The sequence below is a fragment of the Helicoverpa zea genome, chromosome 16 (genome assembly GCF_022581195.2).
Source record: "Helicoverpa zea isolate HzStark_Cry1AcR chromosome 16, ilHelZeax1.1, whole genome shotgun sequence".
NCBI classification, from domain to species: Eukaryota; Metazoa; Arthropoda; class Insecta; order Lepidoptera; family Noctuidae; genus Helicoverpa; species Helicoverpa zea.
Window position 1 is genome coordinate 9,610,230 of NC_061467.1, and position 117,478 is coordinate 9,727,707.

At 37.4% G+C, this 117,478-nt stretch overlaps 2 protein-coding genes and 1 pseudogene across 2 annotated transcripts; 1 reads left to right on the forward strand and 2 right to left on the reverse strand.

Moving 5' to 3' along the window:
* Positions 1 to 4,889: 4,889 nt before the first annotated feature.
* LOC124637860 lies at positions 4,890 to 56,384 on the reverse strand. Its single transcript, XM_047174577.1, has 8 exons — positions 56,118 to 56,384; positions 34,674 to 34,766; positions 15,234 to 15,329; positions 12,170 to 12,268; positions 9,000 to 9,123; positions 7,765 to 7,852; positions 7,074 to 7,172; positions 4,890 to 6,845 (listed from the first exon to the last, which is right to left on the reverse strand). The coding sequence occupies exons 1-8, from the start codon at positions 56,176 to 56,178 to the stop codon at positions 6,519 to 6,521; spliced, it is 987 nt and encodes a 328-aa protein (XP_047030533.1). The 5' UTR covers positions 56,179 to 56,384; the 3' UTR covers positions 4,890 to 6,518.
* A 571-nt stretch (positions 56,385 to 56,955) lies between these two features.
* Positions 56,956 to 58,325, reverse strand: LOC124637608. The gene has a single exon (XM_047174201.1). The coding sequence runs from the start codon at positions 58,058 to 58,060 to the stop codon at positions 57,221 to 57,223; it is 840 nt and encodes a 279-aa protein (XP_047030157.1). The 5' UTR covers positions 58,061 to 58,325; the 3' UTR covers positions 56,956 to 57,220.
* Positions 58,326 to 66,649: 8,324 nt separating this feature from the next.
* On the forward strand, positions 66,650 to 68,571 carry LOC124637527 (annotated as a pseudogene).
* Positions 68,572 to 117,478: the final 48,907 nt, after the last annotated feature.

Sequence of the window (117,478 nt, forward strand, 5' to 3'; positions counted from 1 at the left end):
ATTTAATGTTTTTGGTGGGATCTGATTTATTTTTTGTAGGTCTCTTTCTTCTCTAAGTATACAGGGTGTGTCGTTCACAATCACATTAAATCCTATCGCATATACTTTATGGTATTCTATGGCGAATTGTAAAAAAAATAGCCCAATCCATTCAGTGGTTTAGCCACAGGAGTCATTTTTCGTTTTTATAATTTACAACATCATGTGTAAAGCAGAGATAAAGTTAGGAGTATCGAATGTTTTGAGCTGTCAGTTTTCAAGGGAGAATGTCAGTTGTTTGTAATGACTGACTTTTATATGGTGTTCTAATTTTCGCACATTTTTATTCTATTTACTTTGTTTGAAAAATTCATTTTTTTTATTTTGACGTATTTTTATTTTTTCTTTGTTTTAATCGACATATATTAACCAGTATATTAAGGCATTTCATTTAATGTGATTGTGAACGACACACCCGATAAAACAAATTAAATTAACTTACATGCAACTAAATATATAAATATATGTATAACAAACTAAATACGTACACCTAAAGTAGGATGTAAACAACATTTTTTAAAAATAAACTATAAAATTTCGAAATTGTTGAATTTTTGAATCGATTTATTTCAGAGGTAGATGGCGCTGTCACATGAAATTATTTGATTTTTTTTAAAGTACTACTACTACTAAGCTATGTAACGAAACCATAGCGCGATTTAGACCAGCACAACGCCATCTATCGAGCGAGCATGCAGTATTTATCGCACTGCATTAATATGAAATATTTTATCATTATTCATTTCATTTTAACCTAGCTTTTTTATTCATATGTATGTATATTTAATACATGATAACAATATACCACACTACGTAACAATAAAACAAATACATTTTTTACATAAATAAATAACAAAGTTATCAATGCAGTCAAAATTCAGGCACAATGTTCTTGAAAAACCGCAAATATAAATTTGTTTCCTATTTTTATTAAGTTTTAAGGTTTTTATAATTTTCCCTTTATATGTAGCTAATAACCTATCTTGGTGCCAAATTTGAAGGTTCTAAGTTTGCTAGAAGTACCTTAGACTTTTGATGATCGGTCAGTGAGTCAGTGACAAAATGGTGTAACTTTGATCGCTCATAGCTCGTAAACTATTTATTCAAATGTCTTGTAATTTTGAGACTGAGCATGTTCTAATACTTACTCTTGGTCATTGAAAACCTAAACTTCTAGCTTTGTTCACATGGAAGATACAGGGGGCTGAAATAGCCGCGAAACGCTTCTAGAAAAGATGGTACGGCCGTGCCCGCTTTGCTCGAGTCTTGGCTGGGGCACTGCCGTGCCCTCAGATGTAAATAATTTCATACATTAGCCTGTAGGCGTACCGCAATTTAGGCATAACAATAAACGTTAGTAATCCTACCGTAGGCCGTTATCTCAAAGGACTATATTAAATTCTTCATAAAGATAAAAAAGCAATCATGAAAATGTACAAATAAAACAAGCTTATACTTGAAGAGTTTTTATTAAAATCCTTTTAAATTGTGTCACTGCTTTATATTCTAAAAGTCTTAATTAATAGGTAAAACTTATTTTAATTGATAGATGGTTGGAAAGGCGATAACTTATGTCTTTAGGGTGAAATTGTTACAAAAAAATGTTCTACATATTTTCAATTCAGACAATTTGTGATGAAACTTAATAACAAAAACAAAACACGCTTTTTCACGTTTCATAAAATGACATATTCAAGAGCAAAGAAACTACCTACATATAAACGTCTCCTTTTAAACATAACTTTTAACAACTTAAAGCTAAATTATAAATCAACATACAAACACACTACCAGTTATAAATGTATTTACAGAAACACATTTGGAACGACAAACATCATTACATATTCAGCCGTTTCCCAGAAGGCTAACAAACATTTAAACAAATGAAAAGCTGCATCGACTTCTATATCAACAGCGAATAGTAGTTTAAATTGAAGAATAAAGGTGGACACACATTAATTAGCCTCGAATGCATGGAACGCGCTGAACGAATCGAAATGCTGGTCTCGCAAACATTCATATTCGAGCTGAACGCAACTAAAGATGGATTGCACCACAACTATTAAGATAACCAAGTCAAAACCAACTAAGACATTCAAATTGGCGCTTTGACAACTGTTGGTCCTTTATTAAATGGTGCAACTCACCCTAAAGATTCGTTTCTACTCTTCACTCATTAATGTCGAATTTTATGACGTCAACCTACAATTGCATTGGTTTTCGGATTCGGACGATTCCCCGCCCCCACTTGCTAGTGGGTGAAGTAAGATATCATTATCATGGAAGGGTTCTAAAATCCTTTTCGTTCGACACATTTCGCTCCGATAAATATGCATCCACCTTTTAAGTCCCCTTTAAAGTTTGGAATTCAAAGTTACATATTGAGCAATTTGTGAACTCTTGTAATAGGTTAACATTGGACTCAACAAAGCATGCCCGAAGTTTGTAGTCTGCGAGTTTGTACGTATGGCTTTAGGAAGCAATGTAAAGTTTGGTTAGTTGGCGCACGAACTAATCATGGTAAATACGGAGATAGAATTGTAAACAAAACAAAACAATAAGCTGAAAAGGCCATATTATTAAGAAAAAGTTAGAAAAATATCTGAGAGAAAAAACACATTAAAAGTGAGTTATGTACAAATCATCATGAAAGTTAAACCTATTAAATTAAAAGGCCATGTAGTAAAAATAGTAAGAATACCAACATTTTTAAACTGGCATAACAATTTCACAATGTCACGAGTAAAATGCTCCACACATTTCGCATACTTTAGGTTTTAAATGGCATGTTAGGGAAAAAAAACTTTCGAGCAATGCAATGTATGGCAGAGCTATGCACATACCGGCGAAGAATAGAGTAATTAATGGAATGGTTTTAGAACATTTAAATGTTTCAATGATTAAAGAAAATAATGATTACAAACATTCAGTCGAAATTAATGAACAACTTACCATAAAAGACGACATAGATAAAAATAAACCAGTAAACGTAGAAGCAAATAAAATGATAAAAGTAGCAGAACCTATTCATAATTCAGCTTACGAAGAAGTTTTCAGCCATTTCAATTATTCAAAGCGCAATCACCACGAACTGTTTTACTACAAAATGGAAAATTGTTGGGTTGCCGGCGAGAAAATGAAAAGGTGACTATAATTTTGGGACTGGTCCTACAACTCTGAATATAGAATGTGGTACTAGGTCAAACGAATACGGTGAGTTGAGAGTTTAAATTTAAAGAAGTACTCAGCCGGATTAAAAACTTTTCGAGGAAAAGCTGTAGTGATAAAAGTCGATGTTTCTTTTAGTTTGGAGAATGTAGACGTGGAATTAATAAAGTGAGACTGCTAAAATGAAAGTCACGAAAACTAAGATAAAATAAAAATACTTTCAAGCTGTTTGCCTTAGCTACATTAGTTCGTGCTTAAAGGGGAGATCTGAAGATCAAACTATGATCCAGCATATCTCCGATAAAGTAATTCTTGTATCATGGTAGTTAGCTCATTTGGCAGTCCATTAAAATATTTTTTTTTGTCAGATTCCATTAAACTCAAAATTGATAGGATACGAACCAAATTCTAAACGTTGTTTTGTGAAAAATAACGATCAAGTATTTATGAGAGAAGGTAACCAAATTAAATATTCACCAGGACATTATCAATGTTGATTAAATATCGATTTCCATTAAAGTGAAGAGAAACGCAAATACTCAAAAGGATGAAGAGCTTGAAAAACATAAATCTGTCCTAATAAATCAATAGTATCAAACTGTCAGATTATATTTGGCAGTTTAGACAAACTGCGCTTTGGGAATCGCTAAAACGGCTCGTCCTCTAGAGAATCCAATCCATCGCTCCACTTGTATGTAACGGATCTATCAAATTATTTGCAAATAAATCATGAACAGGAAAATAGCTTACAGAATTGAGAGCAAATTGCAGAAGACCCATATGAAACAGAGATGTAAAAAGACGAGATGTAGAAAGTATGATTGAATGTCCCAAAATAACCCTGAATTTTGAAATCGCATCATTCAAGTTGAAGACTGTATGATATGGCATTAGTAAGAGAAGACCAGTAGACTCCTATTAAAGACAATGATGGTGGAACGGAAAATATAAGATTTCAAAGCTTTAAAACCAATAAAAATGCGAAACAACGTCGATCTCGGACGGAATATGAAGACCTTACACGATTTTGATAATAATGAATATGTATTAGAAGTTAGCTTAGATCTAATCTTGCCTCTGAATGTCGAATGGCACAAAAATATTTCTCTGTACACGCGAGGTCCGCAGGCACAATTGATTTGTGAGTTCTCTTTATTAACAGTACTTATTGTATTTATTTTTCTTAATACCAGATTAGGTATAGTATCATAAAATATATTTTTACCTAAATCAGCTATTTACATGTTAATTTATTCTGAATTTGGGTTTGAATGACAATAGTCTTGATATCTAAAGATAGCTTGTTATTGATTGTGGAGGGCGCTACCATGAGCTTGTTTACATAAAGGAGATGAGTTTCAATCGAGATGAACTGAGACAAAATTGATTTGTTAATAGTGTTAACAGACTTAACTAATAAGAAGGTGAATCAATCATATTATAGTTCGGCCATTCAGAGAATGCGTTCCTGACACGTCGCGATTGAACTGACGACGTAATAACATTCATTGATTATTGATATAATAATGTTGTTTTAATGCTCCTCAATTGTTAAAACGGTAAACAACCAGCAAAAATATTTTTATCGTAACTGCAACGCCATTGCAAAGTTACGTCGTCAGTTCAATCGCGACGTGTCAGGAACGCATTCTCTGAATGGCCGAACTATAATAATTAATCTTCATAACATTTCATATGATATAGGAGATCTTACCGTCTCACTTTCGAGTTTCAAAAGTGTCTGTTAGAATTATGGTAGCGCTCCTACAAAGCGGCATTTTGTATTCAAATTGATGTACAATGTGGTTATTTGCTATTGTGAAGGTTCTTTCTATTGTATCATTATTAAATTTAATAGCTCTTACGTTACCTAGTTCTATTACATCACTTTCGGGTAATAGTATTCCAAGAATTAACTGTACTAAAAGCTCTTTAACTGTGTTAAGGTTTTTATCGTTAAAAATTGAAAATTCTTTGCTTTTTGAATTCAATTTTTCTATCAAATATAATGTATTATGTTTCTGAACTTTGAAAATTATAGTTAATATTAAAATATAGGAACATTTGCTTACAAAATGAGATGGTATAACTTACTAATATTATACCCGAAAGTGTTGTAACAGAATATGAAATAATTTACATTTTAAAGCTAATTTTATGTACAAAGATATAACAGTATTTGGCCATTAAAATATATTACTACATCATTTAGAATACTCGAGCAAGAGATAATCTAGAATTGTTTAAGAAAAGGATTGATATTAATAAAAAAGGGCTTAGTTTTGGAGACTTTGGAAAGTTTCAACAATAAAAAAAGGTTTTAGGAAGGTCAGGTAAAATAAGATCTAAATCAATTATGAGGAAATATAGATAATGCGTCTTAATCTGATTGAGTTGATGCCAAAAATATAATAATTTATATAGTGGACAAAGTTTATGACCACGATAAATACGATAGGAATAACATTACAGAATAATTTGAGCAAAATTTATTAATATCAATCTTATCTAAAATTAATGACTTTGCTTAGAATATTAGAGTAGACACAGAGGACGTTCTCGACAGGGCCAAGTATTAGTAGACGATAAATTAAACGAATTTAGGAACTTAAAAAATATATAACAAATGTTACTTATAAAATTAAATTTTCAAGATTTGTTTGAGGTAAGCAATCTGATTAAAAAAAATGGAAGAGGCAGGTAATAAAAATAAGAATCCATTAAAAATGTAAATACGTAAATACTTCTTACGGATATTAAAAATGATATTGAAGACAAAATCAATACTATTGATACTTATAATAGCACCACACGTCTAAGATTTTGCGCTTTCGCACTATAACTACTAGTATGTATAAATACAATTAGATATGATGAAGAGAAGAAGAAGACTAGACTACAGGAAATATAGAAAGTTATCATTAACCTTATTTCTATATTCAATATTCACATAATTGGTACTTTCCAAATCTCGCGTCCGATAAGCCCATAAAAGCATTTCAAAGCATCCAAAACTATGTGATTCAATGTTACTAATAACATTTCAGAGTCCATTTAAAGCTACGTTTCAATGCGTTTACTAAGAAATAGACTGAATTAAATTATTTTGCAGCTTTTTAAGTTTTTCAAATTAGAAAAAGATATTTCAAAGTTTCATCGTTGAAAGTGTAAAATACCCCTTGAAGGTTCTTTGAGAATTTTGCTAAATGATAACACACAAATGTGACAATGAAAATGACATTGATTGTCACAATTAAAAATACATATTGGTCCTTGAAACCGTAGACATAGAATCCCATTTACCAGTTCAATTATACATTGGTTATCGTCAGCCGCCTCGGACTTCGAGGTCTGTTCAAATTTGAGCCTGATCCCCTGACGTGAACTTGGACAGACCCTGGCGGCATATCTACAGCAGAATGTAGACTTGCAGCTCTCGACGTTCTTGGAGAAGGTGCTACTCTGATATCTACTGCGCTGTGAAGACTGGCTGCTCTCGAAGACCTAGGAGTATGGTGGGACATTTCTGATGGAGTAACAAGGGCAGGGATGTCGGCTGCTGATCTAGACCGCCTTGGAGGACTCTCAGGGATGAGCGCCATACCGCCCATACCCATGCTACTTACGAAGACCGAGTTCTATATTTAGGAAAGAACAAATAAAATACAGATATTAGTATAGCAGTCAAACGTAATGAATCAAACTAATCTACGTGGAACATAAAACACGTCTAGTGACAAAAACTTGGTGTTATCTATCCAAGCCTGTGTTGTTATGGCTAATTTTGGTTTCTTAACTGAAGTAGTTTTAGGCCGAATTTTCAGTTCGTTACATTAAAATATGGTGAAGGTTAAGTTAGTCCTTACCTGCCGCGGTCTATGGGACAGGTACCCACATGGTTGATAAGATGGGAATGATGCCCCGCAGTCGTATGACACACAGCCGCGTGACAGTGATGCTCGGTGCTGTACAAAGCAGTGTTTGTATTACTAGAAAAATTCTTACCAAGCCAAATCGTAGGGTGGAGATAAGTGCGTGTTAAGACTTTTCACATCATGTATTGATGTCTGAGTTATATTATATGTTTCAGTAGCTTGATGGACTGCATTTTCTGCTTCTGTTTTGTAATTATCTTCATTTACAATTTTAGATTTATCATCATGAAATTGCAGTCCACCAAAGCTGACACGATTGTCTTTAGGTAGTAACAAACGGTGTTCATTCGAAATGAGTCTGGTTGCGTGTTGACTATTAAGAGGAAGAAATACCTTACAATATCATTATAATTTAGGCATTCACTTTCTGCTGTTTGCTGTAATAGAAAAGTATTGGATGTACTATCTGTAGTATTCTTTGGATAGTTATGTGTGATTTGATGATGAATATATTCAGTAGCTGGTTTGATATCATGTTGGTTTCTGAACTTTCAATTTATAGATCTGTTCGGTTCGATCTAGCTTTTATGTGTATTAGATTTTCTGATACTGTTATACCTAGTACTGTGGTGATAATAAAACTTGTAGTAAAAGCAAGCATGCAGGCAAGTGAGTCACTCACGTGAGGTGGCACGGACACTGAGTTTTCAGCTAAAGCACAACTCTGTCGGTGCTGCTGCTGGAATTTCGGCTGATACGGCTCCAGCATTCTAAGGAACATCAATTTCTTTTTGTATTTATTCATTAATATCATGATATATAAAGTCTTCATCATCATCTTTAAGGAATATTTATTTACTAGACCTAGGCCCATATAGGCCATAAAAGAGTATGGGTGCTCCAATAAAACGAGAGCATTGATAACCTCGTCTAATTCACGAGAGGTGCTGATGATCATTAAGCGGGATATTATGGGAAATATACGCACTAGTAAAACATGTTTTTAATTACAATTTATAAAACTAGCTGTTCTTCTTCTTTTTAGGTGTCTCAAGGTAAACAACCAGCAAAGGTAAGTAAGTATGTTCATTATCGTTCATGTAGTAGCAATAATTTTCACTGTCGAAATACCTCTTTTTTTTTAAAGTACTGCCACATAGACCTAATTTTAAAATGTGACGAACAAAGAAGTCGCCACAATATTTAGCCGAAATTGTTTTGTCGAAATTTTCGACAAAGCCTTTGTAAGTGTATTTAATATTTTGACCTTAGCTTGAGATGTAAATTGAAGGAAAAGAGTTTTTAACTTTTTATAGGTAGGTACTTCAAACGAATTAGCTTCGAGGTTTAGTTTAGAAACTAGAAGTAGTTTTATAAGATTTGCTCTGAAACGAATAGTAATTGAAATAATAATAAATTGTATCAAGTAGGCGAAACGTATTGTTTGTATAACCTACTCGTTTTTGTGTTAGTATTTTGTTGAGAAAATTAAATGTGAAACTTTTTCTTTGAGATTACTACTTTCTTTAGATTTCTAAAGAGAAATAAGGTATTTTGTCTGTGTTGTTGTATCTTTGAGCTTTGAATAAATAAATTGTAATTCATCAACGTTCTTAGCAGGACAGGAGCGTCCTTTGATACTTTGATGTACTATTTTATTATGTACTTTTTCTTTTTATTGAAATTCAGTTTTAGATTTGGCTCGATCAAGAAACTAACTGTGTTCAGATCTTAATTTTTAGTTATATAAGTGCAACTACCCATCAGAGGTTGAGCTCAGATCATTTACTAAAATTTTCGAAACAGATTGACCCATTTTTTTGACAGACTTTTTTTTATTTCTAGGGTTAGTTTCGAATCTGTCCTCAGCCTCTTTTCCTATAGTGCGTGGAAAGAAAACAAAGTAATACTACGTACAGTTTATAGACGCACCTGATCTTGCCCCAACGATTGAAGAAGAGAGCTATGGCGGCCACCCATAGCAGGAGGACGAAGGCCACTATGAGAGCCTCTTCAGCCCTTACTACTACTCCACTGCCATCTGGTGAGAGAAAACATAGATTATTAGAAAGGCGTGATGATTTGCGTGGACTTAGGTACTAAGAAAATATTATAAGGAGTGAATCCTTTTCTAGGTAGGTTGAAAACTGTCAAATGACCCCTTTTTTGTCGGAAGGCATCGAATGCTAGTTTGCCAAAAAAAAAAAATGCTGTGGGTGCAGCTCGCGAGATTGATTACCTAAAACCCACTATGTTCTTTTCTCAAAAAATGTATCTCCACTCTTTTGAAAATTCCCGCAGCCCCGCGAAATGACCAATATTTTTTACTTCATATGCTAATCCATTACCATCTTACTAAGAGATATCGTGTTGCATCTGGTTAGATTAGAAGCCGACCGCAATTGAGAAAAGGACTAGGCGGATGATGATGTTTTTTTTTTTTAAAGAAGAGTTTAACTTAAGTTTTGCGATTTAACGTTATAATGTTTTTTTTTTTTTTCAATTTACAACAGATCACAGACCTCTCAAACGTCACAAGATCAGCCTAAATTGTTTTGAAATGAATCTCAAAACCATTTATTAAGTATTCATTCGATCTTCAGAGTGCAAACAAAAGGAACATGGAGTGTGATTTCAGAATGAATGACAAACAATCTTGAGCTAACATGACAAGTCCTCAGAAGTTAGTAACTTAATGCAAAGCGCTTTTGTGTACCTATCAATTCCATCAGCTGCGTCTGTTTGAGTATGGTTTAAGTGCTGTGTATAGGTTTCAGAATTAGAAGTGAATACCAAGTTTTGACTCGGAAGTGACGTTGGTAACTGAACCGCTTCAAAGTATCTCAATTAGTAAAATATGTATTGACCTGATATAAATCAGAATTAAAAACTAGGAAACAAGAATAAAAAATTAAAGGTTTTTATTTTTTTTATTTCGCAAATGAATTTAAAGAAACTCTTACTTTTGAATTATTCAAATACGATTTCTCCAAAAATACAGCCGATTGCTCGAAAAAATGTAACTTAAAGTTCTTTGTGTGTCTCTCAGAGGCTTTCATGTGTAACATTTTTGAGAATTTCGCATATTTTCCGTGCAACATTTTTATAAAGCCTTTCGCATCCTTTCCAACGAACAACACAAGCAATATTCAAAAATTGAATCACATAGTAAAAATAAAATCACACAAATTTTATTTTCGCATAAAAGGAGCTTTTAAAATAATTAGATTTCTCACATGGGAGTCAGGTCTTTGGCTTCACGCATTTCCGTCGGCAAACATAGGCACCATGTTTGACGACACCACTTTCAGACTCGCTGTCTGCCTGCGTCTGGGTGCTTCGTGCTGCACTCCTCACCGCTGCCACTGCGGGGAAGCTGTCAACAGCCTCGGTCACCACGGCCTGTCGTGCAGTCGGAGTGCGGGCCGCATACCACGACATGCGAATATCAACGACGTGATCCGTCGGACTCTTGTTGCCGTCGGCGTGCCAGCCGTACTTGAACCAAATGGTTTGGCACGCGACGATGGCAAGAGACCAGACGGCATGTCGCTATTTCCGTGGAAGATGTGTAGGACTTTAGTGTGGGACGCGACCTGCGTCGACACTCTTGCGCCATCCCATCTTCCTAGAACTGCGTGTTGTGTTGGCTTCGCCGCTTCACAAGCAGAGGACCTCAAACGGCGCAAATATAGTAGCCTTATCGGGAATTACATGTTTGAGCCGTTTGGGGTTGAAACTCTCGGGCCGTGGGGTCCGAGTGCTCACGCGCTTGTGAAGGAAATTTCTAAGCGCCTTGTTGACACTTCTCGTGACCCAAGGACTGGCTTTTATTTCGCACAGAGGATGAGCATTGCCATCCAACGTGGCAATGCTGCCAGCCTTCTGGGTACATTGCCCAGTGACAGCGATGAGGAGCAATTTTTTGATGCAATGTATTAGTTTTAAGTTGTATATATAAGTTTATTTTTAATTTTTAAAATTAATGTAAATATTATGTAAATACTTCAAATTTGAAATCAAATATAATAAAAGATTTCTCACATAAAACCACCATTATTTTCTAACTTCCTAAATCGTAAATTAGGAACTCGGGAAGTATGAATAATTCAGTAACTTCAAACGCTGTATTGATTCGATTTATATCCACTTAGAATTGACAGACGACGGTTATACGGTTAACCCAGAAAATACCTTAGCAGCCCCAGTTATCGGGGTAAATATCTCTAATATTATAGCTACGGCCATCGGCGGTAACTGATTTACAGTCGTTTTGATTGCTAAGGTAAGATGGGAATTTGTGAGCAATGTGTATGTACTCAAAACTGTAGCTCAAAACATTTGTTTTAGACACATAGGGGCATTAGACTTTTGAAAGTCCAGGTTTTTCTTTCACCTTTAGCCAATGGTTTCAGGATACACTCATAAATTAATTTTGCAAACAACTTTAGCCTAAATAAGTTAATATTTATATTAAGGCTTTCTCTTTGTGTTGTTTGCGGGATAGGTAAAATACACCTTTAAGTACAAAATATCTTCATAGAAAACTAGTAAACCGATGACATAAATCTACTTCGAGGTTTCCTTTAGAGGTCATCTTGCTGGCTATTCATACTTTGACGAAGGAATTTCTATTGAAACTTTAGAGGCTTACTTTGTGATAGAAATTCTTTAGAGTACCTAAAGCTTTTATGAAGGCTGATCGAACTCAGAAAATAATAAACATGAAGTAGGCAAGTGAATACTTTCTAAAGTAGCGACTCTTCCAAGTCATCATCTGCCTAGCCTTTTCCAAACTATGTTGGGTTCGTCTTGCAGTCTAAGAAGATGACTGCCACACGGTCATACATTACATGGCGATCTTTTTTCAAGTAAACAATTAACTTTAATCAAATGTTTTGGCCTTTTGGTATCATGACGATGTATTCCTACTCTGGTTGATAATAATTAGAATGAAAATTGCGCTCTTGGTAGCCTCCACTCGGTTTGACAGTTCAATCATTATGCTAACTGTGAATCTATTTGACGATGATCCGTGATGACGTGCGTTTTCGTTATCACCCATCTGGTGTTCATCGGCTACTCACCAATGTCAGCTAAGGAAGCATTGACTCGAGACGTGGACGAGGGGGGGTGAAGTCGAAGCACCACCTCCGCGGGGGGGCCGCCCGTCGCACCGCTCCATTCTGCAAAAACATTACATGTTAGATAGCTGAAAATACATAGATATTATACTTACATACCTAAGGAGGTTTATTTATCGCAATATCGGAAAGTTCTAAGCAATATGGGCGACAGCTTCCGTAGATTCTCCAGAGAACAAGTAATCCAGTTTAATATTATTTACCGACTTCGAAAATTTTGGCTTATCTAGGTATATTGGATATTTAGGTATATATTTTTAGTCGTGTCATTCATGTAGTAAGTAGTATAATGTTACGTACCGTACATATCTCACCATGATCTGCACATTTAATTTTGTTATTTTGATAGCACTGTGCGCTTAATTAAAATGCAAAATGTGTGACTAGCAAATAATTTTTAAACTTAGTAAAAAAATCTGCAGTCATTCATACCCCACATAATATACTTACAACAATTTATTTACTAACTTTGATAACATTCTAATCGTACATCTAGAAACTTGTGGCATGCATAGCCTATAAACTTGGCATGCAGTGGCCATAAATTTATTGTTATTTATAGGCACGGAGGCTTTCGGTAACAGAACAATGAAAGCCTATTCAAACTAAACCAGGCTATGTTTGTCACCCACACGATAACGTATTTGTCAACTGTTTGTTTTTTTTTTTTGTCAGAAATATGTTGCAAATATCAAGGCTATTTGACTAAATGGGTACAAAAATAAATATAATACATTAGCTGCTACCCACGGTTTCACACGTATTAAAACGAAATTACTTCTAACACATGTATAAAAAGAAACCTGCCTACGTATGTATTACCGGGATAAAATATAGCCTGTTTTACTCAAAAAGAGTGATCCTTTCCAACATTGAAAGAAATTTTCAAATCAGTTTAGTACTTTCGGAGTCTTTAGGGTACAAAGAATCAAAACAAACATTCTTCTTTATTATATTCGTATAGTATCTACTGCTAAGATTCATAAAAATCCAGTGATTCTTGAGACTAAACGCGTTTAAACAAACAAATTCTTCAGCTTTATCACGTTAAAGTAAAGAAAGATACATCTGGTGTATTTGAACCAATTTACTTTACATCTAAAAAAACCCTTTTAATATGTCAATACATAATGTATTCCACTAGTGTAGCTACTACATGAGACTACAAAATACCGAACTACTGTATTCAGACCGGGACGACGCTGTCGTAAAATTAGCCAAGTTATTGGACAGGTATTTAGGTAACTACGGTCCATATACGGTACGGTACGGTAAAGTAATAATACCTTTATTGTGAAATAGTGAATAAGCAAGTACTTTTAGGTAATCGGCGCTATTATAGGCTCGGTAAAAGCGGTTATTAGAGGACAAATAAAAGTATTTCGTATTCCGATTAGACTAAATGTAGGTTCAATATTAGTAATGCTCGACATTACGTATTGTTTTTTAATTCAGTAATAGATTTTTGTCGTGTCATGGTCGTCAATAGTCACTAAGAAAAAACATTACAGCGGAAAATATTTTGTAGACTTTTCCGCCAAGTCTCTTTATGAAGCTCTTTTTATTTGGTGGAATTTAGGTGTAAAATTATTATGGCGATAATTAGATAGATAGAATATGGCGTTTAGTTTTTTTCTACATTATATATATATTTGTAAGTAGGACTCTATGAGCTGTAGTGGTATAAATAGTGTTCAACTATTTATCAACTAGCTAGGTTTACATTATGTAAATCGGGGGTGTAGCTACGTGTCGAGGATGTTAACTACAGCGTGTCACTGACTTGGCCACCAATTCTAGTTACAATGTAGTGGTCTATACTATTCTATAGACTACGACGTAGACTCTACTGGGTGATCTATTTAACAACTAGTGGAATAATAAATAATAATAATAATAATGTCGGGACACCTTTTTCGCACACGGTCGGTTACCCCCATGGTAAGTTATTTATTGACTTGTGTTATGGGTGCTAACACAACTGATAAACTACATATAGCTACATATATACATATTTATAAATACATATCAGAACACCCAGACCACGGCCAACAAGCATGCTCATCACACAAATGTCGACCGAACCGGGAATCGAACCCGGGTCTACTGGGGGGTGGGTGATCTATTCTATTGAACAACTAGTGGAAGCTTTACCGCGCTCATCGGCGGAGATGCGCGACGAGTGTAGTTGACTGCGGCGAGTAGACTTGTCGGCCAAGTCTGGTTACAATGTAGTGTTCTATAGTCTACTGGGGGTGGGTGATCTATTCTATTGAACAACTAGTGGAAGCTTTACCGCGCTCACCGGCGGAGATGCGCGACGACTGTGGTTGACTGCGGCGAGTAGACTTGTCGGCCAAGTCTGGTTACAATGTAGTGTTCTATAGTCTACTGGGCGTGGGTGATCTATTGTATTGAACAACTAGTGGAAGCTTTACCGCGCTCACCGGCGGAGATGCGCGACGAGTGTAGTTGACTGCGGCGAGTAGACTTGTCGGCCAAGTCTGGTTACAATGTAGTGTTCTATAGTCTACTGGGGGGTGGGTGATCTATTCTATTGAACAACTAGTGAAAGCTTTACCGCGCTCACCGGCGGAGATGCGCGACGAGTGTAGTTGACTGCGGCGAGTAGACTTGTCGGCCAAGTCTGGTTACAATATAGTGTTCTATAGTCTACTGGGGGTGGGTGATCTATTTTATTGAACAACTAGTGGAAGCTTTACCGCGCTCACCGGCGGAGATGCGCGACGAGTGTGGTTGACTGCGGCGAGTAGACTTGTCGGCCAAGTCTGGTTACAATGTAGTGTTCTATAGTCTACTGGGAGTGGGTGATCTATTCTATTGAACAACTAGTGGAAGCTTTACCGCGCTCACCGGCGGAGATGCGCGACGAGTGTGGTTGACTGCGGCGAGTAGACTTGTCGGCCAAGTCTGGTTACAATGTAGTGTTCTATAGTCTACTGGGAGTGGGTGATCTATTCTATTGAACAACTAGTGGAAGCTTTACCGCGCTCACCGGCGGAGATGCGCGACGAGTGTGGTTGACTGCGGCGTGTAGACTTGTCGGCCAAGTCTGGTTCCTCTGTTATGGACGTTATTGGATCTGTAACAAATTGAGGTAATTTAAAAACATAGTCATTGAAACTGTATTAGGATTGGTATAAGTTTAGTTTAAGGTAGCAAGATAATTTATGGAAGTCCATAAAATACATCTTTACAAATGTTATGAAGTATGAATCTTAATTTCTTTGAACGCGCGTATCTCAGGAAGTATTCGACCGATTTGCAAAATTCCTTCTGTTAGATATCTTATTTATTGATCACTAGCTGATCCCGAACTTCGTATCGTTCAAACCTTCCCTGAACCTCTACAAACATTTTAAAACAAAAATCAGCTCAATCGGCCTAGCCGTTCTCGAGTTTTAATCAGACTAACGAACAACAATTCATTTTTATTTATATAGATTTTTGTTCAGGCTATTTTTAGTCAGGTGCACGAAATAGTTCCCACGGGATTTCAGTCACAACACTAGCGGAAGCTAATAAACTGTTATGGCAAGTTTGCATAAAAAGTAAGAACTAAACAATATCTGCTTAATTTCTTTGAAACAAAACACAGCTTACTCATACAAAAATATATAAAGCCTATACTTAAATAAGGCGTTGACGTACGTTTATCCGTAAGCTGTTGAACGACAAAGTCATTAATTAGAAACTTGGCGAAAACTCGGAAGTTTGATAACACCGTAGCGATCGCGCCGGCTTAATTAATATTATTTAGTTTAAAACGTAATAATTGTGTTATGAAATAGTATTTTTAGGTTGTATTTACTTATTGAAAATGTTGGTTTAGGAAATATTACTTTTTCTTTTTTTACTTACCATTTTCCCGCGGCTTCACCCGAGTCCCGTGGGAACTACTGACCTTACCGCGATAAAATATACTCAATATTATTTGTACGAGTGTAGCTTTTCAAAAGTGTAAGAATTTTTAAATTAGTTCAATAGTTTTGGAGCCTTAGAGTACAAATAAACTACACTAAACAAGGCTAGGCATTTAGCATTAGAAGGTTTATAAAATTGGATTCATAGCCTGATATTATACATATAGGCATTCAAACATGCCATATTCATATTTTTTATCGTTATCGTTTCTTAGACATGATACAAATTTACAAAAAACAAGTACCTACCTTACCTATATTATGGATATTACGTAAAGAGCTAGTAATATGTGTGTCACATCTGCTGTGTGAAAGCTTTTCAAGGCTGAACACTTTTTTTCTAATTCACGTCGGAGCTTCCATTACTCACGGTTTTTATCCCACACTAGAACGTCTATTCTGTTCCCATTTCCTATCTGTGAATAGAAAATTTGGATATGTACTTTACATCACGGGATTGTGAGATAGGTGATTTTAATGTTTTTGTTTTGTATTAGGTGCAGATGTATCTTAAAAAATAAAGTGCCTTATTATTTTACAATTATATTGAAATTTTTAGTGTAGGTGTTTAAAAATAAAATAGAACCTTATGGTTTGTATACAAAATGGAAAATTTAATTACATCTTCATGAAAATATGAGCAAAACGGCTTTTAAAACTTTATCTTTAACTAGCTTCTGCCAGCGGTGTCACCCGCATCCCGTGGGAACCTCTGCACGAACCCGGATAAAAAGTATAGCTTATAGCCTTCCTCGATAAATGGGCTATCTAACACTGAAATAATTTTTCAAATCGGATCAGTAGTTCCTGAGATTAGCGCGTTCAAGCAAACAAACAAACAAACTCTTCAGCTTTATAATATTAGTATAGATTAATTAAAATGTACTTACATATGTGGCTATACGTTAATATTATATTAGTAAAAATCTTTTGAATGGTCATAATAAACCTTTTGTCTAGACAGTTACAGCCTTTTTATCGTCCCACTGCTGGGCACAGGCCTCCTCTCACAGGGAGAAGGATTGAGCATTAATCACCACGCTTGCTCAATGCGGGTTGGTGATTTCAGACTATATAGTCCAGGTTTCCTCAAGATGTTTTCCTTCACCTTTTTTATCAGCCATTGGTGTCTAAGATATACTTAGAAAGTACATACAAACTTAGAAAAGTTGCATTGGTACTTGCCTGACCTGGATTCGAACCCGCGCCCTCACACTCGAGAGTTTGTCTAGACATACCCACTTAATCACTACAATTTGTTCCACCTCTGTGTAAAATTATATTATTATGCGTAGTACATATATAAAAGTATTTTTATTTATCACGCACTTTATCAAATGAGTTTAATTTGTCGGTTTGTCGCACAATCTTTTCATATAATATTATTGGATATACGTAATCACTATTTCATTTCGATAAATGAACTTACAGTCATGAATATGTAAATTAATATTATAAATGCGAACGTGAATCTGTTTTTCACGGTCAACCGAGTGGGTTTGTATCACGGTTTGTGTGAAAGACGTCGTCTTATCTTGTTTCTAGATTACAAAACCAATATGCAGCTCTTATAAAAAGTAACCCATGTCCTTTATTTTCAGGGTCTAGACAATCTGTGTAAGTACAAAATTTCATTGCAATCGTTAAGTAGGTATCGTTCGCGTGAAACGCAACAGGTAATAATATTAGTGGGACACATGCAAGAGAAGTCGAGTTGCTAATTCGAATATTAAGTTTAGGTTTTCTTTGTAAAACTATTGGCTTATTACCCGACATCGCAAAGAGGAGGGTTATGTTTTTGCACATTATACTATAAATCATTATAAGTAAAACAAAGGACAACTTGCGGTCTTAGGTTATTCTGTACGCGGGGGTATTTGGGAGAAACGTGACCAACCCTTATCATTTGGGGTACTTTAGACCCCCGGCTCAGGCAGTGACCCTAGATTAACTATGTTGGTGTTATATATCAAAGTTGGAAGGCTATGAAGCACTTTAGTGTCGAAGCCTACTATTATTTCACTTGTCTTTAAAAGTAATACTTATTTATACAAGCGCCTACAAAATATCTTCTTTACCTTTTTACATACTTTTCATAATCCGATGCAAAAAAATAATCTCATGTCTGAAAACTACTTTCATTCATTTTAATGTTTAAATAATGTAAAAATGTAATTCCTCTGCCTATACTCAAATTTATAATTCGATGCAGCATGTCTTCTTCTACCATACTACTTCTACCATTTCAGCTAAGACGTCTTTTTACAAGTAAAAAACAAACAAAATGATGTTAGTGAATACTATATAACATAACATTATCGCAGGTTTACTGTACATCTTTATCAGACCCCATGACAAAGAAATCCCGGATAATTTATATTTACCACCGTCAGAGCTCCTTCGACACCCATGATACTACGTGATTTATTTCCTGATACAATTTATGGGATACTGTTTTTTTATTTTTTATTTTACCATTGTAGTTTAGTTTGATTCTGGAAGCCGACCCCAACATAGTTTGGGAAAAAGGCTCGGAGGATGATGATGATGTAGTTTAGTTTGATTTTCAGCTTTAGGATGGTATGATAATAAACATTTCATGGAGAACATAAAAAATACCTACGGACGTTGTCAGGACGGTCTTACAGTACTATGGTTAAATAATAAATCATTATAAACTAATAGGATTTAATATTATGAAGTTAAGGAGTTCGGTTTTGAAAATTTTGAAAACTTTTACAATATTTGAAGTTTTTCCTTCATGACGCAGATGAAATCACGAAATACAATTTTATTACAAAACTGATTTATTCATAGGCTTTTAAATACTTCTTATTTATAAGGGTGCGTCCACATCTGGCGAATGCGCCGCGAATGCGCAGCACGCGAGCCGATCGCGAGCTGTTCGCGAGCTGCGCGCGTGCATTTTTGTTCGTGCGCCGCTTCTGCGCCGCCCGCGCGCAGCTCGCGCGCGACCTAAGCGCCGCACGCGAGCGGCGCGCAGGCGGCGCGCGACGTCTGCCATCTTCGATAGTACTGAGCCAATATACGGAACTGTAAGGGCGAGAACTGATTGCGCGCAGATCGCGCGCCGCTCGCGCGCCGCTCGCGCGCTCTATACGAGCCTTGCGTGAGTTGCGCTAAAGAGGCGCACCGAACTATTGCAGTGACTGCACGCGCGCAGCTCGCGGACAGCTCGCGATCGGCTCGTGTGCTGCGCATTCGCGGCGCATTCGCCAGATGTGGACGCACCCTAACACACCCCCGGACTATATCCACCTACAAATTATATATTCTTTAACGAAAAAAATAATACAAATTAATCAATTACCGGATATCTTTGGAAAGTTGATACGTGGCCATCAATTTCAATGACCTGCCAAGGTTATTGTACTACGCACCTAACAATGGTATTTAATACCCATAAAGTACATACTGACCACCTCGTAAATTGGGTAACTATGTATCTATGTGGACGTTAGGCGTGCCAAAGAAGTAATACATCTGCTTACACGAAATATTGTAAAGTTGAAGAGTTTGTTTGAACTGGCTAATCTCCGGAACTGCTGGTCAGGTTTGAAACAATATTTCCGTATTATAAGGCTATTAGTTTTAGAAGAAAGTTTTAGGCTTTTCCGGGAGCGTGAGGTAGTTTTCACGAGACGCAGACACAACCTCTGGTAAAAATTAATGTGTCTATACACACACTCAAAAACATAACACTCCCTCTGAAATAGTCGGGTAAAAATAAGCAGTCAACTTTTTCCCCGTTTTTAAATAGAAAACTTGGTATTTTATTTTCTCCACCAATTAAAACCACCCACAGAGTAAGTACCATTATTTCCAATGAACTGTGTGTAATATGTATGTGGCTCACGAAAACAGTAATGTATTAGTTCGTAAAGGTCGTGTAGAACTCTTAATTAACATAATTGATGTCATTATTTCTGTTTCGACCTTCCTTTGATGTATTGAGCGTACCTTTTCAATTAATTAAATTAATAATATGTATTAGGTATTCCATGTTTCGGAAGACACGTTCGATTTTGGGTAGCGGTGGTTATTATTCTCTGGGAGTCGTTACGGGTAATCAGAAGCCAGAAAGTCTGGCAACCAGCCTTGCCAAGGGGCATCAGGTTGGCCGGGTAACTGGGTTGAGGAAGTCAGATAGACAGTCGCTCCTTGTAAAACACTGGTATTCAGCTGCATCCGGTATATTTGAAGCTAATCCCGAGACAGTCGGTAAAAGTCTAGGCATGATGATACCTAGGTTCTTAATCTATGTTTTCATATTAAATGGTGCTTCTACTGATACTACTTCTATGTTTACAATTGTCAGTTCAGTGGTGGAGTCGATTTTAATCCAACTGTAATAAACTTGAGCTTGAAGCTGGTTTCAGACTAGTTTTTGCTTAGTTTTAGTTTAGCGGCAAAATCATGTGACAAGAACTATAACTCCCTAACACCCAAGCCGGTCAAACCGCTAGATATAGCTAGTGTTTCTACAAAAGCTACTCTAGTTAAACCGCTATGCAAGATTATAGTTCTAATTGGTCCACATTATACCAATATTGTTCCCCACACGTAAGCAAGACGTGTAATTACTTTGAAAGTTCAGAATGTTTTGCATAATTCGCTGTCTTGCATGTTCAAATATAAGGGTTGGTTTGCACTGAGTGCTTTTGAGTCCTAAGCAAATAGTGGAACGACTTTATATGGACTTCTGAAGTAATATGTAAGTACATATAATTATATTTTCGTGGATAATGGCAAAAGCAGCTGAGCTAAAAAAAAACCTCACATACACCTATTTGCAGGTACTTTTTATCTAACTTCCCTAGACAAAACAACCAGTGCCATAAAACAATCAACGACATGACAAAATTTTATAATTTTGTCGTTTTATTGCCACACTGTTGGGCACCTTCTCATAGGTCAATAGGCCTCTTCATATGGGGAAGAAAAACAAAAATTTACGAATCTATACAAAAGCTAGCAGAATCATTTATACTAATGCAATTCTTAACTTAACTAACTATACTAATATGAGTCAACCTTATATGCCAGTATGTATGTATGTATATGTTATGGACCAAATGATTAATTCGGGCATTATAAATTATGCCCGAGCATTATGAATAATGTCTAGCTTTATCGGGCCAAGTGATTAATAACTATCTTAACTTCATTATTTATCACATTGCACGGGCATTATTATATTGCTACATGACAGTTGGGCAATTTGATAATAAAGCTATATATTACGCGGTGCGAGGGCGGGGAGGAAAGTATGCATGGCGTGACACGCTTTGACCAATCAGAGACAGCCATTCTTAATTTTATTTTATGTTATATTTTTAATATGACTTTCCTTAACATTAATATGCAAAAAATAGTGGATTTTTAAGGCAGAAGTCCTTATGAGGAGGCGCCCGGGTGTCAACACTGTGCGGACAGCCCCGAGGACACGGTGGACCACACAGTCCAGGAGTACCCTGCGTGGGAAGAGCACCGCCGGGTCCTAGTCGAGGCTTTAGGCGGCGGCGACCTCTCGTGTCCGGCCCTGGTTCAGGCCATGGTCCGGGGCGAGAGGGAATGGGATGCCGTCGCCTCCTTCTGCGAAGCAGTCATCGCTCAGCTCGAGAAGGAGGCGGCGGAACGTCAGAGAGTTCGCACCTCTCATCCCGGCCGCCGCGCTGGACCAGGTAGACCACGGGCGCCGGGTGTCGCGAGATGACTCCCGGCCACCGTAGGCGTGGGTCTGTGGGCGGTGAGTTTGGGTGGCTCGCTCATGTCTATTTTTAGGCAACAGACCCGTGTCGGTGGCGCGCGTTGTTCCACGCGCTCCTCAAAGAGATGTCAGCAACCCCAGCGGGGTCCATCAGGGCCAAGGTCTGCCGGGGCTGAGGGATTGTTCGAAAGACCGCGGCCCTGGTACATAAAAGGCCTACGACAGAACACGACGGTTTTTAGTCAGTAAGAGTCTGACACCCTCACCGCTGCTAACCCACAGCGGGAGGGTGATGAAAAAAGGCAGAAGTCCTTCATAATTAATCCAAATCATGAGGCTGATTATTTAAGTGGTTTAATATTTAGTTTATTTTAAGTCAATAACAATAAAAAAATTGAAATTAAATATGTTTGTATTACTTTGCCCAAAAGGTCACGGGCAATATGTATAGTGCCCGGTCAATTTGGTTATTTGAATAATTATTATCAAATTGCGCTCTCATATTGGGCATTTTTCATAATGACCGGGCATTATGTATACTGCCCAATTTATCACTTGGTCCATAACATATATACAGTATATAAAGAAGTACATTTTGACATGAACTTCCGATTACAAATTATAGCCAATTTGTTTCTAAGCACGAACGTTATTTTCTGAGTTTATAATTTTAATTTTATACCTGGACATAATAATATGGTGTACCTAAATTTTCTTTAGCATTCTTCAACAAAACCTTGAAAAATTCATAGCATATTGATTTTCTTAAGCTTATGTCCGCTAGTTTCTAAAATAAAGACTATTACTACTGAAGAAGTTTTTGTGCTAATTCTGATAGAACACTCTTAATATAACTGTAATCTTCTTTCAAAGGAAAGTCAGATATAGTCAAGTCTACCAAGAAGGCATTCAAACGAACTGGACAATCTAGGTAAATTATATTATTAAGCTGAAGAGTTTTTCTGTTTGCTTAAACGCGATTATCTCAAGAACTATTGGTCCAATTTGAAAAATTGCAAAGAAGTTCCTACAAAAAACGGGGTAGACCACTGACTAGTTTTATATTCTGGCTTGTCAGCAGCAATGCGGAACAAAAAAGGTACCTCGGGAACTGCTATTTAAAAGTGTATAACCCTTCCTAGCTTTTGTGTAAAAATAAAGCTAATTGAGCCTATCCTTCTTCCTAATCACTGGGGAGTTAATTAACCAGAAAAAGTTTTCATTATACTAAATTAATTTAAAATGATGACCTTCCATTGTGGTATTACATAAAGGAGAAAGTTTTTTGATGCAATGATTAAATACTATAGTTACAATTAAGATTATATAAAAAATAAAAAAAGGAATGAAATGCATGCGAAATTCATATCTAGGTATATTTGTGATATTTATATTTATTTGCGTTTAATCCTGATCGCGTAACACATTGGTAGATAACTTACTTTGGCCTTTTCTAAAGCCTTCTTTGAAAGCTGAAATTTGAACATCTTTGGCAGACGATACGGGTAGTCAGAACCCAATAAGTCTGACAACCAGTCTTGCGTTTTAGAGTATTGGGTTGCCAGAGTAACTCGGTTGAGGAGGTTAGATAGACAGTCGCTACTTGTAAAGCACTGGTACTCAGCTGCATCATGCTCTTGCCAACATATTCGGGAAAAGGCTAGACCTTAAATACCAGTATTTTGTGTGCATCTGTCACACAAAAGCTAATCTTTAAATACACAGAAATTTTGACCGTAACAACGTCTAATCTTCCCTTTGGTGTTCAAAATGTAGCTTGGACAGTGGAGCATAATTGGGACATTTTAGCTTATGCAAAAGCTACGTTCAGTGAGAATAATACTGCTGGCATTCGCGTTGCATACTAATGCAGCTATGGACATAGTGTTGAGTAGCTTTTGTCCACAATTTTGGTGGCATCCCGTGGGACCTTCTTTGAGTATCCGAATAAAAGTAGAAGGGACAAAAGTTTTTATTTCAAATAGGCCATTGTAGTAGTGCAATTACTAAGTATGTTGTAAGTAATTTGTTTCTCTTAAAAAATCAGACCCTAGTTGCATTAACTTACAGATAAAAGCCTTCTTCTCGACAAATGGACCATCTATCACTGAAATAATTAGAAATCAAACTAGTAGTTCCTGAGATTATTGCATACAACCTTACGAATAAACTTACTAGCTTGTAGTATAAGGAAAAGACATAGGTATAGTATAGGTACATACCTATGCAGAAGTCAGACAATTTATGAAGGTTGTACATTTTGGCACGGTCAGCTCACTGTCCAAGCAACTTATGATGCTTTTAGCAACAATTTGCAAATTAACTGTTTCGTAATCAAAGGCATTATAAAGTGCGAATCTTGGCTGCATAGTAGGGGAGTTTGTGCCAAGATCTTTGGTGAAAAAAGGGACAATCTTAGTTGCCAGCTTGTTCGACAGTAAGGCATTTGCTGTGCCAAATGTCAGGCCATGCCAATTGTACGAGTAATTGAACTGTAGCCGAAAATTGTACCTATTTATTTAATTGTAAAATAGCAATGCTTTATGTATTTTAGGAGTATTTTATGTTCAACGTATTGAAGCGATTTTGGATATTCCTTTACTCATATAAAGGAAATTAGAACAAAAAGTTTTTTTTTTAATTATTGTTGTCATTCATTTGAAATCCTTTTATTTCTACAAAATTAAAAAGTAGACTTCCCATCAAAATCATCAGTTATTTTTTCTATTAATACTTACGTTCTGATTTTCAGCCCAATTAATTAAATGATTTGAATATTTTTTTACTGCAGTATAATTGTAGTCCATTCGACTTTCAATTTCAAACATCCATTCCTAGAACTGTCCACACATCCAATCAACCGATCCCCTAGCAAAACAGAGCAAATAGCACAGTAGTAGGTAAATACAGTAGCAATTAATCATATTTCCCTTCATATCTCGACGGTATATAATCCGTTTAATCTAGACAATCCTGAGCTCAAAGCTTTCGCTTCATAAACAGTAGTTTATCTTTGCACAGTTAATTATACTGCAATATGTAGTGGGTAATATGGCTAGGTTCAGATAAGAGTTATTTGTAGTTGCTGTTTAACCTGACTTTACTCGCATCTATCAGAAAATCGATATTATCAAATATGCGTCTACACGGTGCATGTAGCTAGAGCAAGTTAACATGCGCAAGTGACAAGTGACAAGAGCACACGAGTGGGTATTTTGCTTTGGTACATGCGCGAGTCGCTTGATCCGCACGTTTTTAAAGTGCATTCAAAAACTTCTAAAAAATCAGATTTTGACGAAACTATAATGGCTACATACGATCCACTTTTTATTCGGGTGTCAGAAGTATTTCTCTAGGCAAAAGCGGGTAAAACAGAGTGGAAAAATTAGCTGTCTATTTGTGTGCCTATAATATTACTACCAAAAGGCGGTTGAATAAATACTGAACATTCCATTGATGATAAAATCGATAAGGTTATTCAAACATAGCACAGACAGAAGACTAATCTATGACCGAAAGAAAAGTGATAAAAACAAAAGACTGCATCAATCACTCGATTAGCCGCAGCCGATGTTTAATTGAGCGAAACGGACTTCGAAATGTGATTTACTGGTAACTTGAATACTGATTTCTTATTTTTGAAATATTTTTCTCAAAACATCCAATAAGTTTTTCTATGATGTCTTTTGACCCTAGATTTTTTGTGTCTTTTCAAGGGTATTTGATAACGATATAAGGACTAACTTTTCCAGTTTTTAAATGCTGTTAAAAAGATAGTTCATAATCCATTTAATTATAATGAATTGTTCGATTTCTCTCGGATCAGCGTTTACTCGGGAAGAGTGTGGTTTTCCAACTGGGAAAGAATTTTTCAAATTGGTGCTCCAAAATATCCACGTGGCTATATTCGAGCGAGAAATAACACACTACCTAAGTAAATGATTATAGTACTGTCTAGTACACCTGGACGATAAAACACTTATAACATGACACATCAAACAATAATATTTATTAAACCAACATTCCCATCAATCAACCTCTTGATACGTCAAACAAACGAACAAACAAACGATCTCACATAATAATTCAATAGGTTCTACTATGAAATAGGTACTAGATCAATATGTCTGTGACGTCACTGATCGATGGTCAGACATATTTTATAGGTAAGTAAGGGCATTACCATGGTGATTAGTCAAAGAGAAATGACTGACAACGGTGTCCAGTCAAAAAAGATGGTAGTAATTATATAATAGCTTATTTGTCAAAAAATATAGTCGAAAGTAAAATAACTTATGGGTGCTTTTAAAACAAACGGGCGAAGCTTGTTCTATCCCCATTAACCTATTAAATATTTTAGAAAGAAAAACAAAATAATGTTCTGCGTCTGTCCACATATAGGACTTGAAAAGGAAATACGCTTAAACGCTTAAAAATAAATTATCATAATCGAGCTAAAGTTCTTTATTCGTTTGGACCAAATGAATTATAATAATTGAAAAATTCCACCAAAAATATTCGCAAACTGAAAATGCATCGTGTCGACGCGAGTCCACTGCTATGCATGGATTTGCACGCAAAAGTTGCCAGTTCGTGGAAATTTTAGGCTCATTATTTTTTTTCAACTCATTTTCGATTATATCGATTCATACCTATGACCAAAACGTCAAAATAAGTTAAATAAGGCCTTGATCCATATTCACTCATTACTGACCTACCATGATAGCCTACATCTACTTATAATTAGAAGTGTGTACGTGCGTAACTCATCAAGTTAGGACAAGGTCGATATACATCCCATGGGTAGAATTGGGTAGTCGCTATCAATTAGTTTACAAGCTTCTCATATGGCCGATAGACATATAACGGTGTTCTACAATTTTAATTACACCTTATGTAAGGGCTAGTTCTGACAGCGGTTTCACTCGCAAAATATTATTGGAAGCGACTGCGTATCTGACCTCCACAACCCCGGGCAACCCGATAGTCCTTGGTAAGACTGGTTGTCAGACTTTCTGGCTTCTGGCTATCGGTAAAGACTGACAAAGATATTCAGTTGACAGCCTAGACCTACAGTTTATCGTGCTTTCCGAAATGAAGCTTACATCCACCATTGTTATCTAAATGAGCAGGTAGGTATAGTTATCGGCACGAATCTTGAGCTCTGACCTTCACCTGCGCAGAAATAATTTATTGGGTCCCTTTTGTGGTATGAAGTTAGGCGCGGGGGCGGGCTAAAGCGGTGATTGGCCCGCAGTGCATCGCGTCATAGTCGTCACTCGGGATTGGTTCTTTGCTAATAAATCACTTCTGTGCAGATGTAGGTCAGAGCTCAAGATTCGTGCCGATAACTATACAGTTATAGTGGGCTTACAATAATGTTGGAAAATGAATGATGTATGAGATATGTATGTGTAGGCAGTGTTATCGCTGTTTTGAATAAATGGTTTTATAATTTATGTACAACATTAATTACAAACTTCAGGGCAAAATAAATCATACGTAATAAATTGTAAGGTTCTGATAATAATATTGAATTCAGTCATGAGTTAATAATTTAAATAGTCGGTCGGAGAATATATTATAAGCCTGTATTTATCAGAATGTTATAAGTATTTTTTATCATTTATTAATATATATTTTTTCTCGTCAGAAAAACTTTTAATTTCTTTACAATATGGTCAACATCTTCAAGCCATAGACCATGTCGACACAATTACAATGTTTTACTTGGAGCCCTAATCTTTCCACATTCAGACTACCCAAAGCTATTCTAATTTCGTTTGTCCACCGCCCGGGGGCATCACATTAGCCTATTCAGGACCTTCGCTCAAAAACTCATTAACCCTTACCTGTGCGTGCCTTTCTATGATGTGTATAGCCTTTAATGCTAGTTATCTAGGTATTGTATAAGTCTTTATGACTATAATCATGACAGTGCCCTAATTAGTGTAAAAAATTTGGATCAACATACTCTTCATTTTGACTCATAAGTACCTAATAAGAATTGCTTCATCAATAATACCCTTACTGGGATAAAATATAGCCTCTGTTACTTGGGAAGAGTCTCGCTTTCCAACAGTGAAAGAATTTTTCATATCGGTCCAGTAGTGTTTGAGTTTATCCATTACAAACGTTTTTTTCCTTTTTATAATATTAGTCTGGATTTGAATTTCTGGCATCTCGTCGTGACACATCCACGTTAAAATTATGACAATGTATTAGAATTTATCATCATCATCATCAGCCTATCGCAGTCCACTGCTGGACATAGGCCTCTCCAAGTGCACGCCACTGAGATCGATTTTCAGCTTCTCGCATCCAGCTCCTGCCAGCCGACTTGCGCAAGTCATCACTCCACCGTGCCTGAGGACGTCCTACACTACGTTTGCCGAGGCGTGGTCTCCACTCTAGAACTCGTTTACCCCAACGGTTATCGGTTCTTCGGCTAATAAGGCCAGCCCACTGCCACTTCAGCTTGCTGATTCGGTGGGCTATGTCGATGACCTTGGTTCTCTGACGGATTACCTCATTTCTGATGCGATCCCTCAGAGAAATGCCGAGCATAGCCCTTTCCATAGCCCGCTGAGCGACTTTAAACTTGTGAACCAGCCGTACCGACAGTGTCCACGTTTCGGCTCCGTAAGTCATGACAGGTAGGACGCACTGATTGAAGACTTTTTTCTTTAGGCACTGTGGGATCGACGATGTTAGGACTCGACGTAGCTTCCCAAATGCAGCCCAACCCAACTGAATTCTCCTATTCACCTCGTCCTCAAAGTTGTTTCTACCTAACTGCAATGTCTGCCCGAGGTATACATATTTCCGAACAACTTCGAGAACGGCGCCGTGTATCGCAATCGGTTCCGGTAGAACATGTTCATTGAACATGACCTTGGTTTCCGGTTAGAATTTATACTTTACCAAAATTACAATACCAAAAGCTTAAAGGACGATGGGCGTTTTGGTACCCTGTCCAACAGTGTTGATTCTAGTACCATTGCGTAGGTCTTGGCAAGGCAAAAAATGTTTACTATGACGACTAGTCCCAAATCCTTGTCCATTTCGCGTGACATCGACTAATAGAATGTGTAATGTTCATAAATCATCAACGTAGATGTAGTTCTTAAATCGAACTGTATTTAATAAAAACTGGTAAAGTAACAAAAACCAGGAATTAGGCCTTCTTAAAATGTTTGCCTACCCACTGCTTTAAAAAAAGACTGTGCAGACCTTTGCAGTTCACGCAGAACTAGGTTATGTATTTGATGAAAGTCTTTCAGTATTTACAATCAATTAAGGTTGAAAAGTTAGGAGACGATGTTAACATAGTACATATTACGACTTAATCTTGCTCCTCAAGAGTTGCTGAGATAATGATGAATTTCTTCTTAAAAAAAGATGAATAGAAATGTTTTGAACTTTTGTCAAATCAGATGACGATTGTGTTTCCGTAGTATGACTCCATAGACTATTACAACCTTTAGATTATAATAGAGTGTATCTCAAACAATGTAAGATGTCTATTAACTGAGTTTAAAATTATAACACTGACGACATAATATGCCTCTTAATGAATTTGCATATATGGATGACATACTTGTTTCTATGTCGATTCAATTTTTATCGTTACTCGGATCGGACAGCTAATTGAGGCAGGCCCCATAGTTTTCATTATTCTTCACGCAAATACCTTTCTAATGATATATCATACGTTACTGTTGGAGCGGGTACCAAATCCCATACAAAGTGCCCATTGTCCTTTAATACCCTTAAATAAAATATTCCTGCAAACAACTGGACGCAAAGCGATAAAGATTAGCGCAGACTCTCGGGAGATCAGAAGCTACAAATAGCGTTACAAACCAATTTGTTCGTTCATGTGTGCTCGAGTTTATTAACTGAGTTAATTGAAGCGCACACGAGCGGAATTGCGTTAAAATAACGCCGGGTTTATTACTTGACTGTATGTTTTGACTTTGTATGTTGTTTATTGGGAACTGAAGATCAAAAATGTCATTAAGTTACGTTGTAGGGGAGATATTTACTTACATAAGAATGTATATTTTTGACTAGGACAAATTTAGTTAGATTAAAATGTCATAACTTTCCCCAAAACAGTATACCTAGTCTTTATTTGAGTTTTTTTGTTCACACTAGTTTTTCTCTCTCCACCCTCGTTCCGTAAAAACTTCGAGTACACCACTTGTAACCTTCTAAGGAACTTCGAGTAGGTACAGGGATAAATAAAATAGAGATATTATGTAAACACAAACAAAACATAAGGCCGCAATGTCTACAACTACGTATCTAATGTTAAGTATTCGTTTTTTTTGTATCAGTAGTGACGTTACGATTCAGAGCATACCAATATAAGTAATAAACTTAGATCAATTAGCCAACCAGAGGCGAGACGAGAATAAATATGAGTGTGGGTCTTAAAAACTGTCTTAAAAACTAGTTTTTAAGAGTTCTGACTTTTAAGAGTTTCTGGGAGTTGGTAATTGATACACCCTTGCATCGAAGAGCATGAAAATATCGGTCCTGCGCCTGATCTTATAGAAAGTACACAACACATGTCTGCGCAAATGCTTGTGGGCTTGTTGCTTATAATATGTCCTGTGCAGCTGGTTGATCTCTTTAAAGATTGATTGGCGAGGCAACGTAATAGATAGTCATACAGTTTTGATCACATTGTTACGCATGCACAGACACAAAATTTACAAAAACAAGCATAAACTTCACGCTTTCATGTATGCGAGAATGACACCGCGGGCACGGTATATCGTCTCCAGTTGATAAAATGGTCTAAGATTATAACAAATCTATAAAATTTGCATTTCAAAAGTTCCGTACAAAAACAGTCACGATACTGAATGTTACAGCTGATAGGTATGTGCTGAACCCAATATTTAAATGGATTCTATTTGAATATTCGATTTTGTATTCGTTGAATAAATATGTATGCAGGTATAAGATTATTGTAGATGTAAACTAGGTAGGTTAACTATAGTTCACGGAAATAATTTAGAATTTCTAATAAAACACAACACCCTTTCATACTTTTCTATAAGCATGGTTATAGCAAAAATAAAATTAGGCACAAACCTCAAACCTAAGACTTAAGCGACTAAACTTTAGCGACACAAAACAATAAATAAAATTAAAATAAATAAAGCAAAGTTTATTCAAATTGTACCTTTCGGTTAATACATGTAGATGATAGATGTAAAAAAAATATTATTTACTTAAACTCTTAATGCAAATAAAAATTGCTTTCACCTTCCTTCCCAACTGGTCACAAAGGTAGTAGTAGGTAAAGGTCTCACACAACCCGACAATCCATTCAAGCGACACAAGCCATAAATCGCATCGTCCAACGGCAGGCAAGCATTCATATCGCGTGACATACAAACACGGATTCCGATCGGTCACCAATGATTGATCACACAGACATAGCAGGGTTGTTTGCATTCTATTGGTAAGACGTGAAAAGGGGATTCTTGACTTGTTAATGATTTAATACTGTGAGTGATAAGGCTTTAAGTGAAGGTTACGCAAGGTAGGATTTTTAGCTTTCTTTCAAACAGCTAGATCAGAGTGTGTTGTAAATCAGAAACCGGTACTAACTCTTTCAGTTATTGCTTGTTACAAACATCTGGTAACCTATTCTGAATTTGCAATAAACTTGTAGATAGGTATATGCTGGCTATTCCCAACTCAATGTGTGCATTTACACTAAAATACATTTTAATGAATTTCCTATACATATTAGCTATACATACCGCATAGGTATTTTAAACCCCCGAATGTTTTTTACCAATTCTAACATCTCGAATGCTGACTCTTAAAATAGTATTCGATGTTCTAAAAAATGTCATTCTTAACTTACAATTCGCTAAATCACTAACATAAAAATCTTCTCACACAAACAAGCCTAAAGTTAGAAGAAAATTTGTCAACTCTTAGAACCAACTGAGCGCGATCGTGATTTTTAAGCAGGTCATTATACTTACAACGTATACTTGTCGTAATTGACGCGAGGGCGTTCTCGGAATTTATCGCTTCACGCTTTCCTATTGAGCGGAAAATCTTGGCGCGTTGTGTTACACTGGTACTTATAAAATGTAGGTCTGTGGTCCGTATAAAATAGGTAGGAGGTGTGTTACAGACTTGATATTTATAATGTAGGTAAGTACCAAAATAGGTGGGTAATATTCTGTATATAGAGAGCTTGTTTCTAAGTAGCCGTACGAGTCGATCGATTATAAGGTTAATCAACGCTTGGTGTGGTCGGTCCCTGGATGGGTAACTGGTGTCACGATGACGAGTTCCTCCGTATTTTGGAAGGTACGCTAAAGTGAGTCTTGGCTGTCATTTGAACATCTGTGGCAGTCGGTACCAGTAGTTGGAATGCAGAAAGTTTGACAAGTCCTACCAAGGGGTATCGGATAGCCCAAGTAATTAGGTTGTTGAGGTCTCATAAAACACTGGTCCTCAGCTGCATCTGACTAGACTGGAAGCCGATCCCAATATTGATGAAAAAATGCTAGACATGTGATAAAATGATTGGTATTGGTACATGAGAACCTTAAGAAACTATATGCAATGTATCTTTGTAAAGACTATCTTTTCCAAACTGCCATTTGAAACAACATTTACGGCGACATAGCAGTAAAAATGCACTTTACATTTCACACTATTAAAGTGGAGCTACATAAAGATTATACTGAACTACTTAGTACTCTAGAAAACTCATAAAACACAAACAAAGTCGCGTTTATAACTGCTGTTCTGAAGAACTATACGACGCACGTAAGTTGGCAGTTTACGAATACTTATATCACATTTATTCACAACTGTTTTCTTTATAAAGAAAACTGGCTCCGCTTGCAGTTTCCATTGCAACTAGTGTACTATTTTCCGTCCTCAGTTAAGAGTATCTTTATATGATGTTCTGATGATTAAGCTATGTTTCTATCAAGTTTCATCGAAGTGTACTCAATCGTCCCTTGAAGAAGTAACGAACATATGTACGCACAATTTAAAATTTTCGAGTTTTATTATGAAGGGTATTAGATATTGATATGGTTCTTTTTATACTTAAAACTAGGTTGGTATGGTACCCCAAGAATACATAAAACTCCATAGTCCTAACCATTGTTTTCACTGTTTTTTTTAAGTCGAGTTCTCCTCTTTCTTCTCTTAGCACTTAGTTAAATACGGGCGTAAGACATCTTGGCTCTTAATATTAACAACGTGGTAACTTGCATCAACGTTTGCTATAAAGCTGCTCTTTCTGCTTAGACTTGCAAATCTGCGTACACTACAACGTGTCTTACTGATGAATATGCTAGATGCTGCACGTTGCTAAGATAGTATTGCATAAACTACGTGTATTTGTAAGAAGAAATACCTCTTATTTTGTTGGTTTCATAACGTTTAATTTGTATTATGCGAAAATAATACAGGACGCAATCTAAGAAAATGAAACTAAAATGGACTAATTAGACAACATAAACATTTGATAAATAAAAGGCAGGTCACTACCAGACAATTCTTTGGTGATTTTATATATTCAATAATTTTAAAAAAACGTGATAATTTAATTCGGTTACCATGTTTTAGTTTATAACAAGAATTTTAACACAGCTATTTATTCTAAAATGTTCTATCTGTTATTTGTTATTCTTTATAACGGATTTTTTATAATAAAAAGTAAATAATAAATAGTTATAATAAATAGTGACTTTTCAAGTTGCAAATCGGATGCGTCAACCGTCTATCTCGTTTTCAATCGAAATGCTTTTAAGTAGCAAACCGTCAGAGTGGCGATATGATTCATCTCAGTGCACACAGAATCCGGTGGAGACGTCGAGCTATCTTACAACTGTACCTATAATATTCTGAATCAGATTCAAAATGTGTGGAAATGTTACAAATATTTAAGTGGTATATAATGAGATACAATATATTTTTTGTATGGTAAATTCGGCGACTTTCGAAGGGTTAACTTATTTAGCGCTTTTCAGAAAAAAAAAGCACTGGGAATGTTCCTTACGATAATAATTGATGTCATTGTTGAAATAGAAAACTTGTTGTTTGCAAAGAATGTATGTCTATAAAAAAGAATCGTCACAGAAGTGGTTGTTTTATATTATATAGCCGTTTTCCCGCGGTTTCACCCGCGTCCCGTGGGAGCTACTGCCCGCACCGGGATAAAATATAGCCTATGTTACTCGCAGATAATATAATAGCTTTCTAATGGTGAAAGAATATTTGAAATCGGTCCAGTAGTTTTTGAGTTTATCCATTACAACCAAACAAACAAACAAACAAAGTTTTCCTCTTTATAATATTAGTATAGACTAGATTTCGCTCGCGGCTTCGCCCGCGTGGTGTGTTGATAAAAAGTAGTCTATGCGTTATCTACTTACCAAATTTCAACCAAATCGGTCCTACCATTTTTGCGTGAAAGAATAACAAACACACATTCTCACAAACTTTCACATTTAAATATTATTACTAGGACTAGGACTAGGATTAGTAGGATATTAGTAGGATAGTAGGATTGCTGACCATTACATCCATAACATGATTTATTGAAGTAAAAAATATAAACTTACCTAGCTACAGACATACACAAGAATGATCCTAATCCCAAAATTCCTAACCAAAAAATACACAAAAAAACGCAACATAAGCATCCCAGTTTTTCCCGTCAAAATACTTTGACGTTCAGGAATTTTTAATATGGCAACATTGTACTTACCGATCTGTCTTCTGGCTCTAATTTTATGAGGACCATGTCGACCTCTCTTTGCTCGTAATGCCTCTTTTCTTTTCAACCAATGGCCCCCGGCAGCTGGGAACAAAATTAAAAAATATATATATATATACATGTTACTACAAATCGACACTATAATAGGTATAAGGTATACATAGGAACACAGTTGTTTGTGGACGTTGCGATCGGCGCTGTCGCTCCCACATAGGCCTTGTTAGTAATCAGCGCAAGTGCCAAAACCAAGCAACTTGACACGGATGCAGCTTAAATCATCTTTCATAGATGTAAAAGGCCACTGATGATAGATAATAAAGAAGATTTTTTAATTTGTGTTTGAAGATTCTGAAACTACAAAACTGATTTGAAATCTTTCACTGTTGGAAATCTTACTCTTCCCGAGTAACATAGGCTATATTTTATCCCGGTACGGGCAGCAGTTCTCACGGAACGCGGGTGAAACTGCGGGAAAGAGGCTAGTAAAAAATAAAAACATCCAATTAGGCAAAAATCTTTAGAAACGTTTTTGTGCTAATAAATTCGTGAAGAATTATAATTATAATTCTATTGGCATTTATCAAAATACCTTTAGAATTTTTCGTACGCAGTGAAAAAGTAGCCTTTATAACGAAGAGGACTAAAATGTCTTCAAAGATAACTTTGAATAGAGTACTGATTTATCCCTTTTATACCTTTCATATTTTTTTAATTTCTTAGATTTAAGATCTTAGAAAGATGGGAAAGTTTACTAACTGGAGAAGAACAGCCAAGCTTCGTGATAACTGGAGGATGATTGTAGAGGAGGCCAAGACCCACAAAGGGTTGTAGAGCCAACGGAAGTGAAGTGAAGTATTTTTTTTTAATTTTCAATATTTTTTACAGATGTTATTAAATTTTCCCTTATTCTTTTAATAATTTTCAGAGGGGTGAGAATTTGTTAGTCAGATTTTTGAACCCAAACGGAAAGTACAATATGTTCAATAGTACACATCTATACGTACATATATTTTAAGGCTGAGGAGTTGGTTTACTTGCTTGAATGTGTCAATCTCTGGAACTACTGCTCCGATTTAGAAGTGATAGATTCCAGAGAGGAAGGAATTAGGCTACTGTTTATCCTAGTGCATGGAATAATTCCCACGGTATGTACGTCAAACCACTGTCAGAACTTTGTTATTAATTTTGTTACAGACTTTTTAAACTACCTCACTTACTGGTAAACTTAACTTGCAAGTAGAATAAACTTGTGTAGAATTGCTAATATAACCTTAGTTACCTAGGAATGTTCTAAACCGCAGTCAGGCTAAGTAAAGTACTAAGAACATCTTGCTCTGCGTTAGTTGAAAACTTAGGACTTTAGAACAACGGTAACTTGAAGTTTTTAGCTTAAACTTTGCATCTGATTTGCGTACTCATTGCGCATAATAAAACTGTTTGTGCAGTTGTCGTTTTGTAATTCATTGTTGCATTTGTAGGTTGTTGTCTTGTAACTGTCTTTTGTATAGTTATCGGCACGGATATTGAGCCCTGACCTTCACCTGCGCAGAAGCGATTTATTGGTTTATTGCCTTATGTGTACAGTGCGCAAAGCGATCCCCACTCTTCCGCCGAGAGCTCAATATCCGTGCCGATAACTATACACAATAATTGTGAGCTATTGGGTCTGCGCATACCTACTTTTGGTAGTATAGGAAAGTTAAATAGTTATGTTTTATCTGTCTTTCTGTGTACTAGTCTAAATATATTACGCACTCAAAAACCCACTCGTACCTGTTATATAATATTTTCATTTATTTTGTTTTAATTTTTACCACTAAAATTCCTCTGTATTTTTGACCACAAACTGCGCTATCACACAACAATTCATTACCACCACAGCTCTCTGAAAAACAACAAAAGCCGAGCTGCCAACGTCTAAAAAATGCAGCGTTACAAAAACCTACGTGGCTACAAAACCGCTGGCTTAGATCATCTAACCAACCGGACCCGACAAGAGCACAAACCTCTATATGAACGCACACGTCCACCAGTACTCTACTTATGGGACTTTTTAGACAAATACATAGGTACTGAACACGGAAACAATTCCTAATAATAATATTTCAATTGAATAAGAATTGTTATTTACTGTATTCACATTATATTTAAAACTGAGATTTTGATTAAAAAGTTATGCCAAGATGACGTCTTTAGTTAAGTACTTATTTGAATGGAGTATAGATGCGAATATGACCGCTGGTCTTGTATCTTTGAAAAAAAATAAAATAAAGATAGGAAATGGTGAAGGTTGGGCGTTTTGGGGCTGTCTTTTGTAAATTTTGATGTTCAAAAGTTTGAATAAAAGATTTTGATTTGGAAAAAAGGCAAGGCACAGCATTGACGTATCCAGTAAGTTAAATGATCTAAAATCGCTAGTTATCCGCAACATATCACAAGCGCAGTGAAACCAAAGCACAATACCACAATACCACGTTGGTTTTCAATGCGTAGTTCTGAAGATAAATTGGCTGTTAGCGTTTCATATTTATTTTTTTTAACTAGGCTTTGTTTGTGACTTTTGTAGGAAAGGAAGAAAACCACATTTTATCTTGATATAATAAACAGAAAGAAGAATAAAAAGCTAGATTTCATTCATTTCCATACATTATTCGATTTTTCAGTCCCACTTCAGGCATCATCTTAATGGGAAGTACTCAAAGAAATATTGAACATTAAATACCACGCTCGCTCAAGGTGGATTGGCGATTTCAGGCGGTAAAGTCTAGGTTTCCTCAAAATTTATTCTTCACCTCTATTCAAAGTAAATGTTAAAATTAGCGTAGGTAACTAGCAATATATATTATTTGCTGCTATTGACATTAAACTTAACTAATCATAATGATGCCTTAAAACAAACATTGCCTAATCATGTAATTCAAACTACCTACTCTCTTAACAACACACACATACAAACCAATGGTCATACACTCGTACATAACTCAATAATAATACCAGCTGTCTGGTCATAAACCTTAGAGTACAGTAAGCCATCTCCAAATCATCATTAGTGTGGCTTCTGATAGCATCATGTGTGCTAGTCACGAAACTATTGATAGTAATAACTAGATATGTGATGTGCCTATGTTTCGTTGTATGGGAACATACCCTGTTTTTGGTATTTTTTAGGAAGTAGGATGGGTTTTCGCGGGAGAAACCCACGTCCCAGAAGGCCTTATCAGCCTTTTAATAGGTGTGCTTTATAAATGTTGCTAATATTAACAAAGTATTTTAAAACTTTATACTTAGGGGGAAAAATCCGTCTAGTCTTGTGTTTTAATTTAATCGGTACTTATCTTTCTTCTTTAAAATAATAGTGTTGAAATGTAGATATCTGTTCCATGGTTCCTCCGCGCCAGTCTTTAAAGATTTATATTTCTGAATTAATAAAATCCTATGTCCATTTCAATGTTATCAATTTCTCGGGGTAGATAGAGATAAGATAAAGATATCTATTAATAATAGAAAACTGTTTAAAACAAAAAATATCGAAGAATTAAATTCTTTTGTCTTCACACACAGAAATTATCGCACTTTTCATTTTTCAGTCCATCAAAATCAGAACACCTGGTGACACTAACCATCCTACGTATATTATAAATGTGAAAGTTTGTGAGAATGTATGGATGTATGTTTGTTATTCAATCACGCAAAAACGGCTGGACCGATTTGATTGAAATTTGATACGTAGATAGGTGATACCCTGGATTAACATATAGGCTACTTTTTATCAAAACACCACGCGGGCGAAGCCGCTGGCAGAAGCTAGTTAACAATAAAAGTCAGCAATCGTCCAAAACATTATTGGAATCGAACCTGCCATCATCTAAGTAATGAATACAGACCGATCGAAAATCTACTCACAACTACTCCTTCATTAAATCTCAACCTTATTTCTGAAGCAATTAAGTTGAAGTTCGCATGACCAAATGTTCAGAACAACTTTTCATAGGTTTGCGTGAAGTACCATAATAAAGTTTATGGCTACTTAAAAATATACTTGACCTATTTATGATTGATCACAGTAATAAAGATGTTGTTATGCTGTGGGAAGTTTTATAATGATTTGCAAAAGTTCAAAAAATATCTTTGAGCGTTCCACATGTGATGGCAGAATAATTGACAGAGTCTGTTAACGTCAAAGTATATATTTTTTAATTTCATATAGATTTATGAAAGTTGTTTCGAAACATCAAACTAGTTGCACGGTTCCAAAGAGTTGGTGTTATAGAGAAGAACTGGCAAGAAAGTCCATAGACACTCTTTCAAAGAAAAAAAAGAATACAATTATTTACAATCCAGTGCCTACCGGGGCTGCGGGATTGTTCGAAAGAGTTACCACGACCCAGGTACACAAAGGACACCAGAAGAAACATAGGTGGATTTATATCCTAAACTTTCTGACACTCTTACCCGCTACGGTCACAGAGAAAAAATAAAAATTATTCGATATTAAATAAGTTCGGTAATAAAATTCCCGGTAAGAAAGAAGTTTTATTAAAATCTAAGACAGAAGTTATTTTTATACTGGCAAAAGTTTTTAATGTTTTTTTACCAATAGCTAAAGATATTTAGAATCCAGGCTAATAGTTAGGAGCAGAAGCCAATACTATTAAGTAATTTTGTACTAGAGCTAGAATATAGCGTAGACTATAGAAATTAGCTTTAATAACAGAGGTTATAACTTAGTTAGCATGTGCTAGATATGGTCTATACTCTATAGTTTGTGGTAGTTTGTAATTACTGTAACTAATCGCTTCTGTAACGCTATGCATAGGTATTAGACACGATATTGTAACTGCAATCCGGAGGCAGCCTATTTTAATATCACATTTTTAATGTTTATAGGTATACAGATTAAATAAAACATAAAAACACTCATTTTCATATTAACATAGAAGCAAAGAACATACAAGTAGTAGGAGACCCATAAAATTAAAAAAATATATTGCCTTCCTTACCTATTTGTTTTTTTTTTTATCGAGATCTTCAATCGGTTTTAAACCGGCTAATTTATACTTAATTTTTGTAATGTGGGTATCTACTAGCATTCATCTTCATGCTGATTTATGAGCCCAAACAAACTATCGGCCGACTAAAAGATTGTAGTGTGCAAGTACGCTAATTGTTCACCATGAATCGATTAAACCAATATGAATTGATCAAACAAATGCAAGGGGAATCGAGCTGACTCGATATGATCTCATTCGAATAATGGATGCCTCTCGATGCAATCGAATGATTGAATTGCAAATACGCGAGTACATCGATTAGGTTCAAGAGCTTTTTAATAAGTTTTGCAGAAGTAAGCCTTTGCTAAAAAGTTTTTAGAGACAAACTGTTTTTACGGGAATGGACTTTAAATAATAGTAGATTATTTTTAGTCAATGATCTTACCATAAAAAGGCGCGGGCCCACCGCGGTGCACGGAGAGGCTACGCACGTGTATTAAGCTTCGCTTTGTAAGAAAATGTATGTGGTTGTGTCCACTGCAACCCACGTCGTGGGTTATATTCGTGTACTTCAGTGGAAACGTAGACCTACGTTGTCAAACAAATGAATACACGCAGCTAAAATGCGCCGCGTGTCCGTGCACAGCGTGCACTGCGGTGGAGCCGCGCCTTTAGTTTATTACAACTATATTGTCCTAACTATGTAACTCCATTATGCAGATTATTTTTGTGACCCTTTTTTTAGAATAGTTTTCATTTTGAATTTAGATAGATTCTGAATTGAAATTAAATTACATTGATGCTCAATTTAACCAAATTTAAAAATAGAGCTCATTTTTTGTGTCACAACTTTCTATTTTTAAAACACGCAAACTAAAAGATTTAAATAAGAATTGAAACCGAATGAACAATAATTTAAATCTGTTAGTATTTATTCAAATTAAGACCAATTTAAATAAAACAAAATCAGTACAAAAAGTTGCAGCTTTATTTATTTTAATTCAATAAATATACGAGCTAGAAAATTAAGTCTGAATAATATATATTCGCAGAAAGAACAATTCTTTTATTTATAAAATAAAGAAAAACTTTATTCTACGTATTGTTTTCTAGAGCAAGTTTTTCTAGAAAATTCATTCTGCATTTTATTCGATTCAAGCAATCAAATGCACTATCTATGCTCAAGCTAGGATGATGCAAACTATATTTTTGTATACCTAAAGTAAATCTATGTTTTATTCATCAGTAATTTTAATCAGTCTTCGTAAATCTGAATTTGTGTCCGACCTGATAAACAATTGATAGGTAATTTATTGAAATTCACAACAATTCTACGTCCACAGCCTTGTTATTTAAGGAATAAATGCAAAGCACAACATTGAAACGTGACATTCCGTGGGCATAGTTTTCATTAATTCAACGCAAAATGCAATTAATCTTCAAATGACGATAGAGCGTGGTCAACATGCACTCTCTTGAATAGACCTTGACAGTTTCAGACCCATAAGACCAAAAAAAGAAAGCTAACAAAGAAAAGTTAAACCACTTTCAGACGACACAAACGTAAAGCGAGTCTAATAATGAGCCTAATCTATTCTTCTAAGTGGTCCCCCGTATATTTGGTGTACCGTCATATATCCACATTTGGGACCAAAAGGCCTACTGGTATGTACTAATGAAAGGAGATGGCCAAATTTTCATAGAAAAAAAACCCAGAATCGACAGCAATGAAATGGTTACCAATAGGTTCTTTATGATAGACCTTTGATGGTGCCAAAAAATCCAGACTGAAATCCATGGGGTATAGGAGCTATTTCATATTATCGCAAAAATAGGTTATGTTGAATATATGTTGATTTTAAAGATTTATTAACATCAAGGGACATAAAAAAGCAAAGTAAACTAACATTATACAAGCCACTAGTAACAACCCCATAGTTTCAGAGTTGGCCTGGTGATTAAAAGGTCTTGTATTTAACCACTCCAGATACGATTAAGCACCGACCTTACCTACTTGGAGAGGTTTCGCAGTTACATGCAACCTTCACAACTGGCTATGAAATGTTTTTGGAGAAATTGTCTTTGAAAATCGCGCCATGTGACATTGTCAAATATAACAAATGACTTAGCAATGTAAAACGGTCCAATCACGAGTCTGCATTCAACTTCTAACGAACATCAAACAGTAAAAGTAAACTTTTTTGTGAACTAAAATCTTGATCGAAAAAACGTTATAAAAAGAGAACCCCATGGTTTTTAGATGTTTTGAAATACTTTTTAAAATCCACAAATTATACTGAATCCAATCATACATATGAAGTTCCTGTCGACTCTGGGTTTTTTTTTGGCCATCTCCTTTGCTAGACCAACCCCTGTTGGGGACCAAAAAGAATGTGTCTAATTTTGGGACCATACATTTTTGTGGGTTCGGACGGCTATTTTGTCTACATAGAATACGAGTAGTCCACGAAAGTGGAGGTATTCAATACCTAATTATTATCTAAAACAAAAACTATCCTTCAAATGTTACTGTCTCCAAATCATCAAATTACCTACTTACGAAAAGGAAACATTTGATTTTGATTGCTGTACCTACTCTTAATTTAGTACTGATGAATAATCATGTTGCTTGGTTCAAAGTTACATAAATATAAATATCAAAACATGTGTGTTTAAAAATACAATATGCAAAGTACAACAAACACGAAATAATACAATTTAGGTGATAATTTAATTGCAAATTGGCCGTTCTTAAGCGCACCGCATTACCGGCAGGGCAGGTCCAAAGTCCATAGCCCAGCTTAGCGAACAACCAAAATGGCGGCTATTTCGAATGCATTTAGACAAACACACTGCAAACTAAACAGTCGCCCAACAGTTGACCCGATGTGGACCAAAAATTATTGTTACAGTAAATCTTAATCCAGTCACAATTTTCGGTCGATCTGATACTGGCTATTCTTGTCCATCTCCCGAGCCTTTTAAAAGCTATGTTGGGGTCGGCTTCCAGTCTAACCCGATTCAGCTGAGTACCAGTGCTTTACGAGAAGCAACTGCCTATCTGACCTCCTCAACCCAGTTACCCGGGCAACCCGATACAACTTGATAAGACTGGTTATCACACTTACTGGCTTCTGATTACCCGTACCGACTGCCAAGGAATGACAGCCGGCTATTCATGTTCATACTGATTTATGAGCCCGGGTTGAGGGGGTCATAAAGGCAGCGCTTCTTGTAAAGCACTGGTACTCAGCTGAATCCGGTTACGGCCGGTTCACACATGTTTTACTATCGTTTCTATCGTTTTACTATTCCGTTTTATCGTGTACGTTTTTTTTTCGTCGATGGCGTATGTAGTTGTATGAGTGACTTCACACATGGCACAGTATTCTGTATACAACTACATACGCCATCGACGAAAAAAAAACGTACACGATAAAACGGGACAGTAAAACGGAGACATGTGTGAACCGGCCGTTAGACTGAAAGCCGACCCCAACATAGTTGGGAAAAGGCTCGGGAGATGATGACTGATTTATAAGCCCAACCAAACTATCGGCCGACTAAAAGTTTGCAGTGTGCTGAGCTCTTAATGCTCCATTTGTTCGTGAGCCTAATTGTAGTGCACGTGTGTGTTGCAACCAATTATCTGCTTTTAGAATACAAATTGTTGAAATTGGACAAGAGAGGCTTGGTATTGGGTTTTGGCATAGAATCTTTTATGAAGTAACAATGTTGGGAGGTGGGTGAATCTTGTTTGTGTAATTGTGAAGCTGGTTAAGGCTGGTTTTGAGGTAATCAGGCCGTTGTTTTGAGTTCTGAGGAAACTAACAATAAGAATATTCAGCCATAAGTGGGCTATCTTACACAGAAATATTTTTTCAATTCAGACTAGCAGATCCACAGATTAGCGCGCTCAAGCAAAAGAAGAAACAAACACTTCAGCTTAACAATATTTACCATAGAATGATACTCACTTTTCTAATGAGCCATCCCTTACACCAATTTCTAAAAGCTTTTATCTTGACAAAATCCAGGACTTAATGTATCAATAACAAATGAAGGCTTAATTATTAAGTGCTTCTTTGCTGCCCTAATTTCGGACACGCACCGTATACGGACACAAAATTGTCCATTCAATGATGAAATTGGATTAATTGAATTGATTCACTGGAACCTTGAAACCCATTACATTGATACACAGTTATCGAAACAATGCAATGCATTAGTCTCTCACTATTATTGGTAGATCCGATAATATCCAAATGTCCACGGAGTAAGAAAGGAAAGTGGAGATACCATAAGAAGGGTAGGTCAGGCAACTTCTTCTAGGTCAAATACATACAGTGTGCTTGAGCTAAATGATTATTTATGAGTAATATAACAATGCGTTCGGGTACTTTGAGACATCTGTCAACGATTTATGGTATTATGGAAAATGGTCGCCCCAAAGAAGGCGTAAAAGGGCGAAAATTGTAACATTCCTTAGAAGATTTTGCGTTATGATATCTCCGCTAGTCAGTTTGTTCTCCATGCAAATATAGTTCCCGGCCAATATGCGATGATAAGCATTTAATTAGTACAAACTCCACTGCTTCTAATTCCATTATTGTATGATCAAGTATGCGCTAATTAGATGCCTGAACAAACTATGGGTTGATTAAATACCTAGCTTATGTATAAGCACATTCTCTCATATGTGTAATGTTTGGTCTAAATTGTGACCGTTGTTTACTTTCTTTTTTCTGTGGTGTTCCTTTATGTTCCCTAATTAAGGTTTGAATTTTTTGTAGTTTTTTTCGGGTATTGAAAGTACTCTGAAACAAGCTTAGTAGTTACCCATTTTAGAAATCGAATATTGCTACATATTATATTAAGATACATATGCATAGTATGTATTTCTATTATAACTGCCTCGTTGGTCTAGCTGTCGCAAGTGTGGCTGCTGAGCACGAGGTCTCGGGTTCGATTCCCGAGTCGGGCCGAAATCGCTTTGTGGGTTTTAGAAGACTTTCACAAAGCAGCCCGGAGCCTGGAAGCTGGTGATTGATACACCCGTGCATCGGAGAGCACGTAAATGTCGGTCCTGCGCCTGATCTCTCGGTCTTCGGTCGTGTCGGATTGCCGTCCCATCGGGCTATGAGAGTTAAGGAATAGTGAGTGCACCTGTGTCTGCGCAAATGCTCGTGCACTATAATATGTCCTGCGTAGTTGGCTAATCTCCTTACATGAGAACAGCCGCCGTAGCCGATAATCAGCTAGGAGGACATCATCATCATCATCATGTATTTATCCTCTAGTTAAACGTAGTAAATCCAGTGTTGTTCCAGAAAATTTGCGTCTTTTACACTTACGAGATTTTCTAAGGCGTCGTAATGTGCTTGTAGAAAAATAAAAGGGATTACGACTAGATTGATTTCTTCCTCCTTCAGTTTCGTTAAATCGTCGCAAATCCAGATAAATCGCAATGTTGGAATCGGACATTTTGAATGATTGCTCCCTAATCCAGTTTTAAGTAGATGCTGATGAGGTAATTTGAATTTATAATACTGAATATGTGCGAGCTTAGTTGCAGCTTTGCAGTTGCAGTTATTTGATTGAATATTCAGTTATATATCAATAACTTAATTAGCTTCTGTATACGGTTTTACCCGCGTCTCGCGGGAACTACTTCACAGACCCGAATTAAGTAGCTTTTGTTGTAAAGTCTAGTCTAAAAATATACATCCAGTTTTTAGTGAAAGAGTAACAAGCATCCAAACATCACATATGGAGACTTTCTAATATAACACTTTTGCGTGATAACTGTGACAATCTTTTCGATACTTCAAACTAAACCGATGGTTGAAAGTAGTGGAAATCTAAATTAAAGTTTATTCAGACATCTAGACTGTGTATAATTTAGTCCAATCCTCAGAGATTTTCCCTACGACCGAACAACACCCTTAGGGTGGGTTAGTGGAAAATTCTCGTCCTTACACTACGACGCAAAAGACTGGACCTACTGGATATTTTCTTGTTTACACATTACAGACCATAGCCGCAGCCGAGATTTCGCTCATACCTCTTGAGAACTACTCCGGACACCCATATAGATAATATGAAGAATATTCGATAAATTAGCGTTTTTAACATTGAAATAATTATCCGAACCGGCCTTGTAGATTCTGAGATTCTTCCCGCACATGGATCAAAACTTGCCTATACATTATTCTAACATAAAAGCTAAAATAGCTGTTGCCCGCAGTTCCATCTGCGTCCCGAGGAACTCCATCCCACAATTACGCACTAACTACGTACTACGCAATAAAAACAAAGCTTATAACACCAGCTACATATAAATACTTTGTAAACAAACCTCTCACAGCTATATCTATATAACTTTTGAGGCGAGATACGAAATTTTCCGCCAACCCTTCACGGTTCGTCGCGTATCACGGCCCGTCCACAAACGTGTATAAAAAGCCTTAGGGATTAAACCACGAAGAACAAAATGACTAGCGGAGTTGCCATGACGGAAAATTGCCTAAGAGGACAGGGGCCCGATTCTCCTAAGTTAATAATGTCAAAATCGAATAGAAATTGAATCGCAATTATGATCGCAATAGCAATTTTAACCATATCGGGCATTCTGCTACTAATATAAGACCAATCGTATTCCAACAACATTCGATTGGTTTGCGATTGGTCTGCTATTTTGGTGATTTTGGTCTACACGGTAGTTTGCTCTACAATCATATTGCAATCGTAAATCAGTTGCAGACAAAATGATTCATTATTGAATGACAGAAAAAGATAGAAACGTTTATTTCAAAGAAAAAATAGCGGAATGCCACATACGCTTCAATCGTAATTGAGTCGAGGATTGGATCTCAGTCGAATGTGAATCGTATGTCGCTTAAGTAAAATTAAGAGAATCGGGCCCCAGCGCGCCAAAATGCGGGTGAGCGGGGGACGAGGAACGTTACTGCTTTCGCCCTTATTCTTTGGGCCCGCCCATTTTTCATAATACCAAACATAGTTGAGAGATGTCTCAAAGAACACGAACGCCTCGTTATTTCACTCCCGATCGTTTTAGTCATGATCACCGTGTGAATTTGGCTTAGAAGAAGGCGCCTGAACTACATGCATTATGGCATATCCACTCATCTTTCCTTACTCCGTGCGAGTGGCTGTGAGCTCGAATTCCGTGTTAATCTCAATTAGAATTTAAAACGTATGTTTGATTTAAAAGGTCTTTGTTACATGTTACGTGATTTGTTATACACAAGTTGTTGATTTGCATTTGTGTCATAGTTCATGAGGAGGACATACAATACGTAAATAATCGATTGGAATTACAGTAGATGGGAAATAACTAATATGCACTGCTTTTTTTGTCATTGTAATGTCGATGTATTTCCGAAGTAATCCAATTTTATGAATGAAATTTATGAGTGATCGTTGCGTATGCTTTGTGTTTGCGTTTGTGTGAGGGTGCAGCACGGTTTTAACGCCAGTAACATACGCCCCAAGTTTAAATAAGACTAGATGACATTTAAGGAATTCCAAAAAAAAATTAAAGAAAAAAAATTACGTACCAATTTTTTTATTGATTTGGGTCGAGAATCATTTGCATAATTACCTCCTTGAATATGGCACGGATGCAAATCAACAGCTTGTATATATATATATATATATATTATGCCTTTGAATAGTACGGTTGACAATTCGTGTTCGTGTGTAAGGTAGAAAATACAAATTAATATTTATGAAAAGTTCGCTTAGATTACAAAGATTCAATCAGCCTATTTATTTGTATGTATTGAACGTCACTATAAACGCGATTGGCGTCACAGTGCTGTTGCCCTATTCTCTCAAAAGTTTGCATGGTATAGTTTTTGTTAAATTATTTTCCGCGTTGTTATAAAAGGATTTTTACAGTCGCACCGACCGTTGCTTTAATAAATTTGGACGTCACAAAAGTGGTGTTTTACCGCATCATGTCCTATTTTGGTGCATTGAAATTTTATCCTAAAATGGAGATTCTTTTCTATCAAATTCCTTGTTTGATTAAAAAAAACTGTCGGTATCAATATAACATTGTAACTTTTATTAAGCTACTAAGCTAAAATACTCAGCTTCTCTACAAACTCACAAGAATGGAGAAGAAGCTTTGAACATTCTTCCTTCAATGAATTCACATCACGTTTGCAAGTCCGCGAATCACACGTGACCCGGGCGTACTAGGAAATATCTACTACATATTCATCATCCTCCGAGCCTTTTCCCAAACTATGTTGGGGTCGGCTTCCAGTCTAACCGGATTCAGCTGAGTACCAGTGCTTTACAAGAAGCGACTGCCTATCTGACCTCCTCAACCCAGTTACCCGGGCAACCCGATACCCCTTGGTTAGACTGGTGTCAGACTTACTGGCTTCTGACTACCCGTAACGACTGCCAAGGATGTTCAATGACAGCCGGGACCTACAGTTTAACGTGCCATCCGAAACACAGTCATTGGTGTCTAAGATATACTTAGAAAGTACATACAAACTTAGAAAAGTTGCATTGGTACTTGCCTGACCTGGAATCGAACCCGCGCCCTCATACTCGAGAGGTTAGTTCTTTGCCCACTAGGCCACCACGACTTTTTTATCTACTACATATTGTTATAATGAAAAAATGTCGGAAGTCGGGCGTCAAACTTTATTGTGCTAAGTCAGGAGATTGTACTAAAAGGTAACGTAGATTAAATCATTAAGTAAAGATGACAGGAAACTCGCAGCTCAGCAACTGCTGCACGAGTCGATCGATCCAGTAAAAACACATAGGACATGATGAAAAGTGGGCGTTTTTGGGAACTGTCTTTTATAAACTTGACCTCAAAAAGTGTCTTTCTCAAAAAGCCTAGTTTGAAAATAGATTTCTAATTTTGATTATAAGGTAAAGCAATGCTTTCTGTGGATTGGTGAACTTTTTGACATGAGAAGATCTTCTATTTTTTTTGGAAGGCACGTCATTCTAGTCCTGGTCGTCTCTCTTTAGCAGTCGTAAGGACGCCAGAAGCTAGAAAATCTAACAACTAGTCTTACCAAAGCGTATCGGGTTGCTGGGGTTGAGAAGTTCAAATAGTCAGTCGCTTCATGTAAAACATAGGTACTCAGCTGGTCCGAATTCAGCATAGTTTCAAAGGCCTATTTGAAATAAGACATTTTACTTTGACTTTGCAAAGACTAGGCAGATGATGATAATGTAGGCTGTAGATGACAGCTAAATTTATGTTTTTAATCATCATAAACCAACAGACTTGCCAGGCACGTTTTTTAGATATGTTTTTTAGCTTGATCCTTATGTATACGGCCGGCTTATCTCCACCAATGTTCACTGTACCAAGCTGAAACTGGTCGCTAAGAATAGATAGTCAATACGGGCCATTGTTTCGGGCACCTGATAAAGGCCTTATTTTGGGACCTCAGGGAGATACAATAGACTTGGTGTAAGAGTAAATTATGATAATAAATAAATAAATAAATAAATAATGTTATTTCATGTTGTTTATAATATCAGCTGTGTAAAATTGTGCTGTTAATAAGGTACTAATATTTGCGTGAAATTTAAGATGTTTTTCTAAATACCTGTGATAGAAAACAGTTTTTTTTTTGTTATTTGTCATTGCCATAAGGTCTTATAAATACACTGTACGGTGTACAGATTTATTTTCTAGTTGAGATGATTGAGTTCAGATGAGGAAAATTACCTACCCCTCAGTATTAAAATAAATAAAATATTTTTTATATCCTTAACAACACAGAAGTTCGGATAATAAAAGACCAATCAATTGTGTTTATTATACCTAATATGTCAATAAAAACCAGAACCTAGGAGCAAAAACAAAAGAAAACCTATATAACTTTCGCAAGTCATAACTTACTGAGAGATGTTCCTGACACACTTCAGATTCAATCCGAAGATATTTATCCGATAATATTCGAAGATAAACGACTCGATTCCTTTCATCGTATCCCGGGATTTGCGATCGTTTAATTTTTCATTCGGTTTGCTGTCATTTTTAGGGTTCCGTACCTAAATGTCTGTTTCGTTCAGTCGGCAGGCTCTCTTAAGAACAATGATAGTTGAAGTTCATGTAAGAGCTAGACTGTTGAAAGCTTAACAGATAATGTTTTTCTGTTACCTCCATACCACAAACTAGCTGTTTCTCTTCTACCCGTGTCCCGGGAAAAATTTCTTCCCGTATCCGGATATAATATAGCCCATGTCACCGGGTGACATTGAATTAAGTTTTGAAATTAGCTTCCGAGCCTTATGAAACGAATTAACATTAAAAAAATCCTCTTTAAAGAGCTTCTACACTACAAACTTTTAATTTTAATTACTGTACTCACGGAACTCATTGTGCGTCCAACTCACACTTGACCGGTTTTTTATTTGTATTTGGTCATATCTAACGGATAGATTTATCATGTTCCTGACAGTCCCATTTATAATAGTTTGGTTAGCGAAATACTGAAAATCTCTGTCATATGTTAGTGTCTGTTTAATTGATTAATGGTAGGTTTAGGATTTGAATTTGGGATTTTATTATATCGGAAAGTGGAAGGAAGAAATAAGTATATAGGCTAATATATGTTTACACTATGTAAGTTTTTGGTCCTTACAGCTGTTATAAGTTGTTATAAGGATATAACCAACAAAATAGCTATGTAAAGTACATAGATCTGTCTCTATGTAATGTCCATAGCTATGTAAGTTTCGCAAATGCCATATTTAAAGATAACATTGGTATGTTCCTAAGACAACTAGATGTGATTAAATATTTTGTAGTTATCGTAAGCAACTATTTGATTTCAAAAACTGCTTCAAATTAGCGGGTTTCCAAAGATGTCACAAATATTAAACTTTAAGGCTTATAAGCTTAGAAGTTCTTAATTAAATCTTAACGAAAAATAAAACTAAAGCTCGTTTCAGACACTATCAAAAATACCTTTTCAACAAATCACAGAATCCCAGTCGAGATTATTTCTGTACCCGCGACATTTTCAATCCATAAGTTGGCGATATATTTTCATCGCTAAGAGCTGGGTCTATTTCTACTCGCCTATGTTTAGAAGAGTCTTCATAGCGATGCCAGTTGACCTCAAACTAGAATAGGCCGGGAAAGTTAAACCGTTTCTCCGAACTAACTTCTGTGGAGTGCTTTTTGTTTCAAATAAAGGTTTTTTTAGAAATAAGCCGAGTAGTTTTTAAATGGTATTTATTTATGAAAATTGATGGAAGAAGAAATTAATTCTTGGTACGACAAAAAATATTCTTACGTCGAGATTCCACAAAATCGTTCGCGCACATATATCCACGACAAAAACGTACAAAGGTTAGGTACAATTTCGCTGATACTTTAGAAATGTTCCTACGCAATTTGTTACGATTTACCAGAGCGAGTAGACCAGAAGAAACATCTGTGTGTATCGCAGTCCCTACCCCATCTAGCAAGCCTTTTACTAAGGAAGCCTAAAAGGTAAATAGTGTTACTTTTGAATTTTATTACACGTTCAAGATATTTCGAAGTCAAATGATTTAAATAAAACCCATAATTCAAGCTGTATTTTAATGGGTGATATTGGATTCCTAGACGCCTAAATATTTCCATATGAAACCTAAAAACAATATGACCTTGACCTGTCTATTGATTCAGCCGAATATTGATATATTACACGTCCAATGACATACGTAGGTACAATCTAAATATTAAAATAGTTACGTTTCTAATCCAATAAATTTTGACATTTAGTCATCCTTTATAATGAATACCGTCACGCAAGTATCAAATCATATATAGGTACCTAATTGCAACTAACTTTCTAAGGTTGCTAAGGTTTAGGAAAATATATGAAATGTAATCTATGTAGTTGAAATTTAGGAAGTACGAAACACTTTATAGACAGAAAGACGTCAGTCTTTCTTAGTTTGGTCTAAAAAACTTTATTTTCTTTATTTATTTGAGTTCAGTTAACTGTTATTCTTATAGGTAAATAACTCATAATAAACATTCGAATAAGTTATAATGACAAGAAACAAAAATAAAAACAATATCCAACAGGTTTCAAAACTACAATAATAAAACACAAGTTGTCTCATTTCGCCATTCTTTCACTTCATATGATGGCCAAAACATTCCCAACATAGATAACGTAAAGGGTAAAACACACTGCCTAGCTCGACACTCCTGTCGCGTGCCTGTTTTCTCAAGGGTTGGCTTAAACTGAATAAACAAATGCCCATTCTACCTATAGATAAATATGCCCATCGCATGATTTTATATAGAAGTAACGTTTTCACACTACTTCCCGTACCCGGGTGAATATATAGTTTTTGTTACTCGAGAATAGTGTATTTTTACAACGGTGAAAGAATTGCCAAATCTGCTCAGTATTTTCGGAGCCTAAAGGCTTTTTAAGGGATTGTTTCTTAAAAGGTAAAATCACACAAACAAACGAAAGAAAAATCCTGTCTTTAATATTCGTATAGACAGCATGATGTATGTTCATATTAGATCGTACCGTGGTAGTGTGACGTACCCAACCAAAGTTGGGTAAAGTAACAAAAAGCGAAATCAACACAGGCGTGGTTTGTTTGTTGTTACTTTGGGGACAGGCGTAAAGGCTTGGTTAACTGTATTTAGGACTAAATATTACCCTAGATTGATACGGTACGAACAATAAACAAAAAGGAAGAGATCCATTGTAATTGCCATGTAAATTATCAATTGTTAGACAATCTTACCTCAATTTATGTTAATCGAGCTGGTATTCAACAGGGATTGTAAAGCATTCGCATTTGAAATAAGAATAATCGCTTGTCATTTGTTATCATAGCTAGTTTTGTATTAGATTATAGGTAATTTAAGTTATACATCCACTCCATGCAGAGCACAATAGCCCATTCTCATACAAAGGAAAAATCAGTGTTAATCACAGGAATCAGTATGTGTCAATTTATGATTTTAATTCCAGACAATTTTTTTTCACCTTTCTTCAGTAATTGGTGTCGATATTATTATAAAGTCTGTCCTTACTGTATTTTTTAATCTCTTTGCTATATGAGAGGAGGCCCTGCAGTAGGACAATAAAAAAGCAAATAATTATGACCCAAAAGCTATTGGTTAGATACTTTGCTATCCATTTTCAACATGGAAAGGATTGCTGCATAAAGTGACCCTGGCCTGCTTATCCAAGTTTATATAAAAGTACGGACAAACGCCTTCCGGATGATGTAATATATGGGACGTTTCTCTCATAAACGAATTCACTGCATTCCTTACTGGCTTTTGAAGGTCAATGCGTATGAATGTTTGTTAAATTAAATAAATTAAAATGCTTGCTTTGTATGAGAAAAGAAGTGACTTATCATTGGGAGATAATAACCAAGCTGTAAATGTGATGTAATGTGGATTTTAAAATAAAACTTTTTGAAAAGTTATTCCTTTGTTGTCTTTTGGTGAAAACCTCGGAAATACAATTTTTGATTCATTTTTTAAATCGCGTCTTTAGGAAGGAAACGTCACATCGCAATTTTTTCTCTTTCCTCCACAATTTTTTTTTATTTTAACGAGCTTTTCAGTCTAATGCATCAGTGTCAAAAATATGCTTAAGTACAAGCTCTTGTTAAGTGACTTTACAGAAGAACTACTCACTCTGAAGTTAATTAATAGTGATTGCACACCAATCAAAATATATTTACAAGCAAAACGTATTTGATGAAAACTATCTCGCGGTCGTCGCTCTACAAAAAGAATGCATCTGCATATCCTTGCAATATGCATTGGAATAAGTTACCGTTTTCCAATCTCGTTTATATTGGAAAATGCAGCTTATTAACAATATTTTACTCAGAACGACTGCCTATCTCATTTCCACAAGCGCTTTGCTTGGTAACATGATAGCGCTTGGTAACACTGGTTTCAGAATTTGAATCTTATAAATAATCGCTATGATTTAAGCCCTAAGGAGCATAGTGCGTCAAGGAGGAATTTATATTTTAATTAGCTGTTTCCCACGATTTTACCTGCATCCCGGAGGAACTTTTTTCCGTACCCGTATTTAATATAGCCTAAGTTAATTGGGAGAAGTTTATCTCTCCAAAACTGAAAGAATTTTTCGAATCGGTCATCAACGGAGATTAAGATCTCCGATTTTAGTTTCCTGTTTAAAATATGAGTAGGTAAGAGCTTCCACGTCCGGTAGATTTAACTATCGACCTCTAGTTTGCACAAACGAATCAGACTTTTTAGACATCAGATCAGGTTCACTCAGAAACTTTGATTGGGATCAAGATTTTCTTTGAAAAAAAATTGCCAACTGTCGGACGATTGTTTAGTCTGACAGTACGTGGGTAGTCTGAGACTGACAGACCCATCATTAACTTGACCACGGTATTCTATGCTTAATCAAATAACTAGTGGCATTGAACTCATACAAAACATTGTAATATATAGTACATTATGTATTACACAAAACATAGAATTCTAGTCAACTTAAATCATTAAGGCACTATTCAGAAGTCCATTTGTATTGATAACTTTGACAGATTGCAGACGTTTCAATAGTTATGTGGCGCTGAAATCGATTCAATAGATTGTAGGTAATAATATCGATTAGTTCTGAATAAAACATACTTCGGTAAGGCTATTGTGCTTTCTATTCGATATTATGAGCTTTTGTCGAGACAGCTGACACGATTACGATTTTCTATTGTATTTTTGTATGAATTGGAGGTTATTTTTGCTTTCTATGGGATGTAATCACCATCATACAGTGAAAGGTGGCTTATAGTGGATTTTATCTGCCTTATTGTCCCGATGACGGTCAACGACCTGTCAGACTATATGAAAGTACTTAAAGAATACATAATTCCTTTCTAATATTATATTCGTATTAATATTTTATTTGTTTTCCACAAGTTTTTGTAGGTTTTACATAGGGCTTAAAGCTTCGAGCAATTGTGGACCTTGTCAGGGCGAATTTTTTAAATATTTGTATGGGTGAATTAGTTTGTATGGATTTAAAAAACAGTGTTAGATACCCATTTATTGAGGAAGGCAACTTTAAAACCCGGTGTACGGACTAGGTATCAAGGTAAGAGGCCGAAACCGCTAGTAGAAGCATAGTATATTAAAACACAAAATTAGCAATCGATCACTAGAACCCATCATTCTAGTTAACTATGCTAAAGGCAATGACAGTCCTTTCGATTGATATGGCATCAAATATTAACTACTAGCTTTTGCCCGCGACTTCGTTCGCATGGAATAGTGACTTCCGGCATATTTTTGGTTTGACCAATAGATGGCGCTATATGTCCGGAATAAATTTTATTTTTTATTTTTATATATTTTTTTTGAAATAAAAACTATCCTATGTCCTTTCTCAAGTTCCAAACTATGTCTGTACCAAATTTCACACAAATCGGTTCAGTAGTTTAGGCGTGAAGAAAAGACAGACAGACAGACAGACAGACAGAGTTACTTTCACATTTATAATATTAGTTAGGATGATTGTTTCTGTCATTTGTTATATACTGCTGATAATTATGTTGCTAATTTACAGTAAGTCAGCTGTTTCCCGAAATTTCACCCTCGTGAAAGTGGTTGTAATGGAAAGTACTTCCCGTACCGGGATAAAATGTTACCAGGGGATAGTGTAGATAACAATTTTTTCTCTTTAATAAAAGAGTGACATTGACACTCGTATTTACCTAGTGATTAAAAAAGGAAGCGGGATTAACAAAATTATTGTACTTTAACTATAATATATTCGTATGTAAGGTTTGATTAATAATGATGTACCTATTACTCATATTGATTTAAAGTAAGATTAATTGTCAGTGACATTTTTGCACTTTTTTAAGAATAGCCTCTGGATTTTGGTTAAATGAACTTACTCGTTGAGTCGAACATTAATTTATGAGCTATGAGTATACGCTATTAGTTTGTAATGGGAAAATATTTATAGTAATTAATTAATACGAGTAAATGTTGTGGGTGTTTTATTTATTGTAGCTTAATTGTGAGCTTTTAATCATAAGGCGGATTTTATTGCGACATAAATATTTCTAATAGGCTTAACCTATTCTTTGTAAAGTCAAAAGGGTTCAAAATTCAACCTTGAATATAACCCAATAAATATAAAAATAATGATAACGTTGCGTGAGTCTGTACCCTTATTGTAAGTTGTAATAAATTGTTCGTGTTTGAGAGCTCTGACAACGATCTAAGAGCGAAAAGTATTGAAAATATATTTATAGAATTTTAGTACATATTGTGTAAGTTGTTGTTGCTATGCTATAGTGTGATTTTAAATAGTCAAAATATTTGTTGTGCGTTTATCGATACTGGTAAATATTTTTATATGTTTAGCTTTATTATTTATTGATATTAAAATCCACTTACATTTATTATCAGATTCGATCTTCGCTTCATACTTCAGTAAATTCAAAAATTCTACACTCATTTTAATTGAACCATTTAAGATACCATTAACTAAAAAGTTTTTTTTATTTATTCACATATAAGAAATTAAACTTCACTTAACTACTTAAAAATACCGAACTTAATTTTTTATTTAATTTTTCGAATCGCGTACTGCACGAAATTTTTTCGTATGTAGTATCGTAGCGCGCGGCTACGGTGCGCAGCGTGTGGCTACGCCGGCCTACGACGTAGCACTGGCGTAGCGTTCGTAGTTCGCCGGACGAGACCAGTCGGATAGCCCAAACCTTAGGTTCATAATTTTAATTTCGAATTACCACTAAGCACTGCTTAAATATTTTAGCCGTCAAAAGAGGAATTTGGAATATTTTGAAGAGAAAAATTATTATGCTTTTAAACTAGCAAAATATTTTAACTCTCCCATAGCGGGGCTGCTGGAAGATATTTCTTAAGAAATAAAATTAAGAAATAAGTAGAGCCTTTGTATTTATTAGTTTTCAGCGACTGATCAATTTTTTGCTTATCTCATCTACTGTGTTCATAAATTGTTAAATAAATAAATAACTTCCTAAATTCCTGCACCTGTATAAAAAGTATCCTATGTTGTTTCTGATGCTTTAGTCTGTCTGTATACCAAAGCTAATAAAAATCAGTTATTATATATATCGGGTGTGTCGTTCATAATCACATTAAATCCTACAGCATATACTTTATAATATTCTATGGCGAATTGTAAAAAAAATAACCTAATCCATTCAGTGGTTTAACCAATTTAATAACTTTATTATAATTTAATGTAAATAACCAACGGAATGCTCGTCTTAGATTTAAATCTAATTCTAAGTACAATGTACCATACGTGTTAATCTGAGTTCCATTTGCGGCAAAGAGTTTATAACAACACTCACTTGTATTACCTTTCATGTAGGCTACTTTCCGCGGTAACACTGACACGTTTGCACCACTATCCACTAAGAAGTTTAAGCCCGATTTCCTGTCTCTGACACACAGACGGTGATTCCCGAAGGCACGGTCACAGCCTCCCGTCGCAGACTGCACCGACTCTAGTTTTCCGCTGGCTTGTCCTTGTCGTGTTTTTTCTTCCAGTTACATGGATCCACGCATTTAGTTGCCTTGCTGCGATACTTATAATGGTAAAAACATAGCCAATTTGGATCTTCGAATTTCCTTGTGCGACTTCTTGACCCTGACCTGGATCTGTTGCGTCTAAAGTTATTCCTTCGCCAGTTATTTGAACGGCCTCGTGATCTTGACTCTAAATTTTGTAATCTATCACTCAATTTGTTTATTGCCGAAATAATTTGGTCCTGAGAACCCGATGGGCCTGGTTCCTGTTTGACAGTCGCAACACTATTTATGGGAGTCGTTGTTTCCATTATTTTATCCGCTATTGATGCTAATTTCTCTAGATCTTTTTCTTCCGTTACAGCTAAAACTCCTCGCACCGAATTTGGTAAATGATTCTGCCACATAACTATGAGTGTTTCGTTATTTACTCGTCCCCTGGCTAGGTCTTGCATTTTTCTTAGTAATTGTGATGGTTTCTGGTCGCCTAATTCCATTTCGCCAATGAGTTTTTTTACTTGCCGCTCTTCGGATTCTTGATATATAAATATCAACTTATTCTTCAAGGTCTCATATTTATTTTTCTCAGGGGGATCCACAAGGATCTGTGTAACTTGCTCAACTGCGTCTGGGGGTAATTTTGAAATAAGGACCTGGTACTTTGATTCGTCGGACATCTTCTGCGGATTTAGAACCGCTTCTGCTTGAATAAACCATGTTCTAGGCGACTTCTTCCAAAATTCCGGAATTCTAGCTGTGATGGAGATGGACGACAGTTGATGTTCTTCAATAACGACCTTCTTGTCTTCAGACGACATTATAATTTCTTAATTTGACGCGCACTAATATTAAGCCGACACTACGTACACTTGTGTGAGTTGCCCCGGTCGTCCGATTCACTAAATTACAAGTCCAAATTCACTGGTTACAGTTCACACTTTCTCCACACGGGGTCACCAATTTAGATGGTGGGGTGTCGTGTTCAGAGATAAGTAAATAAACCGAATACTAATTAATACACTTTTATTTTCTGACTCCAATTAGGTTACATACGATTTGGTACAGTCACAATATTTAGTAGCGTGCGTTGGTAGTGCGATATACGGGACAACTGAGGAGGCGAACACAATGCAAGTACAGTATGAACAATATTGATGCGTCAACAATTAGTGTAGGTCCCACTACATATGTATAATGTAATAAGCTTTTTCTTACTTAGGGAAGTTACGTTTTTTGGCCATGCCATGGACAAAGGATTGATTTCTCTTACTCCCTGTTGACAGCGATGGAGGGGATATTTTTACGGTTTTTAGTACTTAGTGCTCAGTTTTGTTATTACGTGTGTAATTTTTTTTAATAAAAACTGATCGGATCGATTATGAAGAAGCTTCCAAACTTGGACATACAATGACAATGTGCGTGTAACGTGGGTATAAGCCGCATCTTCACTAGGCAACAATTGACGCAAGGCAACTTTAGTATTGTTTCAACAAAAATTGTTTTTTTTTTTCGTTTCTGTTGTAGCACTGCCTGGTGGAAACACAGCTTTACACACACAAGTTCGTAGTATAAAACAAAAAGGCGCAGACATAAACAAGAGCGCACATATGTTCGCTCTCACAGTTTAATATGTCAATGTACTACAAAATGGCTGACTATGAATTGATACCAAATTACTAATTGCATGTCTAATTTGTACCTTGTACGTCAGTTTGTGTTTAATGGAGTTTCCATACATTGCATGTTGTGGTGACCTGTAAACAGTTTTGTTGTACTTACTATGCAATTTTACGTGTGTACTTTTGTGGTTAGAAATTAATAGGTATACATAGTAATAATAGGTATTTTCGTTTAAAATATATCTTTGGTGAAGAAATGTATCGTTGAAATATATGTGCCATTTATCATGGTGTGGAGTCTGAAGTCATGTCAATAATCATTTTTTTTACATTTAATTAAACTAAATAAACTAAATACCTAAAAAAAGATTACGTTACGTTAGATAGTGCAAATTAATTAACATTTATTCAATAACAAATTTCATATAGCAACTCAATGAACATTTTAAATAAGTATCGGTACTTATTACAAAAACTTTTTTGCACTCAATAGATCATCTAAGTGAAAGAAAATAAAGGTTCTCACAAGTATGTGTCGAGTGGAATGGCGTACCATCCCCAGTTCTAGAAACAATTAAAACTTTTTCAATTTTGTATCCAACGGTTGATCTGTTATAGTAAAGGTTAGTACTCACTGTGGACTTCAAAGTAAGTGTTAGATCTCTTTTGTTTTTGATACTGGCTAAGCTATTTGAGCTGTCTAGTCTTATTGTTATTCAAATTGATGAAAACAGAGACAACGGTTTGAAGGGTGTGATTATGGTAATCGGACTTTGATGGATCGAGACAAAAGTCAACGTATTTTAATGAGCATTAAGAGTTTAGTGACAGAAATAAAGAGCAGAAAAGTTTAGAAAACAGTCTATGGCTGGGCAACCATCTTATCATGACCAGCCACGTTAATTGGTGGGTCCCGGCAGTAATTTGAACATCTTTGACGGTCGTAACGGGAAGACAGAAGTTAAAAACTCTGACAATCAGCTTTACCAACAGGTATCGGGCTGCCCGGGTGACTAGGTTGAGGAGGTCAGATAGGCAGTCGCTCCAAGAAAAACACTGATACGTATACTCAGCTGCATTCGGCTATAGAAACATTCATTTATTTAAATAAGTATACTGCAGTAAAAAAATCTGAATAACGTAACCTTTACATCACCTACTAAACAGATCAGCAGGCGTAACCAAGCCTTAACAAGTTCACTTGGAAATCAGATGTTTTATCAATCCTGTCAGTTTGGTTGGACGATTCAATTCTATTACAGGCGAATTATTTAACTTTCCTATCGGAAATCAATTAGTGTTTTCATCGCTTTATTTAACAGTTGGGCGGGAGTTTGATGGAAAATTTCACGAAGCTCAAATTGTTAATAATAAGCAAATCTTCAAGTCATTAAACGAGCTCTATACCTCTATAATATCCCTGTAGGTATATATTTTATTACACAATAGAAATCATCTTGTAATCCCTAGTTCGTTAAAACATATGTATCTCGATAATCCAAGCAGGACATCTATTTATATTTATTTATTTCTAAAAAGAGTTTTCTAGCAAACAAATAACATATCACAAAGTAATTTCTTTTCGAAAATTGCCAATTAATTCAAAACATCTTCACAAATAAAAACTGATACTATTTCAGCGATTTGGAATCGATATAAATTGTGAACAGACTACAGACTGCATCGGGTGCTATAAAGTGAGTCGTAAAACATTATTATAGTGCTAGAAATAAAACTTGATAGGAATCCACTTCTCATTCTGTTAGTTGTACGTATCTAGTTTTTTATTGGAGCATTGACGGACAAAAAGAAAGATGGATAGATAGGTCTGGCACCGCTAAAGACTCAAAAGCAATAAATTGATATATATCCTTAGTAAACGATCGATGTGGATCGAATTCCACATATTTTACAAGCTGAATTATTGTAGACCAGATAGAAATTGAGAAAAATAATCTGTAAGAAAGAAACTCGCGTATCGCAGGTGATTAGTACATACTTGGTTTAAGCAAACATGTAAGTAAGGAAGTGGTAAAAGATCGACTCCTGCGACAGATGGATGATCAAAAGCCACACAGACCAGTTTTCAGAGAGAACCGCATTGGATCGAAAATCTATCTTACTGCATACTAAAACACAGTTCAGGAAATCTATTTTTTATCTTCGAACGTCATTGGTACCAATAAAAGATATCTAAGTGTTTCATTTTTTTATTACATCTTCGCGGCCTTTTTTTTAGCGACGTTAAAAGTCATCAAATGACCCCTCCCGCTGTGGGTTAGCAGCGGTGAGGGAGTGTCAGACTCTTACTGACTAAAAACCGTCGTGTTCCGTCGTGGGCCTTTTATGTACCAGGGCCGCGGTATCTCTTTCGAACAACCCGCAGCCCTCGAAGAACCCGCAGCCCCTATCTTCGCGGCCTCGAATATAATGTTCTAGGAGTCCATCAGAGCTTCGTAAAAACACGTTTGATGGCACGATCATGGATTTGTTCGTAACATACCTCGTAAATTCACGTGAGGTTAGCGCATTTTTGTGTGGTTATAACTCTTTGGAGTTTTTATTTGGCTGTTTGGGAATACTTTTATGGTGCAAAGGGCGTATGGAACTGTGTGATTTACACAAGCTCAAGTTCGTCGATTTGTCATATGATTTGTAATTCAATTTCATCTTCATTGTTTGTAAATAAATAGTACAGGCAAAAATTTGTGAAAACACAATAGTTATACATAAGCTTTCCTCGCTAAACGGGCCATCTAAGAATAAAGTAATTTATGAAATCAGTCTAATATTTTACTGATATTATCACGTTCAAACACACAAAAAAAACTGTTCAGCTTAAAATATTACAACATTACAAAATTACTTGTTAGTTACTATAATGTTTCCACATAAAATATTGTTGTAACATTCAAAGTGAATTAATGAAATCAACTGTAAATGTATCGACATGATTAGTAAAGCCTAAACTTAGGACACGAATTTCAGCGTTAGCTGAATAATATTTGTTCTTTAAGCAAAACACTCCTATTTGAGTTCATAATTAATTATCAGAAACGCGTGTAAATAACAGCCATTCCGCTGAAATCCTACTAATATTATAAATGCGATGTTGTAAGGGTATATGCCTACAAACATATGATGTAGGTGAGTACTGAACGAATGAACTTTCTTATGTAATTCCTTATCTACTGTATTATATAGGTACTCGCCTTATGTACTCCCTTCATGTACTCCCCTTATATACTCCCATCGTGTACCCTTATGAAATTCCTTTTATACTTCCTTATGTACTTCCTTTTATACTTCCTTATAAACTTTCTTATGTACTTCCTTATGTACTCCCCTTATGTGCTCCCTTTATGTACTACCTTATGTAGTCCCCTTATGTTCTTCCTTATATGCTTTATTATGTACTCAGCTTATGAACTTCCTTATGTACTTCCTTATACGGTGTGTGTCATACCTAATCACATTAAATCAAAAAAGTTAATATACTGGTTAATATATTATGACGATTAGCAAATAGGAAAAAATAAAAACCGTAAAAAAAATGAATTTTTCATCGAAAGTAAAGAGAATAAAAAAATCTGTTTTCTATTTGTACCTTCAGGACCTTCGGGAGATTAGAAAAGTTATCTTAGTTTTGATTCGTCTATGTAAATACAAATATTTACTTTAAGGTGTCAACTACTAACTTTTTCAATTTCATAAAAATCATTGAATAATTAAAATGCTAAAAGGTCTGAAACTATACAGTGAACAATACAGTAGATTTTTTGAACGGTTTTGCCCACAGTAAATAATAAAGTTTCGATAGCTTATGTATCTTTAGATTTATAACTAAATATACAATTTTGACATTAGTCCCAGCCCCATGCGATAATGTTAAATTACTATCCATAGCAAGCAATTAAACGGTATTTGGCTAGTATAAGCATGGCTGTCATTGAACATCCTTGGCAGTCGTTACGGGTATTTAGAAGCCAGTAAGTCTGACACCAGTCTAACCAAGGGGGTTGCCCGGGTAACTGGGTTGAGAGGGTCAGATAGGGCAGTCGCTACTTGTAAAGCACTGGTACTCAGCCACATCCGGTTAGACTGGAAGCCAACCCCAACATAGTTGGGAAAAAGGCTCGGAGGATGATTGGCTAGTGTAAGCATGCAGGCGAAGCCTCTCATCAAATTCGATTCGTTCGTTCAGCTCCATTAGATGTGCGTTCACCATTACGGATTGTGTCATCTATCTCTACTAAACATATTCCGCTAACTGACATATGTCATACTACACAACATAGATTAACGATACGACAGAGCTTTCATTGAAATAAATCGGAATTTCTCGGAAATTGACCTGTCTGTTCTGTGTACCTGGCTTATTTCTCGGTTGGTTTACTTTAGAAAGCATACAAGCCTTTTAGATTGCCATCCGTATTACATTTGCGCATTACTAGCTTTTGCCCGTGGTTTTTCCCACGCAACTACTGCCAAGGTACGGATAAAAAGACTATGTCCGACTCGAAGTCGATTGAATGATGGAGTCTAACAAGACAGCTATTTTAATACTTACTTACATTATAAATACAAAATTAACTCTATATCCGTTTGTCCAACTTTCACTACAAGATTACAGAATCGATTTAAAGAAATTTGATACAAAGGTAGGTGAAAACCTCAGATAGCGCATCGGCTACTTTATATCCATAAGGAAGTAGCTCCCTCGGGATGCGGATGGAATCATCCTCGAAAGATAATGTCACAAGTCCTCAAACTTTATTATTTTAAGTCTTCTTTCAATCCCCAAACATTATCATTCTAAGAGCCTTTTTCCCAACTATGTTGGGGTCGGTTTCCAGTCTAACTAGATGTAGCTGAGTATCAGTGGTTTACAAGGAGCAACTCCCTATCTGACCCCCTCAACCCAGTTACCCGGGAAACCCAATACGCCTTGGTTGGACTGGTGTCAGACTTACTGGCTTCTGACTACCCGTAACGACAAGGATGTTCAATGACAGCCGGGACTTACAGTTTAACGTGCCATCCGAAACACAATCATTGGTGTCTAAGATATACTTAGAAAGAACAATCCCCAAACTTATTCCCGACTAATATTTCCCTTACTAACATCATATGATAACACACATTTTCATCAAAACTTAAACTACTTGCATTTGAGAAAGTTTTCACTACTCCCCATTAAGGTATGACCACAAGTTACCGTCTAGACGTCTAAACGAGACCGCAGTTTGTATTACTTAGTTTTCTTTTGTTTTGTTATAATAGTGCCTTTGATCCAGGTGTTAATTATGAAATAAAGATGCAGAGATTTACTCTTTTTTCTTTTTCAGTCGACTGCCAAAAAGGGGGTATCTCAACTTCATTACATAAACAAAACTTCAATTTATGCAAGCCTTGTCATCTTTGTGGAAATATAGAAATTTGAGAACAAACTTGAAACATTTTCATATCAGAATTTAGGTACATTATTATCAATGTCTCCTCTATCTTCAAAATAAAAAAGTACTAAGCATGAAAAAAACCTTCACCAGACACAATATTATATAAGAAAAAAGTAGACACACAGGTATACCTATCTATATTTTTACATAAAATAAACGACGCGCTAACCCAATATTATTATAGGCAATATAAAATCAAAGAGAATTTCTCTGGGATTGTTACAAGAGATAATTGGACAGGTTCCCCTGGGGGCTAGGGGACTTTGGGGAACTTGGGGGAACGAGCGGCACTGGCAATTTTAGAGTTCTGTACTTTATAAGGAAAAACGAAAACCTTATGAGTTTCACTTAAGTATTTACAGGACCATATACACCATTGCGTTGTTAAGAACGTGTGGTGAGTTCAAATAAATGTTTAAAGATGTTTCATCTTAGTAAAGATTACCTAGGTATAGTTACCCCCAAATAGTGCGATATAATTTTTAGGACCGAAGCCCGATCTTTAACTATATAAAACATTTTATGTGTACATTTTGAATGAATACATGAATTTATAGGACAAAGAAGCACAGCTGCAGAAATTAGTTACAAAATTTACTATTTCTTTTCTTCTAAACCTTCGAGTCGCTTCTGTCCAAGTTACTTTCTTAAAACAAATCGTCTGAGAAAGAAACGAATTTACACGTCGTATATCTTGTCAATGGATAAGCAATAAATTTAAATATCACCAGAAAAGCAATAAATCATTATTACTGTGTAGTTTAAAATACAAGTATATACGTTCGATAAAATTGCCCTTTTTTCTTTCAGTACATTTAAAGGTTATCTGTACAAAATCCTTTCACTAATGTCATTTTGAAAATCTTTATTTTTATCTGTCTATTCATCTGTAATTTCACGGTGGGATGGCTGCACTTATCTCACTGAGATTAAAGCCCAAAATATACCTTTCATACCGATACAACCTTTAATTCCCACAACATGTAAAAGAACTCAAACTTCAACCCACAAAACCAAATTAGAAAATAGCCTTTAACCAATAAATTATTAAAAACATCACTGAACCAGAAAACAGAAACATAATATCAGAAATTAAATTTCTCCGTACTTAAAGACTATTTTTATTCAAGCAGCGGTATCAACGAAATTACTACTTACTTGAACTGTAAGTAGACCGCAGAGTACAAGGTTCGAGTCCATTTTCGTGGAATTTACGTAAATAGCGGTTAGGCTCGCGACATTTCTTACAGAATCAATATTCATAATATAATCATGAACAGTTTGCCCTCTTGACTGGGTTTAGTGCGGGCTTAGTGATAAGCGGTGGCGATAAGCGATAGCGATTAAAGAGCTCGTAGATGATTGATCATACATTCATAGGGTTAGGTAAACCATTATTTCACAACGAGTTCCTCCGTTCAAGAATCGTTTTTGTGGGTAATTGACCCTCAAGGGTTATTTGAACATCTATTGTAATATCTTTACTGATAGTGAAGCCACAAAATTTTGGACAACCAGTAGGGTTGCGGAGTTAAAAGCTGACCTCCACATAGTTAGGAAAAAATAATGATTGAAGTTTTAGCTAGAAAAAAATATCAGTATGTATTTTCAAATATCTCATACTACATGAAATGAAGTTTTCCTCCTACTTATAGCAATTTTAATTCGACGAACTGATTCGACGTTTCAATGACGTCAAATCATAGCCGTGTCTTTGAAACAAAGATTATCTTCGCGATTTATGTATACTTTAGATTATTTCGCGGAATTCTTACAAGTCGTCATAAGTTAGAAAGTAGATAATCCATAATACGATACTATGTGATTACTATGTATGTACATTTATTTTTTCTCATTAATATAATAATTATAGGAGTTCATCTTACATCTTTTCTAACAGCGTTTGCATAATAGCAGATTTTATCGCGCGTATACGGTCGGTTGTTCTACGCGCAATTTCAAACGGCATCGTTTACACGAGTAGTTGTCAATATACGCGACACCTTTCGTAGGAACTGCTAGAGTGAAAGCGCTCTTAGTAATAACTTTTTGAAGTTCATATCTTGAACATTCATAGTCTTAATCCCAGCCTTTTTTTGGCAATAAATTCATTCGTTATAAGTGTTAACCAAAACAAATCAATAGCCAATTAGTTCTTCGGAGAAAAACAATAATTTGTCATACAATTAACAGTATTTTAAACACATGACAGATATGACAATTATAGCCCAGACGTTTTAGTAATTATCTTCGCTATACAATACACAAATTATAGACGGTACCTACATTATTAATTTTTCATTACATTTCTGAGAACTTACCTTATTGCATGTTAGAACTGTTCGACGGTAAAACAAAAGAAAAACAAAAATGGCTACCTACGTTCCTAAGTGTTAATTACAGGAACCTATTTCTTAGTTTTCACATTAAAAAAACACCTTTAAAAAAAAAGTAGCATTGGGAATTATTATATTTCTTGTACCCGGATAAAAATGGCCTGGCCTTATAACAGAACGTAATAAGAATAAGAGTTGGAACTCATCCTCCGAGCCTTTTTCCCAATCATGTTGGGGTCGGCTTCCAGTCTAACCGGATTCAGCTGAGTACCAGTGCTTTACAAGAAGCGACTGCCTATCTGACCTCCTCAACCCAGTTACCCGGGCAACCCGATACCCCTTGGTTAGACTGGTGTCAGACTTACTGGCTTCTGACTACCCGTAACGACTGCCAAGGATGTTCAATGACAGCCGGGACCTACAGTTTAACGTGCCATCCGAAACACAGTCAGTGGTGTCTAAGATATACTTAGAAAGTACATACAAACTTAGAAAAGTTGCATTGGTACTTGCCTGACCTTTTTTTTTTTTTTTTGTTGTCGCTGGGCTAAAAATGCTATTACGCATCCCCTTCCCATCGGGGGACGGGAGAGGGGTATGTGGGACTCCCCGGTAAAGACGTTCCCGGTATACCCACTAAAAATGCGTATGGCCAGTGCCATACGCGGTCGAGTACGGACGCGTTTGCGCTGCACTGTATGAATTTTAAATTCGCGAATTGCGCGGCTATAGCCGCTGCCCGGTTTTCGCTATGAGTGCACAAACGCTCATAGCCAACGAAGTGTTGGCATTTATTAAACATGCCATCGACTACATGGACGAGGTTAGCATCTTGCAGATCTGCAAGACCTCGTTCAAGGAAGATGAAATTAGCAGTGCTAAATTGCTGCTTTTCACGACGCTTGGCAAAGTTAGCCAGATGCCGTCTCGTCGAAGGGATGGCACAGAGAAGAGTCTCCAAGACATCGTCACGCTGTTGAAGGAGACCGACCCGGACGACGTGCCCGATTTCGTGGCGAAGGACCTGCACAAGCTTCCTCCCGTCACGTTCGACCACGTAGATGTCACCAGGCTGCTGAAGGACATTACACTCCTGAAGCAAAGCCAGGCCGAGATGCAGCATCAGCTGGAGGTGTCCAACAACACCATCAGTGATCTACGGGCAGAATTAGTAGCATTGCGCAATGCAATTTCTGCAAGTAGGTCACCTACCGACGGCGACAGAAATGTGAACACGCGTCGCGGGGCGCAAAATGCCTCCATCTGCAGTTTCGAGTCGGCGGGCTCGAATGCGTCACCTACTGCCGAGAATGCATGCGTTGCAACGTGTGCCGCCGCCGTCCCTGCCTCGACATCGGTAGAGACGATGACTCGTGTAGGTTCGTCAACCCCCAAACGAGCCTACGCAGCAATTGTAGCCGCTAAGAAGCCTGTTGAGTCACAAAACTCGCAGGTTAAAATAGCGGATACCACAAAAGGGGGTAAGAAGAGCCGATCGAAACCAAACCAGGTTTTGAGAAGGCAGGGTCCCAAGGTCGACACGTGCGACAAGGATGGTTTCGTCAAGGTCGAGAAGAGGAAGAAAAAGAAACCTCCTTGTCGGAACCAGTGCGGTACTGCGCTGGCGGGGCCCAATATGCTGCTGCGTCCAGCTATTCCGACGACGCAGCTGTACGTGTCCAGGCTGCACCATTCCACGAAGGTTGAGGAGGTCGTGGAATATCTGCGCGTGAAGACCAGCTGGACCTTGAGGGTCGTGAGGTTGGAACCGCGTCACAACACAAATTTTAACTCGTTCGTGGTGCGTGTTCCGACACAAGGTCTCGAGAAGGTCCTCAAGGAAGATTTTTGGCCGAAGGGTGTTCTGTACCGCCGGTTTCGTGGCCGGCTACGTGACACCAGTCAGCGTAACACGACGCCGACACATCGTGTGCATTAGTTTTAAGAATATTTGTTATGTATTTATAGTATGTTTAAGTTTTTATAGATATAGTATTGTATATATATATTGATATGGTGAATTTTTATGTATTAGTTTATAAGTATTGTAATGTACGATATATGTGTATTTGTATTTTTATGGGCCCTAGTTGCCTGAAATAAAGGAATAAATAAATAAATAAATAAATAAATAAAAAAGGCCCAGCGGCACTCCGACCACGCCTGAGTGGAGGGGGTCTGGGAATCCATGGCATCCAGTCCCCCACCGGCGATTGCCCGCCTTACGGCAGGCCCCTCATACCTCCCCCTAGTGGGGAAGGGTCCTTATAATGGCCGGAGCGCAGGGGTTGATCCTTGTGGTGCAGGCGGTGGCGCCCCCGCGCCTGTCGCCCGCTGATCACCCCCCGGGGCGGATGGGGACAGACGTTGTATTCGCCGTCTTCTGCCCCTTCTTCGTCTACGGAGCGGCACCGCGAGAGGGTCGTTCTCCCGCATGCGCTCCGCCGCTTCCTTCTGAGACATGACGTCTTCACAGAAGGAGGCTACCGCTTCCCATGTCTCCTCACTTCCCAGCATGGCAGCAATCACGCTGGAGAGCGAGAGGTCATTCCCGACCACCGCCATCAGAGCGCGGCGGGGTTCAGCCCACGATGGGCACACCTGAAGTGTGTGCTCTGCCGTATCCACCGTAGCTTCGCAGTGGTGACACTGTGGGGTCTCCTCCCTCCCAATCCGGTGCAGGTACGATCCGAAGCAGCCATGCCCGGACAGCACCTGCACCAGACGCATCGAAAGGCACCCATGCCGCCGATCGAGCCAGCCGTTCAGGACAGGCCCGATGGCATCCAGCGTCCAGCGACCGTACGTTGCCGAGGCAAGATCTTCGGCCCAGTGCAGAGTTATTGCCTCCCTTGCCTCCTCACGCACCTCTTCTTTTTCTGTCGGGTCTGGGCGCCGGTTTAGCGCCTTCTGTCCCGCCGTCCAGTCGTACACTCTGGCGAGTACCCAAGCCTCGAGCTCCCAGGGAGGAGTACCCGCCAGAACGCACGCCGCCGCAAAGCTCACCGTGCGGTACGCCCTCGACACCCGCTGTGCAATGGCCCTTTGTGGCCTGCGGGTGGCAGCGGCGTTCACCCTACTGCACAGTGAGTCTGCCCAGATTGGGGCCCCGTACAGTGCCATACTTTTGAGTATGCCGGCGTATAAACGTCGGCATTGGTCGCCGGGACTACCGATGTTAGGGAGGAGCCATGAGAGGGCGCCCGCAGTCCTCATCAGGCGCGTCGACAAGCCGCTGAAGTGTGCTCTGAAGCACCACTTACTGTCGAGCACTATGCCCAGATATTTCATCTGGGGCTGCACCCCAATGCGGACACCCTCCACATGGATATGGGCGTCGGGCGGTTCTTGCTGCCGGGTCCCATGGAAGAACACGGCCTCGGTCTTGTGCAGCGCCACCGTCAGCCCTAGGCGGGAGATTCTGTCCACCACTTGAGAACCGCCCGCCGAGGCCAAGCTGGCTGCCTCTCCAAAATTTCTCCCCCTGGCCGTCAGAAGGGTGTCGTCTGCATAGCAGATGACAGACGTGCCACGGGGGAGGTTGCCCCTCAAAAGCCAGTCGAATCCGATGTTCCACAGGAGTGGCCCTAAAACTGAACCCTGCGGGACACCGGACTCGACGACGTAACGTCGGAGCTGACCCGACTTGTCCACAAGGAGGACTGTACGGTCCCTCAGGTAGTCCGCCAAAAGTCCCCGCAGATACGGGGGCACCCCATGGAAGCGGAGGGCCTCCAGTATGGTGGAGTGAGGAATTGAGTTGAAGGCGTTGGCTATGTCAAATGACACAGCCAGCAGACCATCTCCCGCATCCATCGCCTCCCTCACCTGGCCCTTGAGTCGCGACAGGGCATCAACTGTCGAACGCTCAGCTCGAAAACCAAACTGAGCGTCCGCTAGATCCGGGCCGATTGTGCCCAGATGCCTGGTGATACGGGCAGCGAGGATCCTCTCGAACATTTTACCGACCTCATCCAGTAAAACGATAGGTCGGTATGCCGATGGGGAGTCCACCGGCCGCCCTTCCTTTCGAAGAAGGCACAATTGGCCCTCCTTCCATGGCTTTGGGAACCTCTCACACGTCAGACACGCACTGAAGAGGTCCCGAAACCTTTCTCCCATCTGGGAGATGGCGATGGCCACCACCTTTGCGGGGACGCCGTCCGGACCTGGGGCCGTCTTTTTCCCCCTGAGGCAGAAAGCTGCCTTCTCCACCTCGTTCTCAGTAACCGGCGGGACTTCCTCGGCCGATAGAGCCGCACCATGTGGGGCGCTCATCACTGGTGGAGTGAAGTGGTCTCTGCGAGGAAACAGGGACTGAACAACCCCATCCAGTAACGACGGCTCGAGAGTCTCGGCAACTGGGGGACCGTACGGGCGTAGTTTGTTGCGTGCCGCCTTGTAGGGCCTCCCAAAGGGATCCATGTCCAGACCCTCAAGCATCTCCGCCCTCGCGTGATCCTGGGCTGTGGCCATTCGCGCTGTCAATGTCGACTTGGCCTCTATGTAGGCTGCATAGAGGCGGTCCTCGTTGTCGAGGTCGCGAAGGCGCCGCCGCCGGCTTCTTGCGTAGGCCCGCCTGGCCGCCACACAGGCGGCCCGAAGAACCCCCAACTCCTCTGACCACCAATAGACGGCGCGCCTAGGAGGTGGACGATGAGACCGAGGCATGCTAGAGTTGCACACCTCGGTCAGGGAGACCCTTAACTGGGCCGCTGTGGCGTCCACATCCCGGACTTCTACAGGAGGCGACAGCCAGTCCTGGACGAAAGCTGCCTCCGAGGCGGCCTCCCGGTCTAGGCGGGAGAGCGCCCACCGTGGGAAGTGCGACCGACCTTCCTGGGTCCCTTGGGAGCCCGGGGTGGAAACATCAAACCGCACGTATCGGTGGTCGGACAGCGTCTCCACTAGCTCCACCCGCCAGTCCAGTACACAGGCCGCCAAAGAAGGGGATGCAAAGGCGAGGTCCACGATGGAGCCCCCCTGCCGCCGCACGCAGGTGTGAACTGTTCCCCTATTCAGGAGGGACAGACCGGATGACACGCACCAGGTTTCCACCTCTCGTCCTCGGGCATTGGTGGTCGGGTTACCCCATATTACCGACTTGGCGTTAAAGTCGCCCAAGACCAATACCCGGTGCTGCACCACTCCGCTTGCCACCCTGGCGAGGACTTCGAGAAAGTTCTCGAATTCCGTGAGAGGGCGGTTTGGGGAGAAATACACCCCTATAAGGGCTATGTCATCCCACGCGGCAGCCACGTATCCCGGTCCCCTCTCTAAGAGTGAGAGGGGGGGTGAGTCCGTGGAAGATCGCGCCACCAATGCAACTGAGCCATTGTCGTCTCCCAGCCAACTGCCAGGGACAGAGTACGGCTCGGCGACAACCGCCACGTCCACCAACCACTCCGCAAAGGTTTGAACCAGCAGGCTCTGGGCTGCTTTGCAGTGGTTGATGTTCGCTTGAAGAACACGTCGTCGATTCCCAGCCATCAGTCGGTGTTCATCGCGCTTCCCTCGGTGGCCGGCACTGGAACTGGAGTTTCAGAGGTGGCGGCAGCAGCAGGCCGCACCGGCGCCTGCAGTTTGCCCTTCTTCAGTGGCGGTCGGCATTCCTTGCTCGCCATTACGTGGTCGGATGGACGACCACTGGCAGCGCATACTGCGCAATGCGTGGTGGCAGCCTCGCAGCTAGCCAGCCTGTGCCCCTCTTTTCCGCAGCGGAAGCATAGTTCCCCACGCTCGGCAGTGGATGGGCAGAGAGGCCGGGTGTGTCCGATGCCGAGGCACTTGAAACAGCGCATCGGCGCATCCTCAAGCACTTGGACCCCACCCGAGCTAAACCCGACCGGGAGGCGGCCCTTAGCCAGAACCGCCTTGGCAGCTACGACCGGGCACTCTAACCTCATAGTGCCCATACCCCTGCGGCCAGGTCTAATGGCTCGGCCCTTGACAGATGCGACGGGGCAGCCCCCCGCCGCCGCAACCGCTGCCACCACCTCTTCTTGCGTGACGGAGTCGTCGAGGTCGGTCACCTCGAGAGCTACACACTTGACGGCCCTCACAACCTTGGCCGTGTCCGCGACAGCCTCTCGGAGCTTCGTCGCAAAGAGGTCCGCCTTGGTGCCGCGTTGAGCCCCCGAGAACTCGAAGATACGAGCCCCCGTTTGGGTCTTCCGGCACGTAACTCTGCCAGCCCCAAGTTCCGAAGGGTCGACGTTTGTACGAGCCCGTCGCAGCACGGACTCATACGTCTCCCCTCGTTCCGCTGCCTCTGGGGTCAACGTGACCACCAGGCCCGCCGCTAGCAGTTTGTTCGCCCGCGTGCAAAACTGATTATGCCGCCCTACAACTACATATTATACTGGACTTTGTCAAAAATTAAAAAATCGTTAAGCACACAAAAATACCCCAGCAAATTAAAAGAAAGTATCGGAAAAAGCCGCGAGCGCAGCGAGCGCGAAATTTTTTGAGTTTTGGGACACAAAAGTACCCAAAGCGGTTAAAGAAAAGCACTATAGGTAAATTGGAGAAGCCGCGAGCGTAGCGAGCGCGAATTTTTTTGAGTTTTGGGACACAAAAGTACCCAAAGCGGTTAAAGTAAAGCACTATAGATAAATTGGAAAAGCCGCGAGCGTAGCGAGCGCGAAATTTTTTGAGTTTTGGGGCACAAAAGTACCCAAAGCGGTAAAAAAAAGCACTATAGGTAAATTGGAAAAGCCGCGAGCGTAACGAGCGCGAACTTTTTTGAGTTTTGGGACACAAAAGTACCCAAAGCGGTTAAAGAAAAGCACCATAGGTAAATTGGAAAAGCCGCGAGCGTGGCGAGCGCGAATTTTTTTGAGTTTTGGGACACAAAAGTACCCAAAGCGGTTAAAGAAGAGCACTATAGGCAAATTGGAAAAGCCGCGAGCGTAGCGAGCGCGAAATTTTTTGAGTTTTGGGGCACAAAAGTACCCAAAGCGGTAAAAAAAAGCACTATAGTTAAATTGGAAAAGCCGCGAGCGTAGCGAGAGCAAAATTTTTTGAGTTTCGGGACACAAAAGTACCCAAAGAAACCGTGACTGAAGCGAGCACCAGTGATTTTTGTCACTTCGGTGCCTCAACTTTTTGGAGGACTGAAAAAGTAAGCACAGAATAAATTAAAACGTGCAAAGAAAGAACCGCGAGCGAAGCGAGCGCTTTTTTTCTAACTTTAAAGAATTCAGAGGGGAGAGGGTTGACAGTCGGACTGCGTCACCTCGCTCAGTCCCGTGGCGATGCGTGTCTCGGACCTGCACTGCGACTGGTAGTGAACCTAGGCTTTGCAGATTACAAAAGCACTCTCCGTGGATGGTCCCTTTTGCCCGTGCCATCCTGGTCGTGCAGATATGTGCCGACCGAGATGGCGCCCCCTAGACGTGGTACCCGGGGCGGACCGCCCCCGCCTCCCCTTCCGTGATTGAAACTATAGCTAAATTACTTAGTCTCTGCTGGAGCATTATTGATCTTAAATAGTTTTTAAAAATGTTTTATTTTGAAAGTGATTTTTCAACAGATGCTACTGAAACCGGCAGTGTAAGTAATATTCTTAGCGCTATTGCTGTTTTCGGAAATATTGAAATGAAATAATTGGTAAAAATATATTTCGATTTGCCGCCCCCTAGGACGTGCCGCCCGCGTGCGGTACACGCCATGCACGCCCGCTTACGGCGGGCCTGGTGACCACCACGGCTTCGGTTCTTGGAGGAGGAGCGAGCTTCCTCCTCCTGTCCTCTAAAGCGGCAGGCTTGGCTGCGGGGGGCTCGGGAGCCAACTTTTTCCCCTTCCGCTTCCTCGCTACCACCTTAATCCAAGGCTGGTTGGAAGGGGTGGTGGAGGGCAGTAGTGGGTCTTCCCTCACCGGTTCGGGAGGGACCGTCTGGGTAGTCGGGGGTAGTGAGGTCTTCTTGCCCTTTCCTTTGCCCTTGGTGGTCTTTAGGACCTGGGGCTCCGACTGAGCTGGAGCCGTTGAGGGCGCCGGTGCGATGGGCATCCGTCCGGGTGCTTTATCAGCCGCGAGTGGAGGGCGTAACCGCGTCTCCGGCAGGAGCCGGTCCTCTATGCCGGCAAAACAGGCCCTGATGAATGCTCTCTCCTCCATGACGACCTTTCGGATGAGTTCCTCAAGGTCAGAGGAGGGAGGCATCGTTGGTGGACCTTCCGACGTCCCCTCGGGCCGAGTCATGGGCTCGGCAACGCGCGCGTGCAGCGCGGACACCTCTTTCTGCAGGCGATCCACCTTCGCCTGCAGTTGCCGCGTCTCATCGGAGGTGGTGCGCTGCGCCAACTCCTTTACAATGCCGAGCAAGCTCGCTGCCCGGCATTTTAGGGCCTTCTGGAAGGTCCCCTTCAAGTTGGAGGACTTGGAGGCGACCTCTAGGATCTCCATCTGATCCTCCAGAGCCATGCGCTCCATTTCCTCCACGGAGTAGTCCGCGTAAAGGACACTGGAGGCGCCGTGGCTGGCCCTGGCTCTGCTTGGCCGGTCGTCGGCTTCTAATACCGCCCTCTTCGCGGGCTTCTCGGCTGCGTCCGAAGAGCCTCCGGATCCCCGCTTGAGGAAGGCCCTCTTCCTCGTATGGCGGGTTGCAACGCCGCTCGTTCCACTCACATGTGACTCCGTGTCGGACAAGTCGGTCGACACGAGGTCACTACCTCTCATGAGACTGACCGCGGATGGTGCGCGGCTGGTCTCTGATGCCGAAGCATCTCGAGATTGGCCCTGAGAAGGGCCTTTGGGTTGGCCCTGAGAAGGGCCTTTGCGGAGACAGCGCCCGGAGGCGGCCCTCACAGGACGTGGCATTGCCACCCACAATATCGAAACGCAAGACTGTTGAAGATGTTTCGACGCACAGCGTTCGTTAGCCGCCGGCCTGCCACTCCGTTACGGTGGTCAGGCGCGGCGTTGCCCAGGGGTCACTACGTGGAAGTCAACGCTGTGGGGGGACCCCCACGCTGTGGGGGGACCCCCGGTACTTGCCTGACCTGGGATCGAACCCGCGCCCTCGTACTTGAGAGGTTGGTCCTTTACCCACTAGGCCACCACGACTTAGAAAGAGTTAGAACTCTGGAGTACTTTTTCAAATTGGTCCAGAACAAACTCTTTAGTTTTATAATATTAAGTAGGTTCCGATTATTAATATTATTCTTATTGCCGTGTTCTTATTTATATTAATACAGGGAACACTCTTTACGTAGATCACTGGACAAAAACACCAATCATCTTCCGAAGACTATTTAGTAAAAGAAAAGAGTTCCTAGTAATGAGTAACAGATTTGTACCCTTGCTTAAGGTTCCTTCATCACTGCTTATTACAGGCTAGGCGGATCACACATCTACCAGAATGGGAGGATTCAGTTACCAAGGCTGAATGCGATGGCCGATATAAAAAAAAAACAAATGAATTTAGCACCGAACTCCACAATAGCAACGGTGATGGTTAATATTTCTATAACAAACTGCTTGAGTTATATCCTCATTATTCAGTCAGTTCCAGAAAGTTAAGTTCAACCTACTTTTTGATGTTGACAAAATGAGGAATGATGATTTCTCGATAATAGTAAAATATGGGGTTGTACATTACTTTCAGGAGCATCTCTTTAAACAAATCCAACACCACGAAAACTGAAAGACGTCAACGCAAGACCGCGGACTACTAATGGCGTGAAGCGTGCTAGTGTGTGACCCGCCTTACTCATTTGCTGAACAGGAGCTTAAGTTAAATGTACGCATTCATTCAAGGAGTTTTCCTTTCAGTTTCAGCTTGTGTTACACAAAAGTTTTGACGAAAAGAGGTAGTTTCTCTGTTATTCCCACGGAACAGAATTTATTTCCGCGGTAATTCTTGCCTGGCTTAACATAAATATAACAGAGAGTCTTTGTACAATTCTTATTTTTATTTATCAATAGCTCTTTCCTCACGGTTTCACTCGCTTTCCGAAGGAATTTGACATCTGGATAAAATTCATATCTCTTATTCAGCTGCATAAGCTATACTGTCAATCTCAGTTTTAGTAAAATGCGTTTAGCACTTTTTCACTGAAAGAGCAAGAAAAATAAACACATTCAAACTTTTACATTTACAATACATGTGTAGTGTAATTTAAGCAATTGAGGATTATATCACATTTTCAGTAGACGCATTGCACGATCTGATTTGAAAAAAATTTCGCTCTTTAATAAATACGTACGTACCTACTAATCTCCTAAAGCCAATAAAACACAAAAACGTCTAAAGATCTACGCATTTATGAACATGAACATTTCCTTCAAACATTATTATTAAAATCGTCAAGAGTACTTCAATGGCCACTTAATCCGGAGTATTATGGCTTTTGTGGGAAACCAGGAAATATGCCTCGTAATCTCCCACAATAGCGTAATTCTTGCAAGCCCTACCCTCCCACGCGGTATTATGCTAGGAAGATGCGAATTTCCTTGTTCAAATATTAGATAGTCGAAATAAAACTCAAATGTCTGTGTTAAACTGTCGAATATTCCTTTATTATTTTCTGCTAAATTAAAAAAATCTATTCAAGGATCTCCTTCTTTGTGGTGGATTCTCATCAAATGAACCTGTGTCTTTTTATTTTTGGCCTTTTTAGTGTTTCAAGAAGAAACATTATTTTATAATGATATCACGAAGGAGAAAAGACTAGCGGAGATGCCCTAACGCAGGTAGGTCACGCGCCTTCAGGTAGGTCAAATACGTCACGACTACGTCACGGCAGGCGTGGCTGGACACCGCCCATATATCGTCCTTTACATCAAACTGACATCTTGTCATGGTTGTATTTTTACCACAATTTCAACAGATTTTATTTGTTACTCGATTAAAACGATGAAATGCGCTATCATTAATTGTAGAAATTGCTCAGGATCCAAACTCAAACATACCATAGGATAACATTTCACGTGTAAGTAATATTTTAGCTTTAAAACATATTTTTTGCTAGAGACATCTGTCGTCGAATAGCTGCATTTCTAGAACCTCTAAGTGAATTTGTATTATTTTCGTATCAATCTTGTATCAATGTATATTATTGGTACCAATTTTTGCCTTGAAAAGCAGCTTCATTTTTCCTTGCATCCTACAAGTTTTTTTATAGATTATTTACAAACCAAAACATATGATATATTATCATGAAAATTTAATATTATAAAAACACCATCTTTCGGTAAGTAGTCGACTTACGTATATTTGAAGTAAAATTGTGTTCATCAAGACAGAGAGACCCGTTACAAAATTAAGTGCTACCAGACATCGAAAATGCAATCACCCATTCTTAAAAAAGGTCTTATTTAAAAAAGCTGCAATTATCTTAAAATTAATCATAACTCTAACTATGTAGATTTATTTATATTCATCACTAGCCGTTTTCCCGCGGTTTCACCCGCGTACCGTGGGAGCTACTGCCCGCACCGGGATAAAATATAGCCTATGTTACTAGCAGATAATATAGCTTTCTAATGGTGAAAGAATATTTAAAATCGGTCCAGTAGTTTGAGTTTGTTTGTTTTTGAGTTTATCCATTACAACCAAACAAACAAACAAAGTTTTCCTCTTTATAATATTAGAATAGATCAGCAATGTTTTACATAGGTATATCTCTCTTGCCGTACATACTTTTTGAATGTACCTTTACTCAGAGCAACATCAGACACACATAATGTCAGCCACTTAGTGGATGCGCCGTTATGATATAGTTGTGAAAACTCTAATTTGATAAACACTGTCCCTATAATTTTAATTCCCATTTTTCTTGGTGAATTTCGTAATGTGGCAACATCGAAAATAACAACAGTCATCGCAGCACGGTTTTAGACATGTTCTAGAACAAATAGAACGAATTTTCGTGCTTGTGATGCCATAGTGGCTAGTAGACGAACTAACACAATGCCATAAGTTGATACTTAAATTACACCATGGGGGTATTTTAGACCCGTGGTGAATAAAAATGATTTTTCATCGAGTCTCCGTTTAATGGTTCCTAGATACCTATTTCATTTCTGGAGGAGTAAATAAATTGTTGTGGGGCAAGTTCTCTGCACAAAATAATACTTATATAACAATTAATTTTCTAACTTTTTTATCTCTCTCTTTTTCTTCGTTCATTTCAAATGAATGCTTCTTTAAACTTTCTAATTGAATTACTATTTTAAAAGAATTATTAATTTTGAGTATTTACTTTACTTTTGAGTATGTCACTAGTGGTCGATGTTAGTTTAGGGTTAGATTTTAATCATCCTATTCCACGCTAGATGGATTTACAAAAAATGGGTGGCTTCCCATAAAAGGCGTATAAGGGTGGAGCACGGGTGGAGCCAGTAACGTTCCTCGTCCCCCGCTCACCCGAATTTTGGCGCGCTGCTTTGTTAGGAGATTTTTCGTTAGGGCATCTCCGCTAGTCTTTTCTCCTCCGTGAATGATATCAAATATACACTTGACTGTTAAGTTACTACCCAATGCATTTCTAAGTTTTCCTCGATATCACAGGGTTTTATTATCATCAGATCTTTCAAACAGACTTTCTTAGAACATATGCGTGAAAAAAAAACGGAAACATCCGAATTGAAAACCTGCTCCTTTTTTAGAAGTTAGTTAAAAATACAACATAATTATTTACTTATCTCTCTCAACAGCGGTGTAACAAAATCCCGCTAAAATCTTGCCCGCACTCCCAAAGGTCATCGACTATCCACTGCAGTTCCCACTACATATTGTACGAAGACACGAGATCCCTCAGGAAATGGATTGAAGGAATGGAAGAGCTGAGAGAAATGGGAACCCCTCACGCGATGGATCGGATTTTGTTTTTTAAAAGCATCCAGAATCTTCTATGTGAAAAGTCGAATCTCAGAAACTGCAAGAGTTCATGATTTTCGCATGGGGGATCTTATTCGAACTTAGGTACATAGGTACTCGGTTAAAAATGAGTTTATAAAAACATTCAATCCTTAATAGCGTTTCAACACTAGCTTTTTTCGCCCTTTTCTTTCTTGTTTTTGTAGGAATAAGCTCAGTCGAATGGTAACTACAGGTTTTGGAGCTAAATTAGAAGTAACGCTGATTTTGATAAAATAATTCATGATGACGGTCGGTATAGCTAGAATGTTAATTTTGTACAGTGCATATTGTATTCCAATCTAAGTAAGTAAACAAAACTGAAATGTCTGTTTGCTATCAAAAATCAACGGCTTTCAGTAAATTCAAATGATAGTGCCTCTCTCAGTCGGTTTGTTCCGACTAATCTCTGAAATGACGGAATCAATTTTGACAAGGCTTTCATTAGCATATAGCTTGTAATATAATGTTGTTCTTACTTAGTTACAAAAGTGACCCCTTGCCTCCCTCGGGACGCGAACAAAACCACGGGCAACAGTTAGTAGTTTTATAAAACTAAATTAAATGTAAATATGTTGGAACAATACACACTTAAAGATAATTACTTTAGTTTACATTTAATTATTATGTTAGTTAAAGTTCTGTTTGTTGAAACAAAACTACTGTTTGGTTTACCTTTCATGCAGTACTAATTTCCATAAAATAAAAATAGTACAAATTTTTATGATATGACTAGCTGTTGCCCGCAACTTCGTCTGCGTCTTCACCTTCGTCTTCGTCTGCGTATAGAATAGTCAAAATACTACATATCCCGTAGGTGCATTCTTTCACGTGACAGTATAATTAGGATTAGCACTTAGCAGTCGCATAGATTCATTGATCAAGGTTGTGTTGTGGATGTGACCACTTATCTAAACAAAAGAAGTAAAGTTTGTGACGTTGTGAATATCTCTGGATCTAGTCAGCTATTTTGGAAAATTATTACGTATGGTGCGTAAGTAATTTTCACAGGAAACAGTTATAATCTATGTCTATATGCTTTGAGTCTGACAAAGCTGTCATTTGTACATTTTCTGCAGCTGCTGCGACTAATCAGAAGCCAGAAAGTCTGTCAGTCTTACCATGGATATCGGCTTGTGTAGTTGACTGGATTGAAGATAGGTAGATAGGTAGTCGCTCCAAGCAAAATATTGGTACTCAAACAGATTCGGTGACTGGAAGCCAACACCAACATAGTTGGGGAATAGCTGGATGGATGATAAAATGAGTCATCATCATCAGCAGGCGCATAGGGTAGGATAGTTTCACTACTGGGGAGAAACACTTGTATGACGGGGATTTTCTGTGCACTTACTCACTATGGTAAGGCTAACCCCACATTAGGCGTGCGCGATCCTCGGGCGTGTGAGTAGCGCGGGCGTCGCGAGCGCGCTGCGTGAACGTCGCGTTTTGCTGCCCTGCGGCATGTGTGAAGAGTGCAAGCAACGCGCTCGCGGCGAGCACGCGGCGCTCGAGTTGCGTTCTTACCCCTTCGCCCGCTATCCCCGCCGCCCGCTAAACGCCTTAGCAGTTAAACGTCAAGGAGAGCGGCGCGTGCGCGCTGCAAATGCCGCAGGGCAGCAAAACGCGACGCTCACGTAACGCGCTCGCGACGCACGCGCGGCGCCCGCGCTACTCACACGCCCGAGGATCGCGCACGCCTAATGTGGTGGCCTAAGCCGGGACTCCACCGAAATGTTTGCATTAGTTCACGAATAGGCAAAATGTACGTATCTGTGAGAGACCACTTCATGTGTTCGTACTTGAAACCTGCAGTTGCACCTGGGGCCAATCAGAGCTCTATGAAGCGATCATATGCTTTGGCTCCTACTGTTATTGTGGTTTCTGAAAATTTATTCACCTCATTCAACGATGAATGTAATTCTGATGGTACTATTAAGAACACTTGCTTAGCGCAGAAGCTGACGTTGGCAGGTCGACTCTTTTGACTTCTCGAATAGGATACCATTGGTTTTTGTGCAATGCACACCTGCAATGCATGCTGGATTAGGATAGGATACAGGTGGATAGGATTTGCAACAGAAAACAATTCTGTCTTTGTGATTGAATGACATCAAACGCAGTTTTATATAAAAGGTGTTTTTTAAGACTTGGCTCGGGTCTTACTGAGACTGTTCGTAATCGTGACCAGTGTATTTGTGATCAGAAGTTGAAAGTAAGCATGTCTCTGGTATGCGACGCGCAATTTGTACGTTTTCAGACGCATAAAGCATTGTACGTGCGTATGGTATTAAATCGAGAAAGCTCCCATTTCTTATCTGCACTTTGTATCTGGGCTTGTTCTTAAAGCTACAGAATCCTACATTACCTACCTACCTCACGCTTAGCAGCGCTTGCGAGAGACAGATCCTCCTTTCTTCTAGGATTAAGTTAACATATTTTGCATCAGAAAAAATAATGAAGGTCTACTTAATACTACTCACTCAAAGTAATTTGTTTTAAGGCCACCACATTAGTGGAAGATAAGCTAAACTATGTTTATGAAAAAATCCTGATATAAACTCCATCTGTAACTTTAAATGATAATTAATTGTTATACTAAAGTCATCATTTTTGACATAATGTTCAAAAAATAATTTAGATGGCACCGTTTTAAATTTGGCTGAGAACTATTATTTTCCTTTCATCAAGGTAATAATTATAATTGGATTTTGATGTGGCACGGCAAACTGACAAACACTTTTGAAATGTCTATCGAAAAATTACACTACGTGTTAAAATATGGTGAATTACGGAAAATACACAACTCCATCTGTTGAAATAATAATCCTCTATAAAGAATGTATGGTTATTTATTGTCATTTACCACCTCGCTCCTTTGACAAATTTTATGTATTTTATTTAACACAGATTACCACAGATGGAGCTACTTTAACCTTGGCTAAACACAATTTTCATTTTTTTTTTCTTCCGAAGTTACTTATGAAGGTGTGCTTTTCTGTGTAAAGGTTAATAATAGGCCGATCAACTAATATAAGTACAACATTCAAATGTACAGTTTTGACAAACAGATTGCGTGTCGTAATATTTTACATCTTGAATTCACAAAATTAATCATATCTTTTGATAGAGTGAATCGATTTCGATGAAACAAAAACTAAGTAATACCCCAAGTTACGTAGAATTTTTGTATATAAGCATTGTCTGCATTGAATTCGTAGATTTTACGTGAATCCCGAACAAACAAACAGATAAACAGACAAACAGACAAACAGACAAACAGACAAACAGACAAAAATGACAAAAATGATGGAAATGGGTTCTGTTAGTTATCCTTTAACATGCTGGCTATTTTTTTTGCCAATTTCTTCAATGTACAAAAATTACTTTTCTACAGATTTATTATATGTATAGATGTAAAAGGCAATGACTTGAATGGCTGTCACCTTTAGATGCTGAATATCTTCAAAACCACGAAGGTAGCAATTGGTAGCAACTAATGGTAGCTGGAAGCAATTAGGTAGCAACTCTATATGTATTTCGAGAGGATCGGTGAGTGGTGACAGCGATCCTGACACAGACTTTTACGTGCTCTCCGATGCACACTTGTAATGTACTTACTTAAACAAAATATGTACTGCGAAAGTTTTGTTCATGCATTTTGATTATCAAGAAGTCACTGCTAGATAACTTTGAACGAGCAATTATTCTTTGACGAGAACTGTAGTCACAAATGCCTTAAGAAACTATTCCATTCATCATTTGCGATATTACAGTTCAAGTCAAAATAAATATGAATAATATAAATAACGCGTCAACAAGTAATGCATTAATATCTCATAAATAACACAATATTGCAATTTCATATGACAGAAGATGAATGAACATTTTATTCAAGTTTAGTGGCAGTTCAAGAATAATTCAGGTAGATATAGGTATAGCAAAAATCTAGTGATAGTTAACCCACTAGTTTTCCTTAACCATAACAATTATACATACATCGAATTCCGCTAAGTTATCTTAATTTTTAATCTGAAATACTTTATACAAAAATTTAAAGGATTTCTCCCTGTTTGTACGAAGTCCAATGAAAACCATATTACTAAGTTCCTTGCCTACTATCATACTCTCAAAAATGTTCACTGGTTGCAGACAGATTTCAGATCTTACACTCAATTGGCTTACAAGAAACTGTAACAACTCTTCACCCCCCACTACTTAAGACAGAGCACTATTTTCTCCACTCGTAACACCAATAAATCAAAAACCTAGTTTCCTTCAAGACCTCAAGAGCATTAAGTTTTAAATCTCCAATATTAGAAAATAAACTTCTATTCAGCTTGTATGTTACAAGTAATTTATAATATTGTTCAAAGCTATTTGTATTGTTGGCAAGTTTTCCTAGTGCGTTGTTAGAATGCCAACAAATTGTGTAAAGTGACGAGGTAAATGATACCAATCATGATTAGTACTTTGTCAATACTTCTTGTTCTCAGGCTTAAGATATTTTTGTGAATCCTACTTCCTACTAATCCTACTAATTTTTAACCCTCGACGCAAAAACGACGGGGTGTTATAAGTTTGACGTGTCTGTGTGTGTGTGTGTGTGTGTGTGTGTGTGTGTGTGTATGTGGCATCGTAGCTCCCAAACGGATGATCCGATTGTAATGCGGTTTTTTTTGTTTAAAAGGTATGTCAGTCGGGAGTGTTCTTAGCTATGTTTGGTGGAAATCGGTTCAGGTCTTCAAGGTCATCAGCTCGTTTGCTAGATGTGATAGGAATGTTACACGCTCAGTTTACTTGCAAGTATATGTGGGATCTGAAATTTGAAACACTAATGTCTTTTGGAACCACTGAGCTGGTCTGCTGTTAGGGCACGAAGGTAGGAGACGTAACCCTGAACTGCCTTTTAGTAAACCCATCGAGTTTGGGCTCGTTGAATTTGTCTTGACGAGTTCTCTTCATGTTTCTGATTGACGAGAACCTGATGCTGGAAATGGGATGTGGCGGATGAAACCCTGAAATGCCGGAATGAAACGGATAAACCGATTTATATTTTTGCTGAAAATCTAGAATGTCCAAAGGTTAATCTTTATTGTTTCTCAATCTGTGCAATTCTCCCAGAGCCAATTTGTCATGAGGATTGTTAAGCAGGTTCCTTTGGCCGAGATCGCATATAGCGACCCATCTTAAGATAAAATAAATTAAATGAAAGAAGGAAAAATTAAGGAGCTCCTATAAAAAGCATGAAATAAAATTAAATTATAAATTAAAAAAAACCCCCGACCCAAAAAAAGTACGCAATAATTATGACAAAAGGTTAAACACGCCAAACCCTATAAAAAACAAAAAATAACTTTTAACACTACGTAAACTAAATTTTGACGTGTCGGGGGACCGCTTTTTACCTTCATAAATACTTACATAAATCAAATGATACCTACCTAATTATAACATTCGTTTAAAAAAAAAACACGTATCTAAAGTAATGAATTAGAGCGGTCCCCCGACACGACAAAATTTAGTTTACGTAGTGTTAAAAGTTATTTTTTGTTTTTTATAGGGTTTAGCGTTTTTAACCTTTTGTCATAATTATTGCGTACTTTTTTTGGGTCGGGGGTTTTTTTAAATTTATAATTTATATAAATGTGAAAGTTTGTGAGAATATATGGATGTATGTTTGTTATGCTATCACGCAAGAAAGGATTAACCGATTTGGTGGAAATTTGGTATGGCGATGGGTGACATCCTGGATTGACATATAGGCTACTTTTTGTCAACACACCACGCGGGCAAAGCCGCGAGCGGGAGCTGGTATACAAGACATATGGCAGCTTCATAAATACAAGACTTCCTCTGCATGTTCTTAGGTAACCCGCTATCCACACAGCTTCTCGGTTACTGACACTTTCTTTCTTTAACCAACTTTTCAAACAAAAAGTACTTTGATAGGTTTGGTAGATTTTAACAGTCAAACTTCAAAGGAATCTGCAGAAAACTCCATACAAAGTATCATTAATTTTAATTGATAGCCATGTTGTTAAAAAGGGTGAAAATAGAATCTATATACCCTTTATCTGCCCATATTTTCTCGTTTAATACATAAATGTTAAAATAATATATCGGGTGTGTCGTTCACAATCACATTAAATGAAATGCGTTAATATACTGGTTAATATTATATCGATTAACACAAATAAAAAAGAAAAATACGTAAAAATAAAAAAATGTTTTTTTCAAACAAAATAAAAATGTGCGAAAATTAGAACACCATATAAAAGTCAGTCATTACAAACAACTGAAATTCTCCCTTGAAAACTGACAGCTGTCAACTGATCAAAACATTCGATACTCCTAACTTTATCCCTGCTTTACACATGATGTTGTAAATTATAAAAACGAAAAATAACTCCTGTGGCTAAACCACTGAATGAATTAGGTTATTTTTTTTACAATTCGCCATAGAATATCATACAGTATATGCGCCTATGTCTACAGGGTGTGAACGACACACCCTGTAGACATAGGCAGAATCACTATTTTACTTGCGTTTGCCCGAAGGAAAACCAAACCCTATTTAATGAAAGCAAAAAAACTAAAATTCCTCTTAAAAATCTAATAGAAAAGCGGTTTTTCGACATCTTTATTCATCGACACAAAGGGCTTTCTGAAAACCACAAATATTTGCCGAATAAAGTCCTTACCACATAAGACTTTGACTATCGTCCGATTTGAACATATTTTTACCAAAAATTATATGTTTCAGACTCGCGACTAAAGTGAACACTTATAACGTAGTATTTACGTGTTTTTAAAATGCCTTCAAGTAGTCTTCATAATAAGTAAATAAATACACATAAGTACACTGAATAAGTGCAGCTTTATTTATTTTATTTTTAAGAATAAGTTAAAGTATGTGTCATAAAAACCTACCTTAGCTGTAAGATTGTTTGAAAAAGTTACTGCAGCCTTGGAACACAAAGGGCCCAAAAGGTGGGTGGTTTTTACTTAGTTAAAAAACATCCCTCTACAACAACACTCCATCTACACACAAGTTGAGATATTGGCAAGTGCTGCTTGAGACACGACCAATTAAAACGCACATCATATGTTATGATTGTGTGAACTAACCTTAACAACTAAAATGTGTTTAAATTCAGCTAACAGAGACCCGATTTAGATCTAATCGCGATAGTTACATAATGACGAGGGTACTATCAATAGATAATGTGGGCGAAATTATACGCTTACGTTTCGATTTTTTTGCTGTCCCCACTGGCTTGAATAGAAATTGCACTATTTAAACGTTAATTCAAACGCTTTATTATGTATCTTGGTGATTTATTGTGCTAGTTGCAGCCAATCCAAGAATCCCTCGAATAACATAAAAAACGAATTTTAAAATGTTTATGGAGTAGCACTTAAAATTCTTGTTTTAGTAGGTAGTTTTAGCTTATGCTATTTAATTGTCTTTTATGTCATTTCTTTCAATTAAGCACTTTTCAAAGGCATTTTTGCAAGCTTCAGGTACTTACAACAATACCATCATCTCACGAGCCCTATCCCAACTTTGTTAAATTCGGCTTCCAGTCTAACCGGATGCTGTTGAGTACCAGTGTTTTACATCGATACCATATTATGAAAGATAATGCACTTCTTTTTAAACACATAGGTACGTTTAAAGTATACTAAACGCAGCTTACAATAAACACGAAAGTACTCCTAAAATATCCACAAAAAGGATCAAGTTATTTAACCTGCAGCTCCAACTGCTGTCTCCCACAGTTTGTGAAACTAAACCCTAATTTGTATGCCAGGTGCGACATATTGCGACGCACCTTTATAAAACGAAACTTTGTTTCGGGAAAATATTGTATTGTGTTACTGTTGAGTGTTATTAATTTTGTAATAATTTCAGTGTAATTTTTTTTAAATCTCAGTCTGGCAGAAACTTAGTAATCAATAATACCTTTTTCACACATAATACATATAAATAAAGTCTGAGTTTCATATAATATAAAATGTTTATCGCGATTTCCCGGCATCAATTGGAAAGTACTTGTTTTATCCAGAATAAAATGTAGCCCTATCTTGCTCGGGGATCGTGTAGCTTTTCAACGGTTAAAATAATTAAGTAGAATAATTCAAATCATTACAGTAGTTTCAGAATCTTTAAGGTGCACAAAAATAAACGAAAAATCACTTGCGCTATAAGTAAAGAAGCATAGATTAATAGTAAAGAATATTAAACCGAGTAAGAGGCAAAATTAAATAGATACTTACTTTGTGAATGTTAGTTCAAATTAACCGCTCATCTGTCATCCACACCAAAACGTACTCATACTTAGGTCCCATCCTTGAAAACAAGTAGCCTATAACTTGTAAAGAAATAAAATTTCCAAACGATTAAACTGCAGCAAAGGGCGAAAATGAGTGATAAATCATTTTTACTCAAAAGTAAGAGCTCTTTTGAGTTTTTTTTTTTTTTGTTAGCGTCAGATGCAGCGTGGGCAATTTATACACGGCCTCCTTTTGGGGCTATGAAATCAGCTACCTAATAACGAACCAACCTTCGTTACAAATCATAATACCTAAATGACTGATATTATGACTATGACAAACAATCACAAAGACGAGCAGCTTGTTTTATATATTGATGTTTTTTTCACTCTTTTTACCCGTCTGCAAAAAGGGTAATATTTTTCGCTTTATCATGTAGGTATGCATATAATATTATTTATTACGTCACATCTCAGAAACGGCCAAACAATTTACGACAATCTGGATATCGAATTCGTCTGGATTACCTACCGAAGTGATCTTATTTATGTGACTGAATTTTTTATGTTTTTTTTGCCACTACGATTTTTTTTGATCCCTTCCTGTTGGTTTCGACTGTCTTTTAGGGCTACAAAATCCAATCCGTTAATTTCTTGTCAATCTCTTATTTCGTGGCCCGCGTATCTTCCACTTTCACGCCCCTCACCCTTGATTTATAGCCTGCATTTGCTAACCAACACATCTCTATATCTATAATGGTTACTTAGATAAAATTGAAAAGGAGATAAAAGATAATCCCAAACTTCTCTGGCATTACATAAAAACAAAACGCGGTGGTACTAGTGGCTATCCTTTGGCAATGACTGATGGACAGGTTGTTACTTCTAACGGATCTGAAATTTGCGATCTCTTCGCAAAGTATTTCGCAACCATGTATCCTACAGAGAAAGATACAGAAATTAACTGCCATACAACATATCTCCAAACACTGCGTGACAATAGTCAGGGTTTGAGCATTCCTATACTTGACCGCGACTGTGTACTAAAGCAACTCAAGACAGTTAACGCTAGTAAAGGACCTGGCCCGGATGGCATCCCACCTGTTTTTATTTCTAATTGTGCCACTGCTCTAGCATCTCCTTTATTAATAATATATAATGCGTCTTTGGCTGCTGGAACATTTCCGTCAGAGTGGAAAAAAGCCAAAGTAGTCCCAGTGCATAAGTCAGAAAAAAAAGATGCCGTAAACAACTACAGGCCAATTTCAATTTTATCGACATTTGCAAAGATCTTCGAATCCATTCTATGTCCGCACATTCAGAAACATCTTGGACTGTACCTTAGTCATAGTCAGCATGGTTTCGTGTCATCTAGATCTACAGCTACAAATTTGGTGTCATTTACTGAGTCCCTAATACAGGCCGTAGATGCAGGCAAACAATTTGACGTAGTATACACCGATTTTAGTAAGGCTTTTGATAAAATGTCACATTCTATCCTAATTTATAAATTAGCAGCTTATGGTATAACTGGGTCTCTTTTAGATTGGTTCAAGTCCTACCTCACCGAACGCGAATACTTTGTCGTTGTAAACGGTTTTCGATCAGCTGCACACAAAATAACATCGGGGGCTCCTCAGGGATCCCATTTAGCTCCAATATTATTCATTATGTTCATTAACGACCTTCCGGAGTGCTTTCGTTTCTCCCAACCTTTTCTTTATGCTGACGACCTAAAATTTGCACGAGTGATCGAGTCAAAAAGGGACTGCGAACTTCTGCAACACGACCTTAACCAAGTCATAAAATGGTGTCACAATAATAAAATGCAGCTTAATCCAAAGAAATGTTATCATTTAAAATATACGCGAAAAATTAACTGTATTGACACAGAGTACTTCATAGACCAGGAGTTAGTCCAAGAAGTCGAAACAATGAGGGATCTAGGAGTACTTTTTGACAAAAAGGTCACTTTTATGCCCCATATTGACAACATTATTAAAAAGTCATCGAAAATGTTAGGGTTCCTACTACGTAACACAAAAGGCTTTCGAAAAAGTAGCACCAAAACAATGTTATATTACAGCCTTGTTCGCAGTGTTATGGAATACTGCAGTGTTGTGTGGAGACCCCACTATGCCACTCACATGTTGCGTCTGGAAAGGGTACAGAAACGTTTTGTATGGCATTTAGCCTTTAGTGAGGGGAAATCCAAAAGTCTGCCCTCTTACAGAGTCCGCCTATCTCATTTTAAAATGCAACCGTTGTCAATGCGCAGAGACATAACCGATGCCTTATTTATGTACAAACTGTTGCACAATAAGATCGACTGCCCCAGTTTAGTGGAGCTTATTAGGTTCCATGCGCCCTCTCGATATCCTAGGAATAAAATAACCCCCCTATGTCCACCACTTCGAAAGTCTGTACTTGGTGCGAACTCTCCAATACCCAGATTGTGTAGAATCATAAATGGCTGCAGTGACATAGTTGATATACACCACGACAATGTTAATAAATTAATACGAGCTTTAGTCACCAATAATCCAATGTTTACTTAATTTAATTTCATGCTTATTTTCTGTTATATTATTTTAAATTGTAATGTATTCTTAGTATATTAATTTAATTTTCTAATTTATAATGATTTATCATTTAATTGCATTAATTAATAATTCATCATGAGTTAATAATTATAATTTAAAGTGTTTTTTTTTTCTTCTTGTCCACATGTTTTGTTTTTATGTTTATTGATTTCATTATATTTTGTTTTTAACTGTGTATAATTGTTAACTTTTTATGTGTGATTTTTTTTTATTCTTCGTGCATGTGGTGTTAACCTTTAATTAATTGTTGCACTCATAAATGTAACCCTAGTAAGTAAGTTAGCAATGTACGGTGTAAACAAATGTTGGTTAACCTAAATAAATAAATAAATAAATAAATCTCTGTCATTACCGGCCCATTTTTAAGAAAACCCTACCGAGAATGTTTTTCTTTTTTATTTCAGAAGGTTTGCTTCAGAGCCTTTTTACATTGTAAATATTCTCAAAATATTTTTTTTTTGGTATTAGTATATCCCACCCAAAACAAAAATGTGAAAGGCTGCCTAGTTCGATAATATGGAATATGGGAATGCTTCGCCTATAAAAGAAGTGAGATCTGAATAAGTACCAAGTTCCATACACATACTTTTTAATGATGTTACTTGGCATGTTTTAATAGAAAATTATATACTTGATTCATTGCGTCTTACAAATATATTTTATGAAAATCTTAAGAAACTGTGTATATTATGTGACTGAAAAAATTAAAGGCTCGAGCAGACCGGATGCGTATGCGTAGACCGGCCACACCGCTTGCGTAGCGTAGACGTGCGCGTCGTTACGCAAGCGGTGTGGCATGTCTCATACATTTCCATACATTACAACTCAGTGGTACGTGCACGTCTACGCATACGCATCCGGTCTGCTCGAGCCTTTAAACCATATGTTTCTCAGGGATGCAGCAGTTACAGCCTTTTTATCGTCCCACTGCTGGGCTGAGGCCTCCTCTCACACGGAGAAGGATTGAGCATTAATCACCACGCTTGCTCAATGCGGGTTGGTGATTTCAGACTATATAGTCCAGGTTTCCTCAAGGAAAGAAAAAGAAAAAAAAAAGAAAAAGAAGATTCAAAGAAGGGATGCAGCATATCTTTGTAATTAATTAGGCAAATTCACTCAGTACTAATATTATAAAGCTGAAGAGTTTGTTTAAAATACTGCCTTCATTCTCTTAAGTTTTTAAATTAAGCAATTTTGTAGTGATATCTAAATCTAAGCATAGTTATAACGATAAAGGTAAGTCCAAGAAATATCAAAATTATTTATCACTGCAAGAAGAAAATTACACGTTTATTTTAATAATTTATTTATATTTCTGTGACTCTTAATATCAAAATGAAAAGCTTATCATTCTTATTTGAAAAAGTTTCTTTCAAAAACATTTTGCAAATATTAATTTGTGTTCCAAAGTCTTGGTTTTTATTATAAATCTTTTTGGAAAAAGAAAAAACTTTTCTTTGAGTGAAAATGAAGTTTTCTGAACTAATGAACTGATAAAGTGTAATTACTCGAGTTTTGGGATCAATGGTATCTTGTTATGCTTCGTTAAAGTATACTAAGTATATTGTGGTGACCGCAAATGAGACTTAATATTAATTAAAAAGGTATTTCTACTTATTAAGTTAGATCTAGCGATTATTATTTATATTTAGATTTTATAAATTGACATTTATTTTGTTCTTTGATAAAGCATAAACCTTGCGTGGATTAAAGGTACCAAACATAAAATATATCCGTATCCTAATTAATATTATTTAGATATTTCAGTGTCACAGCTGAACTGAATTGGATGAAAACATCGCGAAACTGCTACAATATAGCCAAAGATTTTCTCGCGAACAAGTCGAGGGTGAAATCCAGTAAAAACATTAATAAATAGTGTAGTATAATTCATAATTACACTTACACAATACACTATATTGACATGCGCGCGCCAAAAAAAAATGAGACAGAGAAAAAGAGTTTCAACCTTATTTTCTGCATCCAAGACAATAATTATACCTTCAGACACACAAAAAGCAATGAAGTAGTTACCAGAGCAAAAAAATACGAAGCCAAACACCCAATTAAGAAATCCCGGCCGCTGAAGGGTTTCAAATAACCATTAATTAACTGTTACTCGTAATTGGCAGCTTTTGATTATTTTCATTTAAATATTTTGTTCATTTTTGTTTCGTTAAAATCTGCGTGCATTCAGGCGTGAAGCTGTAGAGGTTGAGTAAAAGTATAACAAATATTATCAAGGCGAAAGTTTGTATACCTATGTGTTTGTTAATCCTTCTCGCGCAAATGATTGAACGGATTTTGATGATACTTAGAAGTGATTTACACATGCAGGTACATAAATACTCGGGACGTGGGTGAACCCGCAAAGAACAGATAGCAAGGAGGTACCTCTTGCAAGGGCAAATCATCGCAAATGTAAATCCAAAGCGATCCAAGTCGAATTCAAGGATTCCAAGATTATGTCTTCACGTCGCCCCGCGTCGCTTCGCAGTCGCATCTGATCTCACATCTACGGGACAAACCGTTATACTATACATACGTGCGTATCCATAAGGTAGATAAAATTACCGCCAATTCCTTGATCAATACGTTATTGACGGCAATCGGTACCACCTGGGGTGACAATGACAAATAAACTAACTTCGTCACGTCCGCCCCGAAATCCTCTCAGTGGGTTACAGATTACACCCATCACGGTTCGCGGGATTTAAGCAGATTATCTTTCTCGTTTTTTTTCTGTTTTTCCGTCAATCTGTGGAAGAGCTGATAAAGATTTCTTTCTGTTGTTTGATTTTCCTCTTTTCACTTCTGTGGTAACTACTTCACTCACCCGAATAAAAAGTACCGAAAAGTACGTTGCTTCAATAAATAGGTTCTCTGACACTGACGTACTTTTTCAAATTAGTATTTAACACACAGATACGTGAGATTCAGGTAATTTTACTTACAAGAAATTTATAAGACAACAGTAGATAATATTACATTGTTTATAAACTTTGTTCCCAAAGCATGTACCTCAAAGATTTGACGTTTACTTAGATAGCTACCACAACACATCCCAAGAGACTACTTAGTTATTAGAGGGATAATATGTTGAAGTTTAAAAATAAAAATAGGACACTGAAGTTGCCTTACCTAATTTTGAAGCCGATTTCAGTTTAAGATATAGTTTTTGGTGATTAATTTGAGACTTCAGCATACCGATGGAATAGTGTAAAAATAATAATTATGAGAAATGAGAAATGAAACAGAATCCCACGAAAAAAATACCATTAAATTACGAATTATTATTTTAAAAAACTGTCACTAATGTGGTAAATCGTTTATCATTGAACCTCTGTAGTAAAACAGTTGCATATTAGCGGCTTACCAAAATGTATGATCGTGTAACGAAAACCGCGAAACGATACCAACGCGGTAATGTTTGTTTGTGGCTATATAATGTTAAAGTTTCTGAACTTGACTGCAGTAATTTTGGCACAATCCTACTTCCTACTAATATTATAAACTACTAATAACATAAATGTGAAAGTTTGTGAGAATGTACGGATGTGTGTTTGTTATTCTTTCACGCAAAAACGGCTGGACCGATTTGGTTGAAATCTGGTATGTGGATAGGAGATACCCTGGATTAACACATAGGCTACGCTTTTTATCAACACATCAGGTGGGCGAAGCCGCGAGCGGAAGCTAGTAATTTATATTTTTAGTTTTAAAGATTAAAAAAAACTGTTGCGTAAAATCAATACAATACCCGATTTAGTACTATAATTAAATTGTTAGATACCCTATATCGAGAAAGGCCACTTTTCATGCACGTGCAAAAAATAGTTCCCATGGGACGTGGAAGCTGACAAAACTGTATTATCTTTACGCTATAAACTGTCAACTTTAAATATTAACTTACAAAATTATCCTTAAAACAAAGGCTCTTATTTCAGATTCTCGCTGTTTATCAATCAAATTACTTCCCATGATTTCCTTTTTAGCTATCAAATTCTCAACAACAAACTTACATCAAACCACGAAAGAGCAATCAATCAAATTCAAACTTTATCCTCAAGATAAATAAAACTCAAAATCGAACAAATTCCCAGTTTATCGCTCGCTTGGGGCTCGTAAAAATGTCGAAAACGAAAAACTTACCAAGGCGACAGTGCATGCGTAATTGCTAAAAGGACATAGATTCATCAAATATAGCAGACTGGGCAAATGTATGGGTAGCCTCCAGATCAATTTTCAAATAAGTCAGCTGTTCTCGATGGAAATTAGCTGATTGCCCAGGACATTGTACCTATATGTAGGCATAGGCCTACACGTAAACTCAGGTGCACCCTCAGTTGCTTCACTGTCATAATCCAAAGGGATGAGAAGGAAAATTTTAATGAGCAAGAGATGACGAGAGCCTACATAATATCGGCATAGCCATGTTTTTTTTTTTCAGAAACAATATAACTCAACCTAATAATATATTATGAGTGTTACATAAATAAGGTACTAATGTACTTGAAGTACTACTTTAATTTTATAGTTCAAACACATTATACTATTGCGTATTTCAAGTACATCTACTCTTATTAATATTTTAACATTAAAATAACATTTAACGTCTCTGATAATAACAAGAATCTTAATCTTTGTCCCTAAAACTGCATTGGTAATTGCCGCCATACGCCGTGACTCCAGGAACTACTAATGAGAGCAAGTTCACACTGCATGACATAGCATTTCCTAAGTTGTTAGACAACAGACAAGTTAGTCATTGCTTTGGAGCTCGTCTTGTTGTTTCTAGCTGAAACTCAACATCATGCATGGTTAATTTGTTAGAAAACAAGCTATGAAAATTTAAGGTTTTTTCCTTAAATGCCAATTTTATTTAGTGTGTATTTTACCACCTTTTAATTGTTTTATATTGTATTCGAAATCCCAAATCCTGTCTCCAATATCTAACCCTTCATTGCCAATATTAGCCATTCATTTACAAATATAACTGTCACACATACCTAACTGATACCTATTCACCACCATGAGATTTACAAAATACTGTCGGCCGTCTTATAGTCTTCTTCTCTTCTTTCTTGTAGGTTCTTGGTATCTATACACACTTTTTTATTTTCAATTTAACCACTGTATATAAATTTATGTTACAGATACTACAAAAAGTTTACCAATATTCACATTCGGTACCCAGATCATCATAGCCAGAACAGAGTCAAACTCACCGAAATCAATAGAGGTATGTATGCTAATAGGTTTAAAAATAACATTCTTCACGATAGGCCACGTCCTACAGTTGACATTTACTCAAGGGATGAATAACCATTTTGTGGAACACTCGAAGCCAAGCCTTTCTTTACTTCTTAGAACAGATTACCCTGGTTTGTTTAGCAAATAGCTGTTATATTGCGTGGTGTAAGTTTGTATGCCTATTGTTTTTTAGCCCATAAAAAAATTCACCGTTTTGGACTTAAAATAATTTCTGAAAAATAAAATGATTATGAAAGTATCCAAAATAATAAACAAAATCTAATAAGCTGTCAAAAGTAATCAAAAGTGGTTACCCCTTCCTACATATGTATACTTGCTCGTTAGATGTTCATACACAAGACTTTTCTCTAAACAAGATACTCATTCCTTGCATCACATGCCCACCAATCTCGCCAATCTTTTTGTCGTCACGGAACATTACAAGTCGGTGTTCAGAAAACATTTCAAGTATCATCGGATGATGGAAGTGCGTGAGGTCCAGATACATAGGTATTATGCGCACTTCTGCTTGGAATTCTTCGAAGAGTATACAAGCCACTAAAATCACAACAAAAATGAAAGAAAATTACAGAAAAAGATAAACAAATGACATGTCAACACATATCCACAACTCTTTTCACAAACAAATGACCGGAAATGTAAGAAAAACGCGACAGCATCGTGAGAGAAATGGAACAGTTTATCTGATAGATGTGCACGTCAATCTGGGTGTCCGATGTGTTTCAGAGCTCAGCCATCTGGACAATGACAAGGATCGGTTATCTCAGTGACGATGTTACTATTTATAGATAAGGGAAAAGGGTTGTTGTTTGTGGGAATATGTTGGTATCTTATTTTTATTGTCTGATAACTATGTACTACCTTATTTATGTTGTCTGATAACTATGTACGATTATTATTTTCTCAATTTATATTCTTTGCTTAGAACGGCACGTTTCTTCGTTTAGGACGCACCTTATTATAAACCGTGGTTTTAAGAAGTACCTGCTTTAGTAATAGCTTTAGTCCACTGATTTTGTTCGGGACGGTGGTTTAAAGGTACAAAAGCTGGTACTTTTTTAAAACCACGTTTTATAATAAGATGGTAGTGGTTACGTATGTCATCATCAGCCTATCGCAGTCCACTGCTGGACATAGGCCTCTCCAAGTGCACGCCACTGAGATCGATTTTCAGCTTCTCGCATCCAGCTCCTGCCAGCCGTCTTGCGCAAGTCATCACTCCATAGTTACGTATAGTTAGAAACAAAAAGTCTGACAACCAATCTCAACTTGCCAGGCATACCGTAAGTAGAGAATCAGGTACTAAGTTAGGGTTTAGACGTTTGGTAACGATGAAGGCAGCTGAAAACCCCTGACACGGTGGAACGACTAAAAGAAGGGCCTTAAATTCTATTACTCTTATGACGTAACCTAAAAAGCAAGAATTACATGAAGAAAACAAGTAAAAAGCTTTTCCCACAAAATCATAACAAATTGTTATAAGATTTGGAAACTCAATTTATACTTTGTTGTCTTATAAAACTCGTTGTTAACATTTTGACTGAAAATGCAATGTGACGCCGAAATTCTGAGGTCACTGTTTTATATCGAGGCTTGTTTTTTATGTTTGTTTGCTTCAACGCGCTAATCGTAGGAACTACTATACCGATTTGATAAAATCCTTAAAGGTTACCTACATCGAGGTTTTATCGAGGAAGGCTATGAAAAACACTTAACTGGGTCCACAAAATTCTTCGCACGAAATGTTAGTAGATGCCCAAAGGTTCTATGTGTAATACTGAAACATCAAGAAAGCTCCAATTTTTTATTCGTTTCGTCTAAACGCACCGTCATGCAGAATATTTCGTAAATTTTAATGAAAAATCTATTTAAATCCTTTTCACTAATTCTCATGTGAAACGTCTAAAAATATTGATTTATTAATCCTTGATAATGACTTAAAATATTATCCAGTCAGAATTTTAAATCATTTAAAAACAACTTGAAAAGTGTTAGGGTTTAAAATGGGATTTTTAAATATTCATTACCTTTCTAGACACCTAAAGTATATAATACAATTTTACTTTACAATTGTAACTGGTATCAAGATTTGATAAAACACTTATGTACGAGAAATCACAAGCAAGCAATATATGTGATGTAAATAACAACTTTCTGTTATACAGGAACCAATCAACAACACATTTTCATTTTTTGAAGCCACACATGAGAATCAGGGTCAGAGGCCATAGGAACGCGAACGCCCAATTTTCTTACAAAGAGGTAAGTATATTGAAACCGATACTTACCTAATAATATGTAATTACCCTTTTTTCAAGAAGTTTCGTTACTAAACAAATTATAGTACTACAGGAACAGTTGACGTCAAATATTTTGCGTCTCTGAAGTTGGCTACAAGTGATGGAGCAGCAGTCAAAATGTATCTATACACTCTATTGCAATTGTGCAAGGCATTAATTTACGCACTTTGGGTTACCAGTCTTTGTTCATTGTGATGTTTGTTACTTAGTTACAGGTGAGGACAAGCAAATTCGCTAATGTGCATTAGACATCAACTAAGTGCCCATAATGTTCTGAGTCAAGTGTATTTAAAAAACCCTGAAGTAAACAAAATATTTTCCTACAGTCCAGTTCAATTAAAAGGACACGAGAAAAATTCCCAAAAAAAAGTAAATGTCACCAAGTTTCTCCTCAATTCAGCCGTAATGGACCGATTAATCTCCTTACACACAACAACGCTAGCTAAAACCCAGCTCAAAAGAAATAAAAGAAAGAAAGAAAGAAAAAAAAACAATTTATCTTTGCAATGTACTGTGATAATTAATTTGTCAAGAACGTAATTACTATAAGAATGACGGCTGTCAGTAAGACGGGTGGGTGAACAAAATAGTCCTGTTTTCGTTTGTAGTTAATAGATAAGTTTATATTTGGTTTTTGTTTTAAATCGATACCAATATAATAAAAAGGTCATCGACATAGCCTACCGAATCAGCAAGCTGAAGTGGCAGTGGGCTGGCCATATTAGCCGAAGAACCGATAACCGTTGGGGTAAACGAGTTCTAGAGTGGAGACCACGCCTCGGCAAACGTAGTGTAGGACGTCCTCAGGCACGGTGGAGTGATGACTTGCGCAAGACGGCTGGCAGGAGCTGGATGCGAGAAGCCGAAAATCGATCTCAGTGGCGTGCACTTGGAGAGGCCTATGTCCAGCAGTGGACTGCGATAGGCTGATGATGATAATAAAAAGGAATCATTTTTTTAGTTGTCTGTTTGTAAAAGCTCCGAAACTAATGAACGGATTAGAATAATTATTTCACAGTGGGAAAGCTACGCACTCTTCTCGAGAAGAAAGTATATTTTGTCCCGCTACGGATAGTAGTGTTACACCGTGGGAAAACGGCTAATTATTATGTACACACTTATCATCGTCCTGCCCTTATCCTACACAACTTTATTTTGAGATTGGCGCAACATGTCTCCTTCTTCCATACTTCTGTGTCTGACGTGAAGTAATTGTTTCCAGCCAGTTTTTCTCAAAATCTATCCATCGGTCTGATACATTTCTCTATATCTATTCAATATATTTTTAAAGGCTATTGCAATTTCAATGCACTTAGCTGTAGCTCATATTTAGTTAACAAGCTACGCTCGAGATAGGTTTTATTTTTCTTTTTCAGTTTTTTATTTATTTTTTCTTTTCTAAGGGTTCAAATTATCAATTAAGTTCAGGGCCTGAACCGTGACAACGAATAAAAACACATTACCAAAAATAAACGTTCACATTTTGTTAAATTAAGTAACTCTAAGAAACTCTTATAAAGTCAAATGCGAATAAAAATAAGCACAAATACTTATATTAAACAAAGAAAAACATTTATTCACTTATAGTCTCAGTATTTAATATCTAGAAACAAAATATCAGTCTAAGCTTATAATGCAGAACGAAATCTAGTTAATAATGTTTCGTTCTAGATATTTTTTGTTTGGCTAAGTTCTGCAATGTGGCTTATACATGGATTTGCACTATCAACAAATGAATAGCAGAAAAATATTTAATCACTAACTATGTCAAATCAAGGGTGTCTGCTATGTCCTTTGGAAGACAGTATTGGAATATTTCCAAATACTTACTCACGCCAAATGATTTTACCGCTCCGAAATTAGCTACAGTTAAAAAATGCCCATAAGACAATGTAAAGTTTAAACTGGCTTAAGGAAAACATCTTGGGAACTTGCACTGAATACTTCTCTTTTTGAGAAGAGGTTGTGCCCTTCAGTGGGACAGTAAAAAACTGATGTTGAAATACTCCTGGTGCCTTTTTTTCATACTCAGATACTGGCAATGTCCCATTAAATAATAATTACTCAGTTTACAATCAAAAAATATAAAGTCTCAATGTGTTATAACAACTGTAACAAAAGTTTGTTCTCTTTATTAACAAACTAGCCGTTTTCCCGCGGTTTCACCCGCGTCCCGTAGGAGCTACTGCCCGCACCGAGATAAAATATAGCCTATGTTACTCGCAGATAATATAGCTTTCTAATGGTGAAAGAATATTTAAAATCGGTCCAGTAGTTTTTGAGTTTATCCATTACAACCAAACAAACAAACAAACAAAGTTTTCCTCTTTATAATATTAGTATAGATAGAATGAAAACTCAAACCAAAAATGTGAACATCAAAAAACAAATTGTAACCGCCATGTTTTTATTAAAACTGAACGGTTTTAAATTGAATTTGTTCCACAAGGTCCGGTTATCATGTAAAACAGAACCACGTAACGGTTAGCTTTCCGGATAAGGGTACACGGGTCCCTGAAGGCCTGTTGGACATCGTGCCCGAGTAATGATTCAAATGACTATGTTTTTTAAATTTGAATTTAGGTTTGTGTAAAAAGGTTATGAATTGCAAAACGTTATTTTCATGTCATATTTTTTTTTATTATCATTTTCTTAACGTTGACTATAATGTCTGAAATCACCAACCCGCATTGAGCATGCGTGGTGATTAATGCTCAATCCTTCTCCGTGTGAGAGAAGGCCTGTGCCCAGCAGTGGGACGATAAAAAGGCTGTAACATAACATGATTTCCTTACATGCGAAACCAACATATTTTTTTTGTAACTAGATATTCTAGGGCAAGAGAAAGGACAAAATTGCAGGATGTTCTCCCGGGACGATGATATCAATGATATAACCTCACTCCTCATCTTGAAAATCAAAGAAAGAAAAAAAATATACCTTACAACACAAACTGAAGCATCTCTAAACCTATTCATGTGTAGTATCTATCATCTACTCTTCTTGCAAACAAAGCTATAGCACAAATTACTCACTTCTACATAGCTATGCGTAGTCAATGCCTCTGCCTACCCATTTTATAGCCAGTCGTAATAATAAAGCTGTACTTACACGGCTCGCTTTATACTTTAAGGTTTCCAAGCCAGTTTTAAGGTTTTATTTCTATTGTTAATGGTATAGCCGGAATGACCTCTTAGGCCGGCAGCACACATCCGGTTTCCTGATCCGGTTTCCTGATCAGGAATTCTGATTCGGAAACCGGAATGCTCTTTTTTCATACAAAATGTTCACAAGAGCGCACACGTTCTTACTTTTTCCGGACGGAAAAAAACCTGACATTCGGTTTAAAATTTTCTCCGTGCGTTCGGGTACTCAGAACGGAATAAAACCTGATGACGTCATTCCGAACGCAGCGCTCGCGAACAATTTGGTTTGACCGCCGCACACATACGGAAATTTTCATTCTGAATCAAGGTAGCCATGTTCCGAATGAACGTGTATCAGAGCCCGCTTGTCACTTACTTTTTTATATTTGTTTTTGTTTTTTTTTGAGAGATGAAATCCAGTTTATTAAACAATTAACAAATCTATACTAATACTATAAAGCTGAAGAGTTTGTTTGTTTGTTTGAACGCGCTAATCTCAGGTAGGTACTACTGGTCCGATTGGAAAATTTCTTTCAGTGTTAGATAGCCCATTTATCGAGGAAGGCTATAGGCTACTTATCGGCTTTTTATCCCAGTACGGGAAGTAGTTCCCCACGGGATGCGGGTGAAACCGCTGGCAGAAGCTAGTATATACATATTTGCATACATAAAAGATAAATAGTTTAAAGTAGGCGGATCACAATCCATTCAAAACTGCCCCATGTCCTATAACAAAGTGACGTATCTCAAAAAAAAAGATAAAAATTTTAAAAACAATATGGTACTTATATGTACTCTCTAACTTAATTTTTTACACCTTCATACGAAAAAGTGCTTTAAAAATGGTTCAGGCGCTGTTATGAGAACATCGCTCATAGGACTATTCATACATTTTATTAAATTATTTTTTTGTTTGCTATGGTATACCTCATAGGTGGTCCCATAATCATCTCATCATCGTCATCGGATCTGATGATGGAAACCCTGAGAAATCCAGGGCAACTTTTGAAAGTTGTAGGCATGCGCAGGATAAAAACTTGATTATGAGGTGTATGTCTGATAACATTATGCATTAGTGAAAGTTTGGAGCTGACCTGATGATGGAGACCAGAGAAGGTCGAGGGAACTCGACAACTGAGTACGTAAACTACTTCGTGTTTGGACTTATGTTATTTGTATTGAATAGAACTTTGCAACAGTGAAGGTTTGGAGCTGACCTGATGATGGAGACCAGAGAAGGTCGACGGAACTCGACAACTGAATATGTAAACTACCTTGTATTTGGTCTTATATTATTCGTATTGATGAGAAATTTCCATTAAGGCTTAAGTGGCTCTATACGTACTGGCCATGTAAATTCAGAATGAAAAAAACCGAATGTGTGCGCTAGTGTCACGGAATCCCGAATCGGAATTCCTGATCAGGAAACCGTATCCGGAAACCGGATGTGTGCTGCCGGCCTTAATCTTATTATTTCTTTTTCATCTCCAGATGTTTTGACAGCGTTCTATTTTTAAACTTTGTTTCTTCTTTGTTCGTTTTCCAAGTACCACCCGTGCCGATAAAGAATGGGATTAGAAATCGCGACAGCTGTATTTACCTCTCGCTCATACACTATAGCACATGAGCGAGAGTTGAATACAGCTGTCGCGATTTCTACTCCCATTCTTTATCGGCACGGGTTGTATGCTATTTGAAAATGGAGTAAATTTTCTTTAGAATGGACACAATATTGGTACAGACATTGGGCCTCTTTTCATGAAAAAGTTGTGCCAAAAGTACACACAGTTAATTGAATAAGTGTACTGTAATTAATTTGAGTTTCATCAAGTGATCGTTTTTCATACCTCATTTTTCATAAATAACATAAGTACATCTATAGGCACCTAGTATTATAATTCAATATAGGTACGTTAGTTGAGCATTAATGCTCAATCCTTCTCCATGTGAGAGGAGGCCTGTGCCCAGCAGTGGGACGATAAAAAGGCTGTAACTGTGTAGACAGATGGGCAAAACTACACATCCCTTACAACGAATCATTCATCCGCCATCAGAACCCTATCTTTTATCTAACACATTACTCTCTCACTGTCGGATATACTCGTTAAATAAATCCATCTGACTGCTATCCGCAGTCGTAACATTAATTAGCCGAGCCTACATTGTAATCCCTGGTGTTATATGAAGAAATTGTTCCTTGCTAATTGGTATGTTCATTCAGACAGTTGTTTAAATTAAAGCCAGCGTTTTTAGGGTTGAGAATTGACTTATACGGTTGAGATACACATGGGGGGTTGTTTTACTTATCATGTTATGTGGGACGGCAATCTGTATATGAACTGAGGGAAATTAGAAACAAGAATGACATTTACGTGTTCTTCGAAAGCACGGGTGTGCCACAAAGCGAGTTCGGACCGACCTGGGAATCAAACCCAAAACCCCGTGCCCAACAGTCGCACTTTGTAGCTACTGGATTAAAGGGGCTGCCTGATTATTCAAAAGAGTTATCGCGGTGCTGGTACATGAAGGGCTGCAGGACAGGAGTAACATACCTAATGAATTTTAGTCAGTAGATAAGGCACTCTCTCCCACTGTATCCATAGGGGTCATTTGATGATTTCCCACAAAAAGGGAGCGCGTAGATTACAATTTTTAATACCAGCTTAACCCGCTTCTGTTTCTAGTTAATGGCTATATCCAATTGATTAAATAATTAGCAGGGTGCGTTTTAGGGTTTTCCTTCATTTACATTGGCACGCAAGGGTTACGTGAACTGTCGTTAAGTCCCTAAAAGGGACTGGTAGAGTGACGCATGTTTTATTTATTCCTGGTAAGTAGTGGTGTGAGAATTGAGTGGGCTGATAGTATTAATTAAATAAACGTAAGCGGCGGATTTTTATTAGGTAGGTAGGTACTAATGTTTAGCTGTGTCACAGCTGTATTTCGTAGTGGGCACCTGGTGATCTAGGTAATACTCCTCTAATAGATAGATGTCCTTTTCAGTAATATTATGCAAAGGTTAATACCTACTAACAGATACGGAAATTCTTTCAGGTGAAATAGGCTATATTTTATCCTGGTACGGGTAATAATTGCTACAGGACGCAGGTAAAACCGTTGAAAACGAAGTGATACTCTACCCAATTAATAGTAGAAAGCCAACTGTAATTTATCACGCTTACTTTTCAAAAACAATATTACTTTAAAATCGTACAAACGATGAAACTTGCTATCAAAATACAAAGATTTTTCTAGAAGAATGTTTCGCAGCTGCGAGTACAGACTAACGAGAGAACTTGTCGCCATGATGGATTGCGGATAGTTTAGCTCATTACCGCTTTTCAGCGCCATCTGTTTCGAAGTTAATGTAATGTCCTTTTGTATTGAAAAGTTTTTAATTGATTTAGTTGTAGTTATTGCTAAATAATGACTAATTTAACAAAGAGTATAATCGTATACGACTATGAATAAAATACTAAAAACATAAGTCTACCTATGTATAACATACTGCTACTTACTAACCCAAAACCAGTCTAACCAAGGGGTATTGGGTTGCCCGGGTAACTGGGTTGAGGAGGTCAGATAGGGTAGTCGCTCCTTGTAAAGCACTGGTACTCAGCTGCATCCGGTTAGACTGGAAGCCGACCCCAACATAGTTGGGAAAAAGGCTCGGAGGATGATGACTTACTTATTCCAAAATTTAGTCGATTTGCGACATAAAAATCTTCACAACTTACCACAACCCTAAAGACATTTCTAGCCCAATCTATCTTCATAACACAAACGCATAAATAAAGAAACAAAAAAACATCTCAAAACCCCAGACGCACATTCTTCACAAAATAATAAAGTAATGTAAGAACGCAAAAATACAAGATTGGAATAAATTATTTTAACTTTCAACGTTTTTGTTACGCTTGCCGGAACATGTTGAGAAATGTTTTAAATTCGTTATGATGTACGCAAAGTATTCTAGGGGTAGGAAAGAAAGAAAGAAAGTGGAGCCGCACACTACAAACTTTTAGTCAGCCGATAGTTTGTTTGGGCTCATAAATTAGTATGGAGATGGATGTTTAAACGCATATTACAATGATCAGATATTTGAGCGGCATCAGACCGACTGAAAACTTTAAATAGATTCAAGATTTTCTTTAAAAAACCAACAATGGTGTTTCTTGCTCGTTCTTCTCCATTCCATAGGAAGCTACTTTTGGAATGGGCAACTAGAATCAAACTTATTTATATTTTTGACGTTCATAGGTGCTTGTAAAGGCCTAAATGAAATAAAATGATTCGACTTTGACTTTTGCCAAGCATCCGGTCGACTGTCGGCCAACTGTTTAGTGTGCGGTCTGCGGGTACTATAAGTCGTAAATATGAAAAAACGTAAGTATGAAGTCTTGAAATACAGCATTGTACGCAGTGAAGACGTATTTCTGTGCCTTTATAACTCTGAAATTGCCGTTGTATATTTTTTTTTGTTACACTACGGAGCGTTGTGGCGTAGGATTTTATAACTTAAGCGTGCTTCAATGCTTCTTCAAACGCCATTTGTAAGTAAATAGCAACAACGGACGAGATGCATATACAACATGTAACGTAATTAACGCACACCCTCAAACACCCTAATTAGAATATTATGTTATAATCTTAATTTTTTACACACACACCGATTTTTTTAATTTAACATGTATATGCATTGTTATTTACTAAATTAGTTATACCAATTCTTGGAGAACTTTTTGGTCATACTACTACGCATGCAAATATCGCGCCGCGCGCCGCTCGACTCGACACAACATAACGAAACTACGGAAAAAGCCGACAATACACGAAGTCTTATTACTTTGAGTTACGGTCTATTTGAATTTGTTTTGACTGTACAGGATTAATATGACAATAATTTCCGTAGTTTTAATAATTTTTGGGATAAAAAAATACCTATATTAAAAATGATATAAATCGATTCAGTAAACGATTCTGAACAAACTAATTTCAGGATGTGCGTTAATTAAGTTACATGTTGTATATCACATACTTATGTTTTTATAAATAGTATCAAGATCATTAGCCACTGCTGCAACTATCCAGGTCTTGGGTACCCCGCATCCATCCATTGCTTGCAAGCTACTTCACGAGCTATGCGAGCCCAGTGCGGTCAATTTCTGTGATGAACACGCTTTTTGGCGATGTGTTAAAATAAGTATTTATATATATAGGTATATGGGTATGTAAAGTATAATACACAAGCAAATAAATAGTTTACAATTGCAATGGGATGAAATCAAAATACTACGGACCCTTCGAACAAAAAAAAACTTCATAAACAAAGTCTTAAGACCTCACATCAACATGAACAGAATAGATAAACCCTCACAAGGTCGAGACAGTGCGTCGAGGAAACTGGCAACTTCCTCACGGAGGCTGAGGAAATAGAACCGGCATAGACTGGATACTCACTGACATGTCTATGTTGAATATAATCTATAAGACGATAGACAGTAGACTTTCTTTGTTCGCTAAGCTAAGCTACACTAACGTTGGCTTCCACCATTTAACTATAACCGACCATTTTCATTTGTTAAATCGTCGATTTGACCAATATGATTAGGTTGCTGGGTCTTAGCACCATGTAACCATTTTGATTGAACTCAAAATGGATCGGTTATCGTTATAGTTAAATTCATGCAACTCAACTGTAGTTAATAGGCATGTTCATTATTCAAATTAAATAATAATTCGATACCAAATTACTTGAAGTTTAGAACGCTCTGTGGAGAAAATAAATTCTATTAGGTAATCTATTCAATAAAAAATCGATTCCCCCAGGTAACTGTTCAGTCAAACGGAAAATATTTTAATATTATTTTTAAACTTGATTGAAAACTCAAACCCTCTCTTGTAGAGTAATTTGCACTTCACTCCATCTTTTGAAGTGCTTACTCAGATTTAAACCGGGAACGGAACCAATTTTTAACCGGTCCTTGCTCAAAAACTTGAACCGCAATCTTCAGTTAGCTCACGGACTAGGTTGAGATGTGGCTTTGACGTTTTATTTAATGATGGAAGTTAAGGGTACCTATGTATCTATATGTAATTGAATAGGTACATATTTCACGTTCAGAATTTTATATAAAAGTTTTATATGTTAATTTTTTTATATTTTTTTTATGCCTAAAAATTACTTTTATACATAGGTAATTCTGAAATATATAGGTACCTACTAACACTATACCTAAAGCTGAAAAGTAAGCTTGTTTATCTGAACGCTAGATTATCAGTCGCAATGAGTTTTTTTATTAGAACTCTCTGAAATTATCAGGAACCACTGGTCCGATTTGAAAAATAAAATTTGTAAGAAGTCATAGCCTTTCTCGATAAAGACTATAGGCTACTTTTTATCTGGATACCTAAAGCAGTTTTCACGGGATGCGAACGAAACCACAGGCGATGGCGGACGCCAACCTGCAAATAAATATGCAGTTACTAACACAGTACTTATATTTTGTTATAAAATAATATTACTATTTGCTTAACAAATAATATTCATTTCCACGGTGTTTTCACAACATATTCGAAGCAGTTACCCTGGGAATTGTGGTGTAAACTCCCACCGGCGGCGGTTACATAAATAAAAATATTTGCTCTGGTCCTCATGTTTGCCGTGTTGATTGGCTCGTGAAAATATACATTCCGTTTTACATGGAAGTATGTGAAAAAATAAAGAAATAAATATACCTATGTTTAAACCTTTTTGGTGAATATTTGTTGAATAACTGACTGGTAAGATTCTGTGGGAACTTGGCAATAGGATTTGCAGTTTGAATTTCGAATTCATATACCTAAGTGAATTTCTGTAACCAATCTAATCTATCCGTAGGTACACAGTGGATTTCTATAACCGATTCGCTGTTTTGCGATTAGACATTAAATTTCGACATTAGCTTTAATCCTAAAATTATGGATAGATATAGAAACACAAACAGTGTCATTAAATTAGCGCAGTTTAGCGAATTTCAACGAGATTTTACATACATCAATACAAAATATTCGCTGTGAATGTTAAATCCGACTAGTAGACGGATTTTCCAGCGCAATGAACATTTTTGAATATCCGACATTTTGCATTAGTGAGCTGTATTAGGATTCCTGTTATCGATTAGCTGAATGTGGCTGAATTTTACTCGTAGAATATTTAAGGATATTTTTTCAAATTATTTACAACATGTTTACTCATTTAACTTCCCCAGCAGTACTCATCATAATATCGATTGTGTCGTACCTAATCACATTAAATCCTATGTATTTTATGATATCGATGGCAAATTGTAAAAAAATAACCTAATCCATTCAGCGGTTTAGCCACAGGAGTCATAGCAGAGATAAAGTTAGGAGTATCTTATGTTGTGATCAGTTGACAGCTGTCAGTTTTCAAGGGAGGATTTCAGTTGTTTGTAATGACTGACTCTTATACGGCGTTCTAATTGTCGCACATTTTTATTCTACATACTTATTTACTTTGTTTGAAAAATTCATTTTTTTATCTTGCTGTATTTTATATTTTTCTTTATTCTAATAGACATATATGTATTAACCAGTATATTAACGTAATTAATGTGATTAGGTACGACACACCCCGTATACTCAAACCAAGGAGTTCCAAAACCATAAACACATACCATAAACAAGTATAAAACTCTTCAAAACCTCGCCAGATAGATGGAGCAGATAAGGAGTTCGTTCTCAAAGAGATTGGCTTCAGTTTATTATAAGCTGTGGTAGAATTGAACGTAATCATGAAAGCTTTGTCGTGTTCAATGAATTTATTTGAAAGCCGCGCTGTGATTGGCTGAAATTGGCGTTTTGTATTACGATTTGTTTTTGTTTTGGAACTTGTTTTGAATTAGTAAACGAAGCGAGTAAGGAGTTTAGGTATGCTGTTGAAAGTGGTTATCACTATGCTGCTGACATATTACAAGTCCAAAATGGAGACACCGTTTAATTTATTTATATACGCAATGTCTCGCTCTTGTACAATGACTTCTTCGAGTTTACTGAAAAAAGTCTTGTCTTTTCACAGTCTTCATTCAATTCAAAGTGTCGTTTTTAATGTCAAAGAATGGGCTGATAAAGTGTAGTCTCACTATAAGACATGTCATCGACACGAAAGAAGAAGAATGTCAAAGAGTGTGAGACAGGCCCGCCGCTAGCTGTTTGTTCGCCCGCGTGCAAAACTGATTATGCCGCCCTACGCGAATTTTTTTGGGGATGCAAAAGGTGAAACAGTCAAAATTGATAGGAGACGACCAAAGATAGGGCGGTTTTTTCTGAAATTTTATTGCTAATCTACTCATCTATTTTTAGGAAAAATATTTGAAATATTTGCCGCCCCCTAAATAGCATTTGCCCCACGCTACGCCACTGGTTGATCTATTTAAGATCTTTTTTAATATTCTAGCTAACTATTTAAGATCGTTTTTAATAATTTTTAATTTTGAAAATGATCTTTCAACAGATGTAACTGAAACCGGCAGTGTAAGTATTGTTGTGTTCGGAAATATTGAAATCAAATCATAAGTAAAAAGATATTGTATTTTTTAAATATTACGTGATAACTCGCTAGATTTGCCGACCCCTAGGACGTGCCGCCCGCGTGCTGTGCACGCCCTGCACGCCCGCTTATGGCGGGCCTGGTGTGAGATTTTTTGTAAAGTTCTTACGGATTTTTATCAGTTTTTCCGTAAGAACTTTACAATAAATCTCACACTATGTAAACCTAGATAATAATATAATGTCAAGTTTGACACTAATATCAAAGTAAATAAAATCGGCTAAGTGCGAGTAGGACTCGCGCACGTAGGGTTCCGTACCTACCATCCAAACTAATATTCTATATATATTTATGGATATCGAGCAAAAATGAGCAAAAAAATTACGTTTGTTGTATGGGAGCCCCTCGAAATATTTATTTTATTCTAGTTTTCAGTATTTGTTGTTATAGCGGCAACAGAAATACATTATCTGTGAAAATTTCAACTCTCTAACTATCACGGTTCATGAGATACAGCCTGGTGACAGACGGACGGACAGAGGAGCGAAAACAATAGGGTCCCGTTTTACCCTTTGGGTACGGAACCCTAATAGCATATCACATTCATAATCCTAAAAGCAGAGGCCTTTGACATCAAGATTCAAGATTGACGAAATCATACCAAGACAAGAAACAAACGTCTAACTTCATCCAATTTTGATGCAGGCCCCCAAAACGGGCCTTAGGGTAATCAGATCGAATCGAAAAATGTGAACGAATTTCAGCTATTCGTATTTATGTTTTTGTTTTACGGTACGTCCTACGTGAACGATGTAAACGCGAACGAGAAGCGATGCGGTACAAACAATTATTGCCTTGGAGGCCGCACACCTACTTTACTTTATTTATTTCAGGCAACTAGGGCCCATAGATTTACAAATGCACATATATCGTACATAATAATACTTATAAACTAAAACATAAAGTTATCCATATCAATACCATAATAAAAAAAATATCGGCCGGCTTTTTGTAGGACAGATAATCGGGCCGTTTTTTAGTAAGACGAGGATTTTCTGTCACACTTTTTTTAGGACGTGTGCGTTGCACTATTGGCATTAGTGTATTCTACTTTCCTCCTACAAAAACCAATTAGCGAACGAGGGCGGGCAGACTGAAGTGGTGAACGTCATGATGGGGCCACCATACCAACTTTACGCAGACTTTCATAGGATTTTGTCTTCGCAACAAATCGGTGCATACAAAAGACTGAGTGAAAAAGTCCGAGCACAAAACTGCGTAAGTAGCGTAAATCTGTCAATTCGCTTCGGATCGCTTTGCGTTCGCAACTTGCCTACGTAGGACGCACTCTTAGCAATTCAAAGACATTGAACGTTCGTCTTGATTGGTTGACGAAGATAATCTGCCAATTTGATTTGCATTCTATTTTTATTTTATTTTCGCGTATTCTATTTGTGGGATTTTGTTGTTCATTTGTAATAAACATGAGTAAAATAGCTGTCAGAAAATGGTTTTTATAAAATGAGTTTTACAAATAAATCCCAGCAGTTTTAAAGCTAAGACAGATAAGACTTTATTATCTTTTAAAATCCTTTAAGAAATTGGCAATATCGTATCCCTTGAATTGGCTAAAATATCAGTAATATGACCTTTTTACCCGACGACTTCTCAGAAAGATTACATTTATACATAGGTACACAGCGCACGAGTAACTAACCATATATTACTTACTAATACATAATATATTTTACAGAATAATCAGATTTTCTTGGAACAAAATTCATTAATTACGAGTCACTTTAGTAAAACACATTAAAGTGTTCGTAAAACTTGATGTTTCAAGTCATATTTGTAAGTGAGGCTCTGTAATGGCAATGTTGGGAGCGACCGCAAATTACGTACTTGAAACACAGAGTAGACAAAGGACGATGGGCGTTTTGGTACCCTGTCCAACAGTGTTGATTCTAGTACCATTGCGTAGGTCTTGGCAAGCCAAAAAATGTTTACTATGACGACTAGTCCCAATTCCTTGTCCATTTCGCGTGACATCGACTAATAGAATGTATAATGTTCATAAATCATCAACGTAGATGTAGTTCTTAAATCCAACTGTATTGAATAAAAACTGGTAAAGTAACAAAAAAACAAGAATTTGGCCTTCTTAGAATGTTTGCCTGCCCACTGCTTAAAAAAAAGTCTGTGTGCAAACCTTTGCAGTTCACGCAGAATATAGCTTATGTATTTGATGAAAGTCTTTCAGTATTTACAATCAATTAATGTTTAATGATTATCGTGTTTTAATAACAGGTTTTTTTTATTTCATATTGTTGCGGACGCCGAGCCTGCAGTAGATATAGGCTAACATGTATATAATATGTGTACTTAATTTAGGAATGTTATGAGGTAATCGATTGTTGTTAAACCAAATGAATCTGCATAACATGCATGCTGAAACATGCTATTACTAATACTACTGATAGCCAGATAAGCTTTGTTTAATATGTGTTTATGATTGTGACTAACTTGATTGTTACGTAATAAGATTTTGAATGTAACGGTTTTTAGTAATAATATCTGGCTGATGCAATAGCTTTAATCATTGCGCAATAGATAAGAAAGTTTACATGTGTGCGTAAAAAGATAACTGTCATCAGTATTTTTCCATAACTTTCACCAATGAGCATGCTTAGTTTAATCAAAGAGCCCCCTCGTGTCGAGTAGCGGGACTAAAAAAGGTCAGGCGTAAGTCGTAAAATTATAGCTAATTGGTCAACGTAAATTGCAACCCGTCCGGTACCCCTACGACTTGAGACCTTAGAATATTGTATAAAGATAGAGTCATTTTTCAAAGAAATTGTAGTCGACCCACAGTAAGCAAGTAATGCTCGTTATAACCAGTGCTCAGTGAAAATAGTACTAGGGTAAAACCTATGCCCTAAAACCCTTAAAATTGTTCTAAATCTATGTGCTAATAATTGTGTTCTATAAAATCGTGTAAATTGTGTTATAAAAACTGTGTAAACTGTATTATAAAACTATGTAAACTTATAGTGTTAAAACTTGTGACCTAACTTAGTGTTAAAACTTATACCTTAACTTCTTTGTGTTTTAAACTCTAACTTCATTGTGTTATTAAATCTCTATTGTGCTAAACTCTATTGTGTTCAAACTATTGTGTTTTAAATCGTTATAACTTTGCTGTGATAAATCTCGTAGTGTTTACAATCGTGTGTAATATAATAAAGTCGTGTAAACTAAAGAGTAAAACTTAATGTAAACCAGTGATAACAATTGTGGTGATAAATAAAAGCCGTGTAAAAGTGTCGCATTCGTTTATTATTTGAACAAGTCCCTGTGGCAATACATTCGCGTATAACTCTAATCCATACAGTCCACTCAGTGTTTCGTGAGTTATCGCCGCCGTCGAGTGTAACCGCCGCACATATAATGTGTAGGTACATGGAAGCCAGTATGTTTAAAGATAGTATGTAACTAAAATGATTAGTTGTGTTTTCAGAAATGTTTTGAACTTTTGTCAAATCAGATGACGATTGTGTTTCCGTAGTATGACTCCATAGACTATTACAACTTTTAGATTATAATAGAGTGTATCTCAAACAATTTAAGATGTCTATTAACTGAGTTTAAAATTATTATACTGACGACATATGCCTCTTAATGAATTTGCATATATGGATGACATACTTGTTTCTATGTCGATTTAATTTTTATCGTTACTCGGATCGGACAGCTAATTGAGGCAAGCCCCATAGTTTTTATTATTGTTCACGTAAATACCTTTCTAATGATATATCATACGTTACTGTTGGAGCGGGTACCAAATCCCATACAAAGTGCCCATTGTCCTTTTCAGAGAACTTACTTACCAATTAAATGCAAATGTCAATTTCGAGCTGAATTTTAATCAAGCTAACCAAACATCTCATAAAATCACTGGAATATACCTAGATTACGATAAATAGAAAAATACAACAGTGGGCCCATAATACATAATTTTCTCATATTGTGAGTTTGGTAGAACGCTCAACCAATGACAAAACTTTTAAGGTAGAATTCCGTGGATCGCGACTGTCGCAGCCGCGCGCGGCCTACGACAGTCGTCGGCCGCGCGCGACAATAGTCAACCTATGAAAATGTATGGCACCGCTGCCGAGGCCCGCGACAGTCGCGCGCAGCCGACGAATTTCGTAAGCCGCACGCGTCATTGTCTTGAAATTAGTCGATTTTGTTCGTCCGTTCCCTCTAGTCAAAGTGCTAATTGATATTCTTGAAGAAGAGGAGGATGACGTGCTGCTGTGGCTGAATTGTCGCGCGCGGCCGACGACAGTCGTAGGCGCGCGCGGCTGCGACAGTCGCGATGCACGGAATTCTACCTTTAGAAGCATACAATTTTCGTCAAGTAACTTTGCCATTCTGTAGTTAACCATTTGAAGTAGTATTTTGTTGTTTAACGATTATTGTAAAGTCAAGTCGACTTTTAAGGAGCTTGGCTGTCTCGAACACTCAATGGATCATTCTACAACAACCCTTCCTATATCATTCTACTGGCCACGTGGTGCTTGGTAGCTCTCCATTAGCTCCATACTCCAAGCCACTTAAACATGGCTCATTCAATATCGCTTAGTGCCTCAACTGTAAATTAATATTCTGCCTATATTCCAATGTTAAAGTGCTCTCATATAATTTCAGCTATCAAATTCTATGTTATTGAGTTGTGTTCAGGCTAGATTTTATCATAGGTATAATATTACAATGTTATTATGTTACAGAGTAGCTTATCTCTTGTTTTGATCGGAAAAATATTGGTTAATACCTATCTCTATCATAATATTGGGTTGGAAATTAACCTGTACTGATATTGTAACGATTAAAACGTTGATAATTTATGAAGTAATTTCGTTGACTAAAACACCTCCTCGCTCTGTGTGTGGCAATTCGAGCTAAACTCAAAAACTCCTGCACCGATTTTCATGCGCATTTCAACAAAAGATATATATTCGTATTTACTCCGGAGACCCGATTATCTATAAAGAACATTGTCGAATTAAGAACCTCCGCCATCTATTAAATCAGTTAAATACCTTACCTTACGCTATTCAATTCCCGCCTATAGCAAATACAAATACATACTAAGCATCCGCTAGAGCGTTTGCGCAGCAATGATACCTAAATACTACCTACAGTCGGTATCGGAGGACAATAACGTTTGTTTGTATTTGTATACCTTGCCTCCACTGAATAAATTGTTCTCCTAAGAGTAGAAATGAGACAAGGTTTATGTAAGTTTAGGTCTATAGATGGCTCAAACAATCATTAAGGATGATGAAGAGAGATGGAATCTAAGCACGGAAATTCTATCAAAACATGAGTTTGGTTTTCACTTGAAATAATACCAAATAATAATAAGGCCTCAATTTTAAAAGGATTAACTGCATGTTCCTTTGTGAACAGTAGAGTGCGTTTCAGTTTAGAGCCCTCTGAAGTTCGGTTGCAAACTGGATAGCTACACAAAACCCAGATAGACCCAACTACATTATTTACAATACATTACTATGCCTGTAAAGTAAAATCAGCCGTCATATACTTTCCAAACCAGTAGTTAAATAGCAACGATTGCTTCAAACCTTGTCTCATTCATACTCTCAAGTCCATCTCACCAGGGATTACACGCGTGTTAGGGATATTTTCGCGCCAAATTCCTTTATCAAAAGACCTGGGTAACTAGGTATAGAGGTTTATAGGTTTTATCCCTCGAGGCTAGCCTATTTTATTCCTTTTTGGATGCCTCGGATAAAGTGTTAAATAAAAGCGGTCGGTATTGTAAGAAAGAGGTTGTATTGATCCGAGGTTTTAAGTGTTCACGAAAATAAACTTATATGGTTAAGTTTTATGTCATATGTATGTTTATGTAAAATTGAAATGGATTCGATATTCTTTCTCCTATTATGTTTTTTGGCAGAATGAATTAAAAAGGTGCAAACAGGTATTGAAAAAGGTGAAGAGTGGGTTTGTTTCCTTGAACGCCCTAATTTCAAGAAGCACTAGGTACCTCATTAGAAAAAATTCTTACTGTATGAGTTATCCTATTTATTATATAATTTAACATTATAAACTACTGTATGCTCACAGCAAGAACAGACATGAATGGTGGACGCAAGGCAAAAGTTGCACCACAAAGTTGTACCGTGTGATACGTCACGTACGCACGTTGCATTTTGTTGGACAGTCGTAGGCGAACGAATATTGTCAATCGAAGTAACATCTGTTTTGTGTCGTGCTATTTATAGAATTATGGAATTTGTTCAGTGTTCCATTTTTAAAATTTCGAATGTCGTATTCCGTTTTATTCACTTTTTAGTTTTTTTTTTTTTTTTTAATCTTAGTAAGTATCTAAAATTAAAATTCAAATATATACCTATTTTTTTATTTTAAAATTGGCCGAAAAATTGTTTTAGTACTCAGGTATACTGATTTGAGTTTTCTCACTATCTGTGTATAAGATCTGCAACATTCCATTATAAAAAATGGGTACTTCAGGAAGGAACTGTTACTGAACTGATAGCACAGATTACTTAATAGGTAGTTACTTCGTACCTACAAGCCTAATTTCATAACAACTAAAAATATTACTTCCGAATATAACAATATTGCTGGTGCATAAGATCAAATCAAAAATAACTGTTACTTTCACTAGCATCTACATCATGAGTCACTACGTTCAAAATCTCACGTAGGCACTGCGTTCCCAAATTCTCTTTAAGAGTAAACGCGATCCGTCTCACATACACACGCTTGTTCGTAGAATCAGTTCCTACATTACAGACAACTGTCACGTAGTGCATTTAATTGCTTTGAAGTCTTTACTAGGTATTAAAACACTAATTAATATGAGAATTACGTTGTGTAAGGCCCTTGCAATGTTAATTTTAGCTAATGCTATAAATAGGTCAATGAACTTTGTCAACCTCAGAGACAATTAAAATGTCGATTTGAATGTTTAAATTTAGAACGAATCATTTGTTGGGCTGTTGAGACCGATCTGTTTAGCTAAATTGGAAGCGTTCGAAATTCAAATTCGGAATGCCATATTTTATAGTTTGCTTTTTATTTTTTCTTCATTCTTGTTTATGATATCATTGTCAATAATGTAGGGCTTTAAGATAATATTAAGACTAATTTAGTAGCGAATATAAATAACCGAAATACAAAATCATACAAGTAACAGGTACGTCGTCGTCATACTAATCGTCAACAACAATCATCTTGGTGAAATACCCACTAACTCACATCAAAAATCACAAACCTTTATTCGTTTATGACGTAACATCTCTCATAACATAATATCTACCAATAAAAGGTACTTTTTATACCGTTATCAGCTACTCTGATGTTACAGATTCCATACAATTTGCAAATTGATTCCATCCTTGAATCCAATTGTTCAATCAATGGCCGTCAGACGTAAACAAAGATGAAGAGCAGAGTTCGTGCCGTAGTGATGTGCTTGTTTTGTTTATTGTTTACATATCGATAGTTTTGCACGTGCTTTGTGAAAATACGTGTTTTGCGATGACGTAATGTACAAATCAAATTAAATTAATAGAATTGCTTTAATGTTTTTCTTAGTGTTTGCAATTAAATAACATAAAATTGGTTACTACAAGAATGTTTTAGAAACATGGTTAGGTAATGCCATTTTTTACTCATTTGAAGATTATGAGGTATCTAGACGTAAGTCTAAAATAACAGTAAATTACGATCACTCTTTACAAACAAGACGGTAAT

Bases quoted from the DNA above. Each gene is read 5' to 3' on its own strand.
- LOC124637860 (XM_047174577.1), bottom strand. From the start codon at position 56,178: ATGAGTGTAGAATTTTTGAATTTACTGAAGTATGAAGCGAAGATCGAA. The intron at 12,269-15,233 runs GTAAAGCTTCCA...ATGTTTTTGCAG, and splicing joins CATCTCCGCCGGTGAGCGCG to AATGGAGCGGTGCGACGGGC. The intron at 7,853-8,999 runs GTACGTAGTATT...GATGTTCCTTAG, and splicing joins ATCAGGTGCGTCTATAAACT to AATGCTGGAGCCGTATCAGC.
- LOC124637608 (XM_047174201.1), bottom strand. From the start codon at position 58,060: ATGTCGTCTGAAGACAAGAAGGTCGTTATTGAAGAACATCAACTGTCG.